Raw genomic sequence first — 144179 nt, forward strand, 5'->3', positions numbered from 1 at the left:
GTACACTATACTTTAAGTCAATAGTCAATTACTTATTCATCGATCTATGACGACACTTAAAGGAGGCACAATTGTATACTATTTATTCCAAAAAAGGCAGTATTTTATTTTTTCACAAGATATTGTTAAAGCACGAGCATTATTAAGTTAATGTGTAAATAAATCAATAATTTTGCCAAAAGAAGGTGGAATGTTAAACAAGTTCATCGGTCTTCTCATCTATTGATTTAAATGCTAGTTGGGTTCAAATATTTAGAATAATTTGAAGACGCCAAGTTATGATCATTTAGTTAAAGGTCTCTGTGTGGAGCGCGATAACAATACGAAACGAGGCAGTGCGCGAAGGTCGTCGGCAGGTAAGTAAAGTTATGATAAGGTCAAATTCACAGTTACATGTCCTTGCAATATCTTATTCAAGGCGGGTTGCACCGCACATAAAACTGCAGGGAGGACATAAAATGTCATTCATTACACGTAAACGACGGCGGCGTTATTACACGCGCCCCACTTTTCTGTTCTTTAGTATAAAGATGTCTCACGGTGACGAAGATGTTGTTTTCGTAAAAAAGTATTATGTGTTTAAACGTCATAAGATAGTTTTAGCTTTTCTCTTCAATTTAAATTACCATTTTATTATTGGAGTCGTACAATGATTTATTAAAATATAAGAAATTGCTATTTATAAAAACAAACACAAATCGGTGTTCTGAAATACATTGATACGTACGACTACGTAAATGTTTGATGTAGTGTACGCTGTGCTTGAAGCGTGCATTCCCCTAGCGGTTTACATGTATCTGCGTGAAAATGAGATAGTAAGCTGGTACGTGGGTCGGACATCCATAAAACATCTCGTGGGCTAAAACACGCCCGCGCCCGCGCGAGATAAGTCGCATCAATTTTTCTACCGCCGCTAAAAATCCCCTGACGACGTCCTCGCCTAAAATATTCCCCACTTTATACGTAGAATAATAAGGATGGGTCGAGAGGGCTCTTATAAAAAGGCTTGTAACGAAATTTCTTATAAAATATTTTCGTATATCGCAAGTTATTTTTAGTATATTTGATTTAATTGTATCAAAAGTACATAATTGTATGATTTTTAACCTATCTTGTATTTGAAGCCCTAGTATGTTACAAAAATAAAAACGGCCAGATTTGATTGATGCAAGTAATATCACCCAATATAAATAGACTAAATATTTATCATTTAATAATACTATTTTTTATTTTTAAGAGGTATCCTTTTTTTGTTAATACCTACCATTAAAAATAAACTTAAAAACATTTCTGCAAGTAATACTTGTTTTCCTGAGGACACTACTTTATTTTGTATTTGTAAGTCAACTCTGGAAGAATAACAAGGACGAAGAAAAAACGCACTAAAGTTCGGTAAAAAATACAAGATCTTAGTGTCTCCCACAAAAACAGTGCGGCTCGTCGGTGATGTTTATTGTATGAGTCGCTGAAATTCAAGTGTTCAGCTTAATGGATTGTACCGCCAGACCTTAACTTTAGCCTACACAAAACGTGCTGAGTATGAAATAATTCTTGCCGCTCCGCATTTTTCTTGTCACATTATATCTTGTTATAATAAATGAAACATTGTCTCGGAGAGTAATTGTTTTGTGGCGGTTTACATTTTAAATAAATAAATAAAACAGTTCAAGTATGATTATGCAAGTTATGTTTTGTATTTGGGTTAACATTTAAATACACTTCGTCCCTACATAGTTATTATGGGGTTCACTGATCAATAATATAAATACATAAATGACAAATAAAATTGTTCATTTATAATAACAACTTTCGCAATATATTAACTGCAATGACTGAAAATATGAAAAATTAACAAGCCATAATAGAATGTAAACTAAATATACGTAGCGGATAAACGATAGACAGCCGGTCGATCGGTTGCAGCAAGTCACGACTGAAATATTAATCACGAGGGTCTTTCAGGGTTGAATTTCATAAAGCAACTTTATGGTAATGGATTTGATTAATTGTATAACCAGCAACTCACGTTCTTCGACCGGCTGACTCGGTAGCCAACTTATTCTTGGGCTATTATAAAAGCTACAATGCTCTTATCGGTGAATCGAAACGCTGTGGTTTCACTTGGTTTGACTTTGACTCCGTTTATTGCTATATCATTTAAATTATCGTTCTTAAAAACTGATAGCGAAAAGATATTACTTTTCAACGAAATAACATATGTGATATATTGTGTCTGACCCAGATGTTGAAGATTTAAATGAATATATAATAAATCGTGTCAAAACATACAAGTTTCTAAAGGTTAAAAATACAATTCTGTCCAATCTATAGACGACAATTATCATTAGCTCCGTGCGAGGTTTGCACGAAGGCGTCGATGCGTTAATGGCACTATCGCGTCTAAACAAAGGACTCATCCATCATTTACTGGCGCTGCCGTAACGCACTACAACCCTTTCCTCGGCGTCGACTTACAAAGTGTCATCTGCAACTATCAATCATTTATGATACTTTTACCTATTAACTGTAGTTAATATACGCAATATAGGTAGGTACCTCTGTGTACTTATTTTTGAATCACAAAGATAGTTTAACTTAATTTGACACTACGCGATATTAGTAAATAATATCTATAGCTTAATCCAATAATTAATATAATTTTTATGTGGTAAATAAGCTTTATATGGTAATATGTTTTTTTATTGAAATATGACAACTTGCGCGTTTGGTGCTCACTAAATGTCGCCTTAAATTAACAGAAAACGTTACAAGTTATGCGACAAAACCTTATAAAGAACAAATACTCGCGACGTCACGCAAAGAAATACCTTAATTCCGTAAATGAAACCAATTTTTGCTAGAATATGGCTACAGTTATTACGATCATATTTCCACGCTAAGAACGTAGCGGGCAAAATTATTACATAGCGATGTAGATGCAGTCGTGAAAACACAATAAAAGATTTAACTACGACACGCCTCGCGAACATTTCGCTTGCAATAACCGCGGACAATATCTCCCTTACGATTTATAATGTATCTCTTTTATTACCATAGGGCGGCGCGGCGGACGCGGGCGAGGCGACGAGACCAGCGCTTAATAATGCAGCGCAATAAGTGCATTTTATAATTCTCCGTAAACCATGCACGGAATGCGAACGCTTCGATATGCTTACGAGCCTGTCGTAAAGTGTTTTATGCTATTTGCTGCATCGCGTGGGATCGGCGCAATGAAACGATCGCTAGGACATTATATGACATTAAAATACACATTTAATGTAAAGATTACTTTGATTCGTTATATACTTACTTAGTGACTATCCGTCACGACATCACAAGAGAAACATTTGGGACTCACACAAAGACAATCGCATCGAGCCGGGCGCTATTCGCCTGTACAGCACATCCCACATTTCTTTATTGATATGTTTATTCAAAAACCTCGTAATATACATTGAATTACTGATTCATTGAATTACCTTTAAAAGATAAATTATGCGGATTATTCAACGATCTTCAAAGAAATTACCTCAATAATAGTTTACATTAAATTAATTGTATTTAAGATGCATTAAATTATAATGTGCAACTGTTTCAAGAACTTAAGTCTTTTTTTTAAATCTTGAAAACAATACAAAGATGTAACTCGGAATTGAATAATTAATTTCAAATTGTGTGTATGTTTTTTTTTGTATTAAAACAATGATCATGCTCTAAATCATAAAAACCATTACTAGTTAAGAAGCATTCCGTGTAATGGCTGGAGAATCGTTAGAAATGGTTTATTGGTTCCCAGGATGTAGTCGTAATAGTAAAATGATCTTAAATATCGCATAAACCTCCTTTTACTTTCACGGGTGACATATTGACAATAAGTATCCCGACAAGATCTCGCACTATACCTAACATTTTCAAAGAATTTCACGAATGCGCTACGATTAGTACGTTTTCATTTTATGATAATAATGGTGTTACTCAAATGTCGCTACTAATCCGTATAATTAAGTTTAATCGACGTTTCCGCCTTTTTTGTACATTGGACTCGCATATCGATGCATTTATTAGTAATTTGGCACCTGTCACCTGTGACGTACAGCGTATTGTGAACCCGCCGGACATACGTACACACTAATAACTCAATTGTATTGGTTGCTAACAGTTTAAGTCGTCGTTCGTATACCTTGTTCTACTGATTTTATATTTAAGCGGTCATAAATAAAGTTTTTACTTCAGCGATAAAAAATATAAATATTTGCTAAAAAAATATATACAATCACTTTTTGAGGAAGATATTTATAAAATAAAAGTATGAAATTTTCAGTTCTAAATAAAATAAAATAAAACTAGATAATAGTGTTAAAATGTATAACAGCATATTTTTTATAACAACACACTCCCCTAAATTGAGCACTACAACAGGGTCAGAGGGTGAAATAGAAATTTAAAATAAATCCCTTACTAGCTCAAAACACCCTTGAATTCGCACAATTTTATTATAATGTCCAAACTATAACAACTAACCTTAGTACTTATTACGACCTAATAGAAATCAGTCTTCAATAGAGTTTCTGTCGTTAAGTGTTGCAACAATTATTTCTGTCGGCCGTACCAAACCGCTTTGTGCCTATTTCTCCTTTAGTTCGTAATGGTCATTCCCAATTTTCGATTGTTAGCTTAATACTCCATTTTCAACGCTTTTTGTGAACCGGATTAAGGCGTCGTGGGAGTGTATCGATTTATGAATGCTTTAGAAGTTTAATTAATACATCGGATTTCAATTTTTATTTATTTGTTGTACGATTTATTTCGGTATGAACCGGCCGTATAGATTATGATTATTCAACTCGTGGTCGATGAAGAAATAGTTGATGTGAAAAATGTGACGATGTAGAAAACATTTATAGGAAACCTGAAAGTTTCGAAAGTAATTCTAACGTATGTATACTAACCCAACGCGCAGTAGAGCTACTTGATGGAATAAGTTCCGAATACTTTTCCTTCGCCCAGCGGAACTTTGACAGCCTATTTATATCTTTCAAATTCTCTCTAACGTGTATGTTTTATTATTATTTATATTTAAATAATGAGCAAACGAGCGGACGATCCATTTTTGTCACTAACTTCCACTGACAGATAGCAAGAGATAACTGTTACCCATGGGCACTGTAAGAAATATAAGCCTAACAAAAGGATCTAAAAGGCTATGGTACTCTCCTTAGTTTGGAATACAATTACTAATTCAATATTATAATAAAATTAAAGTTTAAATAGTTTCTTAAACTATTTAAACTTTAATTTGTCGAAAAGACATTTTTGAAGTACATCTATATTATTTAGTATTTGAGTTGGCAATTAATTGAATTGTTTTTTGAGGAGCATAATATCAACTCACAAACATAAAAAGAGGTCACATTATTAAAAATTTTAATCGCTATATTGTTCCAGACATGCTTGGTTGCTATCTGATGTTCAACAAAATGGATAATCGTAACCAACCGAAATCTCTATGTATTATACAAATGTTGTTATCTTAAGAATTTAGTTTGTTGCAGTCGTCGGTGTTTCTACATCTAATATTATTAAAAATGAAATTAATTCTGAATAGCGTAAAAAACATAATATTTTGTAAGTATGTTTAACGTAAACAACGAGTATCCATTCAGCAACGCGATCCCTTGTATCCAATGGCTCAAATCGTAGCGCACCTCCGCAAATCGTAATCCTCTTAGAAAACATTTCCAATTTAAAAAGAATTCCACCTTTTATCCCTTCGAGGAGGGCACGCGTAAAAAATAAAAGGAAAAACCGTGTGACACGCGTCCGAGACGGACGTACTCGTACCTATATATACCCGGCTTTTTCGGGTCCCTCCACTCGATTCTTTACAGGTCGCTTCTTCCATCGAGAAAGCATCTATTGAAACTCCACTCAGGCCGTGTTAGCTGCCTATTTAGTATAAAATGGGTCGAGAATTTCCCCGAGATCCTTTTTTATCTAAAGGTGGGCCCCACCCCGCGTCACCCGTCGCCGTACGTCGTGGACCCGACTCTAGGTAACGACCGTGCGGCCTTCAGTACCATCGATGTGCTATTCAATTTACTTACCCTTGTTTCTTTTAAACTTATACAAATAAAACTTACGGCCATTGCAATTTATATTGAAGACCAATCATAAATTCATATTTTCATAAGAATATATATTTATCACATTTTTATGACTAAATAATATGTTACCTGAATTCAATGTCTAACCAAACCGATTCAAATTGTAACTCGTACCTAAAACAATTTCACATAAGAATTCGAAAACGGGAAATAAACTTATCAGTTTTTATGAGTATCCATTTACTTCATTCCCTGTAGTAACATCAGTTCAAATATTTAAAGGGCGGCTGAATTTGATCCGGGCCCGCGAGTGGCCGCAATTGGATCACACGAGCGGTTTCCATCCTCCCAAGTTATTTCACTGAAATTAACTTATCCAAGCAAATTCGATTTCAATGGCCTAAAGTAAACTTAAATTTGTATCAATTTCGAACCCCGATCGTCGTGAAAGCTATTATTACTGTGAGCTATTTCAACGATACAATTTATTTTTATATCTTTTACCATTTGATTATTTGGTATATTCATGTGTTCATAAGATTGCAAGATCATCCTTACTACCTCATAACAAACTTCTCTAAACATCCAACGACTCAAAAATACGTATAAGATTTATTGAAAACGGAATATAGAATTATATTTTTAGAATAGGCAATATAAAAGTAAATAATGACAAATAAGTAACGATATATAAAACTATTCTTTCTTTATAACACAGATCCAAGAAAAAAGCAGGATTAGGTTTTTTTTCAAATATAATATATACATTATTAAACCATGCCAAGGGGAATCAAAACAGCTTTCCTTCCAAAATTTGACCGAAAATAAGAATTGGAAAACAGAACAATTCGCATAAGAAGACAGCGACGGCGAATCGCCTAGGGATCGGTTAACCCATGTTACTCGACGCGTCCGCTGTGTCCCAGAGGAGAATTCCGACTTTCCACAAAGAAAATAGCAATCAAAATTTGATTTACTGCCACCCGCGGCCGTACATCACATCTCTCTAATCCGCGAACAGAGAAAGCCTAAAATCTAAGGGGATCCGTCGAGGTCGAATTGAAAATCCTTCCGACATGAACTGTCTTTAATATTTATGAGGCAAACGTATAGCCGTACAGTTCCTTACTTTAGTTACTTACATTTTAAGCAAAGCTTGACTTATACAATCCTCGATATTGGAACGAAATAGTTACAAAGGTCTTCGTTAAATTAGACTATTTTTCATTACAGACCAAACACGATTTTTTGTCTTCGATGCTGTTCTCTTTGCAAAATATTGCGAATTATACGGCGACCCGTCTCAATATTCAGTGGCATATAAAACTGAATTGGACTTTTTGATCAGCCACCAAAAAATTCTATGATACGCTCGACGATAGCCTATGCATAAAGAATGAATCCTGCCCTTGCTTGGGCAGGCTATGTTTAAATAAACCAACATTGTCAATCCTAAACGAAGAAATTATATTCATCATATTTTTTATTAAAGCATAATCTATAAAAATAGGGCACAAATGAGAAATATAGATCAAAATTGGTTCGAGTTGCAATTTTATTGTGAAAAATATATCAAAATTCGTCCACGGCTTAAGGATTCGGGGAAATTTTAAATGTTAAAATTTTTATGATACAGCCAATTATTTGACCAACCGTTCATAGTACTTGCCTGTACATAATTTGAAATCAATGATATGAAGTATTCATTCTAATTGTACAATGAAAATATAATTTTAATATAATATCTTAAATGCCCAAGGTAACTTACATCTTTATCTAAATGAGAAAGAAATGTCTTCGCAAACCGTGTATGGCTTTTAATTCATTTGAAATATATAAAAATAATGATTATGAATTTACCTTAAAAGATAGTAAATTGTTTTGATATATCCTGAGATTAAACTGCCGTAAGCGTACAAGAACTATTTTTTTGTCAAAACTCCGTCATAGTTCAGCTAGTTTGTACCAATTACATATACAGAGCTTCATCGTTTATCGCTCTTTCTAGTAGTAGTTCAGAAGAATGTAGAGATACAAACAGAAACAGAAAGCGATTTTATTGTTTACCTACCAATAATAGATATGCTTAGATACGTCGTAGTCTTTAACAGGAAACGAATCGAATAAAAATCCTGTTTCTTATGTGACTTATCACAAGTAACATTATACACGACATTTAGTACTTATCAGAGTATTTATTCATATATAAATAATGAAGATACTTATACGAAATCTTTTCTCGATGACAAAAACCCGATACGGTAATAAAATAAAATTATTAGTAAGAACAAAACTAGCATCCCCAGCGGCGAGCAGTAATTTTGCATTGAGATCGATCGACGGAGGGAGCTCCGACGCGGCTAGGGCCGGTGAGGAATGTCGCATTAGGGAGTTTGCATGGGGTCACCGTAAGCCGTTTCCGATAAGGCCCCCCGGCGAACTCGGACTTTCGGTATTCTCGGCTCAATACGCGCTTATCTGCCTGCCACACTCGCCTGCAGCGTGCGTGAGCTGAATAATGCATCCGACGTCCACTCACTCCCCAAATTGAAATAATTTTTCTATAACTTCATAGTAATGATGGCTATTCTTATCTTGTAGCTTATATAGGTGCAATATAGACTCAATATATGAATGTTTTTGTTCTTACTGTTTATTTATTTTCAATGTCACCAAATTGTGTTCACAACGCTACACCAAACATTTATTTCCAAAAGAAAGATTTTATTCGAAGCTGCACTCTTTGCAAATATAATATATAATTTGAGTCATTTAGTAGCTTCGAGCCAATTTGATGATGTAGCTTGGAGGTGGCTAGAGTGACTTTTCAATCCGTGGTCTTATTACGAGCCTTACGAGCCTAAGTTTAATTTCAGGCTCTTCGGGTACATTAATACCTTAGATAATATACAATCATCAATACATAACTTGTTAATACATTCGTTACGTTGTTAAAACAAGCTTGTAAATATAACGACTGACATTATATTATACGAAACAAGAAGTATCTAAGTAAATATTTTATGCTATTATTTGCCTAATGAATTTGAAACGAACCAACCTGAAAAAACAAAACACTTGAAATGAAAAGTCGAGTAGGTACGTTAAGTGCGGATTAAGTCCGGTAACAAAAACTTTCACGCCATCGCTAGATTGAGATCTCGAGCTCCAGCTCCACTTCACATCTCCACATGATAAATAACCGCTTCCCCGCTTTTTACGCGCCGAGGGTGTCACGCAAAAAAATGAATAAGGAAATTTACCTAATGGCTGCGATTCTTTATACTCTATCTCCATTGTCAGAGGACAATGCTGTAATGGAGGGATAACGTGAGTGAACTGTGCTGAAGGTTCGCATTTTATATCCGACTCTCTTTATGTAGCAAATTAAGCGCTATAACCTATAAGAATATGTTCGTTTTAAATGTGCAATAACCTTTATGCACGAATTACTTTACACATTGATCAACTTAAACTTTTATTCGACTCACGAGATACTTTTTTTTAAGAAAGCGAGATTTACTTATTCTATCGTTATTGAGTGTTACATAGGTAGTCTTTCTTTCAGTATTCAATAATGAGGACATTGAAGGACTCGAGTATATTTTCTTAAAATGCGTCGGCGGTCGAGCAAATGTGCCAGTTGACGGTAATGACAACCCACATTAAACATTCCTTACATCGAAAATGCGCCACCAACCTAGGGAACTAAGATGTTATTTACCCTTATGTTATGGCCATTGTTACACTGGCCAAATGTACTTTTTAATTTTTCGTATCTATCAAAGCTAATATATAACTTTGATTAAATTTTTAGATATTTCAGACATACATACAATATTTTTATAGAGCATTTGTTAAAAAATTATAGCAAAAAATGCTTTTAATTTTTAGTTAAAACATTAATTCCAAATTAAATATCTACTGACACAAAGTTCTAAATTAAAATTATTTCAAAATACCTCATTATGATCAAAATTGTTGGAAAAAAAAAATCAAATTTCTAATAAAAGTATAGTATTAGTATATTATAAAATTTGATATAAGTAATAAGTAATAATAAAATATTCAATATTAAAATATACCGTTTTAAATAAATAATATATTAATATTTAAACAAAATCCCTAATTTGAAAATAAATGTATATATCTTTCTACCACATATAAAATATTGTTGCAATAAGATACTCTTATAAGATTCCATTAATAGTACATAGTTTAGAATCATTAGTAGAAAATATTTTAACTGTTAACTTGCTTTCAAATATATTGTAATTAAATAATTTTCTCTTAATTTGTTTGCTCATTTTCTTGCAATCTTAACAAGATAATTAAATATTTACTTGAAAAAGACTCACCAGGTGATATATTTTCAGAAAAAACATCCATTTCCTTCATATTTCACTTTCCCCCTAGAGAAGTTTTGAAACTATGAAACAATTAATATTAATTTAATATTAAATATTATTTCTAAACTTGTTGTAACTAAATAAATTAGTACCTGATGCATAAATATGATTATGCATATACAAGAAACAGCTTGATCCAGTAAACGACAAAGGGGTACTGCGGAGAACTGTTGCCCGAGCTCTCACCGAGCGGAGACCAAACTATTCTACGGACGAATAAAATCTGAATTTGATAAACTCTTCTCTGTGATTGGATAAAAATATCCGAACCCCTTTGCGCGTGTGCTAAAAAACGAAAGGGTTGAAAACGTTACCCTTTTTTTAGTGTCCCCTTACCTTTCATCCCTTTCTGCCACTCCAATACCCAAGCAGAGATTTTTTTGCTATCATATTATTTTTCTGTAATAAATTAAAACTAGGGTTTTTTTTACTCGTTTATTATTAAAACATAAAAAATTATTATACATTCATTTAAATTACTCACTTTTAGTTTATAGGTTTGTTCCTACTTAAATTATGCTTATACAAACATTTTTCATATCCATTAATAGTTCTCTAAAATCTCCAAATACTCTTAATAGAGTTGAGTTAATATAACATTAAACATTCAAGAAAAAAATTAGTTCTTATTTTCATACACTTTGAATTAAAACCCCGCCGAAAGTAAATATGTTCCATTTTACATACGCCACATAGCTGTCAGTTACTGTTTAAAAATCTTCATAACATATCGAATGTTAATAATCAACAATTAGAAAATGCACACTTATTAACTTGATAAAAATGTTTGTGCTAAACTATTAAATAAATTAATACATGCCATCTCACTACGTAAAACGTAGTGTAAAAATGAAAAAAATATCACTGATCACTTACACTGATTTTTGTACTATTGTTCTCTCATGTTTTCTCTTCAAAGTAACAGGTATAAGTTATGTGTTAGTATAATTACTTTTCCTGAATTAATTAATGATCTAATGAAGAAAATTCGGTATCTGTGATTTTTATTACCTTCACGAGACTCTTGTCAGTTGTCACTTACATTTGACATTATTTTGACAAGTCACTCAACTCTCGAAAAACGGAGTATTTCGAAGTTAATTTTTACGGTTCCTTCTATTAAAAAAATATTATAAACCATATTTACAATTAAACTTAAAGTCAAAATGACTTTATATCACTTCGGGAATTGTTTAGCGTTAGTTTACGCTCCATATCATATGGCTTATAAATTTTCGGGAATGTAAGTGTATTTATCTAATTAGGTTAAAAGTATTAAAGTTTTCTGTCAATGTTAGATATAATTTTATTTCTTCCAGATCTGAATATGCAACATTTTCGAAATGCGTGTATGCTGGAGGACTATATATTTTGACACAGCTTTGTAAAATGTTGCTCTTAGCAACTTTTTTTCCCGATTCCGATAACATTCAAGGCGGTGAATATGATATATTTCTTGTAAGTATTCTTAGGATGAACGTTTAAGCTTATTTATATTTATTTATTCAGCAGCATTAACCCATTACAATCAGTAAAAGCAATACATTATTATACAAAAACAAGGTTATTTTCTTAAGGTTATTTAGGATATTTTCAACAATAAAGTATTTAATTGCTTCAATGTCTTTTTGAAATAAATTATTTCAAAGTAAAATATATTGAGAAAAAAAGTTGACATAACTTTATCTACATAAACAATTTGTTCTTACTTACAGGAAATTCTGAAAGCTACAGTTGATCTTGCTGATCTTCTTGGCTTATATTTTGCTCTAAATTCAATACCGGGGAAAGGACATGCAAAGATCTTGACAGCAGCGATAGGTTGGGCCAGTGCTGAGGTAAGTAAACCAAGTCTGATTTAATAAGGTCTAATAAATTATAGTACTCTTAATTAAGATGTGCATAAGTAGGAGTAACAAAAAATATTGTATTTAATCAAATAAGTTGTTTAAAATACTACTTCACAAAGTAAATTGGCAAATTCAAGTTTTCAAAGATTCTTAGTATATTTGTACAATATAAAGTAGATTTTAAAGTCAGAAATTTTATTTTGACAGGTGCTAGTGACCCGCAGTATTCTCCTCTGGGTTGGTGCAAGAGGTTCCGAGTTTGACTGGCGATATGTGCGTTCATGTGCTGAGTCCAACGTAGCATTGTTACAGCATGCCTCTACTGCTGCTCTTGTTTGGCTCTGGACCCGCAGTGACCTGTCTAGAAAACATTTTCCCATAGTTGTTACACTTTTAGCTATATCTCCTTACAAAAGTCTAATAGAAGAAGCCATTGCCAGTATTTTTTCTCTCAGTGCTTGGGCTTTATTAGGTCTTCGTACAGTACACGCCACTGCAATTGGCCTCACTGCTTTAGCTATGTATGCAGTTTTAGCTCAACAAATTGGAATATAACTGTTAATTTATGATGAGTATAAGTTCAAACCTTTGTATTTATTATATTTGAAAACAATTTGGTGAGTGTCAGATTAAGCAAAATAAGTACCTAATTTAAGTGTAGGTTAAATTTATAATTAAAAATAAAATGTTCTTTGTTTTAGTGTGCATTAATTACTGTCAAAACCCTAACAAACAAAAACATTTTAAAACAACTGAACAAATGAAAAATTTTATGTAGCTTGAAAGTATTGATGTTTTCCTTGAGATAGTAGCACCATCTTATATTATATCCATATAATCTCATTGGCATATAGTACCAGAAGGAGTGATAAACGGCTGGTGAAAGTGTTGCAATAAAGGTACTGAATAAATAATGATTTTTATTTTGTTGTGATATTGTAACAATTTCAGTTTTGTAAACTTAACATTAACATTTGTTTAACTATTTCAAATCAAGATCAATATGTAGAACAAAGTTCATAACAATATTCATTGAATAATCTAGAACAGTTAACAAACATTTGAAATAGAATGCTAGATGCTCAGCCTGGACAAAACCTGGGTATCAGATGTACTGCTAAGGATGTCAGTTTGATTATCGTCATCACTAGAAGCAAATCACCTGGCATCGAAGGTCTGAAAAGATGGTAAAAACAGTAGTGATACCCTTTCTTAAAAATAAGCCTGCTGACATTTCAGGCCTAAGTAATTATATATTGTCTCCATTCAGAACTGGTATGTTACATTCATGAAGAAGATCCGCTTTCGAGCTATAAAGGTTGCAAACTGAAAACTTGTATCCACTTTTCCTCAACCTTTCAAAGGCTTTTGACCAGGTTTCCTTAGACATTCTTTGGAAAAAACTAGAAGACAATAACCCTTAATCAGGCCCCATGTGCACTGGCATTAAAATATTTTTTTAAATATGGTGTGTTCTTAATTTTTACCTGTACAATGTATACCTAAAATCTGTTTCTTAAAAAATATTAAATTTAAGACAAAAAAAGTGGTCGTATTATGCACTATGCCTGTTAAGGAGTTCTCTGTCGTTTTATAATTTGTTTCCATTATCCCTATTTTAATTAGGAACTGCATAGTTAGAACTCAGATCTCTTTACTGATAACCGGCAATGATTATTGTTAATAACATTTTTTTTTTACGCTACTAGAAGAATGTTAGTTTGGTTAAAAAAACGTAGAATGTTATTTTTGTTACAAAAACGCATATCACACTACCGCCAGACGGTATAGGGCACATAATGACCACTTTCTTTAAATCATGATTTTTCCCAAAACTAATTGTTTAGTAGAAAATTTTTAGCTTCATACGAAAGATACGAATATTGGTAATCAAATAAAGGTTTTAAGAATTAAAAAAAAGACAAAGATCACTATAGAACTCCAATTACCTACGTGGTTGATTAATCGTACTATGCCTGATTAAGGGTTAAATTACCATCAGAACTCATTAATATCTGGAAGTACTGGTACGGAAATCAGGTCAATCGCGTGCGAGAGTAGCGAACCATATCGCAGCCATAGAATTTTTTATAATGTTTTTTTAATCTAGTCCAGTCATTACATCGAGAAAAACGGATGAGTAAGGCAAATGAACCATGAAAGCCCAATTTTAGATATTATGTTTTATTCAATAATAATCAATTTTTGTAAATGCCACTGAGGTTTACAGCCAGCACTTGAGACCTGCATAGCTAGGCTTGCCAGATGCCCGGGACATCCGGGATTGTCCCGGAATTTTGCGTCTTGTCCCGTGTCCAGTAATTAGTCCTTATTGTCCCGAATTCTGAAAACCTACTAGTTTTGTAATAATAAAAATAAGTTTTAAGTCTAAACTGCGTCTTAAAATTGTAACTGGCGTTAATTACCTACTATGTACGTAGATACCTATCTAATAAATGTATATATTTGAGAATAAATGGCATTTTCCTTTTCAAATATCAATATAAATCCTTTAAAAATAAAAAAAACAATATACTTTTTACTATGGCCACGACCCGACACCGTTGTCCTAGAATTGTCCCGGATTTGATAAGTTTCTATCTGGCAACCCTATGCATAGCGCAGTCTACTTTTACAGCCCTAGATTTTGAAGTGGAGTTTATATTGCGTGTGTGTGTGTTTATAGGACCACTATGCCACTACCACTAAAGCTCTGGACAACTATAACGTGGTAATGTTCCCTATGATTCACAAGCTTCTCGTGAACATGAAGCGCCGACAGCAACACTAGAGCATACCTCGTTGCGGAGGCTGAAACATTTTTGAAAAACAGCACTGAACAGTAATGACTAACTAGGTAAGTCTTAAGGATAATTCACCATGACGAAATCATCATCTACTTCATCGATTGTCTTTGAATTTAAATTTTATTAATGTAAAATTATGTATGTATTATTATTTTTTATAATATTGAAACGAAAGGCAATAACAACTACTATGTTATATATATATATATATATTGTTATAACTCTGTTATATTCTTTTCGCCCCGTTGCTATCGCGACAGCTCTCTTTTCTTTTTTGTTACTACAGTACCATCGGCAACAGTCTCTCTTGTATAAACTAGCGAATGACGTTCCGAAAAAAATGGTTCTGGTATTTAATTCCTCTCACTGTATAATCGGCTATGACGTCACTAATAGTCATAGGCGGGCTTGGCTGGCAGTTCCAGCAATAGCTGTCGAGACATAGCTTTGGCTGGGCTCGATTTGACCGACTCGGCTCGGCTTAGCATATAACGTGATGTTAAAATATCCTTATTTCAAAATAAAAGTTATTACTCAAATTGTTTTATTTTTATTTATTATACAAACACCAGGATAAGAAATTTGTTGCTAAGACAAAGCATACCTCTACTTTAAAATAAATGACACAATCCATAATTTAGAACCATTTTATTTACATTATAATATATATTACAAACCATCAATATGTATTTTGGTATCCTATTTTTGTATTTTATTAATATTTGAGTAGATGTAACATATTTTTCCTTAATGATTAGCCTATGTCTAAAACAGTTTACATATTTAAAAGTTAATTTTATCGCAATCCGCACCAGTTACATTCTAGGAAAATTGTCAAAAAATTAATAACTGGTAGGACATGCAGGCGATCCGGGCTGAGAACTCGAAAACTGAAAACTGCGAAAGTGTACCAGCGATGACGAGCGAGGACGGCCAGGGTCAGCGGAGGTAGAGCTAGTCAGCGCCTAGCGTTGTTGGTTATATATATCATCAAAACTTCTGTTCGAAAACTAGTAGGAACAAATTAAATAATTAAGCCAGTTAAGAAGTTACTTGATCAACCATTTTCTTACAAAATTAAACCCTGGAAATGAAAAATATTTTAATACTACAGTAACATAATTATTGCCATGCATAAAATTTAATTCTTCAACTATAACCTGTGATAGAACTGTCAATGTCAAATTAGTCTGTTATCTGTAATTCTGTACTTTATGGTACGCCTTCAGCTTACCTATGCCTTGTTAATAGTAATAAATTTAATCAAAAGGTCACAAGTACAAATTTAGTTGAAACGGACGAATAAACAAATATATTTTAAGGTCCTAGTCCGCTTCTTCAGGATATAAAAGATACAATTAACATGTAAAGCTGGAATAGCGTGGGGGTCATGGAGCTGGGGTCTCTCTAGCAGTAGCAGTATAACTGTTTATAACATCAGTGACGCCACTGAAAAATGTTTTTTATCTACGACTAGAATTTCCAGTTACTTTTTCGCATCGATAACCCTCTGACCAGTTGTTTTATAAATTTTACACATTGCCTGCTCGTCATATACTATGTTTTATAAACTATATAAGTGATTTCGTTATGCCGTGATCGATAGCAATAAACATGAAGAAAAAGTTGTTTTTGTTTTTACTTCTCTGTTATTTAACCAAGGCTGAATACAATGCCAAGTGTAGCGATAATTTACAAAGCGGCTTAACTTTCGAAGCTATGAACGACGATGTCGAGGGACGATACAGGGTCGAGTGGTGTACGGTGGCTGATAAAAATGTTACCACCTGGGAGCTAGTCATGCGATACGATGATACTCGGCCGCCCAGTCGTTGCGTGAAATACAGTGTTGACATCCCACCTGGAGCAGTACACTCTCGTTTTAGTGAGAGAGTTCATCTTAATTTAAATTGTACTAATGTAAGTGCCCATATTTTCCTCAGTATCTTTATTTGTACAAAAAAATCATTTGACATACAACTTAGTGCTGGATACGAGATTATGCATATAAATAATATTATAATTTAAAGTCAAGTCTTCCTATTTTTTTTTAAACGGCACATTAAGGATAACCATATTCAACCAACCAATTAAAATGTATTTGTAAACTTAACAAGATAAAACGACAGATTTCACTATGCATTATCTGACTAGTTCAACTTTCATTGCATGGACGTTAGATCTGTCAGTGACTCCATTCCGTTCAAAACATTGATGGTTTCATACAGATCAACTTAATACATAGCATATAGAACTTACTGTATATTTGGATTAGTAATATTTAAGCTGAAAATATTTATTTAGTAAAACCTTCAAAGGGGAGTCCATCACTAATGGTAAATAATCTGATAGAGTCAGATTGAAATATTAAAAGTAATTTTCTATATACTTTCTATCCTGGAGTCTTAAATTTCATATATTAACATTTCATTTAAATATTTCAGATATGTTTCTCCACATACTTGGATTTAATATTCAATGGCACATGCTATCACATCAAGACGGTGCTCCACCGAGGGACCAAGAGCTCCAGCCCTCATGATTCCTTACACTATGTTTTTAACCCATATCCGAAAGAACATTTCACTGAGAGCATAGCTCTGGTTAGGGCATTGAGTAAAGAGTAAGTATAGAAAGTAAATCAAAACAAAATACATGTATTGTCACTATTAAACTCAATTAGACACTCCAAAGAATAACAGCTCTTATGAGGAGTAATGGCATAAAGCTCCCTAAATACTCTTTTTCTCATGAATAAAATAAATTTACTTGGTTGATATTTATAATTCTTATACAAAATATTTGTAATTTTTGAAGTTTTTTTTTCTAAATATCTTTATGCTTAAGAAGTTTGCTGATGACACTAAATATTTATTTCCAATTTCCAGCGAGGAGCTCATTGTGCACTGGTATCTGGGCTATGTGCCGGCCGCTGATTACACAATGGAGCTTTGTACAGAAGACTTCCAGGTGAACAAAATATGTCACTAAATACCCTTTTCATTTAATATCCTGCTAGTCTGATACAAAAAGTATACTATTTCTCTGATCCAAGTATATTATAGCCTATCAAATTATATTACCAATGATATATCTAAAATTATAAAATCTAAAAATTAATCATTTACATGGCAATTTTTAATAAAAGCAAGGCAGACCATTTCTATGCATATGGGTAAGAGTATGCTTTTACAAAATACATTACTTACTAAGGAGATATGCGTTGACACAGTAACATTCATAAGGCTATAAAATTTTAATTAAAGCGACAAATGATAAGAAAGTCATCTAAATAAGTAGTATTCTAGTAGTCGTAATGTTGTCACACAGCAATCACGTTTCTTGATATTTCATAAGCAGCCGATTGATTAAATTAATGCAAACGAGCATTATAAAAACCTGTCATAAAATGTTACAGGTATAATTTATTAATAGTTTATTTACATACACTCAGTGTAAACTGAAACTGGCATTTTACTCGACAATTACTAATTTCAAAGTATTTTTATAAAGGTATAATAAAATACAAAACCTGTTTTAAATGTTTTGACAAAACTGTTCATGTTGTAATATTGTTAGTGGAAATCTACAATCTAATGTGTATTTTTTTTAGTTTGATAATATTCACTTCAGTTACAAGTTAATTGAATGACCTCATGAAATCACTCGTCTCACTGCTGTACTGACAGACTGTATTCTGGACTTAGTATTTGTTTATATGTCAGATACATACATTACATTAATTGACGCATAACAAATTAACTGCTATTACGAATACAACAGGTTTTGAGGAAATATAAATAGAGGCATTCACTTTCAAAGAAAAGCTTATCACTATCAGCGGTCTCTGCTTTCGGTGTAATCAAATTTTATTATGGTATAATTATTTTTGCTGGATTAAAAATAAAAGAAATAAACGATTTGCTTACGTCACGTAGACTGTATCTCTATCAGGCTCGTTTGGCCTTTCCTCGCGCTGTCAAGGCGCTACTCCAAACTTGATCTCTATGATTTTCCTCGAATATGTATGCATCAGTATTAGCGGTCAGGCTACTACGTTTTAAATAAACACGACCAGCGTGTGAATCTTTTCAAGCTTCGTTGTACATAATGGGCGTTACGGTACTGGGTCGCTGTGATGTCATCGCTTTCCATCAGAGATTCCCTTTTATCCGTATCTTATATCCGGCATTACATTTTACGTTCGTCTCGCGGTCAATCAAGTTCCTATCGCACATGTCGTGCCCAAGGCGGTTTTTACCTAAAATAGAATAAAACGTAGTCAGCTAACGATGCCGATCGCGCCCCGCAGTGGTGCCGCGACATCGGCGGCAACTGCAGCACGCGCGGCGCCGGCCGCACCGAGGTGCGCTGCGCGCTGCGGGCGCCGCCCGGCTGCTACAGCGTGCGCCTGCAGCAGCGGGCGCCCTGGACGGCGGCGCTGGCGCTGTTCCGCCCGCAGGCCAGCGCCGACTCGCGCGTGTGCCACCTGCGCCAGCCGCCGCTGCCGGCCGACGCGTCGCGCGCCACGCTGTGGGGGCTGTGCGCCGGGGCCGCGCTGGCGGCGCTCGCGCTGGCGCTGCTGCTGCGCGCGCACCGCGCCCGCCTGGCCGCCGCGCTCCGGCTGCGCGTGCTGCACCACTGGCTCGACAGGTACGGCGCACCCGGGCGGGTCGCCGGTCGGTCGCCCCGGGGCCGGCCGGCGGGTCGCGAGCGAGACGCTCACGTCGCTCGTCCCGCTCGCAGGCCGGAGGCGGAGGCGACGAAGCCCATCAACAACAACGAGGCGGACGAGCGCGCGCGCGTGCTGCTGCTGTACGCGCGCGACTGCGCGGCGCTGGCGCGCGTGGCGGGCGCGCTGCGGCGCCTGCTGCGCGAGGCGGGCTGCGCCGTGGTGGACCTGTACGAGCCCGACGCCGTGCGCGCCGCCGCCCGCGCGCCCGCCGACTGGCTGCAGCGCCAGCTGGCGGCCGACGGCGCGCGCGTCGTGCTGCTGCAGTCGCCGGCCGCCGCCGCCGCCGCCGCCGCGCCGGGCCGCGCCCGCCACGCCGCGCCGCACTCGGCCGACGGGCTGCTGGCGCTGGCGCTGCGCCGCCTGGCCGAGACGGGCCACGCGGGCCTGCCCTACCGGAAGTACTTCGTGGTCGAGTGAGTGTCGCCTCTCCCGCGGGCCGCCCCCGCGCTTCCGGCGAGACTCACGGCGCGCCGGTTGCAGGGTGGCGGGGCTGGAGGCCGACGTGCTGCCGCACCTGACGCGGCTGCGGCGCTACGTGCTGCCGGCCGGCGCCGAGCTGCTGCTGCGCGACGTGAGCGGCGCGGGCGCGGCGGGCGCGGCGGGCGCGGGGGGCGCGGAGGCGCTGGCGGAGCTGGCGGCGGCGGCGGACGAGCTGCTGCGCTTCGTGCGCGAGCACCCGGACTACGTGTCGGAGCTGTTCCAAGTCTGCTGAGCGTCAACCTCCTCGCGACACTGTTGTTCCGTTCTGCCCTCGTCGAAATTGTATTTCGATTTCCTTTAGCGACGTGACCTATGACGGGACCGACGGTCTCGGTAAAATCAACTCATTTTAAAATTTCAGTAACAGTAATGTTAGTCATTAATTGACTGACTCCTCTCGGTTCTCATATGTTTTTCCTTGAATTTGACGCAAAGGTGAAGTAGAATATGTAACTCATATCTAACTCATGACACCAAAATACCAATAAAATTAGTCGTCAAAGTTTTGAGAGGGCGCGGTGCTTATATGAATCGTACTTATAAAATAATAATAATGGCCTCCGCTCTCCGGCTGATGATATAATACGTATCGACGCAATAAACATACAGAGTAGCAGCCCGTAAATTGCTGTTTACATACTTTGATACATTTGATTTAGTTTGTCGCTTCGTTTTTGCTTCGTCTTATTTTATCTTTTGCGGTATGTTTGTGCCGGACAAACATTATAGCCGCCGAATCCATTTTAGGAATGCTTATACGCGTGTAATTCGGTAGTTACATTACGATCGTCGGTGAGTCGTTTGGACATAAGTGCGCTGAACAGAAACCTCGATCCCACAAGTTGAGTCCAGGTGACTGTTCGTAGAGAAATATATACATGGACATACGTAATCCAAAATATACTTGAATAACCAACTTTTGTCAATGTCTTAACGTAATTTCGATAATCTGGAAAATGGCCGTCTTCATAATAATATTAGATTTCTGCGGTGCGCAGGTTCGACAGCTCCGCTCCGACCGCAGTAGGCAAAACGTAAATAAACAACTTTGACCTCGAGTTTACACGACGAGAGGTTCAGTAGTCAGGGTAAATTATTGAATTAATGATTCAATGAATGAATGATTTTGAACAGACTATCGATTTTTACTATTTTTTACACATTTTTTATTTTTTGTCATGTTTAATATGTACGTAAACTGTCATACCCTGCCCAACCAGTTATTCTCGGTTAACTGATATTTATTATCGATTATTAATTTTTGCCGTTGAATAAAAAAAGTATTGTTTGTATAAATTTAATTTTTTGTCGACGGTTTCTATTTATTGTGTTTATTAAATAAAAAAACAAAAAACAATTGTCGCCATGTTAACTTTATATGACTTCATTAATTTATTTATTTTATTAATATTTGAGTAGATGTAAAAAAATCTGAAGATATAATCATCCACCTACTTATAAAACTATTATTTTTGATTCATTCATTTGCAGCGAATACGTGCGTAGGTAGTCTGTAACTGTATGGCGCGTGATAATTATCGCGTTTGGAAAAACGACGAATACATTTACGGTAAAAAAAGTCAGTACATAAGACAAATACGATTAGGCAGCTTTAAATTTTTATATCATCCATTTTAAAGTTAACTCGTAAGGCAAACCGCAACAGTTACGTTCTAATGCAACTGTCAAACTGAATAACTGGTTGGACAGGGAATGTTGGCGACGAACAACACCCGCACGGGCCTCGGGGTCGGGTCCACCGACTCGATGAAACGTAAAGCTGAGGTTAGGTTAGCTTTTATTTTTTACTAAGTATGACGTTTTGTTTACATTTTAAACATATAATATAATAATACGTCAATATTACGATTATCTTGCGATTATATCATATTATGACCGATACGATACACACATAGTACTCAGTCCAGAGGAGCTGTCGACACATGGAACCTGTTACCTGTCTTCTGACTTGAGACCTCAATTGAAATTGCGGCGCCGGCCGGGCTGTGACGATGTCGTTATTTTTGAAGGAATACGAGTTCGCTCAGTAATAGTTCAAAGGAAGTGCCGACGTGTCGTGGAAATTCTTGTATGATACTGAGTATGTATATATCTTTCACGTATGCAATGGCAGCTTTAGTTCGTAGACGAGTCGTGTGTCGGTTCTGTTATTGTTATTTTGGTTTTAGTTTTCGAAACGCACGCGTCTGACCATTTGAGTCGCTCTGATTCCAGACGACAGCAGCGGTAGCCGCTCCCCTTCTGTATGACACACCCGTAACCACATTACGGCTTTCGTGACATAATACGTACATACTTAACGCGAAGTAGAAGAACCGCCTCCTATAAATCCAACGTTTGGCTCGGTCGGTGTGCCGACCGGCGTGTTCCTGTTCGCCCCGTGGAATACGCATTTTATCGATAGTGCCTTAAGCCACGTGTAATTAAATAGTCGGACTCTGATGATAATATTTTTGGGGTGCATGTTTGTGTAAATTTTATAGATTAAGCGGTTAAGTCGTTCTGTTACCCCTCATATGGCACGATAACACTTCGCGATACGTCCGCCGCGCTGTCCCGTCGCGGCGCACGCGGGCGCGCAATGCGAGAGCGCGGACAGACGTCTTCGAGCGGCGCCTTTATATCAGGCGGCCGCTTCTCGTTGCTGCGAATGTTAGGAACGATCAGTGCGGGCCGTTTAGTGTTTACTCGCCGCAGATTCAAAGCGCCGTCCGTGAATTGAACGGCTGAGGAGACTTTGGCAAACATTAGACGTGCTATTTATTCTTCTGAAAACAATTGTTCGTTCCATTTCATACAAGGAGAGAGAAAAGTACGGTGATCATATTTTATTTATTGTAGCAGTGCCGCCTAACTACTACGTATGTGAACAGAGACTGCCGTTCGACGGTAGGGCATGTAATGCTTTTGCGCAATGCCCTACGCCGAGTGGGATTTCAAAAAGCTATAATTGCTACCGGCCGAACCTTTTAATATTTCAAATATATTTTTTTTTGTCTTTTAAATAGTTTGCTTTTCGTGTGCGGTTGTATTGGCCAAAGCTTGATTGATTTTCTCTACTCTCCCGAGCCAGCTTCGAGTGTGATAAATAAATAAAATCAAGTTTATTTTAATTTAAATTTTATCCCAATTTCTAACTGATTAAAAAAATGGCGCCCGAATGAGGAGATTTTTGCGGTGCGAGACCGTATCTTTGTGTATATTAAAACAGTTGCAATACAATTATAGACATTAGGGGCACTGCTTTTATATACCCGTAAAAATGTATTGCATCTCTATAAGCCGTTTATTAAATTTTCAAAATAAGATTAAATACTTCGATACTCGCGTAATGTATCATATTATGACTTTCTACAGACCGGAAAACAGTCATATGGTATTGAGGCGCGAAGGTACGTAACGTATCAGTACGTATAAATATAAAAAGGGACTTTAATCCTTCCTTAGTTTTTATTCTGCAAAAGTAAAACCAGGCAAACCTCAACGCTTCAGTGAGATGAGCACTTTGAAAATGATACGTCACACAATTAAGGAACTAATTAAGTGTGCCGGTTAAGGCGGGAAACGAATGTGTCTTCCATTTTTATATCGTTATATTTTTATATAAAAATATTTTTTCTTAATATGAAACGACGTAGATCAGCGGGGCGAGCTGAGTAACGAATAAAAACTGAACTGAAATATAATACATTAAATATTTTTTATGCATTTAACGAATTTATCGCGTCGCGATAAGTACAGGGTCAACAACGAATTTGTTTACACGGGAGTTATCTCCAGCTCGCGGCGCGGCGATTGCGAAACGTTTTGGATCTAAGTAAATTATTATATCGTAAGATTTTATTCATATTCTCGCGATAGTTAATTGACGAGCGAAAATAACGTCTTATTTCAATTTGTGAAGTGTGAACGTATTTTCTTAATGTGTATAAAATACTTTGAACAAAATGAAACAGTAAACTTAAACGTTCGAACGCTTAAAGTTTTTGTCATTAACTATAACTTAGAAGAAGTGATCGGAGTTGTAGGACATAAATATATTATAATCGGAGCCTAATTGAAGATTGAATGTTTGATCGGGAATTCCTCGATTTTTTAATTCACTGCTACAACATTAATCTCTAAACTTAAAGTGGTTTAAAATCTCATTTGATGTAGAGAATACTATATAGTAATTATATAATCGTTGACTGTATTTGTAAATAAACTAACACTTGTTTGTTTGTATGAATTACTTTAAGCCAAAGTTTTAACATCACAGCAATTATAGTCTATTTTTGTAAAATGATAATATATTTTATAAGTATAATGTAGGCTAATCGATAAACAGTACACACCTGACTTTCATGGAAGTCTTTGAATAGGAATCAGTTTCAACTTGTCTAAAATTACGGGATTATTTTTGTATACTTACTCAGTTCAATTAGAAGCTAAATCCCAAACCTTGTAAAAATCAAAACGTCCATCGTAATATTTTCAGGACCAAATCAAATTTCTTTATTGATACAACAATTGGACAGTATCCAGTGTGCAATATTTCGCAGTTTTCAATGTGTTTTTTGTCGGTATGCAAAGTAACTAAAGTTTTATATAAATTATGTACAATTACTCATAATATACCTCAAATTAATAAAATTGAATTAAACCTCTATGAAACTACACTAATCTTAGCGATATTATAGGTTTTTGCATTTTCTAATGAAATTCTGGAGTCATTTTTGTTGTGATTATGCTAATCATGTTATAATTTTGTTTATTGTATATTACTATAATAATTAATATTTTGTCGAGATACGGGATTTAAGACTGTGATAGAGCTTCTATTTAAAATGTCAAATGAATTGATCAACGCTATGGAGACTGTAAAAAGTTAAAACTTGTAGCTTTAACAAAAAAAAACATTACGACCCTAAAATGTGAACAGAAACGTGTGCCGGCGTCACAACGGCTTAACATGTCTCAAATATCAATTATTGTTGCGATATACGTTTGTTATTAAATATATTTCAAAAATTTCAAGTTGTACTTATTGCCTTCCCTTGAACGAATGTCTGATACATTATTTAAATTTGCCGCCTAACGCCAGCTCGAGCGTTGTGTGCGAGAGAGACGGATTGCTCGGCTACACTCGGAACACGCACGCAGGTAGGGAACAGATATGGCCGCTATTCATTATGCCAACTGATGTAAATGTAGTCTAAAAAGATTCTTATAGATAAGCCAGACGTATAAAATAATAATATACACATTCTACATTAACGTAAAATTATTAAAATACCAATAGCAATATTGAAATCCAACGATTTCTTTACAAATGTTCGACGTTTTATTATCATATTATATTTTTCAGTTTATGGTAAAACTGTTTTAAATAATGTATTAGTCACTAAGTTTGTTAATTTTGTTACATCAAAGTAAAAATAAAAAACTAAGACACGAGTTATCGGCATATCCATACACTTCTCACATCCGCAACTTTTTATCAGCACTATATTATCAAGTCGGTGTTATATAACGTGAACCTGTGTCGCTATCGCTATCTCTCTCTCCGCTACAACGCTCCGCCGACTGTTCGAGACGAGCCTCCCGCCTCGAGTAGTCAGAGAGGGACGACAGATATTGCATTAAATTTCGATCCTATTCTGTAATGTTTTGTCCAATCGCGTCCGATCTCTGCGTGTTCCGGTTCTTTGTCATCAATGGGTTGCCGGGCGAGATCATTTCGAGTGGCACTTGAAAACGATTTACGCAATATTTGAGTTAGTTTTTGACATAAGAAGTGTTTTAAAAAACTACTCGGGCTAATTTACACATCCCCCGTGACAAATATTATCCGAGACAACAGTATTTAACGCGTTCGATCTTAGGCCCTTTCGGTATTAATGAGCCGTACCCACTTCAGCTGACTGCGTCGTACGCAAGGCTACTCTAACTAAACTAGTAGTAGTCCGGCGTTCGAGGAAGGCGGTCGGGTGTTCGCTGTGGCTGTGATATGCGGATATGTTATTGAGGTTTAAAATGTTTTTGGAACGTTCGCCATAGGCGTGACGGCGTCTAGATCGCAACAGTTCGTGTCGAAATTGTATCGCGAGACCGGTGAGCGGCCGCCGGGGTCGCAGCGCGAGTGAGTGCCGTGGAGGACGATCAGGGCGAGCCGAGGCTCAATAATGCTCAAATTCCTGACTCATAAGCTACGAACGCATTCGTTGAATGAGGAGAACGTTTCCGAGAAGGTGGGTGTCGGCACGTCCCAGCCGGCTTTGCGCCGTGAAGGTCACACCGCCACCAGAAAATGGCCGCCTCGCTCGCGAGAACAAAGGAGCGGAACGATCGCCGGCTTCTACACCGCGCGACACGTTCTCGTTTAGTCTAAATGCACTACGATCTCATACTTTATTAATGTCGGAACCTACCGGTGAAAGAAAGTAATGGATACTCGGTACGAAAAGTCTTAAAAAGCGGCGTTTCGGTGGCGGTGTTTGTGATGGCCGACCGAGCGATTGATCTAGTGTTTGAGGAATTGTTTTCATTCGCAGGTGGAGGAGCGGGACTCCGGCACCGAGTCGGACGACGAGGCAGAGCGTGCCGACACCGGTGAGTCCCAACTCTTCTCGCCTGTCCGACTCGTATGCTGGCAGGCTAGTGACAACTGTCACTGGCCACTGTCGATTGTAGATTTGTTCAAGTTATCCCCGCGAAATTAATATTCATACAATATTGCTTTCTATGAATACTAGCGCACCCTTATCGCGCGTGACCTGTTCGACTAGCTCGGCGAGCGTTGTAAATAAATAAAATTATGCAAAATAAAAAAAATTAACAAAACAAGGTTGCATAGTTTACAATTGTTACTGACATTATTATTGGATTCTTATTAGCATACTGGTTTAGTGAGCGGACTACAAACTCATAGGCAGCCGACGCTTAAATTGGCCTGAGTGTGTCGTGTTTATACGATTTTCTACAATTAACTAACAACAGAAAGCTAAATTTAGTATAATATGATCGTACATGATTTAATTCGGTAATTTATATTGAACTAGTTCTTTGTTTTCTCTAGTATGACCTTGACGCGCGACCTTGAACTTATACAAAATAAATATCTAAGTATGAAACATATAATAGGTATTCTATGGCATAATTGATTTAAATTTTCGACAGCTCGTAACCGGAAATTGGCGCATTTAATATTTAATCGCATTCAATTTTACCTTTTTATGTGGTGAATTAAAATTAAATGCTAGAAATTCTCTACGAATTTCAATAAATTGTTTATTTATGTTAATAATTCATTCATTCGTTTACGATAAAACGATATAAAAATATATATAAAACGACTATAACAATGTATGTATATATCTATTTTTATTGAGTTGCTCGTACTTGTGAAAATATATTTTTATTTTTTACATTGAAAATAAATCGCTACTTACCTATATTGATTTTCGTTTGCGCAAATCTCGTCTCATTAGCGACGAAATTATCGAGCTGAAGTGAAATTTGAACGTGATGTAATGAGTAGATCAATTTATTTGGCGACGCGAACAATTTACACCTCAGTACCTATTTGTTAAAAGTGCTATAGGTGTGATGTATAGGCGTGCGATAAAGTATAGGTATATTTTATTATATTATATGTACCTTGTAAATAAATAAATACATTTCGGTATTTTTGCGAGTTTTCGGTTCATTGAATGTATACATTTTATATTTTATTAGGTGTTCTGCACTCTTCAATGTTAGTCGATGATTGAGGGTTGGAACCCGCTTGCTCGGGTGACCACAATTTTGACCTGCTATTACTGAATTTTGAAGAACACAATGGCCCAACCATTACATTTAGTGAGTTAAATTCACATAGGCATATATATAGTTAATCTGCGTGTTTATATTATTGTCGTGTAACATATTCCCTACTCTTACAGAGATTACAACTGGCCTGGCCTATAGATCAAGAAGATTTACACACAGAATTTTACTATTTTATACTACTTAATTGTTATATTCATAACATTTACTTCGGCCGTCGGCTTCGTTAATATGGTTATTTATAGCAATGTTAACGCAATAATTACGCGTTTAAATAATCGAGTGATAAAACTGAAAAGCTATGGGGAAATTAACAATTTTTTTTAAGTGATTTATTAAAAGAGTCCGTGATTTGCATTGATATGTAATAGTTTTTTATATCAATCGTGACATGTTTTCATTGATAACAATTAAATTATACTTAATATGTAATACATAGCCGAGGTTATCCAGAGGAGAGACTGACATCGTTCAACACGGTTATATCGCGTCGAGTATCGCCCATGGTACACTTCCCATTGATGCTGTGAGGAATAATTTACACTTCTTAGTGACGATGGCCACTTACTGTCAGGTGGCCCATTTCAGTTCGATACTTGATACGTAATAAACTATGGCATTCCTATCGAGCAGTTTAAAATCGAGAGTCGTGTCTCGGTTTTTTTATTTGCACATGATTTATAAACATCAACCGAGGATTTCTGCAAGGTTTAGGAGATACGAATTCAAATTAAGTCGAACTTCGACTTCATCCACGCCTCAACGAGGCGACACGACTAAAACTTATAAGTCATTACTGCAGGAACTTTACGGTATTTAAAGATACTATGTTCGTATCGTACTCCGAGGTTACATTTTGAATGTATTGGCGCTAAAACCTAAATTACTAAGTGATTTATTTATACTATCATATATTTTCCTTTGTTATAATGATATAAGCTATAAACGTGATTAAACATCAAAGATGTATCATATGCACCTTTCTACATGTGTACCTTCGTCGAGTGCCTGTACTGAATACATACTCCGAAGGTATCCGATGTATAGACTTGTTGAATTCTTTGACTGACGTATGAAGCAATGCGATTACGAGCTTTTCTTTTACGCTTCGATACTTTAGTGTGTATAAAAGCGTCCCGTGTCTTACAAGCAGATGCTACAGATAAATCACAACACACCAGTAACGTTCTGCGACTTCTCCAGAGCTTCGTTTATGTCCTTTAAATATATCTCGTGATATCTGATACGTGTTGCGTGAGAAAGGATGATACAATTACTCAAACGACTTCCTCCTCAAATATTTTTTAATTTTCAACAAGATATTTGAGCAAGAAAGCGGATTATATTTTGCTTGAACTAGGTTTTCTTTTTTTCAATTTAAGTACACGCTATTCAGCATAAAAGTTTTTATTTACTTGAATTTTTAATATCCAATACGAAAATGGATTTTTTAATTTGATTGTCATTGAATGTGTCATAGTGAAATTTCAAGTTGTTGCAGCTTCTCATATTTAAATTGTATATGATAGAGATCAATAGCTACCATGGTCTCGAGTTCGCAGACAGCTGCGAGCCATACGTTACACGCTAACGCTACGTGTACATGCCACCGCAGCCGCACCGCCGCGCCGCGCCATGTGAACCGAGAGCCACGCAATGAATAGCGAACCCGGGATGCAATAGAGCAATATAGCCAGTACTATGTCGCCCCCTGTACTTAACAAGCAATAAAATAATAATGAATCTTGTACAATGTTCTGTACACCATTACCCAGTGACATCTCGAGGTTACCATTAAACTGACAGTGTTAATTATTATTATTTAAATAGCAATGTAACGAAAATCTTGTTCCAATCGGCGGGGGGGGGGGTGGCAAGTACACTCTATTATTAAATAATTAAGATATCACGGAGGGTTAAGAATAGAGACGATTGAGTATAAAATAATGTAAACGTCACCTCAAACCGCTGCTCGAGCTTCAGTGTACCACAAGTAGTGGTACACTGAAGTAACAGCAGTATCGATGAAACCCGAACGCGACACGTACTCGGTTTTTATTTGTTTATTATGGAATTTCAGCGCGGCGCGGCGTCGGTGCGGCTGCGGCGCCGCGCCGTGTACATTGGACGCGAAACACGAAGCCTAAATAAAGACCTTAAAAAAATATTTGAAAAATATATCAGCATGTGATATTGACATTTCCACGGAGCAACATATAGTAACCCATGGACGCGCTATTTGTTCGATATTCATTTCATACGTAATATATGTATTTGATATTAAATAATCCCTTCCGCCTTTCTTATTCATAAAGTAATATTGAGAGTTCAAATTAAATCCAATAGATAGCAACTCATAATGTTTCCCTATTGATGTGTTCAAGGTCGTGTTTTCCACGTTACTCTCGTCGCACAATCGTCATGAAAACCTTAGACACGGACATGTTATCGCTCATCGGTAAGAGTGATTGACAACTTTTCTATGCAAACAGTCCGTTTTGAAGAGAATCGATAGAGGTTTGGCTCGAGTCTCGACACCGAGAGCCGCACCGAGCTCTGACACACCTGTGCAAATACATTAGACAACTATTGTGTATTTTATTATTTATTTAAGAAAATACACAAAAAGCTCGACTGAAAGTGACGTAATCATTGTAATAAATACGTTTTATAATCTTGCGTCTTATGTAAGGCTTATGTACTCGCTTCAATGGTCGTTAATTTGCGAATTAGCATGCAGAAGGAGATTTCTAGAGTCGTCGACGCATGTCTGTTATACTGTTTCAAACGTGTGGTTGTGCTCGGCATGGCAGTCGGCAACCGAGCCGCAGCGCGAGACGGATGATGCTTCTAGCTTATCTGTTTACCCACACATTTCAGATTCAGACACCTTTCTTAAAACCCATCTGTAACTTCGATTGCGACGTCGTTGGCAAAATCAATATAATATACACGTAGCCGTTATCTAAAAACGCCGTTCCAACAAATCTTAGTGCTTTAATACTTTGGAATTGACACAATCAATATTACACGCTACTCATGTATCACGTTAGCATATACATATGATTTCAAATGTTATGTAGACACAAGCATATCAAGGCAGCGCCGTTGTCGTTACGGTGACGTTTTTCCGTTTTATTTGTGACTTATGATACAAATTGCATTTATTATCATTTACGTTTTACTAAGTACTTATATAAATAAAACGTTCAGTAGTTTGTCTCACTATGTTTTATCAAGCATCAGAGCTATTATCGATTCGACGAATTTAGAGCTATTCCTTAAAAAAAAAACTCGTCGTATATCGTAAAAAAATTAAATGCAGAACACAATCTTTAAATGAGAAGTGATATGCGAGATTAACGATATTAATTATAACATTCCAAGGACACACATGTGAAAAAAATACCTTATTACGTCGATTTGAGAACAACGGGCTTTCCAATAATAAGTCTTACAGAACAGTAGCACTTTTCGTAGGCATCGTCGAATGTGGAATACAATATCAATCCTCCGGTTATTACGTTTACGTCCACACGTTGACAAATATTTTCAATCAAACAAAATCATGTAACTATTAAAAGTAACCAACGGTAGGCAATAGTTAAGTACGAGGCGATATAAATGCAATCTGAAAGTAACGAATGTATTTCTCTCTTCAATCGTAAACATACAGGTCGTGTAAATAACATTTCATTGTAAAAATGTAATTTCCACGCGGTCTCACTCTCGAAGCGATTACATTATCATCAAAGTCAAACTAAAGTCAAGGTCTAGGTTAAATCATGCACGGCCGGTGTTCTCGAATCTCACTACCTACGCGGCGCGCCACGGTCATATGTGGCCGCGGCGACGGCCGCCGACGCCACATAGTCAGTATACCGCATTATTCGAGTATCGACGACTATTGATTGTTCAAGAAAGCCATGTAACATGTACTTATCAATAGGTGTCGTCGCGCTGTCTGCGGCGCAGGCGCAACTGGCAAGCTTACTCATGCGCTTATGACACGATGTATTCTAAGGGACATTTCATGCACTACGCTTCGATGACTAAAATTTTCCACGAATGATATCGAACTCTATATAAATCGTCTTAAATCTTCACATTTGTAATAAAATCGTGATAATAACACGGACAAGGAGTGAGCTCAATACTTTACGAATAAGTTATTATTATGTTATACAAAACTTTCAGTATGAATTAATTAAAGATACATTCGTATATCATATTAAGCACGCTTACGAATATATGTGTTATTCCCAAATCATACTCGATCGGTATATATATATGAAAATGAAACGAATATACAATTCAGCGTAAAGTAGCGGGAAGTGATTAAACTAAAGAGTTAAATTTGACTTTCTGCTACGACCATTATCGTTAGATGTTCACGAATATCACGAATAACTTATTATCTTGAATCAGCCAACATCTTAGCGGGCGAGGCTGGTCACGTCAGGAAGTGTTCGTGTGATCGATGTGGTTTGACACATAACAGGCGGTTATTGTCAGCGCTACGTGCATTAAAGATCATTTGGACCTCGACAAATGCAAATAGTGATTATTACACAGTTGCCATACATAGTAGTATAGCACTTTACTCGTAATGGGGGAAATTGTTGTATTGGCTTATCAACACTGGAGCAACATTTTCTCTATTTTATAAGTTTCGTTGCTTCAAATCAGGTGGCTTTGTTGTGCCAACCTGTCCGTTAAAATATTTACTAGACGTGAATTGAAATTGCTAAAATACCGTTATATATATGTTTCGTTTATAAAAAGCATTGTGAATCCATCAGAGGTGTGGACTGTGGAGGAATGGCGGCGCCGCGCCGTAGTGCGAGGCCCGGCTGTCACACAAACTAAAGACAATATTTGACACGCTGTAAAGTAGTTGTGCCATGAATAACGTCGCCAGTCGTACAAAGGCGATATCTTCCATCATGGTACGAGACCAGACGCCGGCGCCGCGCACAAAGCTTCAACAAATATTAATTTTCTATCATTAATATACGCGACGTAAACTCCTTACCGCCTTAGATTTCAATTTACCTAAAGCTAAAATTGTAGGGAGTCGCTGCAGTTAAAAAGTACTTGTCATCTTTAATTATGTATAAGATTATTACGATTAATTACTTGTACTTAGAGCTGGTAGAACTCACACTAACAGGGATTATTGTCATTTGACGTTTAAACAAAATTTTATGGAATTATTAATAATTTAAAATAGTTTTACATTCATTGTAAATATATCTTACAGCAAGAGTTCATTTTTTGATTCATTGAGAAATAAAAATATATAAAAATTGTATACTTACGTTGACGTTTAATGTCATAATTAATTTATAATAAAATTGGCAATCTTTCAATATCGTACTCTTTATCGTTTTCCTGTTTCAATATTAAACGTATCGTACACAACCAACACTAAACAATATGTGCATTTTAATTTGTTTGAATGCAAGTGTAAACACTTAACTGCTCGAAAATTGTTCCCACTTAGGATGGTTTTACTAATACGAGGTGGATTGATACATAGTTCTCGTCAAATATCAAAACAACAAAGTTACTAAATATTAAAGAGTAATTACTCCGATTACAAATGTTTCAAAGTAATGCTTCGGTTAACAAGAGTAGGCAAATACTACGAGTTTGTCAGTTCATATAAAATACACACACACGAGGCTATTTTTGTCAAATTGACGTCAATCTCTCGATCTCGAAGAAATGTTAAGTTTAGCTCAGATAGAGAAATATTTAATTTATAACATTACACATGTAGGAGAAATTATAAAGATGATTTTATAGATATTTGCTACCGCCGAATAGGACTACGCTATAAATGTATTGAATTAATTGAACGTTTTGATTGCATCATCTGTTGCAAAGCAGGTCGAGACATGCCGAGTCCTGTCCTTCGAACCGTTATATTAACGAATACGAATAAAAAAAGCATTCATTCTAGTTGACATGTTATCGCTCGACTGTATTACAAAGGAGCACATTATAATTATACAAGTCATGATTTATTGAAACACGGAGTTTTACTTCGTATTCCTGTAGTTTAAAGCTTAGGTTCGTTAGTGTAATGCGCTGGTGACTAATACAATTCTATTGTCGCTATTTCACGAGGTACGAGGTTCATTGAAAAAGTAGCAATAAAGAAAATGACGCGTTTCTTTTATATTACACGGTTGTTTTTTTTATGTTTTGTGGTGTGTAATCTTTGCAGTTGTGAATATAAGTTGCTCAAGTTTGTATTCCTACTCTCTCAGATTTACGTTACCAATCCTTTCGTAGGTACCACCCACTCAGATGTTCTGCCGCCAAGCAACAATACTTGGTGTTCTTGTGTTCCGGTTTGAAGGGTGAGTGCACCAGTGTAACTACAGGCACAAGGGACGTAACATCTTAGTTCCCAAGGTTGGTGACGCATTGGCGAAGTGTGGGATGGTTAATATTCCTAACAGCTCCAATGTCTATGGGCGGTGGTGACCACTAAACATCAGGTGTCCCATATGCTGGTCCACCTACCTATTACATAAAAAAATACTGTTGCTTTCACTAGCATATTCGAATATGAAGGGTCCCAGCAGCATCTTGTTAGGAAATGGTTCTACTTACATTACCGTGCTTCGAAAAGCACACGATGCTGTTGGTCCCGTGCCTGATCTCTCCGGTCGTGTCGGATTTTCGTGAATTGTGACGTTTCATCCTATCAGAAAAAGGAACTAGGATACGTAAATAGGAAAATATATATAATAAAAATAGCATTTTAGTCTAACTACTAAATGTTATTTTATCTTACCGGTGGTAGATTTTTCAATAAAAATATTAAATATAAAATTTAGTGAATAATAAAACAGTATAGATGGGCTGAAATTCGTTATACATTCAGATTTGAGAACCGAACTTCGTCTTTTTATCGACATACTATCTATCAAAACTGAAAAATTAAAATTACTCATGGTTATTTATTTTTTAGTCGAAACAAGTAAAGCTTAACGTGCAATGTGATAAAAATTTAAATTCTTCTCCGATATAATATACTTTGAAAAAAGAATATTATTTGAATAATATTAATAACAATACAAACAATAAAAAAATTAATAGCCTATACTGAATAACAGATCAGCTGTTAGAGTATATATTTTTTGATATTTCAATATTGCCCCCGTACGAAAAGTTGTTACATTTGAGCACTACGATCAGTATCTAGATGGTTATTATTTTTTTAAATAACCCTTTATATGATATCATACATCGGAGAAGAAGATAATTAAAGTTTTATCACATTGTAAGTTAAGGTTTACTTGTAAATCACCCTGTGCTCAAGAGAAAGCGCGGCTAAATTGAACCAAATTATTTTCACCGAATGTTCGGCCGAATTACATATTCGGTTCGATACACACTCGGCCCATCTCTTACTTGGTAGTTTGTGTTTTACTTTCTCCTTTTTATAAGCGTATTGAAGTAAACTTTGATTTCGTGTAATCTATTTCACCGTAACAGCGAACGGTAAACCCAACGTTAAAGAACAACTTAACTTAAATGGAATTTAGTTTCGCGATCAGTTACGAGTTACGAGTCCTATAAAACACGATATACAGCGTAAATTGACTTTTGTCCTTCCACAATGTCAGCCTTGAATATTGTGTAACAAAGTATATTTTTACTATCTCTTTACTTAAGCAAGATGGTCTCATCGAGAGATTCAAATCTGTGTTAAAATACTTACTTATTTACAATATTGTATAATATTTTCTTAAATTTCCTTTTACATGCACTATGCGATTGGGTAATATATTTTGTAGGAATTAATCGCTAATATTCAAATGAAATTCATTGCGGATATATAAATATGCAAAAGTTGAATGAGATTTACCCGATTGAAATAAGTGACTCCTTTAATTACGTTTGCAATCACAATTAGGTTCCATTTCCATCAAATGATTCTGTTCATTTATTTTCTCGCCACATTTTAAGATTTGAATATTTTAAAGACACCAAGACTTAGTAAAAATAAATACAACAATGACTGTTCGACGACGTCGTCCAACGCAGGTGACATGAATTAAACATCTTGCCAAAAGTGGATAAATTAATTAGAGCCGATTCCCCGAAGCACACGAGCGAGGCTAGCAGATAAAGGCTGTCTACTCGATTCTAATAAATTCCTCGTTAATGTGTATCGCTTATTTATCGTTTGAGAGATATTCGTATTCTGCAGGAGGATATTTCGTTATTGTGTTTTTATTTAACAGCATATGATAAAAACAATTTTTGTCCGATTGGGTTTAGACAGCCCTAGCGTCTGTGAATTGCATTTCATCCCATCAATTGGCAATTGCACAGTGAATGGGCCCCCTGCCCTCGCTTCCCAACATGGCGCGACAGGCGACGGTCGCCGCAAAAACCACTCCTGCACTCGAATACACCGGCCGAAGATTAGCCAGAAAGAGACACATGCTCGCGTTTCTCTGAACGTCCGCCGCAAAAACTTATCGGCTTACTATCCAGTAGTAACAATGATTACACAGACGTGAGGTATCCGGGAATTATGTTTTGTAACGAACGTCAACACCACGCATTAAAACACCTCAATTTGACATATTTCTGTTGTTAAGGTAGCGCTCCCACGCGTTTATTACGCGTAAAAAGATAATTTTGAATGTTTGTGTTGCAAAAGTCTTGAGATAAATTTAGTTTGTAATCGAACGAGGTTGGTAAAATCTGCAAGCACGCCCGTAACAGTGTCCGCACGTGGTGTTTATTTTAACGTTGGCTACGCATTCCGCTAAACGACTAGTTTGATTGTCGTCGCTCCACTGATTTCACAAGTGTGTACTTGATTTTTACTTGATATGTATTTTCGCAGATTAACTGCGTAATGATCATTCTGCGTTGCTTTTTTAATAATTCTAGTACTTACGTTTGAAAAAAAATATACATTTTGGTGCTTATAAAATATATGTTGAGCAATTCGTTCGTATATTTGTAGCTATTTAATAGTTATCCTGGCAATTATTACATTTCTAACTTAGTAGTTGATAATTTTTAACCTAAAAATAATGTAAGAAAATATTGTAAAACGTGGCCGGCGTATATGGCAAAATAGAGCCGCATGCGCAGCTCATTCGTGCAAGATTACGATCCCGCAACCAATAGCGCTGGTGTATCAGTTGCCTCCCCCTCCTCCCTCGCATTAGTCAGCTGGCTCGACTGAATTGTAATCAAACCTAACTGATAACCACATTGCGTGAAAATTAAATCGATTTGGGTGAGTTTTTATTTTAAATCTTATTATTCATTTTAAAAAAACCGGTGACTTCACGTTTGAATCATTTATATATTTATAAGTTAAATAAAGATTCGAGACGTTCATCAATTCCATTGCGGACAATTTCCAGGAGCCCTTAGGCCCATTCACGTTCTACATTAAAGCCTGTTGCAAAAGTTCTTGCGACGTTGAATTAAGGAGATATGTGTGTAGTAAAAAAGAGCAGCATCGCTGACAATGGCTACGTGATTTCCGTCAACATTTCTCGTTTGCTGTTATAACTTATGTCACGAGAGCGGGCGCGTCCGACCGGTCGACGGAGCCTGTTTTATTTCAGCGTCGTTTTTACGAGTCCTGCGCTCGCGCAGTCTAACCGCTAAGTCGTGTCGCTCGTTCTGATCAACTGATCGATCACTGTGTGCCACGCTGTCATTATCTTGCTCATTATAGTACTATTTTGCGTTCTACGTATGATTCAACTATACGTAATTGACCAATCCGGTTTTGTTTGAATCCAGGAATACAAAAATATTAAATTCTAATTTTGGTTTTAAAATTATACAAAACCATCTTCCTCAAATTTAAATTCAAAATCTCTTATCAGTTTACAAATATTAAACTTCATTTGATTTTTGACACCTCCAACCCGAAATGACCGGGCGAAAGAAACTCAGCGGGTTTTTTTTATTTACATCAACTGTATTAAGCCAGATATTTTTTTTCGAAAAAAAATTATGTTTTATTTATTTATTTCGTGATATAATTAGTGGCTAGTTAGAGTTTCTGAATTATATATTTTAAATATAACGTAACCTTCTGTACGTGATATCAAAATATTTTTAGAGACCATAGATAGTGAGAAAATATTGCTCCCTCGCGCACTGACTTAGCAGAGCTAGCATTCTTCTATAACAATTTTATGTAAATTTATATGTTTGGTTCGTCAAGAATTTGTTTTATTGTTTATTGTTGTGGAATTTATTATTTCTTAAATATTTTCTAAAAAATATCTCACAGTAGCACATTTTTTTCGAAGTTGTTAAGGTCAGTATGCCAACGGTTTATATTTTTGACGACTCTTAACGTACAGAAAAACGACAAAAAAAGCATAACAGCTGGTTATCGCATTCTGATCGCGAGGTTATTGACCCACATCGTTATCTACGTCTTGCCTAATACCGCAAAGTGTCAAAGTGTGCCATAGATAATCGGCTATTGTTAAACCAACGATATTATTGATATTTCAATTTTAAGCCCCGTCAAAGTTATTGCCTGTAGACTACCCGACAGTAGACCGGCTCGAGTAATTTGAACTGTCGTTTGCGCACGGCTGACACAATATAACAATGAAAATAGATTATGAAAGTTATTAAATATTCGGCGACTGAATAATTAATTATATCTAGTTTCCTGTATGTATGTGAATTTAAATGACTACAAATGTACCAATGAACGCATAAGCACTTGATAACAGTTCGATAGGAATTAAAAGATAGGCTAATTTTTAAGCTTAACATTAAATTTAATAATATTTATTTTCAAGAGTCTCATAATCTTTATTGATTTCGAAATGACACTTAAGTTGTATTGTGTTGTATATTAAGTGTATTCTTTTTAAATAATGTTTTCTTAAACAACTTAACATTTCACAATTACACGTAAAGGGACTAAAAAAATACAAATATAAATGCAAAGTCACTTACATTTAAACGTGTATCATTAAAATCTAATAATAAACATAAACATAACATAATAACATAATCAGCCTGTAAATTTCCCACTGCTGGGCTAAGGCCTCCTCTCCCGTTTGAGGAGAAGGTATGGAGCATATTCCACCACGCTGCTCCAATGCGGGTTGGTGGAATACACATGTGGCAGAATTTCGTTGAAATTAGACACATCCTCACGATGTTTTCCTTCACCGCCGAGCACGAGATGAATTATAAACACAAATTAAGCACATGAAAATTCAGTGGTGCCTGCCTGGGTTTGAACCCGAAATCATCGGTTAAGATGCACGCGTTCTAACCACTGGGCCATCTCGGCTCATATATAATAAAAAATTTATGTAATAAACAATCACATAAATATTAAAAATTCTTACTAAACTTTTTGGGAGAAAAAAAAACATTTTGCTTTTTTTATGAAGTAGAACGGGGCTGGGCCGCCCATAGACATTAGCGCCGTCAGAAATTGAAACCATTCCTTAAACCGCCAATGCGCAACCAACCTTAAAAACGAAGATGTTTTGTCCCTTGTGGCTCACATCCTTCAAACCGGAACACAACAACACTAAAATTATTGCTGCTTGACGGTAGAATATCTATGAGGAGCCTACCCAGACGGGCTGCTCAAAGTCCTACAACCAAGTAAATTACATATAAATTATATGTGGTATAATTACATTAAATTAATGCTGAGTGTAGTCATTACTATCATTTATTTTTTAATACAATTAATGATGGATTAATGACGATTTACGGCCAACTTTATTGCAAGTACCAGTACATTTTTTTAAACGCTAATATTTTTTAAACGAACATGTTTTTCGGAATAATACAATTTCGTCGAAGCGAGCCGCAACATGTGTCATGAACGAATGAATTGAAAATGGCGACGTAATCGAATGCCACGACATATTCGCTACGATCTCCCCAGGGAGATTGTCGACAATTTCTCCGTCACGACTTACCTCCAATAGTTTAAATTGCATCACGATAGCTACAGCACGCGTTTAGCGTCCCCCGGGGAATATGATTTATCTCGAATTCTCGATCGATTTGCATGTTTCGATAAGTCGTTGACGCTCCGCGGACTGCGGCGTCGGCCGCGGCGTGACGTCAGCCGTCATGTACGGCTTTGAAAGGTTTTGTACAAAGTGAAGTTTTACAATATTCATGTTACGCACAAAAACGTGAACAAGACAGTTGACTGGCGGTATCTATGTCATAAAGTACATATTTAGCAGCTTTCGAATTCCGTCATTATTTCATTGCGAAAGTTTTCATTGGCTAAAACCTTGAAATGACTTTAGTTTATAATAACTAATTTTATTTAAAAAAAATCACGTATTTATCATAAAAGTTAAGCCAGGGTCTTCGTTAGAAAACAACTCAAATCAGTTTTCTCTGTTCAATATAGTCCAGTCAATTCAAAAATAAGTTTTGCTGCAATATTTCGCAAATGTCTATATAATTATAATGAACTGTTGAACGAACGTCTCAAGCTCTTAGAATGTAGTTTAGCGTTGTTAGTGTCAGGAAGTAAAGCATTATGCGCACGGACTGACGGGCTCCAAGTCAGATTGTGGATGTCTGTCACGATCATTTAACAGAGCAATATATCGTCAGTTCCGTTGGCGATCTGATGACTGTTCTATTAAAATAATCTAAAAGTAAACATAAACATGAGCACCGTCAGTTCGAGACGATTACGCGAGGCCAGCTCATAAGCTAGGCATAGGCCATAGCTCAGAGCTAGTCTAGGCGAGGGCGAGGAGCGCGGGCGTTCACCCTCGCCGAAAGCGGGTCGCGAAGGTTACCGCACGCCGCCCCCCCCGCGCCGCTGACGCCCGCACGTTGCCGGCTCGCTCCCTACTGCTCTCGAAATCTAACAGAATTATCAAAATCAAACTCGAACTTCCGCAACATACTTATCTAAATACCGACAATTAGAATTTGTTTTTAATTTATCGATTTGTATTTGACAAAAATAATCAGTTATAATCGTACAGTTATTCAAGCTATTTCATAATTCAATTATTTTGAATTAATATATAGGACATAAAGATATATAGTTTATATATATTGAATAGTTATAGTTCAATATATATTTAGTTTGTATATTAAAGAAAAACTATATAAGACTAATAAATATTCATATTCATATCTACGCACGTTTGTCATTTATTTATTAGTAATCGATAGAGATTACACTTGTGATGTTCAGTATAATTGATTGTTTATTTGCGTGCTGTGCGCTCTCTGTCGATATTATAAATATATAGGAGAATGTTTTTTATAGCCCATATATAATATTGTACTATATCTTTTCCTGAAACTTGAAATAAATGAATTCCTCTCGACATCGATTTTGAAGCCAGCTTTAATAATATTAACGGCCGCCGTATCGGTATCGCACGTCGGCGTCGCCCGACGCAAGCTGAACGCAGCAAGAGCAGATGGCAACAACCTTTGAATTGAAACTGTTATAGTTCACGGAGCGATAACAATACAATCACTACGATAGCGAGATAGTGCGGCACGTTGCGAGGCGCGTCGCGTGTCGAGCCACCGCGAACAAACACAAACACCTTTAATATTTATTATTCTATTATTATAATTTTACTATCCGTGCCTATAGCCCATGTACTCGAAGAGATTGTGTCGGTATAAACAAAGTTTCAATTACCATCTAATAATTTTATTTAAATTATAAGTTACATTAGATACGTTTCGTTTCGAATTACAGAAAACGTTCGTCTTAATGCGATTTTTTGTCGGTTTTAAGTCAACAGGCGACAGGAGCTGCCGCACAAGATACCGACAATTTGATCAATTTTATTGAGAATTTTTAAGTGACCTTATTAGTTATCATCGATTTGATAAGAGGCAACAACCAACTGAACAGAAGTCTCAACCAGAGGGCCGTCTCGCCCCCCTCTCCTCTCTCCCGTGCCAATTAGAATAATTCATTCAGTAGAAACTAGGCCGACGCCCGTATCGCCTCTTCTCGCCTCAACCTTATTTACTGCGTAATTATTGCCACCTTTCACATCGCCTAATCTCTAATAACTAGATTTAATAAAAGGGGACGTTTCTATTTGACTCGCTTCTAAAACCCGATGAAGAACACATTTACAGGGTCCTTACGTTATCAGCGAGATAGCGAATAGTCGTATATAAGTAGGTCACGAATTACAATTTTTAAAGGTATTGAGAGTCGCGACTCGCGGCGCTATGCTTAATTGAAGTCATCACGGCCGCTGCGTGAGGAGCGGCGAGGGGGTCGACGGGAGCGGGCCGAGGGGGGTGTGTCGTGTATTTGCGTGTGCATCGACAGTTAACATACCGACCACTGCGTTCAACGTATAACACTTTTTCAGTTCCAATTCTTTTCAATAACATCTCATTACGATTAAAGAAGCCATTGTCAATATTCAAACTCTCACGAGAACAACGTTATGTGTTAATATCGTAATGGAAGAGTCGTGTTATAGAAAAGATCTTACGTCTCGATTCCGGCCTGTTTTAAATTTTCTTTCGTTATTGTTCAACCTGACACATAATGGGAATAGAGTTTTTCATAATTATTGTGAAGTACATTTCAGATATTTCAGAAAATTGAGCGCTTAGTCCGTCGCTTCACAAGCATCAGGCGCCTGTAATTCTATCTGCTTTCAAACATTCAGCCAAATGTTAATCACCTGTATCGTAACACGACTATCGTGATAAGAGTGACAAGGATAAGACAATTGAAAACAATTCGTCATGAATTACCCGAAATTAGAATAACAATATATACTGATAAAGTAGACGAGCTAAACGATGTAGGGCCACCCGTATCTGCTCGAATCTTTAGCAATCGATTATGTTATTCCAGCGACGCGCTTCGTTTTAGTGCGAATACAATTCGCATACACCGTCATCCTAAAATATTTTATACAATTAGAAACAGTTCATAAAGCTTAACAATTTAGTTTGATACTCGTTTGAATACTGAATGAAATTACTGTGAAGTGATAACCCTTACCTTCCTCAAACGCAAAATATATCAAACAATTCGGATATTATGTTGATATAAAAACATTTAATGACAAATACTACTACCGCTTTGGTACCACCAAATACATGTTTGTAATAAGAGTGAATTTAGCTCAATTATTATGTTTTTATCAAATCGGGGTGTGTGCTTTGTTAATTGTAGCTAAAAAGTTCTTGAGTGCGCATGTAATTTAGCTAATTAGGGCTTCGTGCAAGCTCCATTGGGTAGTAGGTACCACTCACTTATCTGATATTCTACCGCCAAACAGCAATACTTATGTGTTCAATATTGTTGTGTTCCGGTTTGAAGATTTAGTGAGCCTATGTATCTACAGGAACATGGAATCCATCTTAGCTCCCATTGTAGCTGGCGCATTGGCGATGCAAGTAAATGGTTAACATTTTGTTATTGCGCCAATGTCTATAGCTGGAACTCACTGCTTAACATCAGATGACCAACTTGCCTCACCAACCTTTTTTAAAAAATGCTGTACATTGATACTTAAGCTTAAAAATATCCCGACTAAACATTACCGAACGAATTGCAAATCTAATGTCACTTTAACTTTTGTTACAAAAGCGTTCATCATAAAACAGGTCTAGGTTTAAATTTTTACTATATTTCTGTTTCCCTTAAAAATATAAACAAGTGTAGGAACACCTGATCACATGATCATAGAAACCTTACTTAAAACTTCCAGATTATAAAAACCTAGAAGTTCTATGTTATACGATGGTGAAACACTTCGGGGTTCCAGATGTATTCCCTCACGAGGGCGCGCCCTTCCACGTTAAATTATCGGTGTTTTAATAAAATAAACTCAACAAATAAAATTGTATTTGTACTTTTTTTATCTTTACTCTTAGTCTTCTCACGCGAACTAAGACATCTTGTAAGAATGAGCGTCACTGTCTGATACTAATGCACGCCGATAATAATTTAACACAGAGGGGCGCGCCTTCGTGAGGGAATAGATCTATACGGATAGGATTAGGTTGGTGATGATGCCTTCTGACCCGTTCCGACCACGGCAGCCAGTCTCAAAGGAGAGTAGCCAACTACGGCATATAATGCACAAAGCCGTTGGTCCAGCGCCGAAACTTACTCCGGTCTTTTCCACTCACTCATCGCATATACGAGTAAAGGCATCGTGCACTTGTATTTGCGAACATGTGTACTTATGTCCTGCGTAATCGCCTTGAGAATGGTCGCCGAGATCGAAAATGACCAATATTATAGAAAAACTATTACTGCAAGTAATGTACTTAATTTATCAAAATATGCTGATGGGAATAACACTCATCATTAAAGTTAGTTGGATGTGCAGTTTATCAAACCTTTTTGCTTTCAGGTGAATACTGTGCTGACGTCATCATGAAATGGAATGACGTCACCGACATCAGTAAGTTTAGATTTTTCATTGAGAAACGAAACAAATCAAAATATACTTTATTCAAGTAGGCTTTTACAAGCACTTTTGAATCGTCATTTAACAAACTATTTAAACTAAAGCTACCACCGGTTCGGAATGTAGATTCTACCGAGAAGAACCGGCAAGAAACTCAGTAGTTAATGGACCCATTAATTGTCAGCCAAAATACATTTGGCATTTAAAATGCGATAGATATAACTTGTGCGATGATTCGTACGTCCATACTACTCGTCGTTGCAACATATTCTTAAGGTTTCCCATCTTATGTGTTAAGAAGATAATTCTGTCCCCAATATTGCAATTGTTGTTTTTGGCAGCGTTCGGCGAACGTTGGCCGATTGGCAAGTTGGCAAGTTGGCTAGCTGGCTACTACAGCTACTACATAGTGTAACGTAGATGCGCACGTAGTACGGCACGTATACGGAACCGCGAGCTCGCGTGGGAGCTGGGAGATGTGGGCGTGGATATCGTTTAAGACGCATCTGTTTGTCGAAACGTTTTTGTTCGAGACGTAAATCTAAGATACTAAGCTGCTTCCTTGATGTTAGTTTATCATTCCAAATTGCACTCATTTCCTTTCCACGTAGCCATTTGTTTTAAACCCAGGAGCGTTAAAAATAAATTGTTAGGCTTAAGATTCCAAATAATTTATTTACTAAACATTAAAGTTTTTCACATATATTCCCAGTTTTAATTCGATGGTTTTGATGTTTATTTAACAGTTCACAATAAAATATTCCTTTTGGCACCACGAATACCTCTACACAGGATTTTTTGGCACGATGTCCAGGATGTGTGCCCGTCGTGTGTTCGCGGATGCTTGTAGTGGTGCCATTCATACAGAAATAGTAGCAGGGCGGATCGCGTCGCCAAACGATGACAGATTCGATAGTCAGATGTGAAACAATTGACCATACAGTCCTAAATAAAGTCATCGACGGCATTTTTTAAATCGTAATAAAAAAGGAATGTCATTACAAGTTGAGTAATATCGGCAAGAAATAATATACATTGTTGTATTGGAACTTGTATGTCGAGCGACATTCCAATTTAATTGTTCGTGTAATGTTCGCTTGGGAAGTGGCCGGCTGCGGTCTGCGGCCGCGCTTCGAGTCTCGACTGCGGTGGATCTGGCCATCGGACCGACTCTTCTCTTTGTACTCACAATGTAAAATATTAGCTTAAATACCTGGATCGACAACGGAAAAAAAAATTCTCATAGACCGCCCAACTTGTCGAATTAGGAATAATAATTGATTGTTTTTTTTTATATAAAAATTAAGTAAAAACTATTTTGACGAAACATCAAAATAAACGCCACGTTTATTTGACACACGTGTTAAGTTCGTTTCACAATTACCTGATAAATTGTTGATTTTATTGACCTGATGTTATCGAACAGAAGGCTCTTAATCCGTGATAATGACTATGGTTGTTCATATTTTTTTGATTATTAGAATGCTGCAGTACAAAAAATAATGGTAAAAAATATTTATTCATCTGTGCGTGACGGCCGGCGGCCATGTTGTGCGCGCGCCGAATTTCTGATTACATCACTGCGCAAAAAATCGCGTGCGCATGCAGCACGGGGCGCGTGAGGTGTGCGGTGCGGGGCAGGCACCGGGACGGGGGGCGTGGTACGCTTGAACAACCTTGGCCTTGCTCAGCCGAAGCCAAGGCGAGCTCAACGTTATGCCGCAATTATACATGCGCCCACCAGTCTACCGGCACTCGCTTATTATCGTACGTATTAAAATGAACTGCCCATCATGGGAAAACATTATCCGTAAATAAACGATCACTAGGCTCAGGAAACGTTGGAAGTGAGGCTCAAAACAAACCTCACACGAATGAGTGTCGTAAAAGGAATTTACAAACGTTCGGTGGTATGATCTCCTTACTCGTACAGCTCTTAATGTTCTCGGGCCTTCGTGCGCAAACAGCGCCTGTTGTTAACACCTTTCCAAAGCCGATACAATGCGCGTCAGCGACGCAGCCACACAATCTCCGAAGCAGGTTCTTAATTATCAACGCTTATTGTTGTCTCAGCAAACAATTTTATACAGGCTTCGGAATGTATTGAGAGGTGAAAACCGGGAAAAGTTCCATTAGCGTATATCAATAACTACTGTATACGGAAAGCAACGAATGATTCACTTTGAGACATACTGTGCACGAGATAGGTTTAATCAAAATCAAAATATATACATATATGTATATACGTCAAGTAGACTTTTACAATTTAAACTTAACTTTAAAATTTAATTGTACACATTTAAATGATTGAGTCCTGTATAGAAATCAAGGACAGGAACTAAACGTTTTATATTTACGTTTTGTATTTTAAATGTTGAAAAAGGTAACTACTGAGTTTCTTCTCGATAGAATCTCCATTCCGAACCGGTGGTAGCCTTACTTAAGATCGTTTGTAAAGTGGCGCCCCAAAAGTGCTTGTAAAAGCCTACTTGAATAAAGTATATTTTGATCGATAAAATGGGCGTAGCTAGTTTTTTATCAGAATCTTTTTTTTATATAAAAGGTAAAACATATTTTGTTAAATTATTATAAACGCTCACTGAAGTGAAATTTATATAAAATTAATTAATTGTATCCCGGGGTGGCCGCAGCCACCCAGCACCCTCGTCTGCGCGCTCTCGTATACGTAAAGTAGATCTTTAAGAGTCTAGTTGAAAATTAAAAATGATAACGTCGTGATTTTATGCAACTTAGTATAAATCTTAACTGAGGAACAAAGCGTTAGGTCATTTTAATTTTTTTTTATTATCACAAAAGTTTTTCAGTAAATTTCCGTAAAGGTAGCTAGGAGCGTAATTTAGGAGTATCGACATAAAATAATTAGAGAAGGTAATAATAATTACAATTTATGCAGCCAGTATTGTTGCTACCCTGGGAGGTACTTGGACTGGAGGAGGGAGCTGTTAGGACTTAAGTTAATTGAGAATTAACACAAAATTTCGTACTATTACTGTATAAAACAAATGAGATTCGTGTCAGCATTCGTATTCGTAAACTTCAAGTGACTTTAGGTAGGTTATAACATAAGAGTATTCGCCGTAAATTCAAATAGAGCTTAGTGTTGCAACATATTCAAACGCATTAATTTTAAGGTATTTATTTACAACACATTGATCGCAAATGTTTCGTATCAGTTTCGCGCAGTGGAATACCTGTCGCGTGATTTATTTCCGACGAGCGCTAATACTGGTTTAAATATAAATAACGATGACGGTAACTTATTACTTCTTTTATTTGGTACCAAATCTGTAAATGAGCCAGCGATCGACCTCCTGAACGTAATCTAAGATTGATTCGAAGTGTGACATGGTTACTGCGGCGTGTGTGATGGGAAGCATCATTGCGATATGACCTCTAAGACCACCGTTTACGTCGCAGGTCTTGCAACTTATGCAGCGCTTTGAATTTCAACAACGATCACGTACCATTGGCCGGTTAATATTTTGCATACCTGTTACAGGGCACTGACTAACCTTTGTACATGATTAAGATTCTAATTTAGGAAAGATTAGAAAGTTTTAATTCAGGTGAAACCGTAGCCCTGTGAGTCTTGAGTCTTATTAATTATTAGAATAGATTTGAAACGAGCAATGCATAATTTTTTCCTTCATTTTAATTTTATGTTATTTTATTAAATACGTCTGAGATGTTTTTTTAATTCTTAATATCTTAAGTCGTCAACCAATGGTAATGAATAATGATAAAAGATCAAACAATTCGGAAAAAATATGCGAACAAACAATTTATTTACAGTATCTTAAAATATATGTGGTTGAAACTATATTTAATCAATAAGTATAATCCAAAAATAAACAATGACATAATAACAAGTGGGATCTTAATCATGTATCAAGAACCGTCTATCGAGATGCGTCGAAAATATCCGAATAATGAATTACGTTTATTATTTATTTATACCCGCAGCGTAGATACCTAGATCAATCCTTTCATTTTACAATTCATGAGAGCTCCTAAGTTTAACACTTAGCTACGATCGAGAATGACCATATTAAAGTTGCATTAAATCCATCCGGTAATGTGTGTGGTGCTCGCAATGAACACACGCATACAATCGTGATTACGAGCTGATGGGAGTTTGGCCGTCTCTATTGTAATATCGCCTATGCATCTTTAATATTTTGGCATATATGGATATGTATCTGCACGTAGAGGATGGGTCTAAGTGGTCTGCATCTAGGGTAACCTTGAAAACTTGCTCAAAGAGAAACTTGTGCCGGCAGTGGTGAAGTTATAACCGTTGGCATGCTTATTGGCAATTATTAGCATAGCTCCCGGTACCATTCCGAGCGCTGCATCGGTGCTATTTCGATTATGAACTTTGCTATGTCTCGCCTCATAAATCTCCAAACTGCGCCAGATGGAGCAATCATTTTTGATCATATTTAAACTTTAGTTATTTCTTTACAAGTCACTATCTTGTGTCTCGTATTCGTCCGTGTATAGTAAGTGTTTATGTTGAACATTATAATAGTGTCCTTGGGTAAAGCGCCACATTTATCTGTAACGAGATCACAAAAACGGACAAGAACACAGGTCCGCGTCTTCGCAGCGATTTGTGTTCATTCAAACATCTTCCACCTGTCTCTGAACTAGCCGTAGCTGTAACTAGCTCTAACGTCAATGTTAAAATGCAACATTTCTATATAATACAACTCAAATTTACTTCTTTCAAACTTCAATTTACTCGAATTATCTGAATCTGAAGCGATATTATTTTTAGACAAATTAATTAGTAAACTATATTATGTTAATCTCTCCCTTACATGGGAGTGGAAGATGAAATTGAATACAAACACAATCGCGTTCAATTGTTTTGATAGAGGCGTTTGGGAAGTTGTGCTATGAAGACGAGAAGTTTTCAGGGAAGTCAGGAGCTCGGCCGCTGACCTTGAGTTTGAGTAGATTGGGTGTGTTACTGTTCAGAGTGCGTTGTCTGTGTGTGTAGCACTCGGCACTCGGCCCACGCACTGCCGCCGCGCCCTCCCCGCGCCCGGTCACGTCGAGCAGTCAAGTCGACGCTGTGCCCACATTTGCATTGCGGTGCCCACCAGCTATGAGTATGTTGGACTTGCATGAACCATAAATATTTATCTTCACATCGTTTAACAACTTACTTTTAGTAAAAGCACCGATTTCATGGTTCCTGCATACGCCTTCTATTATAATTGTTAAAATCTGTCCGTATCCTTCGGTTCCCATCTACACACAGGTGAGGCATTAAATAAATATGGGATAGCATTTATTTAATAGTACCACAAGTCATTTGTATTCTGAAAGGAAAGCAACCTATAAAAATGATGAATGAAGTCTCTCTGACAAAAAAATTGACTTGTAAAATTACTTCAATGTAAATTACCCCGCAATCATAGACAAGCCTTTCTTACAAATAAAGGGCTTCACATAATATGTCGGTACATATGTATTTGGTCGCACCGGATACGAGTAATGTAAATAAGTTAGGTACCTGACGTTTAAATATTTATGAGAATAGTAATCTGATTGAACTAACTCTATTTATTTACATTACGTAAATGTGCTAACGAGGCCATGGCCTCCATCTCGTTCTTGTTAGGTAGAAACTTACATTTACATTTTTGTTGCATCAAAGTCGAAAAAACACACTTTTAAATCAAATAACCAGATATCCCGCAGACGCATTAATAACATTAAATCATTGCAAGCAAACACAAGAGACCGGAAACCCACATAAAGGTCCATAAACATGTCCGTGAAACCGCAGACGCATGGCTACCGCACGGTGGTTCGATGTTTCGTGACTCGCTCCCGTCAACGACGCAATGAATCTTGATCTCCGCTGCACCATGATAACACCTACTGAAATACTTCTACACCATAAACACCCCTATTCCGTCCACATAAAGAGCGTTTCGGTTTCCGTCATTTGCGGCCACGAGATAAGATCTGAGCGCGAACAGTACGTCAAGCGAGAATACAGACCTTTCAATTATTCACAAGGAACACTGTTATAGGACATACTTTGACTTTCGATATATCTTTAAAAAACTTCTTGTCTGAGTCTAATTTGACACTTGGATGCTCAATTGACTTTTTGTTTGGTGCTATGGGCGCACAAATGCAATGTTCGCCGTTAAGGTTCCTATATACGGGGAGAATATCGTCCGATCCCAATATAGACATATTTGTAATGTAGCTCTCTCGTTCAGCCCGGTTTCACTCGCAGTCGAGTCGGTTTTGTGCTTTCCTGTTTTAATCTAGTTCTATGATACAATTTTTAGATGCATTTTCTATCCAAAGACCAGTCTATCTAACTTTTTCTCTTTTTGACGAGTCGGTGAAACTTCGAGGCTATTTACTGTGAGTGACCTAAACGCACATTTTCACAACTAAACTTGCTTTATAATCGATAAAAATCCTTTTCGGTTAGACTGATATTGAATGGGATCTTTAATTACATTTGAGTAACACGTAATCGTTTAATAAGTATAGTGTTCGTTTTGAATGATATAAAGGTAAATTATTGAATCGTCCAATAAGCGAGGAAATAAGACCGCTGAAAACAACAGCAAGCGAAACGCCAGGACAGAATAATGTAGCGTCAGAAACGGAGAGCATTGAGCGAAGTGATTTATTGCTGCCTTAGTGCGCGCTGATTCAATATTCGCTATTTAGCCGATAGTGGCCGGTTTTTGTGGAGGCTGGGATCCTTCATTGATTGCGTGAATTACGTTGCGATATTTATGTAACTGAGAGCAGTCCTACGCCGCACAAGGACACGATCCATATAAACAATATTAGTCCTAAGTACATTTTAATTCTCAATAAAAAGTTATTGGAAGTAACACCGTCTCTGCTATAGACTGCTTAATGGCCGCCTGTTTGAAATTTAAAAGTGTCCAGCTCACCGCGATGGAAATAATCTGACTCTAACGATTTTTTAAGTTATTTTTAACTCTCCGATTAGCGACTTGCGGTTCGATCCCTTTCCTTTAATTTGTTTGACGAGACGAGGGCGGCGCGTCGTGGCTACTTTTACCGTGGGGAGGTGACTTGGAGGGCATCCATTTTATTTATGTTTTACATTGCAATATTCCAAAAATATAAACTATTTATAATATTTATTATATTATACCCTCATTAATATCGGCGGGTAACTCGTTATTTTAACACGCTTTTAGCTTGACCTTTTTATGTAATAGGTAAGCGGACGGGCAAATAGGCCACCCGGTGGTAAGTGGTGACCGCCACCGAGTCGTTAGCGCAGTAAGAAATATTAACCATTCCTTACATCAATGCGCCGCCAACCTTGGAATCTAAGCGGTTGTCTCCCTTGTGCATGTAGTTCCACTAACTCACTCACCCTTCAAACCGGAACACAATAACACTAAGCTGTGCTGCTTGGCAGTAGAACATCTCATGAGTGGGTGGTACCTACTCAGACGGTCTTGCACGAAGTCCTGTACCACCACCTACCACCGAGTACCTATATGGATGTAACGAATTATTTTAAATTATTTTTTTAATTAATATTTAATCGTTAATTATTTGGAAATATCGAGTCGATGTTAAAATATTTTTGAAAGCACCTGCGCCTTTTTATTATAAATCATATTTCAGTTCCAAAACTTTATTTTCATTTTAAATCAATTCAAAAACCTTGAATTTTATCACCTTGGTCTATCTTTTGCCATTCCGCATATTAAAAAAATATTTTTGACTTTTTATTGACAGGGCGTTTCAATAAATGTTTTCGTTTTTTTTTTACTACATTACAATATGCGAACGTAACGTAACATGATAGTTATTAAAATAAATGAAAAACGTTGTAATGGTAAAATTATTCATGAATTTCGTTCCGGTTTTGCAAAGTGTAGTTATAATATTAGGTTAATTATTGTTTTTATTAAACTTGTTTGAAGTATTAAAATGAATAATTATATCAGTTTTTATTTTATTTTATATTTTATTTAGTTAATTTATTTTATAGTGTTTAAGCGTTAACGTTTATTTTTTTATCTTGTTAAGTTTAATCATTTAATACATAAATATCACTTACCTTGGTTTGCCAGATTCAAAATAAATAAGTTATATATTTCTACAGCTCATCGTATTAGGTTTATGAAAAAAATTTGATTCTCCTAATTGTGATAAGTGTAAAAGTTTTGAAGATCTATATCACTTGTGGATGGAATGTGGCAAGACTCAGAATCAGATAAAGTTACCCTTAACTAATTTAAAAGCATGTTTGTCTCCAATGCATTGGAATTTATTATAACAATAATTGTAAACACAAATTATGTAAATGAAATCCAGTGGTACTGAACCCGCGATTATATGTCAAAATTCACCCGTTGTAATGACTGCGTGGCCTCGGCTCTTTTAGTCCAATTCAGTTAAAACAGTAGAGTAGATCATATCAATATTTTGAGAACTTAGCAAAAAAAATCAGTTTTAATATATCATAATAATTTTGAAAGCAATCCTAAAATTAATTATATAATACTCGGTGTTTTATTTTGTGCATAGCTTTGTTATTTCATATAACATGACTCGCGTCACGCGTGTAATCGACAAGCCCTCAGTTTCGCGAGGCCGCCGTCCAGATCAGCTTAAATATATCACTGAATGCTTGTAGTCTGGAAGTCAATTACTTATCTTTATTACGTTCACGATGGATGGTGTTCTTAGCGCTACCTAAAAACTTTTCAACTTATGAATCACGACCGTTTTAAAATAGAATTTCGTGCCAAGAAGGGAATTTTCGCAATAATGATAATCTCACTTAATAACAGCGCAGAATTAAAAGGTTCGCTCGCTATGATAGAACCCTTTAAATTGAAGTTGACCTGCTTTTTACAAATTAAGGTACCGAGCCGGCATTTCATAAATTCACTCGAATTAAGATAATGTGATAGTTTAAAAGGATGCATTTTATTCGTTAGCGTATTATGAAATACGAAATTTTACGTTTTTGAGATTTGTATTTTAAATATTCGCTTTATGTCGTTTAAAACTGCCGTCATGCTACAATTTATACATGGATAACCAATTAACCATATATACCCAAAATCGATGCCTATCGATATTGATAGTAAATACAATTTTGAAAATAATGGTCTTGTCTGCGCATTACTCCTAAACCGCTGATCGATTTCGTCTTTAAAACTTCACAAGAGTGTTGCAAATAACCTGAAGTCCAAACACTTTAGTATACATAATCAGTAATCATGTGATATGTTTAATATAAGAACAACGTCGTTACAAAATGAAATTATAATTTAAAAAAATTGAATAATTATTTTCTAATGCCATTTTGGATTTTCTAATACCAGACTGAGTTCGTGCTGTAATTTCGAGCCCTGATAGGCAACTTCGACTACAGTCTTGTATGTTGTGAACGGGTACATCGTTCCACTCGTTGCTATGGCACCGTTTCTACGGTAAAGCCAATTTTTGTATTTTGTCTTACATGTCTTGTACGCCTGAAGCGCTACTCTGACCAGAATACTTCCCGCTAAACTCGAGACGAATTATCTAAAGTTACACGTTGCGTCATGGCGGGATGTCGGTTAGCAAGGTGTTAGAGGCCCGCGCCGCGCGCCGCGCCGGTTTGTCTGCGGGCTCCAGCCGACACAAGTTCAAGTCCACCCCCTCCGCCCCGAGAGACACCTCTCCCACCCACTCCCCTATTCCTGCCTGTTAGTACACTGCATCGCTAATTTCGTACTTTTCTTACATTGTCATGCGTTTTTGGGTCACAGACGATGGCTGACATAGGCTGCTTACTATCGGGTGCCTTAATAAAACCTTTTAGATGGGGATTCCGCAGTCACTGGCCTGAATGTAAGCGATAGGTACGACGCGGGTGAGTCGTTTGTGGTGGTTTATCGAGTAATCAGTGTGACGTAACATAATAAGGGAATGGTGACCAAACGCTGTGCATTTGAAAAGCGCGGCTCGCAATAATATACTAAGTAATATAATAGTTAAATCGTCAACCCTAACGTTGTCAAAGTGAATGGAATTGAATTAAATTAAACTGAGTATATTATTATTAGATTTCGAAAGTGGTTTTCCTTATTTCTGTGTCTTCCTCGGGAGTTATACCGCTTGTGAACCGAATCGAATGTTTTTTTTTTATTGAATTAAGTACAGGAGGGTAAATAAGAAAAATCCATATCCGTATCCTCTAATTTTCCACTCTTGTGGAATAATAATATTATTTACTTGTTGATTGTTCGTTATTCGATTTCTCCCTCGATATTAAATTGCTTTTAATGTTCTATGATTAATAATAATAAATATTATTAAATATTTTTGGGGTCAAAATCCATTAAAAGAAAAAGTTGATTACGAAGATTGGAAAACTATGTTTTCTAAATCGTTTAGAAGGATATATTTATTTTGGATGTAAAAATAATAGAAAAGTACTCACATGCAGGTATATTTATAAAGTCGTTTTTTTTTATGAAATAATTATTGTTCAACTTAAATATGGTGTTTTTTTGTTAGGTATGGGTGGTGAAGCATGCGCCTGCGCGCCTGTTCCGCCACGACCGCTCGCTGCACCGGAGCCCGACCAGCTATACGATCACCATTCTTCGGAGGAAGAACTAGAGGTGATTACCAAATATTCCAAATATAATCATTTGTATGTTTACGCTCTTATTTGTGTGTAATTGCTAAATCACGGCCTCAGTTACTGAAAACGTCGCAGACGGTTTGCCTTGCGTTGTTGTGTCCAACATTTTGTGCTATTGTTCTAGTAATTCAATTCCACATTATTTAAATACTCACAGAATGATCTTACAGTCGTACAGTGTTGTTATTTTGTCTCCTGGAGTCAATTCGACTGACTTATAATGGTTATATACGATCCCGATTATAATCCGATCCGAGTTTGACCGAACCGCTGACGTCGCGTTAGTAGATCAGGAAAACGGCTGAACGGCAATGATTACATTTCATCATTGATTCGTTTGTGATATAGTGACAATATCTTAGTTGCACTGGCGCCAGAAAAGCGAAGTCCTCCGGGTTACGAACGTTGCAGCAAATGTGTACGACAGCATATTATTTCAGTAACACTTACTAATACATTATTTACGGTTGTAATTAATTTACGCGTGCCTCGATAAGGACGGCTCCGTTTTCGCTATATCTCACGTCCGAACGTTACCTGCGCCTGTAGTGTAGCAACACCTTACAACACATCTACGATTAGAAAATTTAGTTAATAGTAATAAGTTTATAGCGTGTCGCCGGCGTCCCGGTCAATATAAACATACATAACATAACATAAGCAGCCTGTAAATTTCCCACTGCTGGGTTAAGGCCTCCTCTCCATTTTAGGAGAAGGTATGGAGCATATTCCACCACGCTGCTCCAATGCGGATTGGTGGAATACACATGTGGCAGAATTTCGTTGAAATTAGACACATGCAGGTTTCCTCACGATGTTTTCCTTCACCGCCGAGCGTGAGATGAATTATAAACACAAATTAAGCACATGAAAATTCAGTGGTGCTTGCCTGGGTTTGAACTCGAAATCATCGGTTAAGATGCACGTGTTCTAACCACTGGGCCATCTCGGCTCAATATGGCGTATTAAAATAAAATTATTCGTACAGAGCTGTAAATCGATAAAACTATAAAGGCATACTTTTACAGATGAACTATCAACTATCATAAGGCCCTAACGATCCTTCGCCTGCTAAAAATATCTGTTCTAAGCAAATTATTACAATCTCATCAGTATATTTTTGTTTATGTCCACCAGACTTTTTTGCATGTACAAATATGCTTCTTGTTAATTTAATATTTAAATTATTAACAAAAGAAATTGTTTTATGCTCGGTTCCCATATTTAACGAATCGTTATTGTATATAAGTAATCAATCGTTTTAGCACGAGTAACGATCCGATGGAATAGTTTCTAAACGTCACATAAAACCGACTTCGAAAGTTACTATAGGTTTTAATACAATATTATTGCACTTCTGAATTTTGTCTCCTCGACGAATCTGCCATCCGTAAGCAAAACTGATCGTTTCTGAAATATCCGAACAATTATGTATTACGTAATTTTGAAATTGATGCCATGAAGTTCTTGTAAATAGACATTTGTTATTAGCTGAATTAAGGACATTATTATGTAAACAAAATTATCTTTGAATATCCTCTTAACTTGTATGCAACGTGTGTTGAATAAATAAGGAAGATTGCCACACACACAACTCCACTCCACTCGGCTTTCCATTGGTTTGTTTTTTCCATGTAATATTTGTGACCTGAGATATGCATATAAAATACTTCGACGCACAAACGAAGTAATATGACTGAATATGAAAAGGACGTACATCGTATTTCGGTATGAAACACGGAACATATTCGTGCATAGAGTTATCGTGTATTAATTTAATTAAACATACTCATTGTCACAGATAATATAATTAGCCCCATACGATGCAATAATTAATCCCGTTAAGACTACCCGTAGTGTTGCGCGCTGTATCGGTCGTGTCGCGGGGCTTGTCAATATGATCGATATACATAGGAGGGGTTGCACCGCCGGCAAGACAATTGTTGCCGACAGAGAATAGCTGATGCGGTAATTGGCCGACTCGCCGACCACCCGCGCCGCGCTTGTTATGCTCACCACTTTTGCAGACAGACCGACCGACGGTCCTCGTACCAGAATAAATTCACGCATGTTCTACTACGACATTAAATTCGTAAAGTTCGTGGAATCGCTTTACTGATGATAAGGCGAGGCCCGCTGTGCGAAGATCAAAGCGTTGAATATTTCATGTTTCTAATCGGAGAAACGATTGTTTACCAACATTGATACTGAAACTTTTAACTCGTAGAGATGCTAATATTCGTGTACTCTATTGATTATTCACATTTTGGTCCGATTACCATGAAGGTACTAGGGGGGTGCAAGCGGCACCTCCCTTCTAGTACCTTCAGCGACGATTCATAGCAAAATCTTTAAAATATGCATATCTGTCATCGGAACAGAATTGCGGACCGACGGAGCTAAGTTGGTTATATCTCACGCTGACAACTGGCCGATTCCTCACGAGTCACACGGCGCATTAATTCTCAACGACACACCGCAACTAAATTACACCGTCGCCTCTTCCTCTCCCCGCCCCTTCCCCTTCCTCCGACCCACCCCTTTCCACGTCAAGGGAACTATTATGCGGAGACTTGGCATCCGTACTATACACTTCCTGAACGACAGAGTCAATTCGAAGGGGTGCACTGTAATCAACCCCCTGGAAACCATGTTAGGAAACATCCCCGTGCTTTGACTGATTCTTGCAACGTGACCATATGTTATGAACAAATTAATAGATGGTGCAATTAAGTTAATAGTCTTCTTTTAATTTAAGGAAACGTTTACAGATTTTAAAAAGATGTTGAAAGCTTTGTTCAAGTAATTAGTAACTTCCTTTTCACCGTCTCAATTAACCATAAACCTTGTGTTCAGTTAACCAGAGACCAAATAATGTGCAATGCACGAATAAATTAAAACTATTATCTTTTTTATATTGTAGGCGGATGGGCTAATGGGCCTCCTCATAGTAAGTGCCCACCACCTCCCATAGACATTGGGGCTGTAAAAGATATTAACCATTCCTTAAATCTCCAATGAGCCACCAACTTAGGGAGTTAAGATGTTATGTCCCTTGTGCCTGTAGTTACTCAGTGGCTGACAGGCTCTCTCTCTAATCATTTTGCAAACCGGAATACACCAATAGTGTTGTTGTGTGGTGGAATATCTGAAGGATCCTACTGACCCAGGCGGGCTTGCAAAAACCCTATCAAATAAATTACATCGTTACAATTTGAATACTATTCCGTTATAAAATAGAAATTGAATTACATAATAAGTGTCTTAACAAAAAATTATCAGAAAGTACTGAAAATAGAAAAAAATTAAGGAACGTAATTAGTATTAAGTTGCCGAACAATTTGAGAACAAAAAATGTTTACCCATGTTACGTAAAGAGATTAAAATATCACGAGAGGTGAACGCCCTCCGGCTGCGGGTAGCAAAAATTAGTAGACGAACAAAAACCTTATACGTATGAACTGTTCACACGCTGACGACTGAGCAGCTATTTCTTGAACTGCGACTCCCCACGACGGGCGACGGTGTACAAATAGTTTTTGTTACGAAATAGAAATAGTTTTCGTTTGAATTCATTTACTTTTGATGCAATTATGAAGCCGTACTAAGCAGCTACCTTACTGGTTACTAAATTATTAGTTTTGAAAAATTAACAGATATACAAACATATGTTCCATTCATTTATTGGTTATTTCTGTGCATAAAGTATAGTACTATCGGCTCAAGCATTCTCGGTCCCCTGTAAGAAATAAAATCAATTATGTTTTATCTTTAAAATTATTTTATTCGTAAATTTAAGACAACGCTGTAGCCCACAAAACATGACTCGCATCGTTGAAACAAATACGCCCGTTTGACCCGAGGTCCGAGGTGTAAATCGAGTTTGTCAATTAACGAATGGAACTATTATTTTCGATGAACGTTTCCTCATCTATAAATACTTTCACTTTGAGGGATGAATATCATAATACAACCGCAAATCTACATGCTATACTTTATAGTAGCGTTTTGTGCTAGCCCACCTCCTGTGTAATACCGCCAAACAGCAAAACTTTGTGTTAACGGTTTGAAGGGCAAGTGAGCCAATGTATCTACAGCTACGAGGAACAAACATCTTGGTTCCCAAGGTTGGTGGATTCGAGTGGTTCATTGGCGATCTAAGTGATGATAGGTATTTGTGACATGAGGTGAATAGCTTCACGAGTATCAGTAAAGAAATAACCGAGGACTAGATAGAAAACATGAATGGAGGCAAAAACACTGCACTGACCTCGAATAAATGGGATACGATGGCAGGGGATGGCAAACGAATGAGTAATGAATGAATGATGAGGGTGTAATGAGTCTAACTCTGTCACGTGACCCGCGTGAAATTCTCAATAGGCTCTAATAGGCCCTGTAGGCTTTAGGCTTTGACCGCGTGTACTGCGCACTTCTGTCATGTCTCGGTATCGCAATGGTCACACTCGCATAGAGAGTAGTTAATTTTTGTGTATATCAATTTTGAGTGCACCTGTGACAAACAGTAACCTTAGCGTATTAAACAGTGTTACTTATTAATAGTTAACTATAATATTAAGTACAAAATAATCAAATAAAATCAGAATGTATTGTACGCTTAACAAGATTATCGTTTGAATTAAATATGAAGCTAACACATGTTCGTTATGTATACTGAACACAGACAAGAAACTCAGTAGATTCTAATTTATATAAAATGCATTTTAAGAGTCAGTAGCTCAGCGGTGAGTGGACCGCCTAGCAGAATGTAAGGCAACGTTTCGGTCGCTTTAGGCTGATGTCGTCCCCGCTCCAAAGGACTGATACGAGTAAGTTCAAATGTAATCACGCCGTTATGGGAGTCCTACTTTTTCTCAAATATGTACATGCAGTGGCGATAGGGCCTACAATTTATGTAACGAATTCGTATATAATGTTTGACTAATAATATTGTATGAATGTAATACGTTTTTGTATACTTTTGTATGTGCGTTAGTTTTTGTGATCACGAAGTACTTAGTAAAATACTTAAATAGGTATAACGCCTTACACTAAGTCGCAGGAGTAACGTCTGTCGTGCTGTGCGTGTGTGGGTGGGTGTGAGCGTCTTCCTACCCATTGTTACTACATTTCAAGAGAGCTGCCGCGCACGCAACGAGACGTCGCGCGTCGCTTTGTACCTGTCTGACAGTTACTCTAGGCACTTGTGCGCCTGTGTGTGTCTACGTTGGCCGGTACACCGCCTACACCGCCTACACCGCCCGTAAATTCTTCCCGTTTAAAGAATTATATTATTTCTTCTTTAAGATGAGTAACATAATATACAAAATGTCGACCCGAGTAGTTATTATGCGTACAGAGATCGAAATAAGATAGATAGTATTAGTACTTTCGTAAAATATAACCTTGATTAATAAATCTCGGCGAAAAACTGGTTCTAGAGAAACAGCACTAATGAACAAAAACAAGCAAACTAAAAAAAATGACCTTGGCCTCTGTGTTAGTAATATTGTTCGATGTTATCAAACAGCTTGATAGCACACGGCTCTGTGACTGTTGAGGCTATATCAGGAGTTTTACAAAATCGACTAACATAAAAATTGCATCGTTGGTGAAGATCTTTAACAATTTGCAACCTTACTACTAATACAAGATTAGTCTGAATACTAGATGGATATAAATAAAGCGCTGTTTTAATGCTGAGTTGTTAGGCACAGATCTAAGTAATATTGAGCCGGCCTCAAAACGTTTTCCTCTCTGCTGGTATCAAGCGATACAGATGTATACTTCAAATAGCGGGCTTCCTTGCTTTACCGTTCTTCATCTTCATTCCGAGCTATTTCATTCGTTTTGTTGGAATGAGACAAAACAGTGAAGGTTTTCCCTTTTTCGTCTGCCTCCTACATAGCATTTGTTTATCTTGCGCTTGGCTGGAAATTAGAAATTCTTTTGTTTGTGCCATGTTTTAATTGTAAGGAGTAAACGGACAATAGGTTCCTTATGAAAGTAGTGGATCGTGTGATGTAATGCGGCACTCGGTCTCGCTGTGCCTCAGCTGCGTTCCCCATCCTTTCGGAGGCATCTCGCGGCGCTTCATGTGTACCAATGGCTTTTTACTATATTTATGTAAATCTCGCCTTAACTTGTACTTGTTTGTATATTCTATTTTTTTGTTATATGATTTTAATCTAAATCTTTCTATCGATACAAATAATGGAAATTAGTTTTTTAATGTAACATAAACAACCTGTACAAATAATAACAGTGACCGATGTTACCGTTGACAGAAACGAATGCTGAGTTCATCTCGTCTATTCCACCAATTTAACGTTAGTCATTTTATTTAGCGCATCAAAGAGCTCTCAAACTCATTCAATTTAAGCCGGCAACGTATATAGGCACGGGTAATTTTTAGCTAACTAAAATTTGCAGCGAGATTAGTGTAGTCGGATGATCTCTTTGTGTTCCACTGAACCGTGATATTCGGGCGGCCGAGACGCGCCGCGTCGCGACGCTTCGCCGCCTACAGCTATCCCCTGATCTATAGCGTACGAGCGGAGCGACTCTGCTGCAAATTACTGAAGTTTTACTCGACTCGCTCTTAATTTCACTGCGTCAATACACGATTGGTAAATATATACTACGGCTTATACGGCGCGTAGACGCCGTGCTTAACGTTCGCTGTTATAACAATAACAATAACATAATGATATATTTATCTCGGCGTCGTTTATCGATAGATACTTTAGAAACTCTAAAAGGAAATACTCGTGATCCATAAAACGCTTATGACACGCCAGTAAAGGGGCGCGATAGCTACTAAACGTCATCATAACCGTTAAAACACGAGATCGAAAAAGGTTTGATCAGCTTTATCAGCAGTTAAGCGCGCCCATAATCGCCTAGTAATTTATGCGATTCCATTAAACCCCATCCAGCCCTCGGCTGAGAGAGCGACTCGCTGCAAAGGCTGTGCGGTTTTTTTCGCATGGACTTTCGCATCCATAATAAATGAGCGGCCGCCGCAGCATTAGGCCGGCGTTTTCGCCAGCCATTGCCAGCTGTTTTTTTTCTTCGTGGGAGGGTGTGTGGCGTGGAGGGGGACGACTCCGGCCATTAATTCAACCGTGTAATGACGCGACGCTTTGATGGACGAGAATTGCGAGTTCTGCAATTACATGCTGAAATATTCAGCGAAGACGTCGCGGGCCGAGCGCCCGCCTTTAACTACCGCGCTTTTCTTTCCTTTCTGTCGTGCCCCCTCCCCATCCCCCTCCCCCACCCTCCGACCCGCGTCCCCCTAGCTAGCGAAACAACTCTCCTTCATTCACGACGGCATTGCATCGACTCGAGGGACCATTTTTTGTTGTCGGACCGCATCCCGTTACGAGAGCTTCGCTTGGGTCTGCTCTCTAGATTATTCGTTCTCGTGTGCCCAGTCTTGCATTTAAATAACCCTCAAATGTTCGCGCCCGACCGAACCTAGCGAACCCGTCTTTATTTCATTACTTTAATTGCATGGCTTAATATTTCATTACATTCCAATGCAAACGCTGATCCACCCGATGACTCGTTTCTGACACGAGCAAGTACTTAAAGCGTCAGATGATCGCATAATCTCGCTGGCGTACGACACTCAGTAAGCACGACCGAGGCACGAATAGGAAGTGACAGGAGACTGGTGCAGGTCATCAATGGAAGCCCTGCGGGTTCGTCCACTGTGGCGGCGAGAGGTGAAGGCCGGCGGAGGGGCGCCTCATCACCGGCACGCACAGCACCAGAGAAGCGTCGCTGGCCGGCGGAACCCTACCTCGACGACGAGCTCGCTGCGAGGGCGCCTTCCTCGGACGACGACGACACAAAGGTTCGCCATCTAACTTCCATTACTTCATCGCATGGACTAACCGTGCACTCCCCGTAGACATATGAGATCATAAGCACATTGGCGCTCTGTTTCGACGCTCTCATACAACTGTGTGTCTGATAAAAAAAAAACCATAACCATGGCGACTTATTTCCAATATGCACTTGGAATCGATTAGACGATGTCTTCGCCCGGCACACTCAGTGGGACACTTACGGGCTGCCACTGTCATGTACCGTGTCATGCGGTCACAACGAATGGGGTAATCAATATTGCAGGTGGAGACCCCAGTGCGGTTCCGCACGTCGCCGCCGCTGGAGGCGCTGAAGCCGAGGCGCGCAGTGGGCGGCGCGAGCGTGGCGGGCGACGGCTGCGCGTGCGTCGGCCGCGCGCCCGTGTCGCCGCGCCGGCGCCGCCTGCCGCTGCCGCCGCCGCGCCGGCACCGCCCCGCGCTAGACTTCGATAAGATGCAGCAGGTATGGTGCAGCTCCTGCAGTAGAGATTTGGACTAAAAGCGATCATCGAACACGATGGATATGGATATTATAGATTATCGTTAGTGAGATCCCAAATGGCACCGGAGACCGTTTTACCCTGATAAATATAGAAATATAGCCGGCGCCCGCGAGGCGGAGGTAACTTTTGACTCTTGAGCCGATTCATTATGAGAGATAATTCAAACACATTATGCAGCCTTGGAATCCTCCGATTGCGATCGAACACGTGTGGCGTTGGCATGATTAATACGAGTACGATTCACGCACAGATTTTATTTATTGTTTTTGCCAATAAAATTTAAATGACTATTCATTTTCAAAGTTTAAATAAAATGTTATCAATTTATTTTACTGACAGTACCTGCAAGTGCCTAAATACCACCAACAGATTAAGTATTTCAAACTTAATTATGGATATCAGTATTCAAAATAATTACAGTAGTTTTTATTATTTTTAATGCTGATGTTTATCCGTCATTTTTTTTTTAAACTAAACTAAACTGGATATACATACTTAAATGGTAAACCTCCCGTTGTCACGAATTGAAATATTTTTTCGGTCATATCGTAATATTTATTACTAATTAAATACAAAAATAAGCGTATAATAAATTCCCGATTCACGTCTGTGTTATGGGTGTACGGGGAGGGCGGAGGGCGGACGTCGGGCCTATACAAGTGCAGTGCATGATGCCGCATAATGAGCTAGCATATGCAACGTGTTCCCACGCCTGCCGACATTGGCTTCTGCAGGGAGTACCAGTGTGTGTAGGTACACAGGACGCACGGCGCGTATAAATCCCAATTTAAAAATTTATTATTTGAGTTCTTTTGTATAGTTATCGAGATACAACACAACAAAGAGGTATTAAATGTGAAACCGTCGTTGTTTTCAAAGTTTAATTCTTACACTGAAAGGTTTAATCATAAAATGGTTAAACCTCGCTCAGTCAATTGTCCTCTAATCGGTATAGATGGCGGAACTCGATTTTCGTAACCCTTGAGCACCGCGGACTGAGCAGACAGGCAGGCAGGCAGGCAGGCAGTGAACACACTGTGAAATCACGAACTTATTCAAAATATATAGGTATATAAACATATAAATATTTCGACTTATATAACTATTACGGCTTATTAATATATATTTTTTAATTATCATAACAAGAAAATAAACATTTTATACATAGTATGTTGTGTTAAAGATGTTTGTTACTTAACAATATAAGCAAAATTGCTTAATTAACGCACGATATAATCTTGATACTTGCAATACTTTTTAGTTATATAGACAACCAAATGTATATCGAGTCAAATAACGATAAATATAGAGAAATTAGTCGTTATTTCAAATATAATTGCTTGCATATCAGATTTGTAGAGCCGCTAATGCAGGAAACAGGATAATATCAATAATGTTCCGCGCAACCCGACTCTGCGTCTGGTGGCTTAGGAAATAGTTACACTGTTTACAAAACCGACGTCTAATATTTTGCTATGTCGTATTACGCTAATGTTTGTCTCGGTTGCATATAACCCATTTAATTTCGGAAGTCTTAAATTATGTCAATTCTGTTTTACACAATCGCTAAACTAACTAATTCGATCAGACTTAAAGAGTAAAGACTGGTACGGTAAAACATTACCTATTACCTACCTATCAAAAGCAAAATGTACTTTATTCGTTTAAGCCTTACGAGGACTTTTGAATAGTAATTTTACAAGATTCGTTCAAATTTAACGCCACCACTGGTCGGAACTGTGGACATTGCCAAAAAGAACCAACAGGAAACTTAGTATTTACTCTGTTCTGCTAGTTTCATTACATGTGTACCGAGTATAAGGTAAACGAGTTTACATTAAGCGTTACTATAATCAATTAAGTTTATTTCTTTTTCATGATCACAGACGTGAGATATTGTAAGCAAAATAAAAAAATGCTAAGAGCGGTCCAAATCTGACACACAAATAAATTTAAATATTATACATAAGGCACTCACAGTTAGTACTAGCTGTTAGAAGAACTAACAATAGAAATACAAATTAATAAACAATTCAATAATACAACGGCTTAGTACAAGTTACAAGCACAAGAATAAGAACCTCTCGAATAATTTAATGTCAATATATTACAATATATTTGCAAATTTACTTAATAATAAATTTGTCTCAATATTATATTTATCGGAGAATGAAGATCTAAGTTTGACTTATAAGTGTAAAATAAGATCTGCACATCACAACGACGTATCCCTGTTGGGACATAGATTTTTATGTTGACAAAGATGGACAGTCAATTCTAGCATTTATTCCACGTAAACATGACATGTCCAGCGAGCTCCGAAGCGTTGTTTATACAATATAATGTTTCCCTGGATCATTGTAGCTCGGTACACGTTTTATTAATTTGTTTTGTCAAATTACTAAAGGGGCATAAAATATTTTTGAATCCTTTCAATGTTATTACGTTGGTTCTAAATTAAAGAGAGCTGACCAGAGTTTTACAAATTGTAGGAGGATCGCGGAAATCTTTGCAATTTCTGGTTACAAGGCCTGATATCTTGAAGCAGTTTTTCGTTGCTCCTATATTCGTCCTAAACAAATTTCACGGCCGGCGATCTTTTAATGTTTACTCATTGAGTGTTCATAGGTAAATTGTTCTTTGTGAATTCGATATATTAACATTGTTTTGTGACATCTAATTTGTTTTACACTGCTCACCTAGACGGTTCAAATCATTCTGTAGAAGTCGTACATCTAGTTGCTTGTTATAATTGTTAATATCTAATTGGTCCTTATGAGACCCCCGAGATACTCTAGATTTAATAACAAAAGCAGAGGAGTAAAACTATTAGCAACTATTATAGTGGAACGATTTCTTAAATATGTCTGAAAATACATACATGTTTCCCGGTAACAGGTTTCCCCGAAATGCCAAGCTTCGATAACTTACGAAACAAAATTGTAATCAACCTTACCAAAAGCTTTGAAATAATCTGTGAAGATTACATCAAGTGGGATTCGTGAATTCTCAGATTAGGACAATTAAATATAATAATATATTTCTATTTATAATAAAACGACTCTACTTAACTCCTTAATCCACTATAATTTTACATCCTTTTGTTATTTCATTATTTATGTCGAACGTCCCCATATAATAGTAGACCGGCAGCTTACAGTAACTGTTTCTCAATCGCGTTCATCTAAAACTATTGACTACAAATTCATTCCCACCAACGTGGTACATGGTACTATTCATATTGCCCAAAACATGAGAACGGAAAGTTTATTTAGACTGTTGAGTTTCGAAATTGTGTACAATATAATTGGAGCCAATGTTAGACCAATACCCATTACAATATTCCAAAGTCATAGCTAGATTTGTATGTATTTAGATTAAACGTACTGTACGCTGTGTGAACCATATAAAGACATAGGCTACATTGTATATTTCAACGTTGTATATTTTTGAAGCGAAACTTCTTATTCGTTTCGGTAATTCATCGAGTAATGATGTGATGCAGAGAGAAATAGTTCTATATATTATAAAGTTTCACTTCTATCACGTGCACTTATATTGCACTGCAAGCGCAATTTTTTTTGCAAGATAAAGCCTATTATGTCAACATAATGAATAAAATAACATTATCGCACCGGGTATTTTTAGCGAAGAAAACATTAAAAACTACGAAAGATTACGAAGAGATACAAATCTTCAAAATGTCCATAGATAAGTCTGCAAACCAAAATCAAAAATGTTTTAATTTTAAATAAAAATTATGAATTTTAAGTAAGTATTATCTCGCTCAATGTATACTCAGCTTTAAGGGCAATAATGATCAGATTGATGTAACTTAAAAATGCATCGGGTAATTGCTCTTTGATAGTTGCAATTTGCATTTATAAGAATAATTGCGCCCTAAACGCGAAAACTTGTTAATTGCACGTATATACTTCGCAACAATCATTGTTTCCTTGTGGTATTATTTAAAAACGATTTGATTTAATAACATTAATTTATTTATAAAATGCAATTATATCAATCTTTACAAGATTGATATAATTGCATTATAAGAATATAAGATTAATATGTATAGAGCTACCGATGAGTTGATATATTGCGAGCTAAGATGACATACTAATGATAACATGAGAAATAAGAAAAATACATTGTTTGGCATTTCTTATACCTAAACATTCTTCAAGTTGATAGCCTTGATCGAGAAAAATTAAACGTATTTGGTATCACTGAGCCGAGGTGGTCCGGTGGCAAAATCGTGAATTTTTACGTGGCAAGCACCACTCGGCTTTCGTGTGTAATAATTCATCTCATGGCTGGACTTGACATAATGAGTTAATGATTCGCCTGCCCCGCTATCGGCTGTGTCTACGAGTGTGGCCGAAGTTTACACTACACGAGGCCCATTTGTTCGTCTGCTCATATTTTATGAATAAGCAAAAATATGTTAATTCCTATGATTATATTTACTTAAATACTACAATCGACACTGTTTTGTATATATATAGGGTTTCTTCTCGTAGAAACTGCTTTCCTACGCGATGGTTACTTCAAATATATTAAATAACATATTAATGTATATATTTTTTGTGATTCAGCTTATTATGTCATCATTATCAACATAGTGCGAGAGAAAATTCTCGGCTGGGCGTAAAGCGAACGCTGACAAAGCCATACGAGACGAGGAGTATCTACAAGTAATGTTTGCGATGTCATATTATATCTGCCTTTTATAGATAAGCTACAATTTGATGTTTGGAAAATATGCAAAGATAAACTACGATTTTACATAAACAAGTTAGTCAAAGATAAGTAATCGTTCTCAAATCGGTTTCGGTATTAAAAAAGAAAACAATTATACTTTGCAAATTCGCCCAATAGTTTAGTTATGGACATATTACAAAATGTTTGAGCAAACGAATAAAAAGAGATGTACCTAGAGCGGATTAGGCGGACAGATCCTTCTGGTCGATACCGATTGAATATGTATTTACATAACAATTATTTACATTAAGGCCTTAATTGACGACCTCCGTGGTCGAGTAGTGTGTACACTGGTTTTCATGGGTACGCTACTCCGAGATCTCGGGTTCGATTCCCAGCCGAGTCGATGTACAAAAAGTTCATTAGTTTTCTATGTTGTCTTGGGTCTGGGTATTTGTGGTACCGTCGTTACTTCTGATTTTCCATAACACAAGTGCTTTAGCTACTTACATTGGGATCAGAGTAATGTATGTGATGTTGTCCAATATTTATTTATATTATATTTATTTAATTATATATAGATGTAAATTAAAAATAAATACTAAACACATAAAAATCACGTGGAATGGTGGCGAGAACGCTGGCAGCATGTCACAGTTGAATCGCAATTCCGATATAATCTGGGGGAAAAATAAATCCTGTCTTACATCATATTTGAAAAACCTCATTTTTAGAAAAACTGTCCCGTTGTGATATTAAGGACTAATTTTAATCGTATTAAGTCGAGACTAGTACTTACTGGGGAACAGGTTATTATTATTATTATTGGTATTCGTGGGGAGTAAGATAGGAATGTATTCAGGGACATAGATATATCTATTATATATTTTTATTATCCAAATCAAAAAGCGTAGCCGTAGAGTTTTCACGGCGCTATCGGCTCTTATCTCGGGGTCTCTGACCGCGGCGAGCGGTGGCCTCGGGCGGGTTCACTCAAAAACATCTCAATCTCATTATCTCATGTAAATAGTGCAGGAGCATTGGCGTGGCCAGCGAGTTGTGCAACGGAAGGCTTTAAAAATTAGCTGAACCGGTGTGACTAATGTTACTAATAAGAAAATAAAACGATTGATACGATACGAAAACGATACTAATTTTATTAGTTTAATGGCAGTACGTCTCCAGGGAATCTATGTCGGTACATTCCGAACCGGCTTTATATTTAATTTATCTTTTAAAACACCGAATTAAAAGTTCACGTATGAGCGTACTTTAATTGATAACATTCTGATATTCATAAATAAATTTGTAATGATCGCTCGTTTTACTCTGCAATAATTAACTGATTAACACGTAGAGATTATTAAATTACGATGTATTCCCAGCCTCCTCGCTACGTAATGTACAAGAAATATTAATATAGTCTGGCTGTCGGAAGTATAATTAGTGGTGGGTAGTACACTAACTGCGGTCAGGTCTGAGTGTACGGCTGGGTATTTACCGGCCTCCACTAACCACTACTTACCCCGAAGTTAAAACGCTTTGTTTCAAATTTAATAACGAGTAAGTCAGAGTAGTAACGGCGCAAAGAACTTTATTTAAAAAGCAATGCATTGGCAAAAGCGAAGCTCGTGTAATATACAATTTTATTATTTTAATATAATTAATAAACATTGCAAGTATTTTAACTCGGTATCAGACTCTCATACATATTCAAACCCTGTGTTATCAGAAATCGCGAATACTGATATTAATAAAATGAAGTAGACACGAAGTATGCGATAGTCGTACCTCCACGTTCACGCAGAAAATTGCTAAATTGCTACAGGGCTACTCGGAATAACTACATTCAACACTTCTATGCTAACTTGTGTCTACTTTCGCAAGCTTCGCTGCATACGGTCGGGAGATTAGACAGAGAACAGACGCCTGACATCGATTCGGCGTGGATGCTAACTATATGATAGTTGAGAATTAAACAAAATTAATGATAGTCATGAATATTTGTCATCGATTAACGAAATTCGTATCCGTTGCGGCGCAGCGGTTCCATTCAACAAGTGTTGCGATCACCACCAATCCCACTTCCGTATATTACTGATAAGTCTGGTTATAATTTATATATATTAATATATAGCTTGAATGAGCGTAAATAGTAACAAATTGTTTTATTAATCTGAATCACATACGTAAACCAGAGTACAATAGAACAATCGTCTTTTGAAAAAAACAAATACAGGCGAATTGAGAACCTCCTTTTTGAAGTCTGCTAAAAACATATTAATAGCCGAACAAATTTAACATTCTTACAAGTAAATAAACGGTAAGAATCCATTCAACTTCATAGACTGAGAGTCCTGAATTCTCCCAAGTATACAGAAAATACACTATTAAATATATCAGTCACGTCCTCGGGTCAGCCCTGGAGTGAGTCTCAATGGGGCGACGCGCCGCGCCATTGAGCGCTCGTCAATGGCGGCGGGCCTTGCGCGCGCAGACCGCCTCCCCCTACATAGCCCGACGTGGAATGAAAACGCACTTTTTATCTCGCCCGGTATGGACATGAGCGTTTTCGATGCATAATTGATATTGAATCTGTTTTTCTACCCGCATACGGTCCAAGTTTTTATACGGTAATTGACTTGCGGAAAATGCCGATCGTAAGATTTCCAGCGAGTTTACGGTGACTCGTTTGTTGAAGTACATCTAGATCGTTCTACGGCGAGTTCGATACGCGACTGGAGCGTCAGTGTAACACGAGCATGTGAAGCTATAGTTATGCTGAGACACTATTCGATACATTTTATTCATGTCAGATGTCGGTTGCTGACAGAAAAGGAATCATGGTCGCTACAGTGAACGAATGTTGCATCATCGCCATCCCCATCGCCACCGCTAATTGCATCCAACACATTCAGCATTGGCCTGCGATGTGTGCGTATCCGACGCTACTTAATATTCTCAGCGTGTTGTGCCACCACTACACACACGTACAGCACGTTACGTCTTTCGCCATAATCGTACTCTTTAATTGGCACCTTACTATCGTGTCTACGTTATTGTTTTATTTTATTGATTAATTTTTTGTATCCTCTAAACGACCCGTCGATCGTGCTCGATGCCAATATAATTAATTATATTCACGATCGTATGATGGATATAATTAGGAACATTAATCGCGCCGAGCTCCGGGGCTCGCTATGGTAATGGAAACTGGTCCTCGCCGCATCGCCACTCTCACGATAACTTTAAATTATTTAATATATAATAATCCGTCTGCTACGCATCGAGATTCGGAAACCACAAAAGTGTAACCGAGTGTAATCCATTTTTTGTGTTGACGCTGGGTGTCGGCATTCAGTGTGTTTTCAGTGTCTTTATTTAGAATACATGTATCCGCGGTCCATGTAGTACAGACGTCCCGCTTCGCTTTGCAGCTGAAGGTGGGCGGCGGCGGCGTGCGGTCGTGGCGCGCGGTGGGCGGCGCGCACGGCGGGGAGCTGTCCGTGTTCTGCTGGTGATGGCGGCCGCCCTGAACACGAGCCGCGGGTCAGAATGCCTACCGATTTATTGATATGATACTTACATTCTGTCCGAATCCGACTGATTACCTTCGATCAAAAACATATTTTTTGTGGCCCCAAAACGGAGCCATGACTGGCTTAGTTTTTTTTTTTATTTAATTAATAATTACTAACATGAAGTCAGGCGCCTGACGATAAGTCGCCATGGTATATAAAACATGAAACTGATTGATTAATTCACAACGCAGGTCCAGTGCTCCGGGTTGACGTAATGTGTGTGTGTGCTGCGCAGGAGGAGAGTGGCCCCGCCCCCGCCCCGCGCGCCGCGTCCGCTGAAGCCGAGCATCGCTGACCGTATTTACTCTACACTACCACTACCCACTTAGCGCAATAAGAAAACGATTCCGATACCCATCTCCGTCGCGGCCCGCCCCCGAGCTGCGGGGCCGGACGGACGTCGGACTCGCCGGATCCGGATCGGAGTCGGCCGAGCGCAACGACGCTCCGGTGTTGGAGTTCCTTACGTTGCACTCAAATAATGATCAAAGTACAAACTTACTAATACTATTGTATCGAAGCGCGGCCGCCCCGCGTTGCCGACCCAATGTAGTTTTTGGAAATATTTACTCGTTTTGAATACTGTGTTTAAATTATTGCCACTCTTGATCGGTTTCGGATGTTTGTATCAGTAGTCGGACGCTACGTTTAGAGACCTCTCGTGCGGCCTCGTGCGGCCTCGTGCGGCCTCGTGCGGCCTCGTGCGGCCTCGTGCGACGGGATCGCGGCGCACGCGAGTCCAATTGTATTAAATTGAGGCCATCGTTAGTTACACACGGATTATCATTTAACTGTCGCCGTGGCGGTCCGATGTTGCCGTATTTGTCGATGTGACAAAGTTTTAGGCTTTCACGAGGTGCGGGTTTCTTCGATGGGAATCGTTTTCTACCAGTCGGTCGATATTACTCGTGAGAATATAAAATGTTTCTAGTGTAGACGCGCGGCGTTAGATACGCGTATAAATTTAAATATTTAACGTGTACGTTACTTAGGCTCTACTTCGTAATTCTGTGCGCGTGGAATGTCACTACGTATAATCGTGGCAGGCGAGACCCGCATCGCGTGAAACGGATTATAAGAGGTGAGGTATCACTAGAATCGCCTCGGCTTTTGATCTCGAATTGCGACTGAGCGGCTCGACCCAGTCCGAGAGAATCACTCCACCCGACTATCGGTCGAGCCGCACGTGATTCCTTAATAGATTATCAAAATATTTTTATCATTTTAAAAATGTCAATTGATACGAACTCGAAGCGCCGCCTTGCGTGCGATACGTCGCCGGCGGACGTGACGTCACCGCCTCGGCGCGCTCGGCGCGCTCGGCTCGTACGATACATCGGTTGTACCTAGTTGTAACTTATGTTAGTAGTTTATTTAGCTGGGCTAATTCTGTTACTCTTGTTGTGTTATAAACGAAAATGAAAAAAAAATATAATAAAAATGTGGTGCGAGTGGATACAGTGAATTTAACGATAAAGACATTTAACAAATTTTCAAATTAATACGATAAAAGTACTAAGACTTTTTTTAAAAATCGCTTGGATAAAGATCGTATGTACATAGTGTTAAGTTACGTAGGGTTTAAGTGCAGTCCTAGATGTAGTAGGTATAACAAATTGTAAGGCGGAGGCGCCCGGCGCCCGCTCTTCTGTTAACAATTCTTACTGTTATTTTAATTTCTGCTAAAGTTTCGTTACTGACTCGTCCATGTCGTCCCCGACCCGGGACTGCGCCGCCCGGCAGCCGGCACGGCTCGCCGGCCGGGCGGCGCGTCCTCGCATCCGTCGGGCGCGCCGCTCCGCCGCCGAACACGTCGCGGAGGCGTCGAGTTTATTTTTGCGAATAATAACTTTCTCAAATATTTTTTGAAGAGGAGAAATTAAACGATTTTTACGGAGTTTCGCTTGTAAATTGGAACTAGATTTCGAGAAATTCAAATGTTCCCTCCGGACGTGTTCCGCGGCGGAGCGCTCGCTCGCAGTCTGTCTGTTGCAACAATCAGTGGTGATATTTACAAGATAATTTATATTATGTTTTTATATACTGAATTAACAAGCGTAATAAAGAGTGAGCAATGGCACATCTTAATCGTTGTTTTATTACCCTGTGTTCGATGGAAATAAAAGATTTCAAAAAGTTCATGTCCCTTTACTTAAAAAGGTAGTATATCACAATATGCTAACAATAAACACGATCTTATGACAGAGAAAATAATTAAATGACTAATTAACTTACTGCTACGACGAGCGTGGCGAGATAAAACATTACACATTCAATGTTTTTTACAAGTCTACATATACAATTTTAAATAACATATCAGTCTATGCATGTAGCACTTGAGGAATCATACTTTAAAACTTACATACAATTGTTTATAGTGTACCTAAAAGATCTATCATTACATTTCGAACAGTCATATGTATTGAAATGACAAGTGACATTTGACAAGGTTTTAAAAATAAACGAGTTAATTCTTACATACATATGTTTAAAGCACACAAAAGAAATAAAAGCATTAATTTTGTAGCACGAGGCCCTCCCGAGGTTCAACCAATAGGTATGTGGGTGCAGGTGTTCGCGAAAACACTCGCTCACCCCAGTGCTTTCCCTCCACTCTCGCATCCGACGGGATACGACCAGACACGACCGCAGTCCAGGCGATGGAGCAACGGCTGGACGTGCTATCCGAAGCACGGGAGCGGGCACACTGGCAACTTTGACTCTGGGCTGCTATTGAACTTCTCTCGACAGAAAAAAAACAAATAACATCTGTCCGACTGGTGCTCGGTACCGAGGCCTTCGGTATCTGCAGTCTGAGAGGCGCGCGAGACCCACGAGGGGATCGATTATAATTATTTTGTTTACATGACTTGTACATCGTTTCATTTCGCCCCGAGACTTGTATACTAGAACAACCTAGAAATAGCTAAGATTCGATTGCTAGATGACTTTTTAAAACACATTTGCAAAATCACAGACAATCTAAGAACTCAATGGGCGGCCCGTCCCAACTCGACCGGCGCCGCGCTCTGGGGGCCGCGGCGGCCGAGGGGCCGCTTCATTTTTATTTAATAAAAGGTTTTTCTAGGGATTGCAATCCGGAAAAACGGATCCGGTAATCCGGCGGATCCGGCATCATTATACGTCTACCGGATCCGGTACCAATATACCGGATCCGGTGCTAGCAATTTTGGAAAAATGATAGAACTGTTGCATGAGTAGACACTTTAAATGCGCTTTATTGCTAAAAACTCTTTAATCTAGGCTTGATTAAATTAACATTGTTAATGTTCTGCAGAACATACTATCAGCACTGCTTAAAAAACTTCGGTTTTGAAACTGAACTGATATTATTGGCATGAGCAAGTCATGGTCAAAGTAGGTAAGCTTATGAATTGTTATGAACGGCTGTGCTTCGCACATTAGCTATGATTAGCTATGGTCGGTATTTTATATAAAAATAATGAAGAGAAGGCAGATGACCGCCTGGCATCGGATACGGATGACGAAGACACAACGAATGATGATGAACAAGGACGTAGAAGGAGTTACAGTTACAATAACTGACCCTCGTCATCCTTATCTTTCTAAGGCAGAAGTAATTCTTAGATACAATGAGTTTCTTGAATAAGTGCGAAAAGTGGTAAAGCTTTCCAAAAGATTGTCTGCTAAACACGATATGTCACTGCAAACGTGTGTGGCAGACGAAACAGGTAAAGAATAACGCCTTACTTTGGATTACCGCTAAAAACCTAATTAATTTTTTTTACCATAAGTTGTTGAAACTAAATTTTTTAAATTATAATACAAACTCATTATTGTGGTAATTGTGCCACTCATTAGACAGATTTATCAAATCGTATTTATCTGAACCGATCCGGCCCGTTCGATGGGAATCCGGTCGAATCCGGCCGGACCGAAAATTACGCCGGATTGCAATCCCTAGGTGCTTCACCCGAGCGCTTGTTATGCTCAAGACGAGGTTGACATCTCAACTCTTCGTATGATCTCTGAGGCAGAGCAGTCGCAAAAATAAAAAATATGTCAAATATCAGAGTAGCGTCACAGTGATGTGTCATATCTAAGAGCTAGTTTTCCACAATCGTAACATGCAGAGGAACGGCGTGTCGGACCGCGGCAGCGTGTCGGGAACCCACTCGCACTGGTTATTATTTTTCCTTTTTGGCGACACTGAAATATTTGAGTAAAGTTCTATTTTTATTATTGGATTTCGTAATTCTGTCTGTGACCGAGTTCCTACGCGCGGGTACATTTTCCTTCGGACTGGACGGAGCCGCGACGTTCAGCCTCTCGTTGCTTTCCGAAGTCTTGCCTCTCCTCTCGCGGACCATGAGCGTGAGCCAGTCGGTCGTCTCCGGCTTCTTCTTAACGGGCGACATCAGCCTCAGGTGGGGCGCCTCCCCGTTCAAAACGAAATTGGGCAAATTCTTGGTCGGCGTCGTGAAGGTGATGATCTTGACCGCCCCGCGGGAGTCCCCGTCGGGCGAGCGGGCCGGCGGGCGCGGCGAGGGGGGGCTCCGCGGGGACAGCACCTTGCCGCCCTTCCTCTCGTAGCTCCGCGGTGGCGTCACGAACGACGTGCCCGCCTTCGCCGCGAAGTACGGCCAGTCGTCGGCGTCGCGCTCCGGCTCCGAGCGGCGCCGCTTGGCCGGCGCCGGCTCCGGCTCCGGCGCGGCCGGCCGCTTGCGCGCGGCCCCCTCGGGCCCGGCGGGCAGGGCGGGCAGGGCGGGCAGGGCGAGGCGCGGGCGCTTGGCGTCGGCCGCGTCGGCCGCGTCGGCCGCGTCGGCGTCGCGCGCGCCCAGCAGCTCGTGCAGGCAGCGCTTGGGCCCGGCGCGCGCGCGCTTGGCGGGCGGCGCGGGCGGCGCGGGCGAGGCGGGCGAGGCCCCGCGCCGGCGCAGCGCGTGCGGCGTGCGGTCCCGCGCGCCCCACTGCGGGCCGCCGTCGGCGCGCGGGGTGAGCTCGGCGCGGCCGGCCGCCTCGTCGGCGGGCGCCTCCGGCCCCACGCGCCAGATCTTGTGCCGCGCGTCGTCGCTGCACGTCACGATCTTGGTGTCGCCGCGCTGGCACCACGCGGCGCACGTCACCTCGGCGCGGTGCCCGCTCAGCCGCACCACCGGCTGCGAGTACTTGACGTTCCACACGTACGCGTTCTTGTCGCTGCTGCCGCTGACGAGGTACGCGCCGTCGGGGCTGAGGCCGGTCTTGATGTAGAACGTACTGTTCTCGTGGCCGACGTACCGCTGCTCGGGCAGCGAGCCGAACGTCGACACGTTGAAGCAGTAGATGACGTCGTCCATGCAGCTCGCGTAGAGGCGCACGCGGGCGTCGTCGATGATCAGGTTCGTGTAGCCGTTCCTCGCGGAGCTGCCGCAGTAGGGGATCGAGTGCTTCGGCAGCGGCTCGCGCTTGTAGACGCCGTAGTTCTTACGCATGTCCCACACCTTGATGTTGCCGTCGCACTCGCCGCACGACACGAGCGTGAGGTCGTCGCGGAAGGCCAGGCCCGTGATGCTGAGCGCGCGGCGCGGGTCGGCGCGGGGGCGGCGCGCGCGGGGCGAGGCGCGCGGCGCGAAGGCGTGGCAGCCCGCCAGGCACACGTCGGGGCGCAGCACGAGCGCGGGCGCGGCGGCGCGCGCGTCCCACACCAGCACGCGGCCGTCGCGCGCGCCCGTGGCGAACACGCTGGGCTCCGTGGGCCGGAAGGCCGCCGTCTTCACGGAGCGCGTGTGGTTGGAGAACACCAGCACGCGGCGCGGCGCCGCCTCCGCCACGTCCCACAGGCACGCCGTGTGGTCGCCTGCCGGGGTGGGCCCGCTTTTATTTCGGTCACGTTTTGTGTTTACGTTTCTGTTGTTCTATATTCAATACGATTTATCTATATAAAAATTATATGAGTATTTAAGTTTGCAATTTATTGATTTATCCTGAGTGATACCTCTTAAACATTGAGTTTGAACAAAACAGCATTCCAGTTTTAAACAGATCTATGTGGATCGCTTGATACAACATGACTCACCTGACACGGTGACAAACTTCATGTTCTGTGGCATCCATGCCAGGTCAAAGACGGCATTGTTGTGGCACTGGAAGCCTTCCAATGTGCTTGCAGTTTTCTGTGATCTGGTGTCCTAGAAAGGGTAATTAAAACATTGTTTAATAATATGTATTAATATATTTTGGGTTTGCAATACACAAAGAGACCCTGTATCTCTAAATATATGTGATGTAATTTTGAGCATCTGCAATCCAAGACACAGGATACATAACTATGTAGTACCCTGTGTCTTGGATTGCAGATGCTCACACGACCTTAACATAGAAACTCAGCAATATAACTGATGAGGAAATCATTGGTGAGAGAGACCTGCACAGACTTACCAGTAGAAATTGAAATATTTGTAATTAAACTAAAAGTTTAAATTAGTCTTATTTTTAATTAAGATGTGGTAGTTCAACATTAACCTACTAACACCTAATCATTCATATTGTAAAGTAATTTTCCCACAAGTAAATGTCATGTCCTAACTATTATTATAGATGTTAAAAGGATTTGTCTTTGTTAGTCTGTGCCCAATATTTCCAAGAAATTTCACATCTTAACTCCTTCAATGTTTCAATTAGTTTTCAATTAAGTGTAATACCTTAGCTAAAAGTATATTACTAAAATACTTTACTCAGAGTAAGACCTTCTATATACACACAGTAAGTATCTTACAAAATTTGTAAGCCATTAAATGGCTTTTGAATGATTAATTTGTTATCTTTACCTGAATAGCAACGCGGCCATCCTCGTTAGCGAGTGCAAGGATGTGTTCGTAACCTGGAGCTTCAGAAAAACGACATGCAAAAATCGGAGGATCTTGGTCAAAGTTCGCTGCCGAGCTGGCGGTTTGTAGCCCGTAAAATGATTCCTCGTTTTGTACCGACAGCCTCTTTAAAACATTGTCATAGTTGAAGCGAGAATCTAGAAAAAACGCGCGCACTCTTTATTTAGATAGTCAATAAAATAGTTACAAAAAATGAATAATGTAAACATTAATTACATGCTGAACTTACAAATCCCAAGTTGACGGTCAATAATATTTTGAACGTCGTTCATTTTTCTTAACTAAAGCAACATCACAGTATGAAATCCGATCTTAAACGAATTTTACCCGCAAATTTCGTTTAAATGACAGTGACACTGATACAGACTTAAAATAAAACAGATAACATCTCATTTTTACTATGTTTGCATATTGTTACATTAAAATTATAAATAAAATATTTTTAAAAACGAAGTTCAAATAAATGTAATGCACTGTATTAAAAAATATTTTACACAATTAAAAGATATAATAGTTTTTTCATATCAATGATGTCTAAAACAACTGTTTTTTTTGTTATGTTTTTATCTGCAGGAACAAAACATTTTTACAAAAGTATGTGGTAATCTGTGAAATTGTGAATCTTGCTTTGCTGCGAATTAATGCTGTAATAATGTTTCTTTTTTTATTTTTATTTCTTGTGAAATATTAGATAATTTCTAATGATTAAAAGGTTTTTTTAAAGAGTTTGGTGTTTTAGATTGACGTGAATGTTTTTCATTAAAAGGTTTCAAGTAAATAGATACTTATAGAGACTTCTACCTGACCCATTTACTTTTAGTTCAATCGTTTAAAAAACGTACGTTGACTTACTCAAAATATAATTTTCCTATCTTGTGGTGACGTGAGAAAAGGATAAAATATATATTTTGTCGGCCAGTTGTATTAACAGTAAGTAAACATATTAAATTTGATATCGTTTCCATTTCGCATCGATACGGCGTCATAATGTTGCATTAGGTTGACAGATTTTGAAGTTACATTTCACTAAACCATTATTTGCGTAAATAATTACCTAACAATAATAATGAACCAAAAATATATTAAATATAAGCTGTTTTTTATTAAAAATGAATGTTTACATTTTCAGGTGCATGGAATGTGATGAAAATGGGCGACAGCGTACATTACCGGCAGCGATTTGCGGCCGTGGAGTCAAGCGAAAGTGCCGAATTGATCAAGAGAACATCTTGCAGCTGGCGATCGCCCCTTCACTGTCTGACGCGAATCATTCACACTCAATGCGCGTCAATCTGGTGCCGTATTGCCCGCCAGAGCAACCCCTTTCCACCGCCAACGTTCAGCCAGCAGACCATCCCTTTATGAACAATATGGATGAGATATCTTATTGGGTCTACACAAAACGAGCTCCTTGCCTATATAACTATGATAATGTTGTCAAGAAACAAATTGATCAACCTCACTGTTCCAAAACAAAACCTGAAAGTGTTCAGAGTGCTTGTGAGGAGGTGCCTTCACCGAAAACAAAGAAGAGAAAATTAAAATTACTGGATGATGATTCAGTGTCCACGGAAAAGCAACAACATGTGTACTTTGAAACACCCAAATGTGAAAAACAAAAGACTGCACCAAGTAGTTGTAAATCAGAGGCAATTGCTTCAAATATCGATTTTAATATTAAAAATTCACCACAACAGAACACAACTAAAAGAATGAAATTGCAAAGAAATTGTCAAACTACGTCACAAAAGAAAAATAAACCCGTAACTTCAACACCTAAAGCCACTAACTTGAGAAGAAGCCTCAGAAAGGCTCAACAGAATCATAATAATTCATTTGAAATTTTCAATTCAAATGCTAATAATGGTGTAAAAGAAGAAAAACAGGAACAAAGTGAGAAAGGAGAATTGCAGGCATCACATTGTGTTGAACAAACAGAAAATAAAGGCAAACTAGCAACAGATAAAGACAAAAGTGCAGCTGGACTTAATGGCCAGTTTGAAGATTTGAGTGATGTGTCTGGTTTTACTGCTAATTATATTAGATCTACTAAGATTCACTCCTCGAAAACACCAAGGAAGCTAAGAAGCAGAAATAGTAGAAACCTTATAAAGGATGCAAAACCAAATGTAACTTCTGAGAGTGAAAAGATGTTAGTGTGTGTAAATAAATCTATGAACACACAGCTCCCTGACACAACAGTTCAGAATTGTAGCACAGATTCATCACAGAATGTGATAAATCTTGTATCTGTGAAAAATAATGACAAATCTAGCAAAGTAAATAAGAGTACTTCACTCTTAAAGTTCATGGACACTAAGGGAAGTGCATCTAACAACAAAAGTGATAAGCAAGGGGGTAAGAATAACCTTAATGTCTCGTTTCAGTCTAAAAGTAGTGGCACATCTAGGTACCCTCGGCGACAGAGGAATAATTTGACAGGAGACTCGGAACAAAACTGCACTAAGATAAACAGCACCACACTAAACTCTCTAGGAACTAGGCTTAACGGTCGCAGAAGTAATAGATTACATAATTCTAATAAGAAAGAAAATTCTCAGGATAGAATTACGTCTAGGACAAGGAGTGGAAGGAAAATAGGACGACCATTGGGTCTTGAAGAGTCTGGCTGCTCTATGCTACAGTTAAACGATTCAAGTGAACCAGTTAGTTCAAGTGTCGCGTTAAACATGGCTACTCCCACTAAAAGGATTAAGAATGTGAACAATTCCTCGGTGAGATGTCTCCGCAACAGGAGGTGTAGGGACAAAAGTGGACAAGAATTGTGTAAAGACTCGGTCAGTGACAAAAGTGATAAAAAAAATGAAGACAATGCACATGGTTCAGCTTTACAGTCATCAACACCGAGACGTATTGGGCGTGTAAAAAAATTAATGGACAAAACTAGCTTATCATTGCGGAGGGACTCCTTAAGAGATAGAAGTGGTTTCGCGGCTTGCTTCTCAGACAGTGACAGTGACAGTGAGCCTTTAAAACAACGGAAATTCTTCTGTTAGCATTTAACCAACATAATAAATAACTTAATAGCTTTGAGCAAGTATATCAATATTGGAATTTTCATCTAGTAGCTGTTTTTGGCGTGTGCCACTCGTCTTAATAAATATTTGATCCCTTGGCAGTTGAGATGCCCTCAAAGTGCCCCCATTAATGCACATTTTACATAGATAATGATAATTTTTTTATTAGACATAGATAATAAATTTGCATATTTGCAATATTTGTGAGTACTGCATTTGTCAAATAAATAAAATATTTGCAGTGGCATATGTAATAACACAGACAAGAGATGTTAATATTGTATTTAAATTAAAGTAAGCTTGCTTGAGATTGCAAGGTGCTCCGTCTGGTGTCTGGCAATTGACGAGTGCTACGTGGACTCGGTGGCAGAAATGTGTTACTAGGTACTAGCCGCTCTGTTAATTTATTGTATTTAGAGGACGATATGAATGTATACTACATGCTGAATGTGACACGAATAAAATTTGTGTATCAAATTTGTATTATAAAGTGCCATTTATGAAATATAATTTAATGGGATGTATCTTTGTTTTCCATGACTATGACTTTGTTATGTGTTAGTTAAGATTTTAATTTAGAGTAACTATACTGCACTCTATTGTTTACTTTGTATTAAATTTTTGTGTAATAAATACATTTACTGTTTTTTAAGATTGTACTTTATGTGTACATGTTCATTCCTCTGCGAAATATACAATAAATGAATTATTTTATTTTCCTTGAATGCAAGCGACTGATGATATTTAGATGTTTTGTGATACAATTAATTTAATTAAAATTTTGACAGTGTTACCATACCGTGTTACCCAGGTTTCCTAATTAAAATGGAACCATAATGATTTCTTCCATCATTGTTGATAGTTATTAATAAAATATATTTAATACTTTTTTTATACATGTCTAAATTTAAACTAAGATAAGTAAGTGTTATTCTTCGCAGGACAGCTGATGAGCCATTGAACCATCGAGGATAATCAGGTGATCAAATGTTTGATCAGTTAATATAGATAGAACATCATACAAAATAAAGTATAATTATGATATTGAACAAACTAAAAAATCTGATATCTAAAACTATGTATTTAATTACATGTTTACAAAATTTCTATACAGTCTACATTATTTATTTCTGATTTGCTGCTTCAATATTATCTTGAAAATAAAAATGGACTAGCTAGTGCGGTAGTGAGTTCGAGCTTTCACGAGTCAGGAGTAGAAAGCGGAAGAGAGGTCTGAGGTAGTCGTTAGGGGCTGGATATTACAGGGTATGCTTTAAAGTAAAACGTTTCTGATTGTAGCTAGATTACGTCAAAGCAATAGGCTGGTTGAATTATACATATAAATGAAGTACACGGATACACTTCTGTGACTATTCGAATAAAATTCGCAATCTTGAGACCCACGTGTCCCGTCTACTGGATCATTCCGTATAATATTAAATACTAGTTGTCGTCCCCGGTTTCTCGCGCGTTGTAGGGGTTCGTCGTCAGGCGTTTGGCGTAAAAAAGTAGCCAATATCCTTCGTTGGTGTTCAAGCTTGCTTCATACCAAATTTCATTAAATTCGCAATCGTGAAAGAGCAACAGACAAACAGTGTCATTTTCACATTTATAATATGAATATATATATTTAAAAAGTTATTATTTATTTTTATAGAAACAATGCATAATAATTTGTGTTATTTATGTAAAAGTGACATCTAGGTGAAAAGTATGAAACTAACATAGAAACATTGTATTCTGAAATGTTGTCCTATTCAACGAAAGATGGCGTCGCAGTGCCAATAATTATAACGTACTAATCTATCAGACAATAGATGTCGCTATTTTTTAAAAAAATAATGTTTCAATTATTTGCGCAATACTTTTTTTTAATGACATTAGTTTAATTTCTTTTGTTTTAAAATGAATAATATCTGTTACCCGGTCGCGTAATATTGGTATTAAATAAAAAGGAGGGATTAATGGAATTCTCGAGTCTATGGACCACGTTGTTTGGTCATAGTTTCATTCCGATATGTTCAGTAATTAAAAAAAACTATTAATAATATATTTAACTTAACATTAAATATTCAAGATTTTCCTATAATTACTCACCATTTAAATCTTTTTTTTATTTAAGTAATATACGAGTACATAGGCGATGTTATCAATTTTATTAGATGTCAATGTAGTGTTTAAAACTAAGGTTCATTACTATTTTTTCACCTAGGTATGTTTCTTATCCTTATCATATTAATCTCGATTGCAATTCTTAGTCTTTTTATTTTTTTTTATAATAGGTAGGGCTAAATAATAAGACCCATAGACATTTGCACTAAAAATAATAACCGTTCTTTACATCGTCAATACCCTTAGGAATACAGAAATTACGCCCTCTGTACCTGGAATTGTTTTGGTTCACTTCCCTTTAAAACTGGAACACAAATAAGAATTACTGTTTTGCGATAGAATATGTTATGTACTTACTCGGTATTTACATGGTTGGCTTTATGCAAGTTAGTCTTGGTAGGCAGAACCCACTCATCAGATATACCGTCAAAGAAAAAAGGCTTAGTATTGCCTTGTTCCGGTTTGAAAGGTGAGTGAGCCACACTGGCTATGTACAGTTACAAGGGACATACCATCTTAAGTTCCCAAGTTTGACGGCTCATTGGCGATGTTAGGAATGATTAATATTTCTTACAGCGCCGATGTCTATGGGCAGCGGCACTTACCATCAGATGGCCCATTTACCCGTTCGCCTATCTGTAACATAAAAAAAAAACTAAGCTCTTCCCACCAAATCTCTAGTCAACCTTGGGATAAATACTTGAAATAATAATCATATTTAAATAACTTGTAGCCATTCAAAAGAAATGTGAAGTGGTCTCTGTACAAAAATCCATTCGAACTACAACAATAAAATTAGCACCTTACGTCCATTTGCACACCTATAGCTGTGCTTTGAAATGTTCACAATAAGATGTCATCGAGTCGATCCGATCATTCCGCATGGACACCTCCAAGGTGGTTCTGTAAATCAATCCCTGGGTCGTGGGAATCCGTGGAACTGTCAAGTGGCTGTTCTCTCGGGAAGCGGACCTGTCCTTTAGTTGTTTTTTGTATTAGAAATTTGGAAAAATACCGTTTCGAAACTTTAAGTTATAGGAATTATTTTTCACTAAAACGACAATAATTTATATCGTTCAATAGTCGATTGAGTAGTAAATTTTTCAGGAGTCAAGACAGAAAGAATAATTGTAGTCAAATTTAACGTTTGAATTTTACAAGCGTTACGTTACAACACTCCCTAATTTAGCGCATAAATGACAGACAAAGACTTGTGAAAATGATTACAGAATTGCAAACACCGGAAATCACTCCACAGATATTGCTTAAACTTGACATTTTAATTTAATAGAACATGTTTTTTTTTTACTTTAAATTCAGTACGTGGGTAAATCTTCCACTTTTGGTGATAACAATGTCATGACATTCAAATTTATACTTGTGCTACCAATACGTTTTGTCAAAATGGGCAATATTATAGAAGTTGTTTGTAAGGCAATAAGATAACATATAAAAGCTGGGATAGTTTTGTAAAAGTGAAAACACAATTAAGCTGTAATTTCCATTACGGATATCTCTTCGTAGACGCCGTCTCGACAGCGTAACTTTATACGGCTCTACATCGCACTGATCTGTATGTACTGTGTTTTGTCTTCGTGTTTTTTTTAAAAACGAAAAGAAACATTTGAACTGTTCACGTCACGTGACGTAAATGTAACGGAAACTGTGTAAACTAGTTTTTATGTTTTCAAATATATTGCAAATGAGTACGAAAACTAACAGTCTCTTAACGTAATGTAAAGCATAAGGTTCAGATAACATATAATTGGTTGTTGTATGTTATGGCGTAATAATGTGATAATTGAAAGCATAGTAGATAACTTCTACTTACAAAATGAACATACATACGTACACATATAATTGTATCCGAACCGTAGGTAGCTTCACTTAATATAGTTTGTTAAATGACGATACAAAAGAGCTTGTAAAAGCTTACTCGAATAAAGTATATTTTGATTTTGATACAAATGTGTGCTAACTTACACCGAAGTGTGAAGCTTATAGCACATTTATTTTTTATTAGAAATTACAAACGAAATGAAATTAATTATAAAATTATTATATTTTTGCTAGCGTTAGAAAACCTAAATTTAGGTTTGTAATAAACGCTAACAAAATCTATCTACAGAACATTAACATTAATTAAACATTTTCAATACTTTTTAATAAATAATACATTTATAATTAATATTTTTTATAATTAATACTTTTTAAATCAGTTATAATTGACTTAGAAAGTATGATTTAAATTTTTTCCTAATGTTCATACCAGGCTATTATTAGTTTTGCAAGCTTTAAAGCTTTATAATATAGTATATAATATATTTATGATATATGTAAATATCGCGCTCTTTACATAATAAGTTATTTGTAAATAAACTGTTATTTCAATTAGTGACGTTTTAAAATAAATGAAATAATTACATGTTTTTTTAATCTCTCGAAATGTTTCATTTAAGTCCGTACGGTACGTGGTCGATGTAACGCGATATGCCTATTTGTACAACTGTTATGGGTTTGATTCTCGTTAGTGTAAAAAAGCAGAATTGATACGTGTGTCAGTGACGCGTAAACCGAGATGTTGTTTTAAATGTTTTGGAAATATTTATGTTGTCGGTTATATTTAGCTTATAACATTGACAATTTAAATTGACTATATTAATTGTTTAATGATAATATGTTAATTTCGCTCCATTTACACGTAGATAGAATATTAAATTTTCCAATCGGGCTTTGTGCAAGCCCGTCTGGGTACTCACTCATCGTACATTCTAAGGCTAAATAAGAATTATATAGTCTATGCCTACTAATAACATAGTATTTCTATTTAGTTTTATAATACAATTGATCCGGTTTAAAGGGTGAGTGACCCAGTGTAACTACAGGTACAGAGAATATACCATCTTACTTACCATCAGGTGGTCTATTTTCCATGTGCGAATTTGAAATAATAAAAAGATATGTGTTATCATTTCGCTGTGCGATAATTCTCCTAATTTCCTTCATTAAAAACACACACACACATGTAAGAATTGTCACGATATTAACAAGTTCATCTTTTTAATTAATTAAATTATGAATAGTTACATTATGAAGTCTTGTTTGAAAATTAAAATTCAATTCAACTTGTTTCGCTTTTTTATCACCTTTATACATTGTTAGCCGGAATATTATGATTTATTAACTAATGTTATTTTAGCATAAGATGTATATTTATTGGCCAGCGTTTGTAAAAATACCTGCGGGGTTTGATTTTATAGAAAGGAATACCTTATTATATGATCGGACACTCAATTGGCACTAAATAAACATAAATAAATATTCAACGAAAGCTTTGCCCTTTCTCGTACAAAAGGGCGCATTCTTCCTTCGCATACCGAGCTCATTCATTACCAAATACAAACCAAGTGCCGACGCACAATTAGTGTTGCCCAAATAATAGGTACAATGGTGGGTATCAGGTGACTCAGTGGAGGTGGGAAGACGAGGTGCATGGAACTCGATACGACGGGTTGAATCCCGACTTTATTTAGGACTTATTGAGCTTTTTTCTCAAGGTAAGCACGCCGCTCTCCGCCGTGGAATTATTTGGCGAGAGTTTTATGTATATAAGTAGTTAGCTACCTATTATATGTTGTGGGATTATTAATAATCTTTTGATTTTAATACGAAGAGTCGTATTCTGATTATTTTACGGCGGTAATTTGTAACATTTCCTAAGCTAAAAAATTACAGAGTTAAGGTGTAATGAGAACATACTGAGATAAAATAAAACATACATTGTGTACACACTTACAGGCTAAAAAACATAATATTTTTTTTATTTATAAAATTATACTACAACATTATTTGCCCTAAATAAATATATATATATATATATACAATAATTTGAACTTTTTAATGCCTTTAAAAATTACGAAATAAACTACTACAACTGCAAACGAAACTATTTTTAACTGTTATTATATTAAAACTACTTACGTATTATGATATAAAAATATGGTTTAATGTGTGATGTTCCTATGACATTTAAGTTGTATTTGAGCCCGTGTCTGTCGGTGTACCGAGGTATTACAGCAACACCGAATAATGTGGTTTTCATTGTAGCAAACATGAACGATATGCGATCAATCTACTCGTATGTGTCTGAAAGCTGAGATAGGAAACTGACTTCGCAAATACTTTTACATTGAGGTCAATGTGGCTTTACTCTGGCGATGGATATCGAATGACAGCTGCGGTGAGGCCATACGTACTGTATTCGACATTTCCACCCTCCGTGCTTCGGAGAGCACGTTACACCGGCCCCCGTTGACCAATCGAAGAGTTGCATTTAGGTCTCGACAAGTACTTTTCATTGGTCAAGTGTTATTATATTTATAAGTGAACAAAAAGAAATGTAATTTTTTAAATTCTTTTGTCGAGTAAGCTTTCAAATCTTACGAGCACATGGGAAACATTATTTTACGAGACAAATTTAATTTACCGTTAACACAGGATCGGAGCATAGATTCTAGTGGTTAAAAACTGTAGGTACTGTTTTTCTTTGATCATGTGTTCACAATACTAATCATAATTAAATGGTTTACAATTACATTTAAATATCTTCTACGATTCTACCACTAGAAAATATTATTTATCATCTATATCTTTTACGGAATAATATTCAGTAAATATTTCGTTTTCTAGTAATTATATGCAGTATTTTATGATAGAATCGAATATCTTTTTTATCAAAGGAAAAATTTATTGACTTTCTGGAGTCGGAAACTTTATTACAAATTTATGATTATTAAAAACTCTTATATGTAATAATATTGTATATTTAACGTCACTAGTCACGTGGACAGTGAATAATTAATATATCGAGTGATATATAAAAACAAACATACTTTGTTATTCAACAATAAATAAAGCAACATACTTACATCTATAAAATTAATGTTACAAACATATTTACAAGAGGCCGTCTTATCGCTAAATCGAGTAATTTCATGCAGACACCCTTTAGTGGAGGGCTAACAGCTGTACTCAGAGAAGACAATTAACTATTTTCACAAATTGAGTTTTAAAACGATAACAACCTCATTCACGCTCGCATTATTAACGTGGCTTAAGGCACTAACGGCTAAAATTTGTTTAAATATCATTGATTTTAGATACTAAGTATATTAAGATAACAAAAAATGTACTGTACGTACGTACGTCTAATAAAATTCCATCACACGACTGATCGAAGAATCAAAATGAATAACAGCATTGCTTATTTGAAAAGAGCAACTCTGCGAGTTTCTTGTCGTTTCTTCCAGCTAAAGGTTTAAAAGTAAATTATTATTTTTTTAAATTCTTTCCGAAATGGTGGTAGAGTTTAAAAATAATGATTCAAAAATACTTTATTGTTAAGTTTATTTGAAAACAATTGATTAAATTTTATTAAAAAAAAATAAAGAAGCGGAAAACTGCTAGTATTCCTGCAAAGGTGGCTCGAGAGGTGCCTTTTACCAAATGTTAAAAATGTGGCCATATTTGCGAAGCTCAAACATAATCAAATTATAAAGATTTTAAGCGTGTGTGAGTTTATTTAATTAATAAGACCTTCCATTATTATGATAAAGTGTTTTTGACCTCGAAAGAAATTGAGTACATTTATATAGTTAAAATAAAGAAAGAGTTCTAATATATTTCATGAGTTCCAACAAACTGATACTAAAAATGTCACTATGTATATTTAAATATAAGCACACCCGCCACGCATCATTCATATTGTACGATTATGTTTAGCCAGTAACCTTCTCTGAAGCACGCTGAATATAACGGTACAAATTTCAATGGTCTCAACCATTAGTGATAAGTGTAAAAATCAGGGATTTTTATAGATATATAAATAAGAAGGATTGCACAATCAATACCGCACGGCAACAGTTTAAATAATATGTTTTAAATTGTTTTAATGTTAACCATTGCGTATCATAAAGTAGTTACTTTTAAAACAATCACAACATTACCGCCCCTTATGTGTTTGTTTGTTTATCATAAGATTAATTAAAATAACTATGTAGTTATATTTTGTAATGATACGTAAATTTAATATTCAATCCTTTGTTTTAAATGTAGTTCGTAAATAATTAAAATCTAACAAGAGTTAAAGCATAATTTCTATATTTAAGGCTAAGTAAGCTCTTGAACACAAAGATTGCATTGTTCAAGAAAATTTATTTTATACTAGAAATAGTCAAAACACTCTCTACATGAAACTCAAACTGAAACTCAAAGTAGACAATCGTAGAGGTTACTCATTACAATATTTGTCACTTAAACTTAATTGAGTATAAAATGTTATTTTAAATATTTTTTTATTGGAATTAAAAAACAATATTTTGTGGAAATCCAGTTGATCTGATAACTCGTTGCAGGAAAAGAATAAAAACAAACACGTGTTACATATATGGATGTGTGGCCGCAAACGTCATCTCAATATTATTAATTCAACGCTATGGAAGTGATAACGTGAGTCTATTATGGGTATATTATATTTACCAAAATTCAAATCAAAAGGGTTTGGATGTAAGGGGCGTGGCTTCGGCGCGTTTGATCTGCCATTCAGGTGCGGAAAAACAGGCTCAGATTGCTACTTCCTCTACAGCCTTCGTTTCATTTCGAGGCCATGTCACTTGGGTTCGAACGATATGTCCGTCTCGCTCTATTGTTACCTTTTGTCTAATGGCATCAGAGCGTTTTACCGAAATTAATCTTTCGTTTTAAATTTGTTTTGTCAAGTGTAAATAATATTGAATTGTTTTCCATAATGATATACGGTACTAATTTAAAAAAAAATGCCAGTGTCGTGTTGATCTACATTCTATAAGTATTAGTAGTATTTCTTATATAGCGTGTAGTTAAAAATCATTTAAATTTTAGCTTTGGACGAAATTTGTAATAGGACTTAAGAAATAAAAAATAGGACTTATTAACTAACTTATTTTGTTCAAAACGTACTTAATCATAGACTCTTATAGACACAATGCTCTCACTTTAGTAAATAGTATAAATCCTAAACCAAAATGATTTCCTTTCCGAACTCATGGTAGAAGACAATTTGAGCCCATTATATGTTTTGCAGTCAAATCCCAAAGGTCCTATCAGAAGGCCACCTTACATGAGACTGGGTCATTTATGATTTTAAATCTTGTATTTATCTTGTGTATTCTGATCGTTGCGAGGGCAGATGTAACAAGTTTTCGACATAAAATTAATTGCATCCCGTTACTAACGTTACTTAAAGCAGGATTCATCTGCTATTTCTTCTCATTAAAAGAAAACGTTTTTCAGGCATTAGCCGGTAGGTACTCGTTTGTATAGTGAAAGTATTTCGGAATTCATTGGTTGTGTGTGTCGATTAGCGGATAATCTAAAATGTCTTTTCTTTTATTAAACTCATATCCGAATTTTCGAAGATATTAGACAGTAATTTTCGAAGATATTAGATATAATGTTATGAAGAGACGCTACTTCTTTGCTTTAAGGTTCTATTCTGCAACTGAAAATGGTTCACCATTCCTGGCCATTCCCGTTTCGTTTCGTTTTTTATAATTTGTATTAATCCATGTAAAATAAAATGAAACAAAAAAGCAACAATTAAAAATTTAATTCTAAACAAATTTAAGTGACCTATCGGGGAAGATTGCCCCGACGTTTTGTCTCTGTTCAAACAATCAACGAGAAAAAATACCTCTAAAAGATAAATCACATCTGACACGTGCTAAATTAGCATGTTCGAAATGTGACAGGGAATTTTCTGACTATCGTAAACTTAAAAAATGCTGAGTTCTGTTTAAAAATAAACAGGCGGGCGGCGTGACAAGTAAATTAGCGCGGCACCTCCACATGGGGACTTATTTATTCGTATTGCAATCAGCGCCCTGCACGCATTTTATACACCAGCGAATCTAACTTATCTTATATAATATTAAAACTAACCCTATATGATTTAATATAGGGTATAAAATCATACGGATTTGTTTTTTCGATACGCTTTGTTATTATAGAACTTTGGACCTTAATCGTTATACATAGAGTTGAATTTGTTAAAACTAACGCTGAGATGAGGAAGGGCAGTGGTATTTCTAAATAAATTGTCTCCGATATATCCCTGCGCGTATATTACAATGAGTTTACAACTCTGAAGGGCCATCGCATACTAAGATTTTCAAGTACATTAATAAGAACTTCGTTGCGTTACGTGTTAAATATTAAATAGATTTCTAATGACGTATATGTATGGCGACTTCCGTTGTTATTATATATTTATGTTCGATTTTAAAAATGTAAGTAGAATTTACTTTAATTGGTTTTTATGAAAATATCTGTAGTTAGTAGGTTGCTTTTTACCTAGCTGCGTGTCAAAAATATTTTCTTCTAGTTTGATGTAAGAAAGTTATGTGATTATTTAGGTCACAAAACCTCATACATAGAGAGTAGGTACATGGCATAATACTCAATATATCACAAGTGTGCGACGTTCCTTACAATCCTTAAGCGGCGTATCAAAAAGGATTATACGAATGCTATAAATATGGACGCCGAGATTATAATAATTTGAATAATAACATTAAAATAATAATAATACGCCTGTGCCGCGTCCGCGCCCGCGTCGATGGAGATGTCAACTCCTAATAGATTTATCTGCCTCCATACATCAAAATTATTGTGCGTTAGTGTTGTTTAAGTCTTTAGCGGGCATCTCCGATGATTATCGGTTCATTAGTCACTCGCTACGGCGATTTTTATCGATATTCACAAAGAGAAAACCTCCGACCAACGATATTTAATACTTTAATAACATCGTCATCTAGCACGGCTTTTTTATTAATAATGAAATTGATCGAGCGTACATTTGACAAATAATATATTTAGTTTAACGTATTTGCATAAATATATTCGATTAAACTCAGATAATTCTTCAAAATGAGGACATCATTATTATTTGATTGTCAGATGTCAGAATGACATTCGTTATAGCCGTTTCGCAATTAAATAAATAAACCGTATACGGGCCGATCTCGGTCCGATGCAGTTTAATAAATCAACATGTCAATACGTCGAGTCAATTATGCACATAAACAAACAAGGACAATAAATATTATATTAATAGAGTATTTAGCTCAATTTTTTGAGTGAGTGATTATATTGAACTGACTGAATTGGCGCGCTTTTGTGACATACGCTTACTTTTTTTTAAGGATTTATTGGACCGAACAATGGTGTGTTAGTGCTGTGCCAGCCGTGGGTGGTTTATTGTTTTATGAGCGACATTACACGCTTCTCCCGCTTTGTGTCCGAGTTTTACGGCACACAATGACAGGACAAATCGAAGGAATTCAAGCCTGTTGTCAGATGCGTTGATAGAGTGCTGCAATCATTCTTCCTGTCACATACATGTTTTGTGTCGCTGAGACTGCGTTTCTTCGCATCACTAACATACGACCTTTATACATATATATTTGTTATATGACGTTTTTATTAAGAAAAGATATGCCTAATCGTTGATTTAGAATTAAATATAACAAAATAATAATTTTTTTAAAGTAAATATCTATAAAACATTGACATTGATTAGAATGAATTTGATAATATTACGATTAGCACGTTCTTTATTAGCAAACTAACGTCAATTAAATGATATTTTATTAATAATGATCATTAAAAGTAATGTATGTACGTTAGATGTCACAATCTATCAAATCGCGACATTCATGCATCATCTTGAAGTAGACAACTCCCGATGTAATTAGGAGCCTGAATGCTAATACGTTTTTATTTTAAAGTTTTTATTATTATAGTTGCGTAGGCGTGACATAAATTACTCAAGCCATTATGAGGATTGTAACAACAAGCCTGTTTGAGCTCGAAACGTCGTAATATAACAAGGATTTGACGATCTGTCGCAGTTAAATATAAAAACAGGAAAAGGACAGAAATATAAGCTACCACTTCATATATATATCTATCTCTTTCGTTTTAATGAAAGATGCGTACAAATAGAGCCCAGAGTGTACTGAGTAATGCTTAGTTCCTTGAAGTATCGTATTGTTGACGCAGTGGCGCGGCGCTGCGTTCGTTTTGTCGCGCGTTGAACGCATTGTCTTAGTGCCCCGCTGGCTTGTGATTTTTGTAAAGGTTCATGTTTAAGTAGTAAGTTTGTCCATCAATCACTCGCGGTGGGAGCTACTGCGCGGTTTAGGCGTCGACCTTGGAATGTTTCCGTTATCTTCTGTAGAACCTGTTATATAGGGTGCTTTATACTCGCATCATGTTTACTTTGCAATAATATATGGTAAAGGTTAATTTATGCAGGCGGCTAATAGGAACTTAGTCATTATTTATAAAACATTAATTGATTGACTGATTTATGTATTCCATTAAATTATTGCAAAGCATAATTGAATAAACAACATTGTAATAATTTAAAAGTAATAGCTTAATCAGGTAAATATGTCATGCGTCATTTATATGGAGTGGTTATATTATAGAGGTAGCTGATTCTATTCACGAAAGGTCTAACAAAAAGATAGAATATTTATTAAAACACCCTGTAAAAAGGCCAGTGTCCCTCATTATTTTAAGTGCATTGTACCCTGCGGCCACATTGTCCGCACAGTGGCTGTGAATGGAGACCTAATGCCTGTTTATAAGTTAGAACAACACCTACACAGAGGGATATGATGGCTGAATGTCTGTAGACCTTCGTTCTTCGTATTCGTGGAATACGAAAGTTGACTTAGAAAATGGCGCAAATTGATGGATTGCTTTAAAATTGTAGTAAGTTAGACAAAAGTGAGTAAAATTACATAAATGGTGATGAATCAGTGTTTATTTCAGAATTTAAAACGTAACTACTTACGAGAATTTGATTTTAGACATTTGTAAAACACATAATCTTTCGCTCGTTTGTAAATACTTACTTATTGGCCTTGTTACGAATTGTACCAAAATTGTACCTCTCAGTTACACAGTTTTTTGTTATTAGTCATTATAAATAGTCATCGATATTATTAACATATAACATATGACATTTATAAATAACGATTTGGTCTCGATAAATCGACAAGTAATCGTCGTCGTCGATGTGGTATATTATTGTGGCAAGGAGACTAGTTTCCAGGATCGATCTTTCATCTTCCATTTGTACAATATGCAATGATTCTTAAATTTTCCTTTTTTAGGCAAATGTATTCCTGAGATTTAATGACCTAATATACTTATTACGTCTGATTGAAACCCATAGAGATAGTACATCTCTTATTCCAATGTCGCCGTTAAATTTTTAATGTCCTGTCAAGTCGTAAAACCAAATTGATTCCTTTAATGAATCACTCTAAAACATAATCTCACGTTTAAAATATTAAATTTTATCTTTATTACAAATATACAACTTTTTAAAGTTGCGTTTTTTGTAAACAGAAATCCTCTAAGAGATATTTTGGTTCGCTGCACCACAGTTTTATATCGCAGTTATTATCGTCCACATCTTGTTTTTGTTCAATATTACGCTTAAATAAATAAATTCTTATTATTATGTTATACGTAGATTGTTTAGTCTAGAGATTATTGTAAGATTTATCAATCACATGTTTTAAGCACGTTAAGGCTCAGTGGGTCTTGACGGTATATGAACCTGCGATGTTCACTTAGGGTTCACGTATCTCATCCACTGAGCCACATGAAATAAAATTGGTAATGTAACTAAAGTTCTGAATAATTTAAGGAGCTCGCACAAAACCTGCCAAGTTTCTTTTAAATTTTAAGAAATCACTTGTCACAAATTTCTACTTCCATCCCCCGTGGATCAAGACACAGCGTCGTATCAAAACAATGAAAATACAACAATACAACAATACCGTACAACCAAAACAAATTAAGCCTCGTATTGTATCGACTTTCTTTTGTATAATGTTGACCATTCGGGTACTATTCTGATAATTTACAGCGACTGTAAAAATTGGGCGAACACAGGATATTTATTATACCCATATGACGACTGAATAGAGTTCATATATTTTCGAAATTTTTGTTGAGCCGTAAATTGTAATTGTTGATTATTTGAATTTTAGCGTAGGAGCAGGTTGGGGATCGTTGTATAGATGTTTATATACTATAAGTTATTTTGTCAAGCAATGTATTTTAAAGTTCTCAGACACGAGGGAATACGTAATCTTATAATTGCTCAAAATAGCGTCCACTATATAATAAATATCTAAAGGTGAGATAGGTATATATCATTTTATGTGAGAAAAGGGGAAATCTTTTTTTTTTATTTCAAAACTATAGTTGAAACTTTCCTTTAAAAAATATATGTTTCATTTTAGAGAAAGCATTACTTTTTCCTTATAAAATGATTTATTCATTTCGGATTCATTTTGGATGTATCACGTTCGTGTGTAAACCTGAACTTTACAATTTGCGAAGTTAGCTCCTACACTATAAGCCGTGATCTCAGCCACAAAACGCGTTGTTAAAAACAAACAAAAAGTTCTAACACCTCTTAGTTCCTTTGTTTATAATAAACTCAAATATAAACAATTGTAAAATATAATTTACAGCCTCTCGGTCTATTTATGGCACTCAAAGAGTTGAACGAAAAATGACGACCAGTCACTTTTGTATAAATATTATTAGTCCGGCCAGTGATTACTTTGTTTATTATTTAAAAAAAATCGATACAAAACTTTTTAGTGTAATTCTATCAAAAGTCAAGGTCTGTCACGGATGAAAAAAAACATCTCACAACAATATACTTAATATTATTTGCACACATATAATATGCTAATGTATACTTTAAAAAAAAACTAATATTTTTTTAAATAAATATTTTAGTTTTTAACAAAACCCCATACTAATCTTTATCAATAACTAACGTTACATTTTTTAAATGTGGAATAGACAATTAATCTTTTTGGTGAAAAAAATGACGCATGAGTGTTAAAATGATTGTCAAATACTGATTATTTACTCTGTGTTTTTAAAAATAATTTTTCTAAAATATATCGATGTTGACTGTCGAGTAAAAACTTTATTATTTAAAAATAATATACGCTATTGGAATATATTAAAATGACTTAAAGATGCATTAACAAGCTCAATTAAATTATTTATGTAATTGAGCTATATATTTAACCAGTAGTACGAGAATAAAGTCTTAGATATAATTGCGTGTGACTCAGACTCATTAAATACAGGATTATTGGATTAATAAGAAAATATACATTAATGATGTTGTATAAATTGCGCAAGACTGAGACGTTTCCATGGTGACAATCATAGTATTTTAGGATTATTAACTCGTCAATGGAGTAGGCGGTGAACGATTTTTTTTAATGGATGTTATAACTGTTACCCTGTCTTTTTATCGGCACTTATCTTTTTTTTTTGTACATGTGAGTCGTGAACATAATATACACGTTAGATACAAACTAGCAGATTTGACAGACATCTCACAGATATTAAAAAGGTAATCCAGCTAGGCCACGGATGGCTTGTCTCTGTCTCCACATTAATAGGTCTCCTCCACACGTGGAAAGACACTGTAAATAATATATTTAATGGAAATTCGATTTAACTTCATAGTATATTAATAAAACAATTATTTAATTAAAGTTGTAAATAAATTAAAAACAAATGCAATTAAATTCCAAAAACAATTAACGACCCCGCATTTTGTTAAAAAAAAGCACCTATAGTAATATGGCTAATTTATCAAGTTATTTTTATTACAAACTTATATTCTCAAAGATAATTGTCGACGTAACAATCTGTTGTTCGGGATCAAGCTGTGAGCATCTAATCACGATCTATACCCACTTCGTGTCCTTTTATTCGCCGACGAACATAAATCACAACGAAATGCGAATAATGATGTAGAATATAGAACTAATGACGGTGTCAATGGGATCGTATCTGATAATTGTTAACATTTGTGTTAGGTGTTAGGTGTTAGGTGGGCTTCGTGTGTTCAAGTTAGTGGTTATTACAACTCTTCAGCTAAACGTTTACACTACGTTTACGGTTAGTATTTAATTTGCCTTCATTATTCAAAGAATAAGGGCGAATTAAGCTTTAACAAATGAATGAATTTTGTAAATTTTTATTATTATATATTTATCTTTCTAAAAGTTTAGAATTGATATTGGTTTTTATTACAAACATTTAATATTAAATAACATCTTCGTCGAGCACCTGTTGACGTATGCTATGACACCAGCCAAGGCACCGAGCAGTCGGTTTATATAATTGATGAGCGGGGCCTGACGGACCCCCGCCGGCAGAGCCGGGTCACGCTTCTGCCTCTGTTAAAATTATAAGCTCAAAGCGAAATAATGGCCGAGAGGTATGTGCAGATATTTATTTATAGTGAAACCTTTGATGAATTAAATGTATCTTATAATTTTAACTTTAACTCTTTTATATATTTTAGGCGTGACATATAAATAAGTATCATAAACTTAAATAACTTGTCCATAAAATTAAAAGACATCCAGAATTCCAGAGTACATACCTTCACGGATTCACGACCAAAATAGGTATTTTTTATATGTGTCGCTGATGACATATCTATGAGTAAATATATAATCGCGTCCTCGCTGTACCTTGGACTGCATCATGTGAAGGGTATCCCAATCTACGCTTGCCAAAATAGAACATTAATAATATAACATTTTAATACAATGCGGTGTGCACCTGCCCTAATGAGAGATTTTTTTAGACAGAACATAGTTTTACGAAAATAACAGCCGTGAATAATAGTAAATTATTTTATGGTACAGTGTCATATACTTGGTGGTAGGGCTTTGTGCAAGTTTGGGTAGGTACCACCCACTCATCAGATATTTTGTCGCCAAACAGCAGTACTCAGTATTGTTGTATCGAGTGTGAGTGAGCCAGTGTAACTACAGGCACAAGGGACATAACATCTTAGTTTCCAAGATTGGTGGCGCATTGGCGATGTAAGGAATGATTAATATTTCTTAAAGCGCCATTGTCTATGGGCGGTGGTGATCACTAATCATCAGGTGGCCCATTTGCTCGTCCGCCAACCTATATCATAAAAAAGACATATTTTTAATGATATATTTAAAGATAGATAGATTTTACTTTATAATATCCTGAATTTTTCTGTAAAGTTAGTATAAAGTCCACTTGTATAATAATACGAACTAACACTATTGTTCTACTTATAAACGACTTAATCGAAGTTGCTAAGAATATCAAAGCCTACCTCTGAGTAGGCCGATGTGGAGTACATTATAAGCTTATGAAGTAGTAACTTTCAAACCGACACGCACTGTATTTAATGAGCTGCTAGTACCATGTTAACTCAGAGGGGTGAGCCGGAATGAAATTACCTATACAAAAGACTTGTGCGCCTCTCTACGGGGCGCCTATTATCACGCTAACATCGTATAATCTACTCTTTGACAGAGGAATATAACCTCTATGTTGTTAGATATAAGACGTAACTAAATTGTCTAAACGATTTGTTCAGAATATCTTTATTATACAAATAAATACGCTGACAATTGTTCGAGAGAGCACCGAGATGTTATCGGGTCAATTTAACCCCGCTAGCAAATGGGGCTACAGTTATAGAAAACTATTGAAACAAGCGTGAAATGTTTCATCATTATTATTTTTAAAATATTCCGTAAAAAACAACTCATAAGTATTACATGTTTTTAATGTTTATAACATGACTAAGGAATAATTTATTTTAAAGATATATTAAAAATATTTTTGATATTAATAAGTATAAAGTAAAATAAATTTTAAACTAAAAATAATTATTAAACCTATTTTGTTGTGGAAAGTGTGACATTTCTAGATATTTATATATTGTATATCCTTGTTTTGCGATGTCTTGTCCTATTCTCTTGATGTGAAATGAACACTATGAGTCTACGATGACGTAGTAGCCGGACCAAAACGCATAAAGTACCTTTATTACTTAACCCACCTGTGATATTATTAACGACACAGTGTTTAATTGCTTTTACGCGATCCGAGACGCAGTTTACGATTCCTTTATCTCTCAGTTTGTTTTAAGCGTAATATAGTAGTGTTGGTCTGTAAGACGTCGTTAAAACCGAATACGTGCCTAAACCATAGAACGGACAAAGCTTAGATCGGGCGGCGGACACTATTACAATGTGGATCAACTTTTAGTCGACTATTTAGAAACTTAAAGACATGTATTAGCCGTTATCGTTGTACCCGTATGTTCAAAGTACAAATATACTTCATTCAAGTAGGCTCTTCATAATGATCTACCACTAGTTTGGAGTGTAGAATATTAAAGTAAGTTCTAAGTTATTTAAGTTATATGCTTGATATGATTATACACACCGATGCGTAGATTTTCTTATGTTGTACCAAATATATTTCCGAATGTGACGCTTAAGAAGTATGTGTACCACAGACGTAATATCTCTTCTCTCAATCATTAGGATATCTGCAAATATTTATACAATTTAACTAAAAAAATATTTCAATAATTTTTAGAAAATAAATAATCATTATTTTTCGTGTTCTCCTTGCTTTCTTCTTAAGTCACTGTCACTTAGGTAAGTGTTTTCAGAAATATAATAAATTAGTCTTTCGTCCACTGTAATAAAGCTCACTTTATTTGGGATTCTTTGAAATAAATGTCAAAAATGAATGCCGCTTAAAACCACAGCGACATTTGTAAATTGATTGTCGCCATAATATTTTTAATGGCAATGCTTCACGTCGAAGAAAAAAACCGCTTTCCCACTGTTTTATAATATTATTATTTACACAAGATCTTTGTTGCTGCATTTTATTGTTTTTCAAAACGTAATAAAATATTTATGGCCCTAGAACTGGTTAGAACATGAGCACAATATTAAGTTTGTTTTACGTTAAACAAAGATTTTTTACGGAATATTTATCCTTCGATTTCCTATGGCTTGAACTCCAACCGGATAAATTGAATTTTAAAATACTTTCACCAATAATTTTCAGGATTGTTTTATTCTAAAACACAAAATGCGATTTATTTAGGGGGTTTAGAAAATATTAGAAGTACTCGTAGATATTTCTACAAATGTATGTATAAACAGAATTGTATAAACAGTATTTAAACCAGAAGTATACATATTTGTTACTCGTATCGACGGTATATTGCAGCATTTTTCTCTGTTGATAAATACATTTTAATAGTATGTTTTGGGTAGACACGCCCCTATCCTATTCTATACTATGAATATTATATGAATGAAGCCATTTTATTTAGAACTAAGTTTTAAGTATAAATGATATATATTTCTATAAAGATGTCACTGGCAGAGTAACTCCGGCAGTAATTGATAGAGCCCGAGCTATCGGGGATGGACACATTCCCTTGTTTTATGGGTGATAAAATATTTATAGTGACGATATGATCGGGACACTGTAATTTTAATTGTGGCCCACCGCGCGTTAATTTGTATTTTACGAGCGTTCACTTATATTTACGAAGGAATATTAATACGTCGTACATACGCTCACAATAGGCGAGTTGTGATCATTTTCTCAAATCAACTTGTGTATGTGCGTGGTGCAGCTATAATTTATTTTATGACAATTATGAGCCGATTTTTTCATTGACTCGCCAATGATCGAATGCACGAGGTCAATTGTCATCTCAAGATGACAAATGAACAATTAGTGAATCGTAAGCGTCGTAATCAGGCAAGCGCACGCGCCGTCCAGCTGCGCACACCACTTCCTCTGATCTTTGACTCGGACAATTGCACGCATCTGCCGTCTTGACGGGCCCTCGTCACCAAGCATCTTCCCAATTACTCCTGATCCCCCCTCAGTGCCCACTCGAACGATGACAGAGAATAACAACAGATCTTCCTTAGCTGGTCATTATACCTCTCATCCAAACATACCGGTACCGTCAAATACGACCTTTTCATGATAGTACTAAGATATATTTATATCAAAGTAGTGGCAAATGTATGTTTGTAAGGAAATATATTACTCAATCCCTTGTTGGCACGAGATTATGAATTGAAGTGGTTCGCGATCAACTAGGTGCTTCCTCTGCATCAGCTGTTTGCATCCTTCTGCAATGATGTTTGTTTTAATATTAGAAATAAATTGCAAAGATTGTATGAACTTCCTTAATTAAATCGTAAATTTATAAAAAAAATGACAGGATTCTCTGTTCCAATGTTTTATAGTTGAAATCACCTTGAAAACTTTTTGGGAGAAGAATTTTCTCGAGAGAAGAGTTAGCGTTGTTGTTGTAAAATTTGGTAGCATTTTAAATTATTTGCCTATGTGTAAATAGATCTTAATAATAAATAGCAAGTTGATTAATCAATGAAATAATACAGTCTATAAATAATATGAATAAAGAAGATTAAAAATGTCAAACACTGACACAAAGACAGATCAGTAACCAAAAAAAAATGTAAACGCAATATTCCCCAATTCACCAAAAAAACGGCTTTCAAATAAACTTATACTTTCTTTACAATCAAATTTAGATTCTTCGTTTAAATAAAAAGTCTGACAGGACCGGTATCAGAATGAATTATAGCAGGGAGGACGGAAGACGAGCACGGAGACCTATTCTTCATAGTTCTGATGATGTTGAACGAATGGCAATTGAAAGTTCACGAGCAAGGTTCATGATGAACTTGCTTAGAAAACCAGATGAATCGTCAAGTGAAATTGGTCCTTATCTCCGAGGTAAAAGTAATGAGAGTGCTCGAACTCCTGTTCGGAAACAAAATTTTCTCACGTATCCGACGATCGTCCAAGGTCTTCACTGGAGTCCGTCTATTGAAAATTATTCAGGAGATTCACAAACTGAAACCGCTGAAAGTCTACTTAATTGTGACTGCTATAAATGCCAAATGAATAGAAGACACGTTTGGGAACACCAAACGATGAATATAAACAATTACAGTTTCAAGGAAAACATTGTAAGGTTTTGTGACACCAGTACCATGACGCGAAATTTAAAAGACTCGGGTTGTGGTGTGCGCACACCTTTATCTTCGACGGTCAATACGTCAGATGTTTCTATATCAACTTCCGACGCTACAGATGTTTTAAAAATACTAAGTCCACAAGCGTATACACCAGCGCCGATATTAAAGAAAACAGAACTTGGCAAAGAAGTTAATCATCGGGTATCGATTAACTTAGAAGATACCGCAAGACGTAAGCGAAGTGACTACGAAGATCTTTTAAAAACTCTCACGAAAGAACCAATGGCCATCATTCCTTTTAATAGTAATAGTAAAAGCGAAATCCAAAACTCGAGAAAAGTTTTGTATAACGAGGGCATCAGTAATTTAATAGCCAATAAAACGTTGCCAAATTTTCCATATCATGCAACACAAATAAAGTCACAGATGAAACTAGAGAGTAGTAACCGGCCCAACGTGTCCACTAAACGTCTTGGCGGTAAGAATACTGTTATACCGTACACCCATCGAACAAATTCGAAATACCATTACGACTGCAAGGAGACGGATCATTTATACAAAGGCAATGTCGAAGTAGATTTCACAGTCATCAGTCCACTGAAGAAGTCCATGAAAAGTGATCGTACACATTTTATTAAGTTACCAAGAAGAGTTTTGACTTCGGTATAAAATCTTGTGACGTCAGTTTGAATCGTCGTCTTATTTAAAATAGAAGTATAATAATAAATAAAATAGTTTTCTTATAAAAGTAAGAAGTGATTACGACGACGTATTTCATTTCACTTCACCTCTCGGTGTAAATTGCTATTTATAAATGGATACTTTTATTTTCTTTGATAAGGATTAGTTAGTACTAATAGATATAGTTATCTATTTTAAACGTCTTAAGTAACCATTAAATGTTTCGGGGTGTAGCTCTTTAAAAAATATTGAACTAAAGTTATTATTTATTGATATATATTTAAACAATATATACATTTGTATGTTATAGGATTCGTAGCGTAAAATACTGGGAACGCTGGAATAATTCGGTAACGAAGACGAAATAAGCTATATTATATAAAAAAATGTTCCCCAAAAACTCAATGCGGTTGTTCTCTGCTCGAAAACTGAACAATAATAATATATAGCTCTCGATCGAGCAGGAAAATTTTGCGTAAATATAATATGCGATAGTATTACATACTTATATCTAATGCAATTTCTTGGGTTTTTTTGAAAAGATAATATATAATCGGTCGGCCGTAGATCTACTTTTATTGAATAATTCAACGTTGCAAAAGCAAATTCACACAATAGTCATATTTTACTTGGTAGTACGGCTTTGTGCGACCCCGCCTGAGTATTGTTATGTGTCCGGATTGAATGGTTAGTGTGCCAGCTACTACGAGGCACAAGGTGTATAACATCTTATTTTCAAAGGATAGTGGTGCATTGGCGACGTAAGGAATGGTTAATATTTCTAACAGAGCCAATCTATATGGTGGTGACAATTAACCTAAAAAAATATCTATCAAACTAGATCTACTGCGAACAGCCCAGAACCTAAACACTGGTTTGAGTGGTACCTTCTGCTGTCGATGATCAAAACGAATTATATATTTTATACAGTAATAGCTTAGTCATAAATATTCGTCATTGAAGCTCATGATAACCATTTCGAAGTGTTAAATTTACTGAATGAGTTATTTGTTAGTTTTAATAAGTGCGTATTCGCATGAATCACGGTATCATATGGAGTAGTGAAGACGCAGAGTGCAGGGGTATCGGGGTCAACAGCTGCGGAGAAAGCATCCTTGATTGGTTAATCTGGAGCCAATTGCTGCGCGGACGCCGACCGGATCGACAACATTTTCAGGATTTTGTATTTTATAATTTGAGTGAATTAAATTTAAAAAATTCGCATAATACTCGTAATTAGCTTCTTTGAATTTGAAGGATATGGTATATTTTCATTCGTATTTATTTTAAAATATTTTTATGAATTGAATAAAACTAATAACTGATACATGAGTGTGCGTAGGCGTTTCATTAATTTCCTGCTTACTTAAAGGTGCGAGATGTATAAGATATATTTTATTGATTGATTTAAAAGGCACAATCATGGTAGATGATTTTTAAATTGCGAGATGGTCTGTTTATAGACCACTATTTACACCAGTCTAATAATAAGATGAGATGTCTTAACCCAGTATAGGCCTCTTCACTGTTGCCCAAAATATACTCGAATTATATTGATCGGGAGAAACAGACTACGAAAGAGCGTTCCATCAAATAGGTCGTGGTCTTGTGGTCGGATGAAGAAATGATAAAGGATGCGTTATAACATTTTTAGCTGACTCTTGCTTCTTTGTGACGATGTTAAAGTCGTATGTTTGGATTAGAAGTATTTAGGATGTTTATAATATAATTAAACATACAAGTTGAGCAGACCTGCCGGCGAGGGCCGGCACGCGTCGCCCGCGCACCGCAATCTGCAACTTGGTAACATTGTCATTTATCTCTGCTCTTTGTTTTTTTTTTATTGATCATGACCTGGGTTCAACTGTTACTGCATATGAGCTTAAATGTTACATGCATCTTTTAATAATTTTATTTTGTTTTATAATTAAAATAATAGTATTAGTAACTAAGGACAACGAATTGTTAATTTATTTGTCAGAATACTATCGATTGTGTAATAAAACTTTACAGATATTAGTTATGTGTCGAACGTTTAAAATTATAAAGAAACTTCATTAAACACATTTGTTTACCCTGATATGTGTTAATATTTTAAAATGACACACAAATATAGTTGATGATTCGGTTCTGGTGGTAGTTTTTAATTAGACAAAATAAGTAATGCTTCTATATTGAATAAAGGAGTAGAATTTTGAGTTTGAGTTAAAAAATATATTTGTAATTGAAATCTTAGCGTAAAGAAAGCGATCTCTTTCACCTAAAAGGATGCCATTAAATAAAGCGATATGTAGAAGGTATGTAGGTATTTAGTAATTAAACATCAATTTAATAGTTATTAGATTGATGACCTCACGCTACGGCCCTTAAAAGCGGAACAGTATCAACAAAACACGATAAACACACAAAGTACACACTATTCGCTGAGGTGCAGGTTCCACAATAACGTAATATGTGCGATGTGTGTGACATTATATATATCGTTATTGTCACTTAACTTTTGATTAAAGTATTGCTTAAAATGTTCAGAAATGGTTCAGGAATAATGTTAAGAATATTCATAAACCTAAGCAAATGTATTGTGTTTTATTATCTTATGTAAAGTAGAATATTTTACTTAAGACATTTCAGCTATTAGTAGAGTCCATAAAATAGAGCAACAAATCGTAATAACAATTAATTTTAAATATAAATTAGAACAATACGAACGTATCAGGTAAGTGGTCGAACTAAATTAACAGAAGGTGTAAATGTAGGCGATGTAATAAAGATACGTCACAGTTATCAGTCATAAAACCGCCTCTATCAGTTTACGGGATCGCATCGTTTTTTGTGCAGCGACCTTAGCTATTTAGAATTTTATGGGGTGACCCTAATTTTATGACGGAATGAAATTATTTTTACGACTGTCACAACTAATCGAAATCATCATAGTATCTTGATTATTTTGATAACTGTGTTTTATTACAATGTCAAGAAAAATATTTTAAGGTAAGTTTTATTTTAAGTTTCACCAACACTCGTGAGGGCGTTTTAAGAAACTTGTAGTTTTTTTTAATGAAATGTTTTTATAAAGAATAATCCTTATCTTTATAGAAACAAAGTGAAGTTCAAAATATTGGTAGCTTTTTTTAACCGAATTCTAATTCAGTAAATAAGCGTCTTATAGAAAATGTCATGTTATAAAACTAACTTATTCAATATTTAGACTGCATTATAACTATTGTTGAAGTTTGCGTTTAAGTCTTGCTAATAAAACATAATTTAAATGCTGTCAGATATAGACTCTTTCTGTACTTACCTAACTCAATAAAATACACGAAACTTAAACGAGATCCATCGCGTTTTAGTATAAAAGACACGGTAGACAATACTTTCCGACGGGTTTGCTTGATGATCTATAAAATAAAACTTACTTTGCCATAAAAATCAATCTCAAAATATACTCGATTCAAGTAGTCTCTTAGTGCAAAGTACTCGAATTTCAGATCATCATTTTATATTTTAAAGAGAAGCTAATGACGTATGCTCTAGCGAGAAGAACTGGCATGAAATTATATAGCCACGTTTATTTATATCAATAAAAATAATTTATAGATGTTTAAATTAAATCAAATGGTGTTTAAACTCTTTCTAACTTAACCTACTTGTAGTGGTTTAAATATACTTAGATTATATTAGTGTTTATTTTTATAGTTTAATATGAAGCACCTGTGCTATTGCAATAACATATTGAAGTTCATGGGTCTGTTCGTATCATGTTCCCCCTAACGCGCCACGGTTGTCCGTTATTCGTGAACATCATCGATCATTCGACCACTAGCAGACAGACAGGCGTTACTCCCTGTTTGTATTCATATTTGGGGTAAGTTTGATAACTTTATTGCCGTGATAAAGAAAAAAATTGTTTTGCATTTCGATTAATGTTATTACCGGAAACGTATTTATTAAAAATAAAATATAATACAAAATTATGTTCTTAATATGATTACAATAATCACGAATAGATTTGACATAATTTTTGATTGATGGTTTTAAAACTGATTCGATATAACTTTTATTGTCTATACGTAATAGGGATTAAACTATAAATAAACATTATACCGATGCTGAACGTGTACAAATATACAGAATATATATATATTTAAATGTTATTTTATATTTATAGCAGGAGATATCATTATCATTTTGTTAGTAATTCGGGTTTCAAGATTTGGAACGTTTTTCTTTTTATATTAATAAGTTGTTATAATCTGATAAACTAATCTTACGTTGAATTACAATATATAAATGTAAAATAAAAGTATTATTTTGCAATAGCAATTTTGAAGTGGATAGTGTATTTGGAGAGTATATATATATATAAGCCGTACGCCTTGTGCAGTTAACTATTGTTTCTATTTATAAAACAAGTAGGCGAACAATGATGGTAAGTGGTCACCACTAACCATAGGCATAAGTAATATTGACTATTCATTACATCACCAATACGCCACCTACCTTGGTAACTGAGATGTTAATCTTGTGCCGGTAGTTACACTGGCTCATTCAGCCTTCAAACCAGAACACAGTAATACTTAAGTATTGAATGAAATGTTCTTGTTTAGTTTAGTTTAGTGTAAGATATTGTATATACAATGGACACAACGAAAACTACTTTGTTGTAATAAATTTATTATTTTATTTTTTAATCTTTATAGTTAACGAGCTCCGTGGTCGAGTAGTGTGTACACCGGTTTTCATGGGTACGCCACTCCGAGGTCCAGGGTTCGATTCCCGACCGAGTCGATGTAGAAAAAGTTCATTAGTTTTCTATATTCTCTTGGGTCTGGGTGTTTGTGGTACCGTCGTTATTTCTGATTTCCATAACACAAGTGCTTTAGCTACTTACATTGGGATCAGAGTAACGTATGTGATGTTGACCAATATTTATATTTATATTTATTTATATAAATCAATTACTCATTTTCAATAATTAAAAATAATATATTAAAGAAGATTTTCATAATTAATTTAATTCTTTAATAAAATCCGGAGATTGAATTGAATCTTGTAAAATGAAGATTCAAAAGTGTTCGCGGCATCCTACTTGAATAAAGTATATACATGGTATTTGATTTAATTGGATTCGTTATTTATAAATTAATATATCTGTATAGTTTTTATTTTGGTAACATTTTTTATGATAACATCAAAATATAAATTAAAGTAAATAAATATGTCCAGAGTTTATCGACCTCTATATCAATAAACAGCACATGAACTCACGATCCGTTCAATCAAGAGCCGACGACTCAACACCACGGCGCAGGAATTCACGACTTCGAGCTTAGATAAGATAGCGCTTATCTCTCCATTTGCAGATCACAATCAAAAACATTAGAAGAGATGAGCGATGAGCTCACGGAGAGTATTTAATAGCACATTAAAAATACTGCACATTTTTCTATCATTCAATATTACAGCATTAATTCAAATAAACCAATTTATTCTCAAAACTTCATAACAAATAATGATCTTATACAGCGAAGAAATGTTGTTTTAAATTAATTAGACGGACCGATGAACTGAAGAAGCTCACAGGAATAAGTGACATTGTAACTACAGGCTCAAGGGACATAACAACTAAGATCCCAAGGTCGGTTACACTTATAAATTAATTGGATGCAGGTCTTAGGGTCTAGGAATGATGACGAAATGCATACTTATCCCACAAATGACACAGCAATCGGCACGGTGGTCAAGCAAATTATCGCGAGGAACCCTGCATGTGTCGAATGAAATGCTACTATTTGAGTATCACGAGTTGCGGGGTAGTAGAAGATCCATACTTCTTACCCTTAAAATGGGGAGTTAACGGGCCGTTACCTTGTCACTTTTTACGGCGAAAAATACCACTTAAAACTTCAGCAATGTGTTTTTTTTTAAATGGGCTCATAAAAATTGTATGTATATAAGAACTGATTTTATCACACCAAAGACATAAAACGAACGATCGACCATATTCTGACGTCTCCTATTGTGGTATATTTTGGGACATATATATGTTCCAATTATTTTAATATGTTCCAATTAAATTACACATCCCGTGCGATTTCAACAGGCACACGAGTACATGATTGATATATCTTTATTTATCAACACTGTTCCACTCAACTACTTATAAACACTTTAAATGTACTAACAAAGTTTTTATAACAATTTCGCCGACGTTTATATGTCATTTTTCACGAATGTCAATGATGTCGCGTCAATTTAATGCGGTCGTAATAACTAGAACCCTACTCAATCACTCGACCTTCATTAAAGTATTATACAATTGAAAACTCTTTTTTTTTCAATACTATAAATATATATGTTGTTCTAAATAGACATCATAGTAATAAGTAGAGTATTTCTATGGCAATCACAACTTAATCGATCGAGCCCGTGATACAGTTCCAACGTGCTCCAGTGAGCACGCACTTATTGGATCATTATATCATCGGGTGCAAGTTTAATAATTTTGTTATTATTTGTCGGTAATCATCAAACGATGTCAAAATGCTGACAGTTCAAGCGGCTTTGAGTCGCCGCGGCCAGGGGTGACCAACCTACGCTGCATTTACATAGAAATAACTTCATTTATTTAGTAAATTTAACGCACTCGACGCGATAATGAAGATAGATGATCATTTAACATTGTACGGCGGTTATGTTAATTTGTTTAGGTTCTGTTTTATTTTGTGTTACTCTAATTCCTAAAAGTAGTTTATTACTAATATTTTAAAAGTTTTAAAACTCTTCTCCGTAATTCAAATTTATGTACCGATGTGATGAGTTTCTAAATAATAATAATATTATTGTTTTGAGAAATTATATTGCAATAATATTTCAAAATTACAATGTTATATTATTTGAGAAGCCATAACTTTTATTTATTAATTGTTTCTGATTAAAAAATTAAAGCATATCTTATACATCATGTAATGTAGTGATTTAACTTTTAAAAACGAATATTGAATAAATTTAAAATAAAAAGAATACTGACTAGATGACCACTTTCAGCACAATCATTATTAAATTCATTAAAATGAATACATTTTAAATCAACATGGAGTTCTAGTAATCGATTTTTAAAAACCGAACATTGTTTATCTTAACAAATGATTAATTAATTGAATCGCTGTTTGAATAGCTTAACCATCGTCCAGCTTACCAACTCCTGGCTCAATACGTCTACAGTGACGTTTGGGCGCTGTGATCAATCTCGGCTGTCATCGTTGTATCATTAGTGGTTGTTTGACTGTACGCTGTATTTACTAACCACGTCGCTAAATAAACAATGTTATATTCATTAGCTATGATACACGAGCTGCTGTGCCCCGGACTTTATTGACAGGACGCAAGGAAAAGTCCCTAAGGAATTGCTTGAATTTGCTGAAAGCTAAATTCTGCTATGGACCTATAGTTGACTGAAAAAGACATTTGCCGGGTTTTATTGAGACCAATACAGGCGAGTACACTAGTATCAAATGTTGTAGGATATACAGGGGAAGTGAGACACTTGTCATTTAGAAGTTTTCTCGAAGAACAAACTCGAAACTCACGGCAGCACACGATTGTGAAATAGCAGTAAGTGTTATACGACATTGACAATAATAATTATAGAATTGAAGGGATACAATCATCAAATTAGCGTATATTTATTCGGTGGTAGGACTATGTGCAAGCCCGTCTGGGTACCAGAATATAGGATAGGTGGTCATCAGATATTCTGTTGCCAAACAACAATACTTAGTACGGTGTTTTGATTAGAAAGGTGAGCGAGCCAGTGTAATTACAGGCACAAGGGATATAACGTCTGACCCCGAGGTTGGTGGCGCATTGGGTATGTAAGGAAGTACATTTCGTGCGGCGCCAATATCTACGGGCAGCAGTGCACATGTATTTCGAAACATTGCGATTTAATTCCATTTTTGTGTTTTACTCTAGTTAGTAATTTAACTTAAAATTAGCTTTACATTACGGATTAATTTCGTAGCACCTATTAGACACTAAGTTACCATAAAATATATAAAAACCAACCCTGCGTTGGAGCGAATATACAGCTGCTTCTTGACACGCATAGCATAGTTATGAGTTTATGAGATTTTGTAAATTGTATTTATTTATTTGTTTTTTTTTTAAATTCTAAATCTAGGTTTTTTTTATTGTCTGTTTGTAATGGTAATATAATATACTTATTATGGTACTTTTACCGCCTAGCATATTTTATGCAATTTAAACCACCAAACTTAGAAATGCGATTTTCTATTATACCCTAGAAACACTTAGTTTTTTCAAATATTAATTCCAAACGGTAATGGGACACATTAAATTGAAACTAGAAAACCTATGAATGTGACTTAATAATATCGATAATTCATGTATGTTCTTGTGGGTTTTTGCAAGTTGGCACGCACCGCACGTCCGACCGCGTAAGCGTCATTCCGCATTATCGACCATCTGAAAATGCCTAAACATTTTGATGTCTTTTTCATTTTGTCCTCTGATCTCACCCCGTCCCTCCCCGCAGCATTGCTGTCACACAATTGGTTTTGCCTCTACGCGATCAAGACGCCGCTACCTTTGATCTCGCCGCCCAGCCGTATCGCTTGCAAACGAAATTAAACTTTATCCTAAGTTAATAGAATTAATTTTGGTTCGATAATGGGGTATCGAAGGCATTTAATATCTTTATTAATGTGGCCAAGCTCCGATGATCGATGATAACTAATTATTCGAAACATTTCGTTGACCGTGCGATCCTGACTTACTCCAGCGGTTCAATATTTAACTCTATCACTCGGTGATAAGGTCCAGGCAGTAATCGAGAGATTAGCGAAAGATAATCGCCAGTTATTGTATTTGGTTATCGTTGAAATGGTACCTGCCGCAGACCTAACAAAGATTAGAGAGGATGTTTTTTATATGTTTTTAAGGCTTTTGTTTGTGACTCGAGTGTTTAAATATCGTTTCTTGGATAAGAAGTTGCGCTAATCTTTTTAAAAAGATTCAAAATTACATTTTAAAATATAGTATACAAAAGTTTTTTAAGTAATATCCATTGGTTATTGTTGAATTGTTGAAAGTGTGAGATTAAACGGGACACGGATGATTTTAAGTTAAGTAACTTAGACGGTTTGAAGTAATTATAAGTAAATGCTTATGATGAAAATAGTTTTAAGCTTTTGTTTGATGAATATAAGTACTGGCAAAGTTACTGAGCCTTATATGCTGTAGTGGAGGATTATTTAAGGTAAGGTTGTTTGTTTTGCAAAATACACATTATTATTTTAATAGGGTTGATGGTAAAGAATGATGAACAATTGATCTACTCCATGGTAATGAACAAGGCTACTGTTAATGTAGGTTTTAATTATTACGTCGCTGTTACTTGTAATTAGACTATACTATGAATACCTGAAACCAGAAGAAAGTTACGCATATGTTCATATTGATAATATTTATTTATTCAAGTAGGCTCATAAAAGAACTTTTTACGTGTTGAATTAAATATAAAGCTACCAACGGTTCGGAGAGTAGATTCGACCGAGAAGGGCCGACAAGAAGCTCAGTAGTTACTCTTTTCCACCATTTTAATTACAGAGTATGCCAGTAAAGTTAACTGTACTTTATATATCCTGCCTAGGCATCAATGAGTGCTAAGTCCACGCTTTTTTATCTATAATATAATCTTGTATTGAGTAATATGCCTTATTTATCAATGTTCTTTTTTGTATTTGCTTTAATTTTTTTAAACAGGCCAAGATAAAAATATATACATCTTAATTATTTAACGCTAATCTTTCAGCCCACTAAGAGTGTCGTTTTTAAAATCTATTACTTTAATTCGACTCAAGAACGCAATCAAAGATAATAACCGGATTAGGAATATGGAATCTGTAATGTAATTAATTCATTTCACTATCTATACTCGTGTGACGGCACATTACGCATTATGAGTATTTAAAAAACGTAATTATTCTAACGCATTAGACAGTTATAGAGAAAATATAAAATGTTTATTCAATGTTATGTAATTCGAGTGTTTTATTTTTTATTTATTTATTGTAATAGGTTACATGAAAAGATGTAAGATAGAAACTCTAGTGTGACCACACATATAAAATAAATAAATAAGTAACGCAAACGTAAACGCAAAACGTTGTAAAATAAGGTGGATCGCTCTACATCTGCTAAAGTATTTTTCACGGGGAATGTTCCGGTAATTGTTTGAATTAATCCCGGACGGATTTTCAGTTTCATTCCGACCGCCTAGATGTCCGAAAGTCCACAACAATAAAAATCATTTAAGGATTTTTCTGCCTTGCATAATCATTCTGTGGAACCAGCTTTCGCCGGCGGTTTTTTCGATCTGATACGACTTGGGAGCCATCAAGAAAAGACCGTACACAAGTCCCCCGGTTTAACAGATGTCCATGAGCGATGTTAGTCACTTAACACCATCAGGTGAGCGTCCTACTCTTTTGCCAACTATATCATAAAAAAATCTGCTTTCGCCAGCGGTTTTTCCGAAACGACTTGGGAACCTACAAGAATAGAGCCGACAAATACCTTAAAGGCTGGTAACGCACCTGAACGCCCCCTTGTGTTGCAGATGTCTAAGGGCGTGCCCTTAACATCAGTTGGCACCTATTCCATAAAAAAACAGGCTTGCATTGCTTGGCAGCGATTACTTCATATTCATAATAATTAATATAACTTGGTGGTATGGATTTGTGTAAATCCGTCTAAGTACCACCCACTCATCAGATATTCTACCGCATGAGCAGGAACACTGCAAGCAAGCCTACAGCCACAAGGAACATAACATCTTAGCTCCCGTGGTTGGTGCCTTATTTGCCTGCATTGGCGATCTAAGGAATGGTTAATATTTCTTACAACGCCAATTTCTGTTCTATGTTTAAAGTGGTGACCACTTACCATCAAGTGGCCCATTTGACCTACATCTTATATTTCAATAAAATTGATGCGGAGGGCAATTTTTCTGTTCACCTGTATATATTACAAAGAAATATTTTTTTTTTAATGTCGTAGGCGGTCTTGCAAATGGGCCACCTCGTGGTAAGCGGTCACCACTGTCATTAGACATAGGTACTTATTTGGTACATAAATATACTACATAGAAAATATAATTATGAAGTTAAGATATTTTCGAACGTCTATGGCTATCTACTAAGATGTAATCGTGAATTATTCTTCGCTGCGATCTTGGCGTCCTGCAATCTAATTGTAAGACAATACGAGCATCTTAATGGATAGCATTTGTTTATTCTCTTTGAAGCTGATTTTTATCGCGGGCAGCCAATACGGCTACCAATTGAGCTGCCAGTCGATTACCAAATCAGTTAAGATGTTAGCTATAACAATTATCTAATAATCATTTTTAGATAACCATCGCACGCGCGGTGATTGGTTGAGTTAAATTACTGAGATGATTTTGATTGGATATTTTATTTAACTTTTACAAAATTAATGAGATTGCTGTTTACTAGATTACTGTTTGAAAGACGTAATGTCGTAAGAATAAGTGAAATATTTAGGGTAAGTATTTAATTAAGTTCCTATTACTAATTCCCTACTAAATGAGGAGTTATATATTTTTTGCTATACCTACCTATAAATCTACATAGAACTTATGAAGATGCGGTGCTTATCCGAGAGGTTTTTTAGTTTAGATACTGTATATAATATAAAGACTACGCTTCACATATTTAGACTTTTGACATTACAAGCGAGAGTTTAATATTGTTGTATATTACAGTAAAGTAAGGTAAGCCTGTAAATGTCTCACTGCTAGGCTAATGTCTCCTCTTCTTTTAAGGAGGAAGCAAGTTCGAATTTATTCCACCAAGCTGCTGCAACGCGGGGCAGTAAATAAACATGTAGCAGATTATATTCGACACATACAGGTTTCCTATATGGGAGTACGAGATAACTCAAATTGACTACATGAAATTTTACTGGTGCATGTTTGTTGCTGCAATTATTTATTAAGATTTACATTTTCTAACGTCTGGGCTTTCTCAGCTCTTATTATATAATATGTATTCAAACTAAAGATAAGTACTTATATTTGTATATAGTTAAAGATAATGGCAAACATTAAGAAGAAAAAATGAATGTCAACCGATGCTCAGTGAGGTGTAGTACTCACGCTGGATGCGGGTTTGATTCTCAAAGGCGAGCTAAAACAGTTTCCATGTTCCGTACGGATCGGTTGTTAACAGACGAATGATGAAAGTGACACGTTAGTCGTTTCAAAACAAAGATAACGTAAAAAGAAACGGATAAATTTAAACTAACTACGTTAGCTTTAATTTATCTGAATTTGTTATGAACATTATGAAAAACATATTTTTAATTTAAAAAATGTTTTATTCATAACAATTATGTCGCAGCATACTGGTTGAAACGATACTAAGCTTTGGACTCGTGTTGGATATGACCAGCACCAGAAGTATGTGCAAAATTTAAGACCAATTAGTAGTATACGTAGTGACGTTTCTAATAAATTAATATTCTTGGAAAAGCAACGTAATTCGCTAATGAAATAAAGATTTACTCTAGTGTACACCGCTTCGCTTTAGTTTTGCGTGAACTTACTAGATCTATCTGTGTATCTTTTTATTTTAATAAATGGATCCAACTCTGATCTGATCGAACGTCTGTGAGAGAAGTAGATTCAAAGCAGTAGGTCAAGACTAACATATAAGAAGCTGTACTTTAAATATCCTGGAGGGTAATATTCTCGACTTAGTTATCCGAAAAACGCTGCATCTTTTGCTATAGATAGTAATGGATTTGAATGATTAGAAACACACTCTCTTTATAATGGGGCTGTGCCATTAAGTGACCTGCGTAAGGTCAACTTGCAAATAACCCCGTGTTGGGTTACACTCTTGGCACCTCGGAGCGCGAATTCTTAACCCCGCAGCGCTGCGTAACTCGACGCGTTCTGTCGCGCCGCACAATGGCCCATTCAGCTCAGTTTAAGATGTGTATTAGCTTACATTTGTTTTTGAGATTGGACGGACGACACAGGTTGTTTTTTATTTTAAGATATTTGTGTTTATGGAATGGTTAAATGAATTTCATTTTTTTCTTACCAAAAGGAAACTAATAATGTTCTAGATTTGTCTGATGTGACACTTACCACTTCGGTACATTTGACAGGCTTCTTTTTGTTATATACATAGTATATATAGAACATGGATCATGGATCATATGGATGGAGTTATTAATACTCTGATGGTCCGATTTTAATGAGGCTTTGGTTCGTCTCCACACGATATATTATAGCGAACGAGTGTGTGAGAAAACGCATAGAAAAACAATAAAAGAGTCGGCAACATCAGTCATCGCCATACGTAAAGTTATCAAAGTATTAAAAAAATTACATTGCAAAATATAAAAACACAATACGAAAATGGATTCTGAAGAAAACAGCGGCGTAATGTAAGTTCAGAGCCGAACAAAGCGTTACTGCTCGTCTTTTATCTATTAAAAAATTCGCGTAGAGATCGATATCGTCTTACTGAGGTTTATGATGTCAAAAAGGCCGATGTTAAGTAAATCTGTGTGAACATAAAACAGGTGGGAACGGGTGAAGCCTTTTTTTTGATAAGAAACACTAATGTTGCATTGTGGTTCATAATGCCTCTATTAGCCATTATGCGGGCGACATATAGTGTTTCCATCGCAAAAAAACTCAATCAATCACAATTCTGTATCGCCAACAAGATAATCGAGTTTTGCCTCCATTAATCAAAAACGTATCGATTCCCATGCGTTGAGGCTAGACTATTTATTTTTTAATAATATGACAGCTAAAATGCCCGGCATTTAGTGTTCGGCGTTATCTTTTTTCTAAACAATCTTGTGCGTGGGCCGAGTTGAAATTCAAACACTCCCTTATTGACAAAGACTTAAGTACCATATTTGTGTGATGTTAACAATATTATACGGTAGACTTAGGATGGTAGAGTTATATCTTTTGTGGCGGCATGACTCAATTAGAGAGGCGGCGTGTTCCGACGCAGCATCTCGATGTCTCGATTCGGGGCTCGATTTATTAATTAATCGATATACAAACAACAGACGTCATCGTTTCGATAATGTTGGAGATAGATCAGCTCTCTAGCGGTAGATATGTCTTTTAACGTTGTGTCGAACCTATTAAATACGCTTGAGTCTGTTTTTTTATTGTTTAAGCTATTTTTGATTACACCTCATATATTTGTACGAATATTAAAATATATCTTTGTCATTTAAATATATCGGAACAATATATAATGAAGACGTACGTAACGACGAGTATGAAGTGATCGGAGTGTTAGTATTCAATGTAGATCGTATCGCGCTACCAATTATTTATGCAAATTAACACCGTGGGTAGAAATTACAAAATTAATTCATGTATTGACCTCTCTAATTTGTACTTATGTATGGTGCGGTTAAAATAAAATATTTGTTTGTTTATATATAAATGTCATAGTGCTTAATTTTATTTAAACTAGTATTCATCTGCAGCCGTAAATTTTAGTTTATTAAGGAATCTTCATGGCGTATTCGACGAATACTTGTCCCAATTATGTTTATTATATTGTGTATATAATATATACCCCGTCTTCGTATAATCCACGTCTAATCATGTGCTGTTAAACACAAAAAAAAGTATCAAAAGAAGTGTTTTTGTAAGAATATATTGAATAAGTTACAACATACTCCATGTTAAAGCAAGAATACTAAAGCATCTTTAAAAGCTATTGTAGAAATCAAATATTGAACCCTTCACGCATCCGCTTATGCGAATTAACCGACGTTATTTAATAAATCTATATTTAACAAAGCCTGGATATTAAAAAAACGAAGTATAATATTTAACAATGTTAAAACTTATTATAAATCTATCCCATTTCTTAATACAATATTTTATAAATGATGAACACTAAAAAAAGGTTGTAATTCACAGAGGATATATTAGAAGTGTTCTTTAGAACCTTTTAAGAAAATCTTTTTTAATCTGTTCTCTACTATAAAGGGTTGTTAAATAGTGCGTGAAGGTTTTAGTGGCATACGGTTTTCTTTCGTGTAAGTGTTGCCGAATGTGTCAGAGGTGAGCTTTCGAGTGAATCATTTTGCAAACTGTTACGGTGTCTACACGTTGTGGTTCATTGAGGCAAGGGAACGAATTTAAAAAGGTCAAGATGTTGTACACCTTTAACTGTTGACATACAAGATATCCATTTCATACATTATATCATACAATTAGGTTTAAACCACAATCATGCCTTTTCTTATTATTTACCTGATGTTTCGCCAGAGTTTCACCTGTCGTGGTCACGAGCTGAGTCAGAGCTCCGCATATCCTCGACATCGACTGCTCAAGTTTTCCTCGTTTATCTATTGAAAATTAAATGCCTTTATTTCTTAAAAACACAATAGGACCGCGTTACATGTTCACAAATTAAATGGGAAATGATCTTTATTTATTATTGAATCTTTATTTTAATCACTTCGCTTACTAAGCGGTATAAGTAATTTTGGTTCATTGAGAGAGACTTTCAGCCGGGAGGACTGAATCATATCATTTACGGTTTTGATACGGTTTATAGAAAAAATGGTGTGAAATTATGCTATCAATTAAATTATGGAAATATGTAGGAAGTTCAAGAACAAAAATGTCTGACTACGGACAAGAAACATCGTCACCCTAAGACACTCAAGTCAGCTTGTCCGCACGACTGCTTCCCTTTGCATTTATTAAACATATCTTGTATCAATAATAAATCTGCTCACATATATATTTTCATTGCCTTAAGCCTTAACATTAAAGTTTAAAATCGCTTTAAAAAAATAACCATCTTGGACAGAGGCTGGATGCGCGAGCGCAGATGTGTTACCTCTTTGTTGTATAATTTGCGTTTTCCGGTTTAGTGAGCGCGTCGAGTGGGATTACTGCGGTACAAAGTGCCCGTGGTGGAGATGAAGGGTTAAGTTTTATTAGATTACGGTTAAGTTGGTATTAAGTGCGCCCGCGCCGGTTGCGATTACTTGCCTATTTTAACGTCTCATTGCTCTTGTGTAGTTCAGGGTCGAAAGGACTCATGTCGGTTTTGAAACTAACAAGAATTTACTATACATTTCCTTCAAATACAATTTTACTCGATGTACGCGTCGATATTGACGTATGTAAGTAACAGTGAGAACAGACCTCAGTAAAAACTTTTTGGTCGAAAGAAAACATTTCATGGAGATTATCTTCAGAAATAATATATTTTTGAGTCATAACAGTCCTAAGGTTTTGGACTAAGGGCGATATTAGGCTTTGGAATTACCTAGGTTCCCACCTAATCATGTATGTTGAAGTTAATCTAATTACATACAGTCGAGATAGTAGTCATTCTCTAGAATATTTTATTTAATCCGATTAAACAGATATAATCGAATTCCCTGAATGATTAATTAATGTTTATAAAAATATGATCTCAAAGATAAAGTTTTACGCGGTATTAGTTACAAACAAAATTACACATTTTTTCAACAACATTATAATATAATTCAAAAGACCTTTATGTTTGTACATATTAATCTTAAGAACGAATAAATCAAAGTTCACATACAAATAAAAATCACCCGTATTTGTATGAAGTAACACAACATCCGTATTACTGACAATAAACTAATATATTTTTTAAAACAACGTAATAAATCTTGGTATATACGCACACAATTTCGTACCCTAAATTAGTTGAGTAAGGTTTAGTTTAGTTCATTAGGGTGTAGGGAACGATTATTGTCATCACATCGTCAACCCTTTCAAGCCATCCTTGATTTAGAGCCAGTAATTATTCTCTATGGGCGTGTAAAACGAACCATGGCTGACGCATATGTGTTGTGTGTTCGTCACGCCGCAGACGAAACGGACGAAACGTGTCCCGATAACGTCATAATCACGCGTGAAAATTGGAAATATTTATATTATACAATTATACACACATATTATTTAACGCAGTGCTCTCTTGACTTGTTTGTACGACAACAATATGATATGATGTAATCAATTTCAAAGTATCTTCCTTGTCTTATAAAATATTTTTTTCATAATAATCTTACAATCCTTTATTAAAAGAAACATAATCATCGTAATATGGGTATTATGAAAAATTCTATTGCAAAATATTCAATAATATTATCAATACAAAGGTTGTAAAGAATAGTCCGCGTGTGGGAGTGGAGCGGGCGGCGCGGGCGCAGCAAAGCCTTCCCGATTGAGACATCCGACACGCCATCAAACGTGCCGCCTTCTATGGCCCTTTACTATCATGCAACGATTTGTTTACCTCACAACAGACTTACAAAAAAAATATATACACCTTAATGCATTGGTATATAGTATAAAATAGCTCGGACACGCATATTTTATTTATTTTTCGAGTGTTTTATTATATTTGTAAAATTCTATCCGTTTAACCCTTAAATCATTCTGTGCGGTATTGTTGTTGTAAAATTTGTCAGATGCGAGTTGTATAGGAACTCTTTAGTTGTATTTCTGAATGTTGGTACATTAGACGGCGTCATCGGATCGCGGGCGAGTGCTAATGTGGTAATGTAGCATTGCTTTGTATTGTGTAATGTGTTATATTGCTGTCACCCTTTGACGTGGCTGTTTTGATCTCTATCTACTTCCATTATTGGCTTTGAATGTATACATTAGGTTCACACAGTCGCACATCAGTGCCCATAAAGTTTTCAATGTATTTATAATACTCGTATACTGGATTAAGATTTTTCACCAACGAGATCACCAGCCCGGGTTCGTCCTCTGCTGGACAAAGTCTCTCCCAAAGCATTAAACTGACCGTACTTCAGCTGTGAGCTATTCCATTAGTCACTACTCACTGTACATTTTTTATTTTGCGTCTATGCCGACTGACACTGAAAGACTGGCGATTTTTTACTAGATTTGTTCTGCGTTACTCTACACGTTTGTGACAAATGCTTTCGTCTCATTACTTATGTCCTAAAACTAGGTTAAGAAAATTCAAAATGTCAAATAGGTTTGAAAATATTCATTCCTTTAGATTCAAGGATCGCGGCAATACCGCGGCAGTCACGTGTTACAGTTAACTCGCCATCAGTTAGTTTTGTCATCATAAAGAAAATATAATTTTAATAAATTATAATTGAAGTAAGTGAAACTTTTAGACCGTACATAACTATATTACTTTATAAACGGAATAGCTTGCAATAATTATTTTATTAAGGATTAAATATATACCGCTTTCAAAATAATTATATATAAGACTGCCTTCCTTAACTTTAATATTCCATAAATTTAATTCTTAATGTGTTCAAAAAACTTGAATTTATAAACGAGTATTATCTTATCTTATGTATGATTTTCTAGCGTGAAGTAAACATGATATACTTTGATTTGATCGAATTCCATACAGGACATTTCAATTTATTGCCGTTGAGATGACGATGTGATTTCCTAAGTAAATAAAAGTAACTATTCATTCTTGATGGTAAGTAAAGAAGTTAGACCCGAACTGGTAGTAGCTTTAATATCGTGTTACTTCAGGAAAATAGCGATTCAAAAGTACTTGAGTTAATTATATTTCGAATTAGATTAACTTCGACGTGGCACCCGATAATATATAATTAATTGCGCTAAGATAACCTTAAAATGAGTTGCGCTCGAGCTTCGCAATTAGTAGCCGCACGCGCGGTCACGACCCCTCTCCTCTCCTCAGCCTCGGCTCAGCCTCAAATTGTTTCATTTCAAACTCAATGCTACTTGATTAGGATTTGTATACAAACAAGGGAACGCTGATTTAATGCTAAATCAAACCGTGATTGTATGTTGCTGACGTTCTATGATATATACTTTGTTATTAAAACGTTCAACATCTGTAACTGGTTACATAAAATAGCATTGGAGTTGTTGATATGAGACCGTCTACATCGTACTGAATTAATATTTCAATAAGATATAATTTGTGTGTAACACTAATTCGCTAAAGAATGAAACTTTTTTGAAATATATATTTATTATCTTTTTTGAGATTGGATAAAATAAAATACAATTTAAGGTAAGACGTATACTATGATCTATTCATTCAAAGAAAGCGCACCCCTCCCTTTAATAAAAAAGCATCATTATAGGTGCCTCCTACGCGTTTTAATAAGATAATATTAAAAGTTATAATCTAATTTGAATTGTTTTATTGCCTTTAGTACTTAAGTTCTCTACTTTAATTAAGTAAGTAAAATTTATAAAAGTTTTATCAAACTGCGTCTTGGATGTCGTATAAGAAGACAGAGGGAATATTCCTTAAGCGTTATTCGTTAGACACTCGTGATGGCAAACAAGGAACAAAAGTATTTTAATGTATTAAGTCTGGTGATCGGGCGGCGGTGAAAGCCTGGATAACTCTTTTTTTTTAATGCAGATTCAACGTTATCTGATAAGGGTAAATTGATGCAGATGAAGATATAGAAAAAATGTCAGTGTCCACATTGAACAAGACGTCCTGGAAACGAATGTGCTCATTGAAATACTTACACAAGACACGGCTATCGGTCAGCAGCTCATAAATAGGAAGCGAGCGACACGGAGCGCAAGTAGAACCGAAGACGCGTTCTCAAGCAAACGATTACCGTGATGAGGATGTGTTCACTTGAATAACAATTGTTTGCCGCCTCTCCTGGACCACATCCTTCGATCTAGTGAGCCAGTGCTCCTCAAATTTTAAATTATTTGTTTGTTGTGATTTAAATATTATACATCATTTTTATGTTTAAAATGTTGATAAAAAAGTGAGATATCTATTATATATGTATGTGCTTGGTATTCAAAGAGCCGTGATGGCTCAGTGGCGACAAGTCGTGAAGCATAACCGATGGCTCTGATTGTAAACCCCAGGCAAGCACTGAATTCATGTGCTAAATTTGAAGAAAAATCAGCGTGTCAGTCATAAGAATCTGCCAAGTGGACCAATCAAAAACGCTTTTTAACTCTTTTTCTTTGTGCTTACTTAATGGGCATTCTAATTTCCATCCAAACAAAAATATGGCTGTACAATGAAGAGTATAATGTAATATCAAAAATTAAATTTAAGATAAATCGTTTTACACATAAACAATTACTACTTCATATGGACAAACATAGACCAGATTCAAAGTTTGTCGTTAACTTTTGTTTAAATCGAGTTATATAGTAGCACTCGCATTTAACAGAAGTTTGAGGGCTCGTGTCGCGTATATTACGGTATGTGACAACAATCGTGTAAGGAGTCGCTGACGCAACGCCACAACAACGGCTATTGTCGCAACAAACACTAACACTAAACGAATGATTGCCGTTCGGGCGTTATATAATAACAATTCAAGGTTTTACTTATCATTGATTTGCGACCTCTAAACTAACGCGCCTTGTGGATGGGCCCATCGTTTGTACAGAGTAATGATCTTATGTTTTCACGACTTCGTTAACAAAGACGTTGAGTTCGGAAATTATTTATGAGTTGTATTACGGTGTAACGCTAAAAATTCCCAGAAATTGATTTATGTCGGTTTTCATGACAATTTCACGTGGTTTTATTTACATAATAATTTCTAAAAATGAATTTATTAGTTTATTTTGTATACATAGTGTAATTACTTGTCTTAAACGACATCTGAGTGTAGGTATAATTCAATGTGATTCAATTATAATAACTGAGACGTAATTAAAAAAACAATTATAAATAAATTAGTAAATATTTGAATGCCATCGTGCAGCGCACTTCTAATACTTCTGGTGGCTTCTTCTACTTGCCTTCAACGTCTATTATCTTGTTTTATTCGTATTATACTCGTAGTGTTTGTGTCTCCCTGATCACTCTGCGGCACAACCTCTTGGCTCCACTTCTATCAAATAAGAACATTTCACACCCTAATTGATATTGATCAAGAATTGCTAAAAGCCTCATCTCGTTTATATTTTATTTAGCAGCGGATTTTGATTCCGTGCGACTCAGCTTCATGCTGTTTGTAAACCTAGTCTAATCTAATAGCTCTGGATTTTTCGGGTTGCTGCTATCCCAAAGCTTACAAAGTTTATTCCAGAGCCCCGGATAGCATGTAACTGAGCCCGGATGACGCGATAGACGGCGTACGTCTGATCTCTCTCCGTTCTTAATTCTTTTGTATAATTATGTGTAGATAAAGGAGAAAATATCGTTTTCATGGCTGCCACGCATTTGCAAAATGTACAAAAAAAAGATCCGTCAGAGAAAGATTAACCTTCGTGATCGCAAATACTCATCGACTTCCTCGTTAAAAACGTGTTTATAATTCAAGGCCCGGATTTCCACGTGTAAATGTTTTAATAATACAATATAATTATTTCGCGTGTATCTTTGTAAATATTGGAGTCATTCGCGAAACAAAAGAATTTGACACGTGTAATTTTATTTGCAAAGCAGTGGATACCCTGGCCGTCACGTCGATTCTTGTGCCTCGTTAATTGAGGTTGTCTGTGTGTCGTATTATATATACACAATGCCTTTTATTTACTAACATAATATTTTAAATTTAAATTAATTACTTATTTTTACAATACGAGTATAAGAGACTATTCAATTTAAAGTTTATGTTATTCTATTTTCAATCCATAATAAATTGTGACCAACTGAAAATATTATTTGAATATTATAATATTTATAGATCTTTCAACTTTTTGCCAAGATGGCTCAGTGGTTAGAATGCGTGGGCCCAGGCAAGCACCACTGAACTTTAATGTGCTTAATTTGTGTTTATAATTCATCTTCGGCGGTAAAAGAAAACATCGTGAGGAAACCTGCATGTGTCTAATTTCAACGAAATTCTGCCACATGTGTATCCACCAACCTGCATTGGTGGAATACGCTACGAACCTTCTCCTCAAAGGGAGAGGAGGCCTTAGCCCAGCATTGGGAAATTTACAGGCTGTTAATGTGTATGTGTTGTGTTCAACTTTATTGTTAATTTATAAATTTCATGTAACGTGCGATTTACATCACCTAGCTTATCATACACGAGGTAACTGTGATTGCTATCGAAGAAAAGCATTTTTAATTAAATTGTTAAATTCTTTTTTTAAATTATAATAATTTATTATAATTAAATGTCAGCTAGTTTGAAGTGTGAGTGAACCAATGTTAGAAGGGACACAAGTTGGCAAGATTAGCTGTTTTATTCAATACTGTTAGAGTGCAAGAAAACATTTCTAGACTTTGATGATAGACCAAAATCTAGGTTTGACTATTTGTTTTCCTAGGGCGAATAAATTCCGTTGTTTCAGAGAGAAACAAACAAATATATAACTGTACTTGAAATACGACGACTTTTTTGTGACACTTTTAAAACGAAGAATTTTGTTTTTTATTATACTTTAAAGCATTTGAATACAATAGATGTACGGTTAACGCTTCTGCAAAACTGGACAGTTCAAGTTTAATAAAGGTTAATTATTGTCAGCAGTTCTTCGTCAATTACTTCATTAAATGGTAACAATATAGTTGATATAACTTTATAGTGCCTACTTTAATGCATAGACGTACAGTTTTTTTTGTGCCTTCGACTGATTGTACCGTAGCTGTATATATTATGCATTTGAATTATCACATGATTTACGTTTGAAAATAGAAATACGATAGAAATTGTTTCGATTCGAATCGAATGTATTTCACTACGCACTTTAAATATTGTTACTTACTGCAGTATGTGGGTCTCATTAAGTTTGCGTTATAAAATAGAATACATTAAACTGAAAACTTTATTACACGCAAGTTCAATCAAGAAAAATTAGATAATTAGATATAATTCTTTAAATAGAGGAATAGTGCAATGAGTGCGCAAGCGCGGTATTATAGTTTATAGCAATCTCTACCAGACTCTGGTAAGAGATGTAGAAATCTTATGGATTCTCAAATAAATCTAAATTTTTAGTTGAGTATAGGAATCAATTCCGACACTAAAGGCAAAAAATTTTGTTTAAAACGCATTAATCACATAATATAACGTCATACATTTAATGAACTACTCACCGCGGGATAGAGTTCATTTTACTAAGGTTTTTTCTCATAACATACATAAATAATAATCAGCCTGTAAATTTCCCACTGCTGGGCTAAGGCCTCCTCTCCCGTTGAGGAGAAGGTATGGAGCATATTCCACCACGCTGCTCCAATGCGGGTTGGTGGAATACACATGTGGCAGAATTTCGTTGAAATTAGACACATGCAGGTTTCCTCACGATGTTTTCCTTCACCGCCGAGCACGAGATGAATTATAAACACAAATTAAGCACATGAAAATTCAGTGGTGCCTGCCTGGGTTTGAACCCGAAATCATCGGTTAAGATGCACGCGTACTAACCACAGGGCCATCTCGGCTCTTTTTTCTCATAATTTAACTTAATTTACGTACATATTCAATTCAATTTATTTAGTTGTAGGGCATTGTGCAGGCTCATCTCGGGAGATACTAGGTATTCATCACAAACATATTCTACCGCGAAATAGCATTACTCGGTACTGTTGTGTTCCGGTTTAAAGGGTGAGCCAGTGTAACTACATGCACAAGGGACATAACGCCTCAGCTTTCGAGATAGGTGGTGCTTTAGTGTGATGTAATAAATGATTAATATTTCTTACCGCGCCAATGACTATGGGCAGTGGTGACCATTTCCTATCAGGTGGCCCATTAGCCCGCCCGCCTATCTATAACATAAAAAAATACAACATACAATTAATGAACAACTCATGATTCACCGCAAGATTGAATTGACTTTACTAACGTTTTCAAATTACTCCTTTTTAAAACCGTAAACCATCACCAAAGGGTTCGGGGCCTTTTTCTTGGGGTTGCATCTAATTCTTCGAGACTTGTATTAATATCATTAGCTTCTTCGCTCATGAATCAAGTCGATCGATTCACTAAAACGGGAATCTTTATAATATTATTATCTTTAAACGTTCTAATATGGTCATGTATCTTCGTAATTCGGAGATCGCTTCTTACAGGAAAATTATTATAAATATGTTTATAGTAAATATACTGTTTAAAAAAACATTATTTCAATAAATCCAAAATAAATATTACACCTGCAGTAATTAGGACATAGAGTAAATTAGAAACTCGTTACAAACGTGCCTATTAATCAGCTGCTAATTGCATTAAAATGGGTACAGCAATGAGCCAAATCATTTGTTTTGATTACGTGTCATCACACCGTGCTGGAAGTCACGTACGACTCTTAATAGCTCGTGATTACTTCCTATAATAGTTTAATAATACGTCGACCGCCTCTGTTACGTATTGTCACTTGTTTTGGTAAAAACAAATAATCATATCGTTAAAACTAGCTCGCAGTCATGACTCCGTCGTCTTGTCGTCGGTCCCTCATCATCATTACCTTTGTAGTATAGTAATGTCCAGAATGTAGCGACCTCTCGCGTTATCTGAAATTCATTATAGTGAATAGTAATCATAATATCTTACTAATATTCGTAGTGTCTATTTTTGGAACTGTTATGAAACATTATGTCGGCTCATTAGACGATTGGGCAGTGTTTACACTCCGGTACCTCGGAAAGCATATAGATCGTGTTCTGCGTCTGAGTCACAGTCAGAGTTGGATAGAGAGTCAATCTGTGTTTGCGTACACCCCTGTGCCCTGTAATTTATCACACGAATTTGGCTAGCCTCTCTTTACAATGGCAACGGTAGCTGAAGTCGGCGAGGAAGACGTAATCGTTATATTTATCGGAATTGTTAAATGTAAATTAATTTAAAATGTCATCTAATAACTAGCTACATTGTTTACATGTTACGAAGGCGTGCCACTAAGCAGTTATCGAATGTTTGTGTTACTAGTTATCCTCGTAGTAATATAATCTACAAAATTTGTGATAACATCGTCTCTGATAAAATGTACCCAAAATAGTTGATTGGAGCAGTTATCTTCGTTCGACGTGAAAATCTTTTGAAAATATTTGTAACAATTAATTATATTTATCTGATAATGGTCTAGATATAGATTTATAATATAATTTGAAATAATTCAAGTAGGACGTCACGTGTATAATAAAGTCTTATGTGATCATCTTTTAAATTTAGACTCATTGTATCAATTATTACAATATTTCAGTTATCAGTTTGGTTCATCATGTTATCATTATTTAAATTTAACTCAAAGTCTTTAAAATGTATTTAATTGTATTTAAAAATATGTCTTAACTTTTGATTAATTTGCTGTAGTTATGATATTTCTAATACACTATTAAATTCAGTATCAATTGAGGTCAGACAGGACAAGATTGAAAATGAAATTATAAAAAAGTCCGAGATATGAACTTTACGGACAGTACTCCTGACGTTCCATTGTAAGAAAATTTACAAGTTACTGATATTTAACTTTTCCGACGTAATAAGACTAATTCGGTAATATTTCCTACAGCATAGTCAATTTTATCGACAACATTACTAAAGTCTAAAAAACTATACTCACGTGGACCTTTAATATTATTTATTTATTTATTTAACTCTTTATTGCACACCAAATATACATAAAGATACAAAATATATTTTCTTTAAAAGAAAATTGGCCAAGCAAAAGGCGGTCTTATGGCTTATAAGCCATTTCTTCCAGACAACCTTTGGGTTAGAAGGATAATGTGTATGGAAGACGGCAATATACCAAATTAAACAAAGTCATAGCAAGTTAGTAGTAAGTCTTTGTCTAAACAAATCTGGCTAAATCATATATTTAACATAATTAGATATTCAATTAAGCAATTTTTCAATACTGCATACTGTGTTAGTATTTCTGTAGTAGGTAAGTTCTACCTTACTAAATTCAACTAATTTGGAGATATTTTTTACCTCTGTCTCCCTGTATTAGCGACCTAATTAAGTATTTACCTATATAAGTCATTTAAAAATAAAATATATGTTGGTCAATAATTAAACATGTCAATTTTAATCTGGAAGCTTTAGTTTGCTACTCGTGAGGTCGACACATAATTACGTTAAGTAGATATAAAATATTTTAATGAATATCGAATAAAGGATTTTAAAGACTGTTTTAATTAATTTAAACAACACATTTGATTGTTTTGTAACTATATTTTACGTTGTTAATTAACACTAGCGATGTTTTATTCATTTTTTTGAAGCTACTTATTACGAAACCTTTGTATTTAGGTTTGTATAGACACCGGTTCCGTTGATGACGATATTCTTTGCTTTGATATTTTCCAATAATTTAAAGATATTTCATCAAAACGAGAAACCAGGCTAAAATAGTCTGAGATGATTATTTAAAAAACATGTGACCGTTGCGGGACGCCGTGCCGATGTGAAACATCAAAATTGTTAATCAATATCTTATTAAATATGGAGTTAAGCCGAGATGGCCCAGTGGTTAGAACGCGTGCATCTTAACCGATGATTTCGGGTTCAAACCCAGGCAGGCACCACTGAATTTTCATGTGCTTAATTTGTGTTTATAATTCATCTCGTGCTCAGCGGTGAAGGAAAACATCGTGAGGAAACCTGCATGTGTCTAATTTCAACGAAATTCTGCCACATGTGTATTCCACCAACCCGCATTGGAGCAGCGTGGTGGAATATGCTCCTTACCTTCTCCTCAACGGGAGAGGAGGCCTTAGCCCAGCAGTGGGAAATTTACAGGCTGATTATGTTATTTATTTATTATGTTATAAATATGGAGTTAAAATAATTAAATATAGTTTAAGTATATTAAAAATATAAATATTTTTTTATTAATATTAATATGATAGCAACGCGTAACGTACACACAAGGGAGTGCGCGGGCAGTGAAGTCGGGCGCTTGTTGACATACTAGTCGATTTTTGCCAAACACGTGATTCACATAAATAAATATATTTAACAAATTCACATAAATAAATGGTTTAAAGCGTAAGGTACAATGCGGTACCCAACTATTGAAATTGGTTTATTTAGTGATTTCAAATAACAACTCCGAAAATTGTAAGGTGCCAGTATCAAGGTGAAATTAACATACAATCAGTTACTGTCTCTTATGAAATCGTCAAAACAACGTTAAAGCACCGTGAAATGTATTTAGTACATGTAGGAAAATATTTGAGTAAGTGACATTAAAAACAACTTAAAAAAATATTTAAATATTACATATAGAGTTTCTATAGAGTTTTATGATCCGACGAGCTTAGGTTTTAGGTTAGGTTTCGTTATACGTCTAACTGGCGGGATGTACATTTAGTATAGTATATTTTTATTAAAAATATGTAATTTAACAAGCATATATTTTAGTTATATCAATTTGAATATACCGAAATATTATTATGCGTGTTCATGATTGAAGAAAAAATTTAATTTAAAAATATAAATATAACTTTTGGTTCTGGATATTCTTTATGAACTAAAATTTTATACATATCTAGTATAATTACAATTTAAAAGTAGAACTTATAAAGTATTTATCGTATTTACTTTATGAATAGCGTAAGACGATTTTCTAAACTTACTAAATTGTTACATTTTAACAAAAAAATTAATTTTAAAAGAGAGCGGAAAGATGTTACTGGCTGGTTGGGGAGCGGTGCTTCAAAACTATTAAAGTGATTTTTATCGATAAACTCTAATTCTAACTGAATTAATGCATACTACTCGTATTTGACATTATAAATTTAATTTAAATAAAGTTTTACCATTTTGGCAACAAATGAGGATGAGTGACTTGCATTTTACAATGAAATTGAAAATAAAACAAAATCTGCCATAGGTTTCGAATTTGATGTATAATATACATTTAAAACGATTCATCCATTCGTGTAGAAGTAATGTTGCTAAATTAAGATATTATTCTTTGCTTATCTTAAGGTTATGACGAACAAAGTTGCGGAACAACTCGTATTATTCACGGCGGTATGAACTACTGTCCCTAGAGGCCGATCAGGTGATGAAGGTTCCACTCGGGGGTGCGGCGTACAATACAGTTAGGCAAGCTTGTCGTAGAAATGATAAATTGTGTTTTTATTGTATCCTAACTCTGATTTACTTGCTAACAAAAATGATATATCCTACACAAAAATAAACTCAGGTCAATCAGGATGTTTCGCAGCTTAGATAAGAAACATTTGAAATTTTTAGTTTCAAATGTTTTCTCGTAGCAATTTTCCAATTGTTAATTAATTGAACAAAATTAATACCCTTCTATCAAACGACGTAGCTTCATTGTTTCGACGAGTAAATCAGAATTGTGATCCAACGGGAATATGCTGCTAGCATCTGTACCATCATTCCACGTGGCCCAAGTCCTAAACGTAAATGATATCAAATAATTTCAAAGAATATATTATATCAATATACATAAAATCGCCAGGGCAACTTTAGTGAATATTTAAGCTTTGACAAGAAAACTACTCAGAATAAAAACTATATTTACATAAGTGATGTAGGCTTGAATTTAAAAGTTCTTAGAATCATGTGAAAATGTCTCAGAAGCGATGATGGATGATTAATGATCGCTTGTACTGACAGCCGGGTATGATTGTCCGTTTGTTCGCGTGATTGTATTGTGGTACCCGAAACAGTTAGTCGAGTGCCGTAAGTCAGGCGTTGAAGCGATTATGTTGAATCTATTTAAAAATGTAATAATTAGAACAAAATTTATAATTTTCTGTTTATTTATTTGTTTTATAAGAACTCTCTCATTTAATTTCACCTATATATTTGGTGAATATAAAAGAAAAAACCATTTGGGGTGTAGCTAAATGACCTAGGCGAGGCGACGGCAAGTTTCTTCTGCCACACGCATTCTAATAAAATGAGTTATAGAATCGATGTCGATTTTTTATTGTATTTGTGTCCGTTATATTTGGATGGGATTTTCACCTTTATTGAGACATTATTTCCGTAAAATTATGTATCATATATTCCTATTAATATGTTTAATATTTGAGAAATTTGATGTTTAATATTTATGTCATTAAAAAGTTCTTATAAGCAGCTGACATCGCTTATCCCAACTATTATATAAGCAATTAAATAACACTTAATGTTTGAAGAAAAAAAATCCCCGAAAAAAGAAAGATAATCTTGTACAGATAAGTAATAGTAATCATTATTAAATTTCAAGAAATAAGTACTTCTTCATATTGCATAATATTTAAGACTGCCAATTAGAACCGCTAATCGCTTCAGTTTCCGCTGTGCGCTTGTAACATTCTGACCACAAGTGATAAATCGATCTTGGATGAATTTTAACACATCGCACTTTTCAATAGACGTGAATCGAATGTTTTGTTGGAGAGTAGCGGATCACAATCATTGGCACGTTAGTTACACTTATTATAATCACTTCATAGAGTTTTACTTATACCTACATCCGATTGGCATGCTTCAATACACTTTGCGGCTTGAAGATACACATAGCCTAAAAAAATATACAATATAATCATTATTTACAGCACACCTAAAACGCAAAGAGTTCTATTATCGCTCTATGTACTCAGTTTTAATTATTTATCTATAGAATATTAAAATTTATATTGTACTTAATAAACTTCCACTAATAACCCTCTATTAAAAGCAAATTTAGTGGCTCGCGAATAAAGGCGCAAACCCTGAGTCGGGCCACTATATAGTTTTTAAGATTTGCTGTTGAAATTTTTAGTAGCAGCCTGGAATCTGGATATATGTGACTTCAGGCCGTGCAGTTACGTGCCTCGGAAAACTGTCGGACCTGCGCCTAACTCTGCGTAGTTAGCGTTAGTATTTGATTTCCCTTGAGAATTAAAAAAAATTATATTAATTATTAAGGATATATTTGTTGAAAAAAATTATAACCGGTGTCACGCGGGGTGATTTAAGGATTGGACAATACCCTGCACAGTTAAGCTATCTGTTCAGGAACTTAAAAGTTATGGCGGAATACAGAAACTCACACAAATACATGTAACCTGGAAACCCAGTTGTGTAAAAAAATATTTCACTTACGCGTTCCGACAAAGTCTGCTAAATTTGTAAACTCATACATATGTATAAGCTTCTTTTGTAATATTTACTTTTGCACCAATAAATTATTATTATTATTATATTATGTACCTTGTGCCTGCCTAGTTACACTGGCTCACTCACCCGTCAAACCGGAACACAACAAGACTAAGTTTTATCTTTTGGCGGTAGAATATGTGATGAGTAGGTGATACCTACCTAGATTGATTTAAACACGGCCCTATAACAAAGTAATATTATGTTAAGAACACATTCTAAAATTTAAATAAATTTCATGTAATATAATTTAAGCGGGTTCAAACCGAGTTTTTTATAAACATCCAATATAAACTTGTGAAATTTCCAACAAATCGATGTTTTCTCTTCAAAGACTAGCGATTATATGTATGTTAAATACATAAATGTTTACTTACGTCATGCTGTGTACGTCACCGGTTCGTTACATTGTTTTTAAACAGTCACAAAAAAGTTAAAACTAATTAAAGTACACAAATAAATATGACACGACAATCTTCCGATTTACTTATTGCTTTTAAAAAAATACAAGCGATAGCAAATAAATCGCTCGACAAGTGTTTTGTTATTTATGAAAGATAACATAGACTGTCATACTGTTAATTATTTATTGTTATTATACTTTAACGAAGACATTATTTCGTTAATTCTACCGACTGTCGTTGCTGTTGATTCGTCGATTTGCGCGTTCTCTTTCTGATCCGCTTAATTTACAATGTTATAAAACAATTTCAAGAACCGAAAGTACCTTTATTATTTGTTTAATAAATAAATGGCTTATTTTCACTAATCTTCTTATGACGATATAAAAAACAATTTAAGCCCTGATTCTGATAAGCTTGATTTATTTTTAAATCGTTCGAATGGAGTATGGATGAATACGGATATGGAATTACTTATATTTATACTTAAAAATAGTTACTATTAAGTTGTTGTCAGTATTTGCAAATATTTCTATGTATAATAAAAATAATTTAACATTATAGTATGTGTTTGATATGTAATATATAAAACATTTAACTAAATGACCATAGATAAGCAATTACGCACTGTAAAAAGTTTTAATTAAATTCCTAAATAATTAAAAAAATGTTTAATGCTAGTTTAGGATAAATTATGTTCAAGGCAGAATTTTTAGATAAATATTTTAATAAAGAAATTTTTCTAAATCGTTATATAATGTTTTCTAAATGTATTATAATAAAACAGTAACTATCAATTATTTAATATATCTCAATTTAATAACATATGACAAAATATTGTTATAAAAGTGTGTAAATTAAGAATTTCAAAGCACGATAATTCAAGTTATAAATCTACAATGTTATTGATAATTTTGTTATTTTAGAAAATGGCTGCTCCGGAATTCATTTAATATTACCTACTGTGTAAGATGTGTTAACTTTTATTTATTTAAAAGTCTGAACAGTTGATTTTCTTACAAAATATAAAATTAATCTTAATGTAAATATTCAAAACACATTATTATTTTAGGAAATCGTGGTAAAGATCTCTTCACGTTAATTTGTACTAGTTAGAATGTATAGGCCTACGTTATGTTGCGCGTGCGATAAACTGGCGTCAATTTCGTCACAGTGAAATAAATATTACACTGTTATAAAATAATAAAATCAAAATAAGCTTACTAGTATATGAAGGTGTAGTTTGTTTTAAAAGTAAAGAATGTGGTAATGAAAGAGATTTTTAAGGAGAAATATTTTGTTTATTCGTTACATCTAGAACCTTAAACCTAATAATTCAATAAATATACACTTTGGAAACTATTTACATTCACAATAGAATATACAGCAACAAACAATAGCGGAATGCTACGGGTATCAACAACGTCTATTATTGCAAAACATTACACTAGATATTATGAGATAAATCTAGACACTGGTGTAACTAACTAAACCTAAATCACAGATTGTTCAAGTGTCAGCCTCTTTGAGATTACTTAGCCCGTTCAGTCACTGCCGCGTCAGCACCGTCACCGGCTTGTAGATGTGTGGCGTGAGAGGGTGGTGAGATGGCGATGGGAGCTCCGGGCTCGAAGCTCCAGATGTAGGCGGCGAGTGAGCCATCATCGGTGGCGACGGTGGGAGCAGCGGCGACGTCTGCGCCAACATCGCTGACGTTTGTAAGGAATTTTGCAATAACGGCGACTGGCTCATGAACGGAGAATTGGGCAATCTCTCGGCGTACATGCCTGGGGAGTATGGAAGGCTGCCATAACCCATTTCTCCCCGGAACGCTGGATGAACTGCACTTGGTGTAACAGGAGGTGTTTTCATTTGCATTGGCGCGTATCTCTGGTAAAGGAGCTGAGAGTAGAGACCAACCAGCTGAGAATACGTGGCAGGTGGGTACGGGCCGGTAAGAGGGGCCCCGGGGAACAGAGGCCTCTTGAAACACGCGAGTCGTGATCTTCCGTTGAGGGCAGATCGCCGACGCAACTTGCCTGTCGTCCCTCCGATGAACACATCCTCGGCGGACGCGTCCAACATCCAGTAGTTTCCTTTTCCGGGGTCGTCATAATGGCGCGGCACTTTCACGAAACACTTGTTCAAGCTCAGGTTGTGGCGGATCGAGTTTTGCCAACCCTGTCTGTTCTCTCGGTAGTACGGGAAGTTGGTCATGATATATTCATAGATACCGTTCAGCGTTAAACGCTTCTCGGGGCTGTTGCGGATCGCCATCATAATGAGAGCGTTGTAGCTGTACGCCGGTTTCTCGTGTTTTTTGTCTTTCTTCTCTTCGTCTTCCTTGGGTTTCGTGCAATCGACGGGTTCGGTGCCCGTTACGTCGAGCTCCGAGTCGCTCAAATCCGCCTCGGAAGGTGTAGCCGTCGACGATGTTGTGGGGGACGGTGGCGGCTTGGCCACCGCATGATTCATTAGTATAGCATTTATACTAAAATCTCCTTCGAACTTCACCATGTTGAACACTTGTAAGCACTAGTAGCAACTGCGAACGCGCTACGTGTGCGTTAACACTGCGAGCGGCGAGTAAACTGGTGGGCGCGGAGGCGGGAGTTGCTATTTATACCGCGCACGGCCGTCTCCGCCCCGACAGCTTTTGGTGCGCCCGGGGACCAATCACGAAGCGAGCTTTTCGATACATAGAGCCGTACCTCCCATCTCGTGCGCCCCCTCGGTCCCCGCCGGCCCCGGCGCCCGCTCGAGCCTCACTCGTCGTGTTGCATTCAATGACTCAACTCTCTTAGATTTTATTTTAACTGCACTCCGTCTCGCTAAAGTTTTATTTATCGCATTACATCTTTTAATAGTCCTTTATTTGCACGATTACCGAGCGATTGTGCAGCAATGTGATTAATGGCGTCATTAACGACTTCGTTAAGTATTTCGGTATTAATTAGTATTGCACACGTCGAGGTTACTTGCGTAACCGAACATACCATGGCATTCGTTGCCTCGTATAAAGCAGTGAATTGATAAATTTGATTCATTGCCGTTCCTGTACTCGGTGCTAAATGGTAATCGTTAGCGATAACAACGTTATTGTAAACAGACGTAATTTATGGCACGAAATAATGTAGTTATGATATATAGTCATGACATGAGGTTCAACCAAGAGCCATGTTTAATGTTTATTATTATTAAAAGGAAGGTAGGTGGGTTAGGTAGCGACTCTACATTTCGGAACTTTCCCGACATAATTACTTGCCACTAGTGCGATATAATTAACAAGTAAAGAAATCTCCAAAAATATTACGATAATACTAATCTTTGAAGTGTTTTGTGAAAATTGTGCAATTTATATTACAAATGATTAGATTAGTCGCAAGATTAGCACGCTGCGTACCGCTATCTCGCGATACATCGCCCTTGGGCCGCGGTCTCGGCGTGATGTTTACGTGTTGGAGGAAACGATGAGTGTACTGATATTGGATTTATTTTGATAACAATAAAAAATTCCGTCCACTGTACTATTATATAAAGCAATAAATATATACAGGTTGAGTAATAACTATGCAAGTATTGTTTCTTTTTTACATAAGCATTGCCTTTTTTCAAGCAGTTTTGCATTGCATTACCACAGCAGCGAACTTTATTGTTTTAAGCGACATTTAAGTATAGTTCGTGGCTCTTACTATTGATAAATAAAAGGGTTGCTTAAGCAAAAAAAAAAAGATACAAACTTTTATTAACTGCTAAGTATTTATTACGCTATTTTCTTTTTCCTTAACTCTTTACGGAACTGACAAAGTACCGGTGACTGACAATGAATATACCTTCTTACTTTGCTTTGCTTTGATTGCTTTTTGATCTTTTGACAAGTTTTTATAATAGACAGTAATAGAAACGAAATTGAAAATTATTTGAATACATTTAAACCAACGGCTGATCGTAAAGATTGAATATAAAAAACTTTATAAAAACAATTTTAGTAATAAAAGTATGAGATCTTCCATACAATTTACTCATACTGTATATATAATCTATATCGTTACATACTGATTCTATTTTTAATATCATGTCGTTTGTTTTATCTTCATGTAATAAATATTAGATTGATTTAGGTAAGGTATATAAGACGTTCTGAAAACGTTGTTATGTTTAATTATACAATCTAACAACAGTATCATATAAAGTCTTTATTCAAACATGTGAATAAAACATTGACTTTAAACAATCATTAAAAGGCAGGGCAGAGAGCAAGATTTTCACTCTTTTCATACTTTAGTGAGTGAGTGAGACAGCATTATAACTGAGATGACGTTACAACTTGAGCTTCAAGACGGATTTGCTAGCACAAGATTAGGGTAACGCATCTTACAATGCTATTGTCTCGTAACAATTAAAAACCGTAAATGTTCTAATTGCGATTTTTAAGCGAAACAAAAAGGCTATTGTGGTTCGGTTATAAAGCGACTCTCTTTCGCATAAAACTTTCAATTGCCCGTCTTGCTCTTATATAAAACATACAAACATATACGAGAGCACAGTTACCCTTATTTAAAGGTATCAACACACAATATAGTTAAATAACAATCACACACATTAAACCTTTATCCTCGTGATGGTAATGCCATTATTTATTAATATGATCGCTTTAGAATAAGACGGCGTTGATCGTGATCCGATTACGGCGACCGGCGATAACGACTGTCCGTGATCGCCGGCGACTAGCGCTAGTGACGTATCGACTGATCTGTGACGTCAATGTGACACATCGCACATGTCACCTGTCAATTGGACTTTTAACCGATTTAACAGAATTGCGCTCGTGTGGGTATGTAAAATACTATGACAATAGCTACAGATTATTAGAGCAGCTCGTATGTATTGCTTGTTATCGTTGAAGTGTGAGTGAGCCAGTATAATTACGATCGTAAGGGACTTCAAATAAAATCCCATACTTTGTGGCACATTTGTGGGGATGGTTTATAGGCACATACACAGAATAGAATGGTAACGCCATTTTATTCTTACCATCAAGTGGCACATGCATATATAAAACGACAGACGTGGCTATAAATATTTTTTTTAATTATATAAGTATTTTCGAAACAATATTTATTCGCGATATTATTTGAACATATGTTCTGTTATTGTGTTTAAGCAAATACCTACTCGTTACTACGTTCAGGCAAAACAATCAAAAACATCTCCAACGTCTCTCTTACACGTGTCGAGGTAACTAATTATGGCCTTCGGGTTTGCTCCTGTGATATTAACTTCCCGAGCAATCTCATTTTATAAATAAATTAATCGATTTTTTTTACATTTAGAGAATAGTTTGTAATGTTATACGAAAACAATAAATATTAATAAAAAATCGGATACTTTGTACTGAATAATCTAATTTCTCATACAATACAATACAAGTATTAAATCTCTATGACTAGTTTACGAAAAAGTTTCCACTGTCCTTACGAAACGCCGGATATACGTCATAGAGTTGTTTGTAAGTATTACCTCACTTGAGAATTATTATAAAGATCATTGAACGTCTCTATAATAAAATAAATACTTTAACTGTAATAATATTACAGGGATTGAATTCGTTTGTTCTGTGGCTTATACTGTAGATTTAGAAGTTTCACGTTCAAATCGACAAAGATTCATTCGACTAGGTTTTGACGGTAACAACTATTACATATAGGGTTGTGACTAAAAGTTTAACCATAGCTTGTTATTATGTGAATTTAGTAACGTATACATATTATATTAATATAACATGTTCACGATAATCGTATCTCTATATTTCACTATATCGAAACGGTCATGAATTCAACGTTCTGTTTTGGCAAATATTTACACAATTTAAATAACATGTGTTTTTTTTTGCCATACACAATGTTTAATTTGAGATTCTTTTGTTATAAAATTATTCATATTATATATTTAACACGCCGATGATGAAATCATACGATTTACGTGTTTCTGTTGTTATTATCATGTAATGAATGCCACAGTCGCGATTTATATTTCGGTAAAGATCTGGGAGGGTTGATGTTGCGAAATAAAAGATGCTTCGACTTTTCAGTCAATTTCTCAGATATTATTATTGTTTTATCTAATCAAATTTCGCTTAACACAGTACACTATGACCTTACTACTTATTTGTTTTTAGGGTTCCTTTAATTTTCAAATTTACATATATGATTGATTTTTAAGGATCTCCAACAAAGCATACTCATTTACGGGAACATAGCATCGTGCAAAAATGTCGTGAAATGTATATGCTCCTTCAACTAAAGGAGACCATATCAATAACATTAAATATTGACTAAACATATTTACGAAAAAGTAAAGTAAAAATTCCACTTGGGCAAAGGCCTCCACTCCTTTTTGAGAAGGTTTGGAGCTTATACCATCACGCTGCTTCAATGCGGATTGTTAAAAACATATAGAAAAATGTTATCCGCCATATGCAGGTTTCCTTACGATGTTTTCTATCACTGTCAAGCACGATATTCAGTGGTGCTTGCCCGAAATTGGACTCTGATTATATTTTTATATAATTCGTTACACTTCTACAAATAAAGATATATTTCCTAACTGTAATGACCGCTACTTTATTTTCTATGAATGATGTTAATATTTGCTCCGCGGTAGATCTATAAAATCACCCACCAACCATTAGGTTAAATAATTTAGGTATGTGTACATATGTGTACGGCTCCTTATATAAACGCGATGACTCAAGCCACAATGCATATGACACTCGACCACCTTCCATTCCGATGTTGTGACCCGCAATTAAACTAAGGTTAAATAATTGACAGACGCCCTGGGTCCTAGTGATGGGCTCAACGTTGCAACACAGTTACATAATAAACATTAATTTTCTTTGAATGTTTAAATAATTAGATTTTCTTTTACTTTGACCGTTTGATTTTAATCTATGGTTTTAAGAAAAAGCAGTAAAATTATTTTTAAATATAATATATATTATTTCGTTTTGACTACGATATCCTTTGATTTTTAAAACTTCTCGTAAGTATATATGTTTGATAAAGTTGATGTTATAAGATTTTTTGCTGTAAATAGAATGATGTCGGTATACAAACATCACTATCTGATGCAGAGCAACAATGCTGAGAAATTGAATTAGAAGCGGGGTCGCGCGTGGGCGCACTGATACACAGAATGTTAACTTTACTCTGCTACCATTTAAACTCGATCCAATACTTATGTGTTATATTGTTACATTTAATAATATAAACATTTAACAAAAAAATAAGAGATATAAAGTTTTTTTTTTTCAAATTTGAACGGGTCTAAAAGGGTAGTACATCTTCTCAAACAAAAAAAAAACATATTGATTCATAAATATCAAAGTTCTGTTGTAAGAAATCTTAAAAATATACAACTGAATTGGTAACCTCCTTCTTTTTTTGATGTCGGTTAAAGAACAATCTCGGATTTATGAAAATCTGCCTCAATTGTCACCGTCAACACGCATTAGAGCAACATGATGGAATAAAGTCTTTTGCATCTCCTCAAGAGGACCATTTTCTAGAACTGGAATCATAGAGGGCTGATGCTTTTTTCTAATATTAAAATATAATATAACTCGCAACAGTAATTTAAATGTCACAACAAGATTCGAATCCAAAACTTAGTACACTAATAACATTTCATTTGATATACAATGTCTTACTGTTTTGTAAACGACTAGGTAAAGTATTAAACAAACACTTAAGGAATAGCAAGTATGTTAGCTAAGCACTTGAGAGGATCAGTTTCCCAAATCCAACAGATAAAGATAAATTTAAAATACATATTAAAAAACTTCCTTATTTAGGATTTGTTTTATTTACATACTTATCTTTTAATACCATTGTGCTTATTTACATTTTTAATCCTTTCACAGACAAAACAATAACAAAAGTTATTAGTAATATTTTCGGTATAATCTTCTCAATCTTAGAAATAATCATAAAATTGTGTTTCAAAATAGTTTTTAACGAGTTTTCATTTAATTAATGTGCTTTCTGTTCAGGAATTACTAAAAAATATTTAAAATATTTTTAATAAAATCAAAATTTACTTTATAATGAGTTATACGTTATATGTATATTCATTGTTCGGAAGAGAAGATATCTTATATATGTTTTTATATAGATCTGCATATGAGTGATATATTTCCTAAATAATATATCTCAAAAACACGACCCGTTTGATAATAATTTGCCTGGTGATAGGGCTTTGTGCAAGCCCGTCTGGGTAAATACCACTCACTGATCAGATAATCTACTGACAATCAGCAATACTTAGTATTGTCGTGTTGCGGTTTAAATGGTGAGTGAGCCAGTGTAACTATAGGCACAAGGGAGATTATATCTTGGCTCATTGGCGAAGTCTATGCGCGGCAGTGATCACTTAGCCTCAATTTCCCGTTCGCCTAACTGTGATATAGAGAAAAACAAGCACGAAATCACACCCACAGATTGCAGGGAACCGTGAAACAAGTAGAGATATAGACAGAGGTAAGGTCATCCCTCCCCATGGGACTTGAATCGTTACATCCCTTGAGTCAGTGAGTGAGTTCGAGAATCGAGTGACTTGTTAGAGCAAGCGGTATGGCGCGTCTTGTTGATGCAATTAGATATGTAGCGACGAGACTCGAATACACAAGTGAGATGTATAGACATTATTAATCCTCCTGGAAGACGGCACAGCACTTCCTGTGCTTTGTCCGTCAACATGTCTCGTTCGAGTTATTTGTCGAGCGTTAATGGAACCAATTCTAAGTTATTCTGTTTTAACGAATCATATTAAACTAATTGCGAACTTGTATTCGTACCCGTCTTTGTCATTACCAATAATAATGTATGTTTTTTTTTTAATTTTTCTTATCACGGACAGCAGCAGAGTTATACTCTAAAATCTTGATTATTGAATATTATTTATTTGCTTTTACAAAAAAACTGTTACGACAGGCACGCAAGAGTCATATCATAATAATTTTATTCCATATTTACATTACATCTAAACAACACATGTATTTTAAATATATTTTAAATAAGTACATTCATAGTTCATTTATTTTTGAAATTATGTAATATATCGTCTGTGTCGAGTTAATTGCTACCGCTGCGCATACGCACCTCGCGATGACGTGTGGAACGAGCTTTGCAAGGCGCCCCGCGGACTACGCGATTACAAACTGACACTCAGGCACAACTTTATATATGTAAAATGTGATTATTAATATAAACTCTAATGTATTGCATTTAAAGCCTTATGATGGTGTAAATAAAAGTTTATAAGGAAAACTTAAAAACCGAGTTTGATAACATAACTTTGAACTCTATGCCGCTGTTATATGGCTCAATACTGTTTACATTATGAATATATCATTCGTAATGTTTTTTTCAATTGGACTTTAAATATATATTTGCAATGGCTGACATTAAAAACAAATTTGAAACACAGAAAAGTAACTTACTAAGAAAATTATTAATATGATTTACCTTAAAACGTAAATTTTACGAAGTCTTATGTGATAGTATAATTTTTAAATAGTGTCAATTCTCAAGGAATTACTGATATTTAAAATTAAACGTGACAATGGTTAACAGTAGGTATGATAAATATCCCGGGGGTCAGAATCGAAACTGAGTTATCGTGGCTTGAATGTTGTTTCAACACTACGATATGATCACGGCGCGGTGCGTCTCTAAATCTTTACAAAACTACTAACATTGCTCGTTATCTGATAAAGTTTTATATTTAACAAATAATTAAATTAACCAAATATATTGTTTATTTTTTCGAATTTTGTATTTATCAACGAGGTCGTTTGTAATAACTAATTATTTGAAATAGCTAAACTTGTGTGAGTGTCGCCTGTACTAAATTTTGTTTTTA

The 144179-nt window shown here is 36.0% G+C and overlaps 7 protein-coding genes across 11 annotated transcripts; 5 read left to right on the forward strand and 2 right to left on the reverse strand.

Annotated features, from left to right (window-relative positions):
* Nucleotides 1–11559: 11559 nt before the first annotated feature.
* On the forward strand, nt 11560–13063 carry LOC113393659 (BOS complex subunit TMEM147). The gene is made up of 4 exons (XM_026630656.2): nt 11560–11756; nt 11833–11971; nt 12229–12351; nt 12571–13063. Exons 1-4 carry the CDS (start codon nt 11680–11682, stop codon nt 12916–12918), a joined length of 687 nt encoding a protein of 228 aa, XP_026486441.1. The 5' UTR covers nt 11560–11679; the 3' UTR covers nt 12919–13063.
* Nucleotides 13064–16380: 3317 nt separating this feature from the next.
* LOC135193472 (uncharacterized) lies at nt 16381–21208 on the forward strand. The gene is made up of 6 exons (XM_064216077.1): nt 16381–17090; nt 17615–17793; nt 18059–18140; nt 19483–19823; nt 19917–20318; nt 20386–21208. The coding sequence occupies exons 1-6, from the start codon at nt 16785–16787 to the stop codon at nt 20615–20617; spliced, it is 1542 nt and encodes a 513-aa protein (XP_064072147.1). The 5' UTR covers nt 16381–16784; the 3' UTR covers nt 20618–21208.
* A 4840-nt stretch (nt 21209–26048) lies between these two features.
* Nucleotides 26049–74124, forward strand: LOC113393685 (uncharacterized). Of its 5 annotated transcripts, none has more exons than XM_026630690.2 (8): nt 26052–26639; nt 26943–27000; nt 44613–44663; nt 55242–55348; nt 63059–63235; nt 63514–63711; nt 71893–72004; nt 72228–74124. In XM_026630690.2, the coding sequence occupies exons 1-7, from the start codon at nt 26574–26576 to the stop codon at nt 71974–71976; spliced, it is 741 nt and encodes a 246-aa protein (XP_026486475.1). In that variant the 5' UTR covers nt 26052–26573; the 3' UTR covers nt 71977–72004; nt 72228–74124. The 5 variants fall into 5 exon arrangements, with proteins under 5 accessions (XP_026486477.1, XP_026486475.1, XP_026486476.1 ...); XM_026630691.2 differs by having other exon boundaries at nt 72272–74124; XM_064216027.1 differs by having other exon boundaries at nt 72275–74124.
* A 1826-nt stretch (nt 74125–75950) lies between these two features.
* On the reverse strand, nt 75951–79242 carry LOC113393683 (protein lethal(2)denticleless). Its single transcript, XM_064215998.1, has 4 exons — nt 79114–79242; nt 78825–79021; nt 78074–78185; nt 75951–77854 (listed from the first exon to the last, which is right to left on the reverse strand). Exons 1-4 carry the CDS (start codon nt 79154–79156, stop codon nt 76206–76208), a joined length of 2001 nt encoding a protein of 666 aa, XP_064072068.1. The 5' UTR covers nt 79157–79242; the 3' UTR covers nt 75951–76205.
* A 256-nt stretch (nt 79243–79498) lies between these two features.
* Nucleotides 79499–82629, forward strand: LOC113393658 (GATA zinc finger domain-containing protein 14-like). Its single transcript, XM_026630655.2, has 2 exons — nt 79499–79814; nt 80014–82629. The coding sequence occupies exon 2, from the start codon at nt 80018–80020 to the stop codon at nt 81899–81901; it is 1884 nt and encodes a 627-aa protein (XP_026486440.2). The 5' UTR covers nt 79499–79814; nt 80014–80017; the 3' UTR covers nt 81902–82629.
* Nucleotides 82630–102467: 19838 nt separating this feature from the next.
* Nucleotides 102468–103797, forward strand: LOC113393661 (uncharacterized). The gene has a single exon (XM_026630658.2). The coding sequence runs from the start codon at nt 102628–102630 to the stop codon at nt 103702–103704; it is 1077 nt and encodes a 358-aa protein (XP_026486443.2). The 5' UTR covers nt 102468–102627; the 3' UTR covers nt 103705–103797.
* A 31737-nt stretch (nt 103798–135534) lies between these two features.
* LOC113393672 (fork head domain transcription factor slp2-like) lies at nt 135535–136858 on the reverse strand. Its single transcript, XM_026630669.2, has one exon. It carries the CDS (start codon nt 136770–136772, stop codon nt 135804–135806), a length of 969 nt encoding a protein of 322 aa, XP_026486454.1. The 5' UTR covers nt 136773–136858; the 3' UTR covers nt 135535–135803.
* Between the last annotated feature and the right edge of the window lie 7321 nt (nt 136859–144179).

The sequence above is a fragment of the Vanessa tameamea genome, chromosome 10 (genome assembly GCF_037043105.1).
Source record: "Vanessa tameamea isolate UH-Manoa-2023 chromosome 10, ilVanTame1 primary haplotype, whole genome shotgun sequence".
Taxonomy (NCBI): domain Eukaryota; kingdom Metazoa; phylum Arthropoda; class Insecta; order Lepidoptera; family Nymphalidae; genus Vanessa; species Vanessa tameamea.

Bases quoted from the DNA above. Each gene is read 5' to 3' on its own strand.
- LOC113393659 (XM_026630656.2), top strand. From the start codon at position 11,680: ATGACTTTATATCACTTCGGGAATTGTTTAGCGTTAGTTTACGCTCCA. The intron at 11,972-12,228 runs GTAAGTATTCTT...TCTTACTTACAG, and splicing joins GTGAATATGATATATTTCTT to GAAATTCTGAAAGCTACAGT. The intron at 12,352-12,570 runs GTAAGTAAACCA...TTATTTTGACAG, and splicing joins TAGGTTGGGCCAGTGCTGAG to GTGCTAGTGACCCGCAGTAT.
- LOC135193472 (XM_064216077.1), top strand. From the start codon at position 16,785: ATGAAGAAAAAGTTGTTTTTGTTTTTACTTCTCTGTTATTTAACCAAG. The intron at 17,794-18,058 runs GTAAGTATAGAA...TCCAATTTCCAG, and splicing joins GTTAGGGCATTGAGTAAAGA to CGAGGAGCTCATTGTGCACT. The intron at 19,824-19,916 runs GTACGGCGCACC...TCCCGCTCGCAG, and splicing joins CTGCACCACTGGCTCGACAG to GCCGGAGGCGGAGGCGACGA.
- LOC113393672 (XM_026630669.2), bottom strand. From the start codon at position 136,772: ATGGTGAAGTTCGAAGGAGATTTTAGTATAAATGCTATACTAATGAAT.
- LOC113393683 (XM_064215998.1), bottom strand. From the start codon at position 79,156: ATGAACGACGTTCAAAATATTATTGACCGTCAACTTGGGATTT. The intron at 79,022-79,113 runs GTAAGTTCAGCA...CGTTTTTTCTAG, and splicing joins TGACCGTCAACTTGGGATTT to ATTCTCGCTTCAACTATGAC. The intron at 78,186-78,824 runs GTAAAGATAACA...TACCCTTTCTAG, and splicing joins ATGGCCGCGTTGCTATTCAG to GACACCAGATCACAGAAAAC.
- LOC113393661 (XM_026630658.2), top strand. From the start codon at position 102,628: ATGAATTATAGCAGGGAGGACGGAAGACGAGCACGGAGACCTATTCTT.
- LOC113393685 (XM_026630690.2), top strand. From the start codon at position 26,574: ATGCTCAAATTCCTGACTCATAAGCTACGAACGCATTCGTTGAATGAG. The intron at 44,664-55,241 runs GTAAGTTTAGAT...TTTTTTTGTTAG, and splicing joins GAATGACGTCACCGACATCA to GTATGGGTGGTGAAGCATGC. The intron at 63,236-63,513 runs GTTCGCCATCTA...TCAATATTGCAG, and splicing joins CGGACGACGACGACACAAAG to GTGGAGACCCCAGTGCGGTT.
- LOC113393658 (XM_026630655.2), top strand. From the start codon at position 80,018: ATGGAATGTGATGAAAATGGGCGACAGCGTACATTACCGGCAGCGATT.